This window comes from Camarhynchus parvulus, chromosome 2, assembly GCF_901933205.1.
Source record: "Camarhynchus parvulus chromosome 2, STF_HiC, whole genome shotgun sequence".
NCBI classification, from domain to species: Eukaryota; Metazoa; Chordata; class Aves; order Passeriformes; family Thraupidae; genus Camarhynchus; species Camarhynchus parvulus.
The window spans coordinates 62,339,264-62,483,442 of NC_044572.1; the positions used below are offsets into that span (position 1 = coordinate 62,339,264).

General features: G+C 41.4%; 2 protein-coding genes across 2 annotated transcripts; one reads left to right on the forward strand and one right to left on the reverse strand.

The window, feature by feature from the left end:
* Positions 1 to 16,111: 16,111 nt before the first annotated feature.
* Positions 16,112 to 45,742, reverse strand: RNF182 (ring finger protein 182). The gene is made up of 3 exons (XM_030971608.1): positions 45,529 to 45,742; positions 24,912 to 24,992; positions 16,112 to 19,581 (listed from the first exon to the last, which is right to left on the reverse strand). Exon 3 carries the CDS (start codon positions 19,377 to 19,379, stop codon positions 18,642 to 18,644), a length of 738 nt encoding a protein of 245 aa, XP_030827468.1. The 5' UTR covers positions 19,380 to 19,581; positions 24,912 to 24,992; positions 45,529 to 45,742; the 3' UTR covers positions 16,112 to 18,641.
* A 23,905-nt stretch (positions 45,743 to 69,647) lies between these two features.
* On the forward strand, positions 69,648 to 82,512 carry CD83 (CD83 molecule). Its single transcript, XM_030943645.1, has 5 exons — positions 69,648 to 69,690; positions 69,814 to 69,944; positions 80,157 to 80,373; positions 80,489 to 80,592; positions 82,354 to 82,512. The coding sequence occupies exons 1-5, from the start codon at positions 69,648 to 69,650 to the stop codon at positions 82,510 to 82,512; spliced, it is 654 nt and encodes a 217-aa protein (XP_030799505.1).
* The last annotated feature ends 61,667 nt before the right edge of the window (positions 82,513 to 144,179 follow it).

Sequence of the window (144,179 nt, forward strand, 5' to 3'; positions counted from 1 at the left end):
AAATACCGTGTTGCACAAAGTGGCTGAAAGCCCTGCGTGAATTCAAACCCCAGGCTCAGTTCTTTTGATACATCTAACAGATAAATCAGGCTGTTGTTTGATCATCTACATTTGAATCTTATACTTCAAATTCAGATGAATCTTAGCAAGCTTAGGAGTCGTTACTCCCTAATTTGAATTCAATTGAGTAACATCTGTGCTGAGAAGCTAATTGCACAGATTTTTCAGTGGTCTTTATGTGAAGTATTTCCTCTTATCCATTTAAGAAATGAAGCTTTTGTTAGCTCTGCTGATAACCATGGTTCAAATTCATGCCTATCATTAGCATCTTCTTTCTGTTTGTTGTTGTTTTTCCATCAGGTGTTTATGTGAGTTTGATTCCATCTTCTTGCACAGTAATGCAAGATAACAACCCCAGTTTCTGTTCCAGCTCTTTCATCACATACTACCTCTCCCTGCAGTGTAGATGCTCCTGCAAGTCCTAGCTCTGTTTTTGCAGAAGTTTCTGTTGACTTTGGATTCTCTGTGATACAATTTTTTACAGTAAGATTTTTTAAAAAACAGTAATTAAAAATTACTGTTAAAAATTAAAAATTTTAAAAAACAGTAAGATTTTTAAAAAAACTTCAGGTAGAGCTGGGAATCTGAACTTCAAGATGAAGTTGCCTCCAAATTAATCCATCTTGAAAGAGTGTCTGGGTGTGGTTCAAACCACTTCAATGTACTGACTTCTTAAGGGGTGAATTGATACAAAATTTTTCATCAGGCAGTTCACACTGAATAACTGACAGGTCTGAGGGCCTGTGTGTGTTTTGCTAGCAGGAAGGATCAGTCCAGCTTCTGAGAAAGTGGTCAGAGAGTCAGGATTGTTGGTGACCCAAAGAAATGGGTCCTGATATATATGAAATAACATGTAGGTAGTGACAGCAGTGGCTTTCTGCCTAGTGCTGAAAATGAACTGTAAGCTCACCTCAGTTACACCACTGGAACTCCAAAGATGTCACAGAGCACAGAAACTTGCCAGTGACTGGAATCTTGCAGTCAGTAATTTCAAATGATATGTGAAATGAAGTTCAGAGAAGCTGTGATTTATTTCAGTAGATCCCATACCTTAGAATCCTGTATTTTATCACTGAGCCCATACACAAGACTGGTCTTTGTAGACATTTGTGGTAACTGCTATAAATGTTGTGTTCAAATGGGACCAGACCGTGCTGTTTGGTAACATGAATCTCCTCCTCTTCACTCCTGAGGGAACTGCAAACACAGAATACCACCCAGCTCAAACTTACTCACTTTTAGCTTGGTGTGGTTTTCCTGTTTATAATTCTCTCACTTTTGTTAGAAAAATACATTCTTCTCCTTTCTCTAAGAATTGTATTCATTATATGTTTTAGAAATAAAGAGCCACTGTTGTATGCTGCATTGTTTTTAACTGGGAGTTTGCTGGTGAATGAAGGAGACCAAATTCTTAAAATAAACTGAATTCAGAAGTATAGAGCTAAAGTCAGGAGCATTTCAAGGAACAATTAGAACCCATTTTGAAAATGCAAAGACATAAAAATAAACAAAGCAGCCAGCCTAAATTGGCTTTGATCCCCTATCCTCCAGCATTGCTTTTTGATCTGTGGCTTTTCAGTGAGATAGAAGAAAGTTTCTATCAAAAATATTCCTATCATTTAGGCACTGTAATAACCTGCAATCTACAAGCTTTCAGGACTCAGAAAGGTTAGGTAACCACCTTTTGTTCAGCTCCTCATTCTCTATCATTTTCATTCTAAACACCTAAGACAGAATGTCACAGAAATCTATGGGTTGGTTTCTATTTGAGCTGATGTAATCAATGCAAAGTGCTTCAAATGTGTTTACTATTATATTTAAAGATCTCCATAATGAGCAGGAGTATATCAGTGATTTACATATCTTCTATTACCATCATCCACACTGATAAAGAACTCCAAAATCATCTCCATCTCTTGTCAAAAGCATTTTGTTTTCACATGTTCCATATAAAATTTGTCGATGATTTGTAAAATGCAAATGAACTGTGGCCAGGTAGATGGATTTATCTTACCATAATATTATGACAGCTTACTTAATAATTTTATTGTGTGAACTGTGAAGATTGCTGCTGCTGTGGAAACACAGCAGAAGGCTGAAGAATGCATGAAGGCAGTTAGCACTTGTGGAAGGTAAAGATGTGATGCTTTGTATTGCTGCTATAGTCTTAAGGGGGGAAAAAAAGGATGATCTAAAAAATCCCCCAAAGACTCATTAAGAAGGATTCTATTTGCACATTTGTGTATTGTGCTAAATTTACTTACTAATTTTGATGTCAACAGCGACCGGTACTAATGAAAAGCTTATGCAACACCAGTGAATTTAGTAAAACAAAAATAAACAAAAATACAAATAAAAAAACCAACATTTTAAGGCGTTAGATTACACCAAACTGTAATTACTAATTCAAGATTACACAAGACTGTAATTAACAGTTCAGTGTTACAAACACTATCAAAAGGCAACTGATGACACATTTACAGTATACACAAACACCATTGCTAGCAAAGTTTTGATACCATATGTTTTTTTTCTTTTTGCTAGTGGTTCAAATGACGTAGGTAAACTGAATGCCAGTAGGAAATCCAGCCAGGTTAATGCTGTCTACTGTGTCCCAGTTCAAGACAGGTTTTAACATGCTGTTTAAATTCACCTCTGCCTAAAAATAAATTTACTTGACAATAGATTGTGCTAAGACCCCATGTCTTAAAGCAGCACACACTTGAATATTTTCCTGACTCAGATCTACAAGGATACCATCTTCATTTTAAACCTTTCTGAGTGAGGCAAATTCAGAGTCACCTCACTAACAGGACTCTTATAAGGTAAACCACACTTCTCTCCAAAACAAATCCAATAAAAGGAGATCAGTTTTATTCACATGTAGTCAGACCCTATGGAGAGACTAATGTGAAGACTCAGGGCTGATCTGGTTCTATAAAATTGTGAATTCCCTGCCTTTTATGGACCTTCTAATTGTATTTTAGAAAGATGGCAAGGGATACCAATCTTAACTGGAAGTTATTGATTACAACAAATTAGAAGCATAAGAGGAGCTCATCAAAGTAAAGATAGCTGGAGGGCAATGGCAGGATTACCTAATGTAGTAGACTGTGCAAACCCCAAATTCAAATAAGTACTCCACAAGGAAGTGCTAACCCTGACACCTTTCTAGATTCTGCTGTGAGCCTTCAATACTGCTGACCAATTCAGGGCACCATTTGCCTGAGGGAAGTGGCAGGGCATGTGGACCTTTAGCAAAGTAACTTAGAAAGATAAAAAACTTCAGTGCTTCACAGGGACTATCCTCGATGCAGGAGAACTCACCTCTGAAGACTCACAGGACTCAAATCTGTCTCCATGAAGACCCAAATCTGTCTCCACCTCTTTTCCATTTCTCTTTGCAGTTTCAGGGTGAGCTGGTTGGACAGCACAGGCTCAAGGATACCCATTATCACTAAGATCCAGCTCTTATCTGTGGGATTGGATGAAGAAAGAGGAATACCTGTGTCAGATGGATCCCATGAGACTGCAGTGGGAAGCTTTCAGAGAAGATCATGCTGTTACAGTGCTGCCTTCACTGATTTACTGCCTCAGCTTGTACAGTACAAGTCTCTGATCCTAAATTGCATCACTTTGCAATGCAGCATTTGTATGTGTGTGTTGCTGCATCATGCTGCAGCTTTTGAGCTTTGGTGTTTTCCACCACTTCTGGCTCAGGGATAGCCCCATTCTGGTGAACAATGACGTAGCTTCAGCCAATCATCCTGGTGTTCATGGAGTTGTAGCTGCCTGGTACAGGTGGGGAGGCAGACATCAGAGATTTCCAGGCTGGGAAACCTCCTTACATCATCGTGCTACAACAGCAGGTCTCCTCAGCAAATCTAAATTACATCTCTGCTGCCTGCTCTAAGGTACTTTCCTGTGTTGGATTTTTCGTTTTACTATTCATGCACCCCATGGTTTATGATAACTGAAAGTTTACCCAAGACCAGTTTGTTGCGGTTCCTTTTCCAGCACCATGAAACTTTCAGATAGGAGCAGGACTCCTCTGTGTGGCAGGCAGAGCTTCCCTTGCACCTGCTGCTGGGATCTAACAAGCTGCTCTGGGAACACACTTTGCCATTCTCCATCTTCATTCTTCACCCCTTGCTGCTGGAGCTGCAAGATGCATTTCTTTGACTGTGTCACCTTTAACATGATGACAATCATATATGTTTATGTTTTAAAGCATGCCGGTGGGTTTTATTGTCATTCACTAGATGTAGGAGGCATCCTATACATTAATTCCCCTACCCACAGAAAAGAAGGGAGAAAACCCCCTCAGTGAGTTCAGTAACATCAGGCCCTTCACATACAGGCACATCTTGGTGCGGTGCTGTGCCTGAGGATAGATGGAGTGTACAGCTTTTCACACCTGAGGAAGCTGTATGTCCTTCCCTTTGTTTGGAGAGCACTCTTGATACATCATTTAAAATTTTTGTTCTCTCTCTGTTAGCCTGCAGCATTCCCAGAAAGACTTCACACTGTAACAGAGCTCAGATAGATCACTGGTCCTACCTCTGTCTGTACTCTTTGAACATGAGCTATCATCTCTGGTTTGCAATTAAGATGCTATGGTGGGACTAACAGCAGGAGCTTCTGGTACACTGAGCTACAGAAGGTTTTGTCAGCTTGAAGAATTTAAAGGTGAAGTCATACAGCAAAGCCACCGGAAAAAAAACCCATGAAAATCTCTTTCAACAGTCACGTGTTAAAAAAAACATGTAAAGCTGAAAGAAGAAATTACATACCTGAAGTATTTTTGACTTGCTATTTGCTATATGCAGCATATAAATTGTTAACTGGAAAGGATTTTAAATATATTAATGACACTACTTTGATCTGCTGTATTCCCGATTCTCTAACCCTTCTGGTATTTGATGGTGGAAATACAAGAGTTATTTGTGACTTGCCTGGAGCTAAATTACCTATCCAAATTTTTTGCACAAACACATTGGTGTTTGGGATATCTGGGTGCAGGGAGAAACAGTCATTGCCGCTGTAAAGTCTGAGCACTATTGTCTGTGCTAAAAGAATAGATTCATGGATCAATAAGTTTCACTCACATCAAGAATATAAAAGAGGCAAATATATTGCCATTCTTTGAATATATCAATACACCTACCCTCACTGTGTCCTCTAATGTTTGAGACTCTGCATGGTGGCTTTAGATTACTTTTGAAATGCAATTTTCACATTCTTGTTTGTTTTGACTGATATCTTAATACAATATAAAGTGCTTGCCAGAAACAATCCTTCTCTGTCAGACAAAGGCGCCAAAGTAAACATTCCTTGATTTGTGCTTGGCAGCTGTTGAAGTAAACCCATGTCAATAGAAAATTTCTTTTACTACAGTTTTACTGAAGCAAGCGGTTATTAAATGAATCCTAGGTGATTCAGAGGCCTGCAACTCCTACAGCGTATTTTTTATAGTAGATTTTTCCCTTTATGCTTTTACCTTCACCTTGGATTTTTCCTTTACCATAACAAATATGAAATTTTTCAATCATTCAGAGACACAATCATAGCAGGAGCAATGGGTAGTCCTGCATCTGCCTTCAAGTATAAGAGTGGCTTGATCAGGAGAAGCACAGAGAGCTGCAGAGAGCTGACCAGTCACTAATTCCCTGCTCCTACCCAATCCTCTTTGAAAAATATAAACATACCTGTCTTTTCCCTTCTTCCTGATATTTCTTTTATCCTTCCTGAATTTTTGAAGAGGACCACTGATAGGTTCGAGACAGCTTTAGCAGGATCTTTAGCCTAGGAAAAACTCATCTGACATGCCTGACTGGAGAGCCTCCAAGCTAACCAGTGACAGTCTCACTTTTTCTTGCCCAATTTTACCTGTCACTGGTATTAATTTTACGAGCCATTTGCTCACAGACAAATTTCCCTTAAGGAAGACTGATGCATAAAGAGTCTTTACAGAAGGTTTTTCAGTTCAGGATATAATTATATTATATTATATTATATTATATTATATTATATTATATTATATTATATTATATTATATTATATTATATTATATTATATTATATTAATTACATTATATTATATTACATTATATTATATTATATTATACTATACTAAAGAAAGAGAAAGGATACCTCAGAAGGCTAGAAAAGAATGGTAATGAAAGCGTGTGACTGACCCCTCAGAGTCTGACACAGCTGATCATGATTGGTCATTAATTAAAAATGATTCACATGGAACCAATCAAAGATGCACCTGTTGGTAAACAACCTCCAGACCACATCCCAGAGCAATCAGATAATTATTGTTTACGTTTATTTTCTGAGGCTTCTCAGGAGAAAAATCCTGGTGAACAGATTTTTCAGAAAATATGAAAATATCATGGTGACAACTGTCCCCGCTGGGGGCTCCCACTCCTGTTCCCCCACTTCCTTTTGCTTCCCCACAGATGCTACCCTACGCTTTCCAAGTATCAAAGTACTGGAGCAGGGTATCCACCTTACCCTGTTTATTCTGTCTGGGTTTGGAAACCACCACTGACCAACATGCAAGGAGGTCTGAGGGAGTTTTTCTTGTAGTCTGAGGGTGTGTTCACAAGGAAAAGCAGCACATGTGGCACAGGCTGCTGGGACAGTCACCTGCAGAGATTGCATGGGACGTACACCTTACTCTTCTCACTTTATGATGTCCAAAAACCTGAAGCCTCCATATGTGTCAAAATTGCGAAGATGTTTTTTCTCTCCAAGAATAATAATTCTCATTTCAGATAAATTCACTCCAATCTTATACAATCTTAAAGACACCCAGCAGCGAGGCAGGCAGGGGCAGCAGAGAGCTAGGAGAGGGACAGGCAAGGAGAGTTATGGTGCTGGCCTCTGGGAAAGGAGGGGCTGCGTGTGCTCGGTGCCAGATGTGTGTGCTCGGTGCCAGATGTGTGCAAACCATGGGGACAGGATGGGAGGAGGTGCTGGCTTTGCCAATGCCCAGGTGCAACTGTCCGACAGCTTTAATGGCTGTGCAGCATGGGAGAGGATAAAGCTGTGCAGGCAATGCAAGGCTGTGCTGCTCCACCAGCACAGGGCACTGCAGTGGGGCATGTGAGAGACAACTGCTCACTTTGAAAATTAAAAGAGGTTTATTAAACCTTAACAAAAATACAACGAAGGATTACATGAGGAAAAACCTGCAGCACCGGGAACTGCCCCTTGTGCATACCACACAGCCAGTTCATCTTTAAGATGGATGCTCAGTCTTTTATACCCCTGGGGGTTGCATCAGCCAGCCCTGGCCCCTCCCAAATTCTGTCAGTCAACTCTTTGCCATTTACTGGTGGAGACTGCTTTATTGTAACTTGATTGGAGATCAGGTGTTGCCATGCTGCATCCCTAAGCACCAAGCTTTTCCATTCCCAAGTGCCCCAGGTAAGGGGCACATGTGCAGCCTTCTTTCTACCTGGCCTAGACAACCCCGGCTGTCTGATGGTCACAATACAGAGGGGAAAAGGGAGCCATGGGGAGAACAGAGAACAGAGGACATCTAAACTACAATAACATGACTATACATCACTAAAGCTTTTCTTAATATTCACACAATAGTTATCTTTTAATTGCGAGAGCCAATCACTTCATTATCCACCTATAACGGGCAGAATGCTGCGTAAAACCCAAGCCGCGTGTACCAGGCAATGCTGGGAATGGAATGCTATCCATAGGGACTGCTACAGAATGCTCCATCTCTCTTTTTATTAACAGGAACACAGGGCTGCTTCTCTTGCTGCCCTGTAAAGATACCCACAAGGCTCTTCCTCCCAATTCTCCCTTTGAAGCCCTCTTAGTTTGCTCTGTAGGGTTTCCCAGACATGTCTGGCACCACGTGGTTCAGCTGTATCTCCTTGGTCAAGGAGACAGCCATGATTCACCTTTCAGACAAGCAGGCACAGCTGGCAGGTAACATCATTCAAGAAGCATCTCTAAATGTCCTCATTGTTCGAGGTCTGGGAGTCACAGTCCTCCCAGCCCTCCCCACTCCTTGTTGCCATGGGGACAGACAACGAGGTGATGTTGAGGTGCACTACCCAGCTCCTGGGACTGAGTCCCAGGTCAAAACACCAGTGCCTCCAGCCAAGCTGACCATCAGATAACTCTCCTTTCAAACAATGTGTCAATGGCAAGAGGGGCAGGTTTGCATCCCTTTGCCATGCATAGGCAGCTACTGATATTTTCTGTGTTTGGGGAGGGAGAGAGCTGACTTTCAGCCTTAACATATAAAGAATATTGGTCTAAACTTCATTTATTTTCCTCTTTGGAGGTTCCAGCAATGCTGGCTAAGTGCTAAAAGTTCAGTCTGGATATCTACCAGTGCTGCTTATTTTCCCAATTTATTTTTTATGCTACTTTTATGAGTACTGTTCAGTAAAGAAACAAAGGACTTGAAAGGGAAGATCACATTCTCTCTCATTTGTTTATGCACTGCACTTGATTTTCTAAACCCATAAAGTTTCGTCAGGACCAACCAGGAGAAATAGATGAAATTCTAAGGTGGTAAAAATGAAGTTGAAAAGAAACTTCATTTTTGAATTTACCTCAGAACAAAACAAATGCCTACATTTAAATCTGAGATTTTATTTCTACACTAGAAAGAGGGATAGAGAGTACACATCTATCACCAAAGGGGTATCGGGGACAGACAAAGGTGATACAGAGAGTCTATCATCAGAAAGCATGAAAAAGGCGCTTTATTATTAGAAATCTACAGTTCTTATAGAAACAATGGTGGACCTAAGACCTGATTGGCCTTTAGGAATCTTCTCTCACCTGCTGGTCAAGAAGGGACAACTCCCTCTTGCAAACATCTTTGACAAAGAGAGATTGCCTGCCAGGTATGGAGATTGAGATAATAATAATTTTAATTCTTTCTCTGAGCTTTCTCACAGCTTCTCGCAGCTTCCCAGGAAAATCCTGGGAGAGCTGTGTCTCTCTCTGTTCAGAGGATCTGTGATTACCACACACATCCATCTTTTTCCAAGGATGGGTTGCTTTCAGCTCAGAGTGAATTTGGCCTACAATCCAGTGTTCAAAGATCTGCAAGCTTAGAGGCTCATGAGATCTGGATATCAGAAAGCTGATCAGTTCTGGGCCATCCCAGCCTAACAGAGAAGAAGGAAGCAAGGCACGGCAGGGAAGGTTTTGTAATTTAAAAAATAAAGAAGCACTGCATGAGTTTTATATCTAGCCATCACTAAACCAAAGTCTCATCCATTCAAAATGCAAATTACACCAGTGGCCACATACTGGCAAATGTGAATAAATCTTCCTATTCTACCCACTTCTACAAGATCACATACCTCACCCCTGTGAGTTACACTCTTTTGTGGTCTAGCTGCACCTGAAGCCAGCAGAATTACACAACACCCTTACTCCTTGCAGTCCTGCTAAAAGAAGGAATAATTCATGCCAGGGGAGCGTGTGTTGGCTGAGCAGCTCCATTTCCCTGTGCACTGTGTACAAATCCCATCTGTGTCCCTGAGACCGGGCTTCACCGACACCTCCCTGAGAATGCCAGGGACAACCCAACCTGCAGCTGGCTGCCTCCAAAAGCAGCAAACACTTGTAGACTCAGGCTTTAGAGGTGCCTGCAATAAGGGTTTCCATGCAAGAGCATCCTTCTCTAAACCAGGAATCAGCCCTGTGTTTTTAATAACCAGTTGGTAAGGCCAGAAAATGTAGGACTCTAATGCAAAATACATGCTGCAAACTACTTGCTGGCTGCTACCTGGAATGCTCCCTCATACATGCTGTCATTTTATTTTAAAAATACATGGTTGAGTGATCATCCAGAAATTTGTCTAGCTTTAATTCAGTTTTCTTGCAGTCTTCCTTTGCACAAAACACTTTGCATACTTGTGCAGTAAACAAAAATATTTTGTCTATTTGGTTAAAACACTGTGAAATACTATCGCATACTCCCCTTCAGTCTATTTTTTAAACTGTTCCAATGAATAACAGGAATAAAATCTGAAAGACCTTCAAACCCAGACATTAAGAAATATGCTTATCATGACAAATCTTTACTGAAAAATTAAAGTTTTATTAGAGTGAAACAATTGGTTTTACATTAGTACTTCATTATTTCAGATAGGAATGGTTATAGTTTTGCCATTTGCTTCCATGTAATAGTTTCCTTGTCTGCAAGATTATGGTAGATTTCATCGTTCCACTCATGAAATAAACACAAACAAAAAAAAGTTCCCACATTATGACTTTTCCTCATAAATCTAAAAAAGACAGTTATAGAAGGCAAAATTACAGCAACCAAACTCCTCTCATAAAACTCAAGTTACATTTGGTAAGCCTCAACTTGATCTGGAATTTAAAACCTGTGGATTTTTGTGACAAAGTAAAAAGTAAAGCAATATATGATTAAAACTTCCTTTTTTCAAGTCTGTTGGATTGAGAATTTCACTCTACAATGTGTCCATAATTCACTGGAGCATATACACACACATTCTTCACATTCTACCTGTTTTGGCCATCATTTCTGCAATTTCTTGTAAAAGATCTACAGCTGTTTGCCCTCTCCACCCAAGCCCTATCGTGTGAGCAAGCTTTTCCTCAATTTTCCTTTTTTTTCAATCCCTCCACCCCCCCCAATATTTTCAGCACATACTTGTGAAACTTCATTAACTATCTGCATGATTCATGCAGCCTCACTGACCTGGCTTTATTATTGTGCTTAATTACTAAAACAAACAAAAGTGTCGTTAGAGATGTGCAGCGGATCCTGGAAGTGCCCCAAAAAGTTTCAGCCTCATAATTTCATTCTTTGCGGAAAGAAAATAAGCTCTATCTAGTTTTATTGCAATAAATTCCTTAGAGTCACTCAGTTTTTCTAACTAAAAGATGGGACACTGATGTAAAGAGCATCAGCATGAAGACCCCCAGGGGCTGCAAGGAGCCTTCTGTGAGGCCCAGGACAGCAAAATGCTGAGGTCCCTGCTTATATCTGGTAGGACTTCTGAAGGAAAAGGCCCCAAAGCTTTGCCCTACTAGGCAATATGAAGAACCCAATGTAATGAGCTTACTGTCTAAACAGCATCATTATTAATAATTTTATCTGAGAGCACCTCCTCTTCTTGGAATGAAGAAAGAAGGACATGAAAAAGGCCACAGGGTTTAAGGAAATAAAAGATTCAGTAAAAGGTGTTTAAAAGAAAAACTTATTCTTGCAATAAAAAATGCTCTAGGCTGTATTTTGGGATGGCTGCAGCAAGTGGGTGAGGTAGATGCCACCACTATGGCAGGGAGAGATGATGAGTGGCTGCTCAGTCCAGCAGTGTCAGGCCATGTGCTTAATAGAGATAAAATCCATACAGTCTATGCCAAGACTAAATTAAATATTCTCTGGAATCTACTGTCTCCTGCACCCAGACCAACCAGACAATTTAAACAGGGATATTAGAATGCACAGGATAAACTCACATGTTAGTGGGTTTATCAATGCACATCCATATAACATATCAACTAACAATAATCAAGTGTAACACCTCAGATGTGCTGTCAGGACCAATAAAAATTACAAAGTCATTTCCATGGCTCTAGGAGTACAGGTACCTTATGTGGTCACATGGCTTATCAATAAATGGCACTAAGCAGAATCTATTTCTAAATGCTTCATCCCACCTCAAAGTAAAAAAGAGGAAGCAGTAGAAGAGGTTCAGGCAAGTGCAGTGGCTGGTGGTGAGCATGGAAAGCCTGCTGGTTAAGAAGAGATTAAACAGAATGGACCGAAGGCAGCTGAGGGATAAAACCCTGACTTTACCATCTCCAAGGATAGAGGAAGTTCTGAGGAGTGTAGAGGAAACAATGCCATCATACCTCAGAACTGCTTTCCTTATTGGAATAAGTAGGGCAGAAGTATCTCAGGGGTTTTTAAGACAAGCAGACCTTTTCCACCAAGTATAGAATGAAATTGTGGGACCCTATGCTGTGGGAATTTATAGGTGCCAAGTGGGTTAAACACAGCATTTAAAGGAATCCAAAGAAGTCCATAGGCAAGGATGAAACCCACAGGCACAACCTCCATCTCAAGAGATCTGCAACTGCAGATTGCCATATATTAGGAGGTATATGAGGAGCTCTACATCATGTGGGCTGTTCATATACCTTTTTTATGTGCATCCACTACAGCTCTGAGGTTAAAGAGACCCAGCAGATCTCCCACCTGGCCCAGGGTCAGCATAAAGCATAGCACTGCTTGTTTGAAGTAAGTAGCTTTTGAATGCAAAACCACATAAAATCTAGCTGTCCACCTAGAATTTCCTTAGTCACACTGTTCCTTCTTGTCCTTTGAATGAGGCAAAAGATTATCTAATATGTTGTAATTAAATCAGAAATGCAGTTACTGTTGTCAAAACATGAGTCATTTTTTCATGCACAGATCTGATTCCAGTGACACAGTTGCAAAGGCATCTTTTCAAACTCTGGATTCATTTTTTCTTCTGAGCTAAGCTGTCAGCAAAAACTGCTTAGCAGTGAGTGGCAATCAATCCAGCCTTGTCTCTCAACAAGTTAAAGAGTTTTGACATAGTGTGATTCTCATCTTAGAGGTTTTCTTATGAAAAGAAAATTCAAATGCTTTTTGAAAGTGTACTTTTAATAAAATCATCCACTTTTAGAAAGAAAAGCTCTATGCAAAGAAGTAGGCTCTTTGCCTCAGCACCTCTTGAAATTTCAGTAATATTGCCATGCATGCACTTGGAAGATGCATTTCTTCAGTTTCACTTGACATTCTTGACATTTTTCACTCCCTAATACAGAAAGCAGTGTCAGCCAGGACTTGCCAGGAAATATACCCACTGGTACATGGTACACCATCTCAGTGAAGTATTAGCTGCTCAGCTACTGCTTGCTTATCTCTTTTGTTACTTGAATAACAAGAATTATGAATTATTCAGCTATAGTATGAAATAGATAAATACATTTCCCAGATTTCATAAAAGTTAAAATAGTGGGCACAGAAGAAGGGACTACATTATGCAGAAGGAAAAAAAAATGGGATCAGTATGAGGCAAGTATTTCCTAACAAAGAAGCCTATTAAATGGCTGAGAAGTCCCTTGTGGGAAGAGGTGGAGGCCTCATCACTTTAGATATTTAAAACCAGACTAGACAAAGCATTCATCTCTACAGGGGTGAAGGAAATGGATAAAATTACTTATTAAGCTTCTTCCTATCCATTTCTGATTTCTACAATTTAATACATTTCTTAAAATACAAACCACATTTGTATAGCAAAAGGCAGAAAAACAAAAAAAGTTTTCTAGTTGTAGTGCTGCCCAGCACAATGAAACTTGATTTAAAATGAAATTTATGCTAGCAATTCAGACTGCAAGATGACTTCTCTTTGTTTAAGGTCTAACACTGAAAGCTTTGCTACTGTCACACATGTCTTTAAAAAGATGATTTACTGTCCCCAGACTGGGGATTTATTCTTTGTGCCAGAACTCTTTGTGAACTGTGGTGTTTCAACTTTGACAGAGGTGGCTGATGCAAAAGAAGAATGGTGCTTTACAGAAAAGTAGTGGAGTATGGGGTCTGTGCTTAAGGTCTGGCAGACTTATCAACTCCCTCAGGAATCTCCAGCACTAAATATTTACTGATGTCACTCAAAGGATAACATCTAGTCTGCTAGTATGAAAGTAAAAAGACTCTCAGCCTCTTTCTACTTTGAATGTCTTAAAACTATTCCAAAATTCTCAGTTCTTCTTCCCCACATTTTTTCTTTTTCTCTGTTGTTTTTTTTTAATCCTTGAAGACACTACTCCATTTAAAATAAAGTGCAGTGTCTTGCTTTGTAGAAATAAATATGAAGAAATGAAAAAAACTCCAACCCTGAGAAACCTTAGGATAGTCAAAATGTTTAAAAGTATAACACTGAGGATCTTTCACTTTGCCTGCTATCCATGCAGGAAGATGAAATCATGATGTAGAACTCCTGTGCAAGAAATCAAGATGCACAGCTGAAGTGAACTGTCTCAGAGGTAATGCAGGGGTGGGTGCTGAGCCATGCTTGGGACAGCTCAGTGCTCAGGCCTGGGACAGCCTCTCAGTAATTTTGAACCAGCCAAGACAAGGCAGGATACAGCCCCATGTTTTCCTTGCTTTGACATCAAAACTGTTTCAACAGCATGCTGCTGTTTACCCTCTGCACGCTGCTCACTCTCGCATCCTGGCTGCAATTTACCATATTTTCAGTATTAGCCTTGCCCTGCTGGACTGGGCTGCAAACTCAGTGTTGTAGAAAATATTGCTTCATTTCAAAATACTGTTTATCCACAGTTCATGTAGATTTGTTTCATGAGAGGGGGCAGAAAAGTAAGAGTAGTGAGTTGAATCTACCCCTAGAACTGGTTAAAATTAAGAAAAACAATGGCCCTGTACCAAATAACAAGGAACTCCCTTGAAAACATCATCTACCTTCTTGTGAACCTCCTCAGTTCCTCTTCCTGAGGTTGAAGTGTATCCACTTAAGTGGAAAGCTGTGTTTTCCTGTTCTGTGCTTGTCTATCTGGCTGTGTGCTGCTGGAGTCAACAGAATCAGAGAATTCTCTGAGTTGGAAGGGACCCACAGGGATCACGGAGTCCAAATTTCAACTGAATGGTCCATACAGGGATGGAAGCCATGACCTTGCTGTTATCAGCATCATGCTCTGACCAACTTATCTGTATCTTCAGGTAATCAAGTCTGTTTGAAAGGGTCTATTTTTGGGTGCACTGTTAAATACTGGCAACCCTGAAGTTTGCCAATAATGTTATCAGGACAAGAGTTTGCCTATTTTAAGTGTTTTATATTAGCATATACAGTTTAGTGGGTCTATAATCAATATAGTAGGACCTACCAAAGCTCACAATCAAAAGCAGCTAAATCAAAAGACATCAGCCCTTACTTTGGCCAGTCCTGTAGCTTTACATAGTTAACATAACAGTGGGAGTATGCCCAAATCTAAAGATCCATTTACATTAGAATGAAGTTCAATGCTTTGCCATTTGAAAAGTAAATGTACTTAACTGTAATAACTGCAGGGAATTAATTTAATTACCAAATGAATTTTAAACCCCAGAGGGGTCAGTATGGAAAACATTAAACTGTTTGCAGCAGCTCTACCCCAAAATATTTATCCAAAACAGCCCCTTTGTCCCAGGCATAGACAAACCTCCCCTCTCTGCTTTGCTCAGCTTCTCAGCCAGCCCAGCCCAGCCCAGCCCCACTTCCTATGTAAGATCCCACAGACTCTGTTAACCCATACTCTGTTAATTGCCCTTTGGGCTCTGGGCTCAAGCCACACCTGCAGATCTTCATCCCTCACCTTCATCGCACTCACAGGATGGCCCAGCTCAGCACATCCTTCCTAAGCTGTGCCCAGCAGCTGCTCCTACATCATCCTGCCCCAGCCCTCAGGGGATACCACAATATCATACTGTACATGGGCAGCTGGAGAGGATAGAGTCTGCATCCATAGGATAAGCAGGAATTAAAAACAAAACAAAACAAAAAAATCTCATTTGGTCTAAATTAATCCTGTAGCAATGAATTTCTAGCACTTTGTACTTGGTTGAGTCATATCTAGGCATAGCAGGAATAAATCCCACTGAAAGGAAATTGCCTTGGTGTGCAGGCAGTATTTTACAACCCCTGGAGCCATTACTTTCCAAGGAGAGAAAAAGTCAGAGAAAAGGAAGGAAAACCAGGCAGAGGAGTAAGCTAATCTTAATTTTAGCCCCATTTACATTGATTTCAGCACAGTTATTCCACTGCAGAGGACACAAGAGCTTTCAGTTCAAAGTCTAAAGAATGATAGAGAATAAAAATAAGGAAAGAGTAATATCTGAAAGTTCTTCTAGTCTCAGTCACACAGCAAAAATTCTTCCCCACAAATAATTTATCTCCCAGCAATTCTCAATGGCCATATTGTAAGTCATATAGGTATTTTATGACCTCAAAGTTGCAATAGCATGCTCTGGCTGAGTGGCAGCAGAGCTGTACAATCAATATGCTTTTGCACACTTGCATCTTTGAGTGGGTGAGAAATGCAGCACAGCCTGCAATAACAGCATAAATTTAATGGGCTGGCAGTCTGAAAAGTAGAGAAGTATAACAACAGGTGTATTAATTTGTGCTGTGATGTGTAACTGATACCACTGTAATTTTGCTACAATTAGGCTCTGTTTTAAAACAGACTACAAAATATCTGCTGCTGGAGCTAAGATAATCAGCTGAAAATCAAAAGGAAAAAACAACAGGTAGCACTGTAGAGCATGTTGTACAGAAGTAATTCATATATATCACACATTTGCAAAACCTATATCCTCTGTTAGCCCTTTATTAGAGACACTATATTCAGACAAATTGAACAAATCCTAAAACATATAAACCCCTAACACTACAAATACATCTTTCCAAAAGTCATGAAGTTCTATAAAACCACATAGGTTTCTATTTTTCTTTCTTTTTGACATGATTGTTGTTTGATACTTAAAATTTATGAGTTCATAGATGAGTCAAACCTTGACTGGAGACGATTCCTCTTCTAACTACATGTGCTTTACCACAAACATTAAAAACAACTACTTAGGAACAGCATTTTCTAGGAATTCTGAAAATATTTTAGGTATAATTATTGTCATTACAGAAAAGTCTGAAACATTTCCTTTAATCATTCAATACATAGCTCCATAACTCCATACACTGGAAAACTATGATTTGGCTGTAAGTTTTCTTCTCACATATGTGTCTATATGTACATACACACACATATATATGCACTATTAGAAAATGAGGGTCAAGAAAAGCAGGACCTTTACATTTCCACATTTTCTCTGTCTGCAATAGGAATAAAACTGCAGATACCACCTGTGCCATCTACAAAAATTGAACCAGTTTAACTTCAAATCCTCTTGACAGGCTCTGCTTTTCCCACTGTCATTTTTTCATTCTTACCAAAGTCTGTTTGCTCTAAGAGTATATTGTTAGGCCATACATTCAATTTTCATGCAACAAACCCCTCTCCCTTTTACACTGCCCTGAAATGACTAAGTCTTGTGCCAAACCCAAAAACCAGGCTTGCACTGCTCAACTCCACTCTGCTGTGCACAAGAAAACCAGTTTGCAGCTGCGGTGTTGCTAGACCTAGTTATATACATAAACATTAAATATTACTTATTTTTGTGTTCTTCCAGTAGTTCAAAAAATAGCCTAAACCATGCAAAATACAAGCAAGCCTTACAGGGCCTGGTTCTATTTGTGGAATGGTAAAGTATCATTAATTCCTCTGAGCTCCACTAATGGAGACATGCTAATTACCACATATAGATTGCCATCAACTCACAGTGGTGACAGGGGGAGTTCAGAGTATTAAAACATTTTGAAGGACTATGCCTTAAACAAAAATCTTCCCAAAGGCACATTATCTCCTTACAGTGCTCATTCTGTGAACTCAGAACAAAAACAAACAAACAAACCGACAAACCCAAAAAAAAAAAACCAACAAATAAAACCCCAGTTAACCATTTCAGATTTTTTCCCTTAAATTTGTATTAGTGATTGAAGATCTGTTTCCTAATGGTTGGGAATAAAAGTCTATCTTGAGAGCTAAAGTCACATAAGCCAAATTCTCCAGCACAGCTACCACAGAGTACGTGTGCATGAGGTTGGTCGTCCATTAGGAAGGACTGGTGGCTTGGAAATGTGGTGGTGGAAATGCTGGGAGGTGGGGTAAGCATAACAGAACACAGCTAGAGAAATTTGCAGAGCTCTGAACCCTCAAAGGGAAGCCTAAGGTGTGTACACTAAAATAAGCGCACCTGGAGAACATCAAGCACATGGCTGGGTCCCCAGAAGTACTCGTTAGCAGGAATATTTCACAGTGAGCTGAAACTGTATGACAAGGAAAAATGGGCTTCTCTTTGGGGAAAGTGTTCTGGAGACAAGTTTTTAACATTAAAAAAAAAAAATTGGCCTCCCACAAGTATTTTTGCTGTAGCAAGAACTAAAAAATTGGTAGTTTGTTTTATTCTTCTTCAGACTATTAACTAATAGAGTGATTTAATTTGCTATAAATGATGATGGATTATAAATAACAGGTATTTCAGAGCATGAGATGCTTTGGGTTAAGAGATGCAGTACTTGCATCTGGAAGGTGTCTGCTACAGTAATTTCTTCCTGGATGAATCCTATAGCATGAACTGACTTGATCAGTCCAATACAAAGCAAAGTCCTACTCATTTAAACAGTGGCAGCAGCAGCAGGCACCAAGTTTGGTGATTTGGCTTTATCCCTTTCTAAAATTCAGCCCTTCAAAATCAACATGCAATTTTTATTTCCAGTTCTTAGCTCAAAAAATGCTTGGGGTGAGGGGTGTCAAATTCAGTTGGAAAAAAAGGGACCATGTAACTGCTTCCATTTAGTGGGATGGACAATAAGAATAAATAAGAATACAAAGAATACAAAACCAGGAGAAATCAACTATGCTACACATCTGGTAATACACCTTTTTTTACTGTATTTGTTATCAAGATGACATGCAGTCTAGAACTTCATGGCAAACACACTGGCAAAAGCCATAAATCATGAGAATAACAAGGCTCGAAGGAACAAGGCTTACAAAGACAACCCCAAGGGTGACTTTCTTGGATACCAGTAAATAAATCCCTAAAGGCAAGGAGCTAAAGTACAGCAGCCCTAGCAACCACACTAGCACCCGAATCGAGGTCTGGAAGAGCAAAGATGTGCAGTTCCACACTGTCCAGTTGTGGGACACAGTTGCAACAGAGTCAAAACTTGTAGGCCTGTAAAATTCCACCACGGGGGTTGAGTTCAGAGTCTGGGGACTTTCTCTTTGTACTTCCATGATTGTTATAACCAGGCAATTAGAAGAGGTGTGAGAAGGGCTAACCAGAGATGCCAGCCTTTTGGGAGTCAACAGCAGTTCTGTTGGGTTGTCTGGTAGGCACTTCTTTCCCTTTCCCCCACAAGCTAAATTCAGAAGGATGTTGTTGTCATCAGGAAGACTACTGACCTCATCGTCCGGCAGGCACGTTTCAAACCTGCAGAATGGGCACACTATGACTCCTTGTGGGGAATCCCCAAAGTCTATGATCTTGCAAAGGCATTTGGCACACACTCTGTGACAGCACTCCAGCACTTTTGGCTTTCTCTGCCGAAGGTTATAGCGGTTGTAGCAGATCTTGCACTCGAGCTCATCTGAGCTCTGGGTCTCCATAGACTCCTCTGGTAGCTGGGTGGTCATTTCTTCAGATGGTTTTCAGGCTTGTGGAAAGAGAAGTCAAGGGATGAAGAGGTCACTCAGTCTTAGAACATTTTCCTATCACCCATCTCAAACAGAAAAAGAGGAGATGACATCATTGAAAAGCATCAGTAGACATCATCCATTTTCAGCTTCTGCTAGGGACTGTGCACTGCATGTCCTTTACTCTGAGCCAGGTGTCCATCTGAAAAAGCCAAAGTGGAATTTTTGTTGAAAGCAAGGCAAAAACAGGAAAGGAAAGAGAAAGGCGAAAAGCAAAGGGAAGGGGAGAGAGGAAAATGGAGAGGGAAATCTTTAGCAAATGAAATATGCAAGTTCTACTTTTTACAAACTCAGCTTCCTTTGCTAAAACTACCTGTAAGGTAGCTTTTTTCTGCGGCATATGAAGCCTATATAACAGTCATGATGATAAAACTTAGAATCATACTGCATGGATTTATTTTAGAGTTAAAGCTCTGAGTGGTTCAGCCCATGAAGTTCTCGGCAGAAGCTGCAATATAACCACTGACCTGTGACCATTTATTTAAACTCTGGTTTCCCAAGGAAATGAGACTTGACACCTGGAGCTTTTGGTCTTTCCTGGTAACTTGTGAACCTGCTGTCCAATTTCAAACAAATCAGCAGAAGAGGGCCAGAGTACCGAAGATAATTAAGTTGCTAAAAAGAAATGAGCACTGGCAATTGGGTAGAGGAGACATATTTACAATAAGTACCATTTATCCTGGAGGGCAATGGGTGGTCAGCACACCCCAACCTCTGCTCTGAATGGGCAGCATGCTGCCTGTAGCTCAGCCAGAGAGGAGGGCAACCAGGGGGAAGCTGGTGATACTCTGGAGAAATAAAAAGTTTGGGGGAGTGGAATGGGTATGAAAGAGGTCCAGGGTTATTGCAAAGAGTTATGTGGGGACCTGGGTCAAATCTGGATTAGGCTTTGTTAATTTTTCTGTTTGTGGAGCAGCCCATTTATTTTCTCCGCCCAACTACTGGACATATGATTACAAAAATAAGTGTTCTTTAGCTTGCAACAAATGTCACCTTTAATATGTGGTTGCTGGGATGAAGGCTAATGTGTCTTCCAAGGGCATTCACCAGATGCTCCGTTTTTCAAGGGTGTCATGGCTGTGACAGCTGTTTCACACCTCAGCTAAGGAGAGGTCCGTGGCATGCTTGCCCTGCTGCACTGCCACTCTGTGCAGCAGTTTTGCCACCAGACACATCTGCCTCACTTAAACAAATGTCATATTTTTTAACATGACTTCAGGAAACAGTGCATGTACTATAAACAAGGCATTAACCAGGAGTGTGTGCTCTGGGGATCAATAATCACCAGCATTTACAAAACCAGCTTTTATCTGCCAGAAGATAAAAATTTCATCCAGATTCTGGCACATGCTTGCTCAAGGAAATGAGGGCAGAACTGCATTTTGCAGGTTTTCAAACTCATCCCTTCATTGCTAGACTAGCAAGGAATTGGCCACAGTCAATTGATGGGCAAAGTCAGCACTTGTGTCCAGCTGCCTCTTGCATTATCAATATCAGGCACACTGAATATGAAAAAGTGGCCTATTTCAAGAAACTTATTTCTTGACAATTTGTTTTAGTAAATATGTGATTTCTTTCCCTTTCCATTGGGAAGCTATTACTCACTCCTAGAATTCTTTTTTTTTTTTTGAGGCAGGAAGCTACTCTTTTAAGCAACGTGCTCCTTCTGTCAATACATTTTACCTGCCAGCCATCAGTGAAGTCTCTTTCATGAGCCTCTTGTTCTTACTGTGCTTTAAGTATTTTCCATTTCTGTATATCCAGCAGAAGATGGAGAGATATGAGAGAGGTGGCTATAAGCAACATAATTTGTAAAACTCACCTCTGAGATTTTAAAACAAAGATGTAAACACCAGACAATGCAGTAACAAAAAAAAAAAAAACATGACAACATAGTGAAAAAAACATACATATTTCTCTAAAAATGGTTACAGACATGGCCCCCTTCCCATTCAATTGCTTCAATAACTCCCTTCCTGCCTCTTCCAATTTTTATCTTTAGGGCTCTAAAGGTTTCCATCTCTGCCTTACTGTTGTTTTTATTATTTGTACTGTAGATATATTTGTGGCATGTTGCATCAGGCAAAGCAAACATTAGACCATCCACAATTTTCAAAGTGTACAAGCTAGACATCTTCTACGACACAAAAAGGACATCTTTTACAGAACTTACAATTTATCCTTTATCCTTTGTTACTCTGTGTGATTCTTTATTAATTTCTACTACTCCTTTTATTTAATTCCAAATATCATCTTCTAGACGACTTTTAGATAGATATAAATGTCACGAGATGCTAACTTTCCAAAGTATGAAGAAACCACAAAATGGACCAAAAAAAGTGAAATGCCAGCCTACAGGAAGGCAAAGAACTGCTGGAAAATTAAGAAGCCAAACAAAAAAGCAATGGTTTTGGACTTTCTCATCTTGGGTATCATTTACATCCTGCACCTGTGGGGAATCAGGATTGCTAACAAGGTACTGTTAATGATCTGCTGGCAAACGCTGTCCTACAACATAAAACTAGATTCCTGATTAACCAAAAATCTTCTAAAATATATGTCTGCTTCTCATGGAAAATTATGACCTTTCTTGCAAAACTTCTAACTCAAAAGACCTTGATATTTTAGTGTTTATCATTCTAATTAATATTTCCTATTGGCTTTTCACAAAACCCAATCCCCTTTCCAACCAATTCTATTTGGACATGGATCACCTCCCCCTGAAACAGGTTTCAAATGGAATGTGTTTTGCTGATTTTACCACCTTTAGGTGCTAATTTTTGACATTAATACAAGGAATAACACGTCTCTGGGACTAGCAATGTCCCAGTTGCTAAACTGGGATCATTAGCTCAATTTCCAGAGCACAGTGATCCTCCTATTGTAGTTTGTGTCATGAGCTCTTCTACAATTTTTTTCAAACTCTTTTTTTAATATAATGTACTGTACAAGAAAGAGTGACTTTCATCGTCTTTCTCACTTCACAGAGTCTCTAAAAAAATGTCCGTCTGTAATAAAACATTATTGATTGTTTTTTCTTCAGCTAACTTTAGATGTTGGATTTCTCCTTATGTGTTTTAGTATGAATACTGCTTATTACTATTCGTTATTTTCCTTTGAAAATTAAAATTTAATCATTAGCTCCTATTAATGCTTTTCATGCATTTTTTACCCTCTCAGCTCTATGGGGGTTTTAATGCTTCCTCTCTCGGTTTTGCTTTCCTGATTTCTTATGGAAATGTTTCCTTCTCAATATCCACTTTCCTGATCTTTGTTTTTCTCTCCTGGGAGCTGCCACCTTTTTGGGTTTAATTAATGCTGCCCTACTATTATATGCATCACATACACTGAAAAGTTCTCTAATCAGAGACTTATTAAAAATATATGGAAACTGAGGCTTTTAAAGAAATTTGGCTTCAAATAATTCCTATTTCTTGAGAAATATGGCCAGCTACTCTACTCCTTCAAGCAAATTCTGCTGTATGTCAAAGATTTTCTATCTGGTCTTTTGCATGCTTCCCAGGTGAGTATTTACTGGAAGCAGGCAGGATAAGGAATTAAAGAAAGGAAGGGGTTAACTACCGCCCCTCTGAATCCTGCTCCCTCACCAAAAATGTTACAATTCACATACTTCTACTTGTTAAGTGTTAAAAGCAATATGATGCATGGGAAAAGAGATAGTGTCTGTATGATCATGTTTTATTCTCCTCTTTGAGACACTTTTTTTTATGATGCCAAAAGAAGGCATGTCCCTATTATGTTCTGCATTAATATTTGGGCTATTTTGAATATTGAGCTGCAACCTGCATGTTCTTTCTGACCTTGAAATCCAGGGGCAGTCATGATAAATCTAACCTCTTTCACATCAAGTACAAAATTTGTAGTCACTGGAGATCAAAGTGAAGGCCCATGTCTAATTTTAAAGCACTGTGTGTATTTTTATTAACTCTGGTATTTGTCATGATTTTAAACTGCTTCTTATGTCCAGCTTTTCACCTGAACCTAGACCTGTCTCACCTGCTTGTTTGATACCAAGAGACACAAGTTATAACTAGGGAAATTTCAATTACAGATTAGAAAAAAAAATAGTATACAAGGTATTCAAACACTGAACATGTGTCAAGACAGTTGTAAATAAAATCTGCAACCTTACAGATACACTTGACTGGATACAACTCTGGTCAGGCCACTCTGCCTTGGAACTGAGCACTGCTTTGAGCAAAGGGAACTGGATTTTCCTGGACATTCTTTCTAAAACAAATTATCCTATGATTCAATGTTTTGCTATCCTGAACTCACTCTGTGTGATGTGTTTGAAAAGCTTTATCTCTTAGTGAATAAAGAATCAGACTGGTAATTGTTTACGTAGATAAACAGCTGTCCTAGATAATAATTCTTTCATTTAACATATGAATTAATTTTTACAAAACCTAGAGTCCTTCTGCTAGCCTTCCACAGAATCTCTCTGATGGGGTCAACACAATGCAATTGCAGAACATTTTATTCCCATGAGTATTACGTAGCACACAGCAGCTTTCTGAACAAAATATAAACTACTAGACACCACTATAAACTACTAGACACGTCCAATGATGACAGTATCCTCTGCAGTTTATTCAAGAACAAGCATATCTGTCATCCTATGACAAGTACCTGCCTTTTGTAAGAGTCCTGACTAAGCACTGCAGGAGTGAATCCATCATTCCTGTTGCTGCTCGAGCTCTGACTCCCTCTCTTTGCATCCCTGTGCCACCTGTCCTGTACGTTATGAACTCCTCTACTTGAAACTTTTACTAAAAAGGGAGAAAAGCTGAAGACAGAGAGGCATCTTCTGCATGGTAGAAGACACAAGCAGGCTGTACAGTGCTCCATGTGACTGCTGGAGGGCAGACCCAGAATGAGGGGGAATAACCTCCCTTGTGGGCGAGAGGACGTGACCCACAGAACCAGACTGAATCAGTAACAGCAAGCTCTATGTATGACCCAACACATGGCCAGACTTTCTTCCCAGACATGGAAAGAAAGGTGAATGGACTGTGCAACATGATATGGTCCTTCTTTGCACTCATCTATCAAACACTGTGTAGACAAAGTGTTCTTATGAGAGGCCAGAAGCAATTACTTGTAGATGAAACTCTCAATATTGGAGCTCAGTCATGCTGACAGGGCAAAGTAGATGGGATACTCATGCCTCTCTTCCCTAATGGAAGATCATCTTTGCCCAGTTCATCAAACCAATGTTTTATCATTCATCTCTCACACTTTTTTTTTCTGTGAAGGGAATTTGCCAGTATTTCACACGTAATCTAAAATGAATATATGAGCTCAGCAACTTCCATAAGACATCATCCATGGACCTACTCAACATGTGATATTTTCAAAGGTTTTAAAAGTTGCTTTTAAACACCAGCTGAGCATATTTAGGAAAGAAGAGAAAGGAAAAAATATGCAAATAAATACAGAGAAACTTACTTTCCATGAAAAAGAACTCCTTGGAAAGGTTCACTTGCGCAGAACACAAGAAATGCCTTTTCTTCTCCACATGGGCAAAAACTGGTAGAAAGGAGGGAAACAAAATTAGTAGAGCAGGAATACAGCTGGGAGACTTTTCAGTCTATTTTCTCTGAAAGAGAGGAAGGAGTCCAACTTCTCTAGTTTGGATAGAAACAGCCATATGTTGAGATTTCTGTTTAGAGAAATATATTGGGTAAATCTCATTTACTAAAATTATTTCTGTAACATAATCCAGTTATCTTTACAGATCTGTTGTTGATTTTAAGCCTTTCAATATTATGTGCTAAACACTCTGAAGTGCTATCTCTTCTAGCAACCACATATTCACAAATGTTAGCAATTCACTAAAAAAAACCCCAACCTAAAGGCAGAGCATCCGAAGAGATAAACCGTGCTCTGAAAGCAGAGTTGTAAAAACGTATTGCAATACTTTCCTTCACAAATGTCACAGAAGCTCTTTGATAGTTTCTACTTTTCCAAACACAGTGCAGTTTCTTCTCCAGCACAGATCAGAAAGTAACCATCTCCTGTGGGCCACTGCATTCATGCTGCGTGGAGGAGCTTTGCTGCATTCTGACTCAGCAGGAAATGACCATCGCACTAGATTTTTCCAGCTTGTGCTAAGCACAATGCAAAAATCCCCACCCCAAACTGCTTTACTAATCTTACATTTGAATAGACAACGTTCAAAGTGCCAGCAGCTATCACATGTTCAACCTGTTTCATGCCACATTTCTGCTAACAGTGGATGGGTTTTAACAATGGGCATTTCCCTGTCAACTCCAATCAATGAGAGAATTTGCACAGGAGTTACAGAATGTGATGCACTGATCCATGCTTGGCTTATGGTCAGCTCTGTAAACTGCTATGAAAAATGCCTCCATTCTTTTCACAAAAGCTTAGTTTACAACAGCATAGGTAATGAGGTTACTCCTCCAATAACTATGCATGAAAGAGAAACCCCACAACAAATAGAGCAAAAAAGTTATGTGTTATTGGCTGCTGACACTAATATAAAAGAGAAACATTATAATCAGAAGTTATTGTTACAATGTTTAGAGTCTTTCCTTGATCTCTCTCAATCCTCCACAATAATGTCACAAAAATGCAAACCACAGAAAATTATAGTTTTTCATTTTGAGTTGGAATTCATGGGTCTCAAATTATTTAGTATGGGAAGTCATGTAATATTAATGTACCATCTCATACTAAAAGAAAAAAATAAACAGTCTTTTTCAAAAATTATTTTTCCTTCTCCCCATCCTGTTAAGTAATCAGGGAGATTTTAATGAAACAGGGTTCACTTAATTCAGTGTTTGACACAGGCTCTTAGGGTACTTTATACCTCCTTTGCCCGTACGTATTCAATATCATTGACTCAATTTCCTATTAACAATATAATTTGCAATACTTTTTTGCTATTCCAATAACTCACAGTATGTGTCAGGTAGTAGTAGAAAATGGTATGAATACACAGTAAATCCCTTATTGAAACCCTACTATTCTCAATTACTTACTTTCTAGCTACAGGCTACTACAGTATTTAAATTGATCCTGCAACTGTGGTGTAGAAAAAAATGTTTTATTATTTAGGTTTGTAGGCAAAACCAAAACCTCTTCCAATATTTCTTAAGAAGAAATTTTCCCTCATATAGAATTCATGAGCTATTTATGTAGTAATATGCCAAGTGACTACTCAATGTGACATATGGTTGTGGGTTGCTTTGTAGCTGTTTAAGAACAAAACTAATAAAGGACAAAGGATCTGAGTTTCTATTAGCTCTCTTGATTTAAACTGGCTTAATTGTATTAAATCAATAAGTAAAAAGAGATGGCTTGAAATTTGTATCTAAAATGGTAACATTTAATTTTGGAAGTATGCTAGTTAAACAGAATTAATTCCTTTAAAGTTGTTTTTAATTCTTTCACAACCTGCTTAATGGGCTGATTAGGCATTTTCTCTTGCACAGTTTTCTCACTGCCAGTGGCTTCTCCTTTAGGACTCGGAAACCAGTAAGTGATCTACTCCAGTTAATATATACTTCACAGCAGAACTCATGACCTTACTACTATTTCAGGGAAAGGTTAGACATTCTCCTCTTTGATAGTAGGGGTGGGTTTTAGTAGTTTTATCAAATAAAATAGAGTTCTGCATCTCTGCTTTAGTGCTTGTGCCCTTTAGGAGCTCTTCTGAGAGTTGAACAGACTGCAGGACATTGGTTCTAGAATATGACTTGAAAAGATACAAAATTATAAATAAATAAAAAGCTTCCAAGTATTGCTTAATATAGGCATAAATATTTAATCATTTGGCCTACAGATATGTCTAGCATTTATCTTTATATTAGACACTATTAAAAGCCAATATGTTTTGTATTAGGTTTCAGAACACATGATGAGAGCACCATAGAATTTTACATCCTTGCTCTGCTTGCTACTGTGTGCTTGAATGTAAGTAATTCAAATAGGTCCAGAAATGTAAGAAAATAACTTCTGCTTTTCAAATAAAAATTACTTCTAATAGAAGATATTAAGTGACATACTCAAAATGTAACATCCCCAAAATATAACAGAATTCTCTCTCTTTGGACTTCCTTTCTGTTATATAATTTGGGAGAGACCAGGTGAGACAAAATGACAGAAAATTTATCTTGATTACATCATTCAGTGAGAAATTCCTCTCCACACAGGGGAACAATTTTAATGCATTACAGTAAGTTCCAATTAACCTTCAAAATAAGATTTAATAGAAAGTAAGTATGGCATTAGCTCTGTCCTAATGGAGCTGAAAACAATTGCAGAATAGGCCAGAAAAGAAGTTGTACTTCTTGCTTTTTGTATTGTCCTTAAAAAAAATCCACCTGATACAAGTATGTTTAACTTTGTATATTCTGTTTCAGGCATTTTTGAGGATATGACTATATACAAAGATTTTACTATATTGTCTATTTTATGTTGATAGTGCAAACAGGAAATAAAAAGGGTGGACATTATACAGGGCAGTACTGATACTGGATTTTATGTATTCTTTACATAAATTTGGTAACAAGGTTTTCTGCTTTAACTACTGCTCAGAATTTGCATCTGATCCTTTGCAGAAAGGAAATGGTAAAAAACAATTGCAGTTTCTTCAGTCACAAGAATATTTGAAAACTCTACATCAAAATAATCCAAATCCAATACAGATTTCCACTAACAAACAACATTTTCAGACCTGGTCTTCTATCATTGTGTCCTATTTGAAACACTGGCAACTAAAGTCTGATCCAGCTGATGCTGCAAATAGCCCCAATAGTTTGAAAAGTGAGGGGTCTGAGGAAACAACATTCTAACCTGGATTCAGTAAAGTGTAATTTTAATATTTCATTTAGTTCTCCTAAAGCATGCACCTAAAAATACTTATTTCTGGGATAAAGATTATTCTTATTTTAGCAATACAGCAAAGTTGGCATATAACCCCTCCTCAATCAACATTCTTATATCTATTATTGTTATTATTATAACATCATTATCATCACTAGAATTTCAATGTAACTAAGAATTTTTTAAAAAAAAATCTTATGATGTACTTAAAAAAGAGCAAACACAAACCCCTAAGATGCTATAAAAAGTACAATATTAGTAGATCTGGTTGACGTGCAGTAAAGTTTTATGTCTTCAACTGTGTTCCTGGGAAATGAACAATCCTAACAGACAAGTGTCAGTGAGGAGACATTAACTTTGACAGCAACATGTACTGCCCTTTTACAACAGGCTTGTAGAAAAATTCCATTTGGCCTGATTTGTACACAATATGCAAAAAACAGTTACTACATGCACACCCACCATTCTAGACACAGGTATGTGCAAAAAAATTGCAGGCACTGAGAAAGTGGATGGGAGGAGGGAAATTAATTTCAAACGTGTCAAATGATATTCAGAGCTTTTATTCTATTCCTTTAAGGAATACAGGAATCATGTGAAAGAGCAGCTTTAAGTACTAGTCTGGTAGTATCTTTGTAGCTACTGGGGATGATAGGGGACTGTCAGAACTCCATAAATTGCTACACCACCATGTCAGAATCGCTGGAGTGTTCTGCTGGTGAGACTTGCTTAGCTCAGATTAATGCTTATAAAGTAATTAAACTTCTAGGGGACTGATATGAATTGCTCAGCTTTAACATGTTATTTAGCAGTGAAATGTGCTATTTTTTTACCCATTCTGAACTGTCAGTGACAGAGTTGAAGTGCTACTAGAAGGAATATTTCAAGCAAAGGGCAGAATCTTTATGGGCTGAGACTCTATATACAGTGCCCTTTGGGCTGGATAAGAGGAGCAGAAAGACGCTGCAATTTATTCATAGGATGTATCAGAATCCAGTTAAGAATGCAGTGTATCTCCCTCCCATGTGTTTGTGATAGAAATATACTGCCACAGCAGCAGATAATCCAATCAGGTCTAAATCGGATCAATAAGAACCTGCAAAAAATCAGAAAATCTGCACTTAGGAAATGTGCTTCAGAAAGAGCTGCCTAATTCTATTCTGGGACAAGGGCAGCCTGGACTTTACTAATTTTCCATCATTCAAAAGAGTTACACTGGTTAAATCTCACAAATTCAATGAAGGGTATGAAACTGTCTTTTCTTTTGAGCAGAGCTACAGCATTTTGATGTCATTTGCAACTACAGTGGTTGAAAGGTTAAACGAAATGAACATTTGAAGTCTGCCAGTCGAGCATACTCAAAATACAAAATGCATGAGAGGAAAGCATCACTTCAGAAATTTTGGAAGTAAGCAAGGCATATTCAGATTGTATATTAAGCTAATTAAAAAAACCAAACCCCAACCAACACACAAAACAGAGAGAAAGTACCTAAAATGGAATTCTAAAGGTTTGAAAAGCAACACAGTCCACAGAGAGCCATTACACTTTCCTATTAACCTATAAATTTAATTTAGTGTAAATTAAAAACTGAGACCAGGTATTGGTATTTTTTAAACTGGTAATAATCAATGGGGATTTTAGTTTTAAGTGTTTTGCAACATGTACTTCAAGACTAGAAAAAAGAACACTAACAGGTTATTAATGTCACTTAGTGTAATAAAAATCCCAACATCATCACAGCAGCTCTTCAGCAAGTATTCCCAAGGATATCAGGTTTTCTATACAATATCACAAATGAGCAGCTTGGCTAAGGCTTATGGAGTAAAGTAGGAAATTAAAAACATTTCTTGCCTTCCACTAAGTAAGAAAATATTTTTTTGATAGAAACATAACCAGGAACATTTTAAAACACCAGATGTTTTAAATGACAGCTTTCTTTAAACTATTTTAAATAATGAATCTTCTCTGCTCTGCTTTCACTTAAGCAAGTGAATATAAGGCTTCTGAATGTTCCACTGTGTTTTTTTTCCAAAAGTGATACTAGAAAGACGTGCTAGGAAGTGAACTAATTAACTAGACATTAAGGGATAACACATATTTCACTGTTTTTCATTTCCGGTGTGCTGAATGCATATAATCTGCAGACTGAAGATCAAGGAAAAAAATCTTATATAGATGTATTATCTAGTCAAAAGCTAAGAAGCATTATCCTTTATTTATGCTATTACTTTTTCATGAAAAGCTCCGTGTTTGAAGCACCAGGATAGCACACTGCTGTTTGTTAGCTTACTAAACCAAAGTTTATGAAAGTTAACAACTATTGCACTAGTAATCACTGCAAAAGGCAGCATCCACTGTGAATCTAACTTTTCCACATCTCTGCAAACACCAACCACATAATTTGCAGCAAGTTAAAACAGACCTTTTTCCTTGGGCTTGGTTTCTTGACAGAAAGAACTCTCCGTGAAATTGATTAAAATCCAATTCTGCTCCAGAGTCAAATGATTGCAATATTACTTGAGAGCTTCTGAGCTCATATTTGTCCTTCTCTGCTTCTGGAGGACTCTTTCAGAAACCGCACCCAAAGAAAGTGCACCCTGAGGAGCATTTCTCAGTAATTGTGGTGGATATATTTTGCAACAGTGAGTACATCTACACTTTAAACTGCAGCGCAGAGTTGATATAACTGAGCGGGATTCTAGTGGAACCAAGCTAGCCATCATAAAATGTACTTCTGGATGAGCTAAATTAATCTGGCTTGTAGGAGAATCAGCCAGTCTCATGTACCATTTCCCACACTATCATCCTGTGCTAATATGCTAAGCTTTGTCTACAACGTGTGCCAATATATCTTGCCTATCTGTAAGCCATCACCGCAGAGCGTTAAGCTACAGAAGACTGCACTTTGAAATGTGATAGGAGATACCCTAAAGGAAAGCAGAAGTTCTACCTTTCATTCTCAGATATGTCTGTTTGAACTGGATATCTGAGGATCAGTAACCATGGAAAATGGAGACTTTCATCTCCACTTACTAAAAAGTTTATGCAAATGTTGCTATTCACACAATGTCTGTCAGTGCTCCTCCACATAGATACCTTCCAAAGTTTTTTTCCTGCACATAAACACCTTGTGTATATGAAGTGACAAGATTTGCAGCAGAAGGTTTGAGAAACTTAATTTTCATGATTTTTCGCCCTGAAAAACAGGGAGAAAAATAATGAAAATTATTTTTCTGAGTTTCTCCCAGACACTCCTGCTTCTGAGAGGGCTTCACAGAACACTGCTATGTGGATAGATCATAAGACAGAGGTGGACTGGGGGAGAAGCAGCTGCTTCAATAGTGAATTTTATGTTAAACAGATTCACTAGACAGCCCCAGTGCCCATTTTGTTTTATTAATGAAGCATTCCTTGTCCACAGCAAAAGGTGATAGTATATCATACTGTCTATACCCAAATCTCTAGCTTTCAAGGATCCCACTGAATTCTGTAAAATCAAAAGCTCAGCACAGCATTTTCAGAGATGCATTTACACTATCCTACAGCAATAAAAGCATTCTCTCCTTTTTTGTCAGCGTGGTCACAAGTCTTTTGATAAGAAAAATGGCAGCACAGCATATGGATAATGCATTAGACAAAAAATCTCTTGTGTATATCAAGAGTGATTCAACCAAACACATTGCAATGCTTACAAATATGTCAACAAATCACACTGGCTTCTCTTAAAAATCCCTTGTTTGAGATAAAAAGTAGTTTTCCTCTTGCTTTCCTTATGGTAGCCTGTAGCTCTAAAGACTTGCTAAGAAAAACTTTACTTGAGGGATTTGTTTGTCAAAACTTGTCACTGAGTTTACCTTGTAAAATGACAGCAGGAATTAAATCTTGGATGCAAACATTTTCTTAGGATGCACATGCAGGCCTTTCTCAGGCAAAGTGCTTATTTATTGGGTAACAGGGAGAAAGCTGGTAGAATTAAACTACTACTGTATGCTTTTCTTAATTGCTATTTCATAGGATACCTTTTGGATGTTTCTAATATTTGTTACTGCCTCATTTATTCAGTTCCTAAATCTGTAATCCCTGCTAAGGCAAAAGTCATACTGAATTGACTAGAAAACTGACACAAACAACCATCAATTTCTCCTTGGCTCTACTACCAAAAAAGAAAATAAATTTAATTGTCACATTATTAAATCTTGGAAACAACTGTGCTTCATAATATATAACTCCAACCAGGGAACATCATCAGTGAACAACTATGATGGCATCTAGTCATTCATAAAAACCACAGGATACTGTTCCCTTCCCCAAAAAGATAAAGTTCTTTTAATACATTGGGTTATGCAGAAAGGAGCAGACAAGATCTCAAGGACACTGTTTATGAATACACGAATTGTGGCAGCCCCATTGGCAGGATATCAAGTCTGAAGGACTTACTGATTGAACATTATGTGAATGAAGTATTTGATACACTCACACAGACTCAGCATCACGTCCAAAGGAGACACTGCAGCCTCAGATGTGTCTCATATTCTGTGAATATACCAGGTGGAGCCACTGACTTATTACATCAGTGGTTATGAAAGAACTGGATATCCCACTCACCATCCATAGCAATCCCTAACCCATTTCACACGATAAGATTTTAACTCAGCTACTCAAGAGAAACAAACCAAAGCACTACACATTTAGCATTTAAAGCCTATAAGGCATCTTACAGCAACACCTTAATAACCACAGCATTAAGCACAAGATCTAAATGGGGCAAAAAAAGGACCTTCAAAGTAAATGCTCACTATCTTTTCTCTCTTATACTTGTGCAAAGCCACCGGGCTCAATCCCATTGTGTTACTTTTGTAGCCTGAGTGCAACTGATCACAGAACACAATTTATAAGATTGTTACCTGAAAGTCTTGGGATCCTTACAGAGGAGAGTTGTGAATCAGAGAAAAGAGATTAGCAGTATGATGACTTGGAGAGACTTTGCTGTAGGGAGTGGACAGAGAGGGCTAAGTGCAAGCGAAGAAAACTTAGGAAAAAGCTTTCTAAATTAGCATGCTAAGGAAACACATCCAGAAGCATGTACAGGGGGAGAAGGACTGAGTGGAATAAAACCAAGTTTGACACACAAGGTGAATTTGGGGGGGGATTTCAAAGAAACAGAATTATACACTTTAGCAAAATGGCCAAAAAAATGCACAAGGGGGTTAGGGGGGAAGGGAAGCAATGGAAGTGTCAAGTTAGCTAGGAAAGTGTAGGTTACAAGGTGTATATTACAAGCGACAGGAATCAAATTTTAAAAGTTTTAAGGCACAGAGAGTGGTGGGAGGTGAGGAAAATGTGTGTTACACAAAAATAGATGATACAAAAATTTGGTAGTAATCTGAATATGAAAAGAAATGGAGTAATGAAATATACCTTCTGCTGTCCACCATACTGATGAGAATGAATGGGGATAAACAGTAATAGACTGATAGAACACAAAAGTATTTGGGATCAAATTGTAGCACTCATTTTGATACTGAAAATACCAGTAAAATAGCTACAGTGAAATAGCAATGTTCAGGAGAAACCTGTTTTATTTAGTTGTATATTTACTCCTTGAATTGCCAGACCACCACCATGAGAAATGGCTCGAATCATTTGCAGAGAATTCTACTAAGGGTAAAGGATGGTGGGGTTCACAGCAGATCCTTCAGTGTTTTTAAAGAAACTGTATTTTGTCAGACAAGTAGCAAACCAAAAGCACAACTCCTGGCCTGTGCTAGAGCTGACAGACGTGCCTGATTTTGAGTAGCAAGCCTTCATTCTGCATGTCCGACAACATTGCAGCAGAGCTGAATGAGAGAGAGATTACTTGCAGCTCCAGCCTCATACAGTCAGCTTAGCACCATAAAGAATGCGACAAGATGAGGTCTGCAAATTGCACAGTTCAGTCTGGGCACTGTATTTTTTTTTAAGTGGATACATGATCCTCATTGTTTGTGATTGATCCCGTCTCAGCCAACAACTGAGATGGCACTTCAATCCCAAGTCCCTGAAGTTCAGAGGTTTACAGTCTTCTGATCAGAAAGATACACGGAATGAATTTTTTTCTAGTGCAAGATTATTTAAAACTAATTTTATGCTCAGAAATGCCTTTTTTTTTGTACCTAGGTCACTTAAAACCATTTTTAAAAAAACAAAGCATGGGTAGTTCAAACAAATGAAGATAGAAGTGTAAGATTTAAGAAATTACCATAAACCTATATTATGCTAATCTTATGACCTGTGCATGAAGTTCATGGAACATACTACTGCTTTCAAGTGACAGAATTACAGAACAATTTACATTGGAAAGAACCTCTGGAAATCATCTGGTTTCAACCTCACATCCTGAAAAGTCCAGAAGACAATATTGCAGTACTGTGTACTAAGAACTTAGAAGAGCTCAGTGTGAAATCCTACAGAATGGGAGGGTGCTGATCACACACCAAACCACGCACTCACAAAGCACCAGACACAGGTAACCAAAAGTCTGTTCCGCATTGATAATGGAGATAAAATGGTACCAATGATACCATTGGTAATGGAGTGACGTGGTGAACAGGACATGCCTCATCCTCATTTTTATGTTGGCAAACATGTGCTGCTGCTGGATGTGCATTTCTGTTGTCTTCAGACAACAGCAAACAATTTATTCTTCCCACCCACTTCTGTGAGTCATCAGGCTTTACTCACTGTCTCCTGAAGTGGGTGTCCTTGGAAGGTCACTTAGATGTGCACAGTTATCTCCATGACCTCATCTGGGTGCCATTCTCACCATCCTTCTCCCATGGTCACTTTGGGGCTTCTACACCCCTTCAATCCCATTCTCACCAAGGTGCCCACTGCACTTCTCAGCAAAAGCAGAGACAGGTCTGAAGGGCCTTGTCCATTTGAGCATTATGAACCCTCCCTATGTTGGAGGGTTCACAAAGCCCCTGGGCAGAGACTCTCAGAGAGGAATGCAGTTTTATTTCAACCACCCACGAACTGGTGGTTTATCAAATAAAGATAAAATTTATATGTATACATTTTAACAGGAACATTCACATTTCCAGGTATTTTTCTTTATAATATATTTCATCTTTGATTATTCTGATTTTCAAAAGCAGGTCTAACACACAGCGCATTTTCCAGCAAGTGTTACAAAGGAGGGAGTGTGTTGTTTTACTCACTATGCTTCCACACTTATTAATCCATTACTATCTATTCAAGAAAATGCATAGATAAATGCTGAAATTGTAATTTTCACATTGAAAATGAGCACTAGTATCTCTTCATTAAAAGAAACCACATCAGACAGAATATTGTTGCTAGTGAATGTCATTCAACTGGAACAAAACACTGCATTTCTGAAAATGAAAAAAAAAAAAAAAAAAAAAAAAAAAAAAAAAAAAAAGAAAGTGGAAATCTGAGGCCAGGTTGGATGGGGCTTTGAACAATCCGGTCTAGTGGACAATGTCCCTGACCGCGGCAGGAGGGTTGAAACTAGATGACCTCTGAATTCCTCTCCAAACCAAAACATTCTATGATTCCATGAAAAATAGCTCAATATATTTCTTTAAACATTATGTTAATAGATTAATGCTTTAATCTACAAATGTACAATATATTATACATATACAATATGTATGTGTACAATAATGTTTAGCTGGATAATTTTATCTGATATTCGAAGAAAGTCATTCAGTCATAGCTGTCCTCTACTTGAAAGGGAGTTCCCCGCCTTTAAGCCCACTTAAATACAAGATGTCTCTATTGAAAAGTTGATTCAAGACTGAAGAAAAGAAAGATTTAACAGAATTATCAGGGAGTTACTTAAATAAAAGAGAAGCTTTGTTTAAACAATTTAAAGCTGGGGCACAATGGCATTATCACAATGCTGAGTATTAATTATTATGTTTGCTCTTTCCGGCCTGTCACAATGATGAACAATAATGATAGCACAATGTGAGATATTCACCATTTAGCTAATTCACACAGTCTAGGCAGGGGATCAAATAAGTTTCCATACTGTCTATTCCTTAACAATGGCCCTTTTTGGTTCCAGTGTAACTGAAAGAAACCCAAAAATTGATGTGACCTGTGCATATCTTCTTTGTCATATCCCAGTGCCTAATAGCCAGCTGCAGGAACACAACAACTTAACTTCAGTCCTTCCAGTGCAGCTGGCACTCTGAGAGGTAGAGCAGAGATCTAGGACTCAGTTCCCTTTCTCTCAGTCTTGCAGCAGACAGAAAAATCAGAGAAAAAAATAAACCAAGTTGCATGGACATCTGGAGCTGTATGCAAGATGTGAGCTTTGTCAAATGTCCTCCCTGGAACCAGTGGGTTGAGCTGAACAGACCCCCAATATTTACCCACTTCCTATCAACATAATTCCCTGTGGTTTCCCCATTATCACTTTGCTCATCAGTGAATCTATGATGCTTGCTGTTTGCTGCCTAGCACACTGCATTTCTTTTTGCAAATGGATGAATAACCATTCATATCTCTGACTAGAGTCTTTCTTTTGCTAGAGATGTGCAACTGGATTTGTGTCAGGCAGCTGCTCAGTATTTGTGTGTCGGTCTGAGTGGTCCAGTATGTCATGGTGGACAGATGACGTCAGTTCTGGAGCTGGCAGCACAGGAACTGGGCCACTGCTTAGTGCTATGAATGCTGATGAAATTGCTTTCCCAAGATTTGTTTCTTCTCTCAGAACAATATGATCTTGCAATATATGGGTTGAGTTTTGTTTTTTTTTTCCTACAAATCTTTCAGGCTTTGCCCATTGTCTGAGCGCTCTGCATGCCTTCAGTGTATTCTCTAGAAAATTTGATACAAGCATTGCAGTGTGTCTGGTAGTGCAAAATTAGGTATTTTAACAGGCATACTGCCAGAGCAGAAATTTCTTCTCATACACATGGCAGTGCAGAAATTCCACTTGTAATTAATATTTCTTCCTGGAAGACCCCTATCATCCATCTTCCCCACCATAAAAAAGCACAAGCCAAAACAAACAAAAACCCCCGCAAAACACATCAAACCACTCCAATCCATTGAGACTCAAAACTGATGCCAAATACTATTATCTCCTTCTTTGGAATTTTCTGACATACCCTACTTGTTGCACTGTCATCTGTTTAGGCACTATATTTTGCACAGTAAAATCCATGTTACTGTGTCTTGTTCACAGAAGTTATTGCTAATATTTTAACAGCAAATAATGAACCGAATCCATCAGCTATGTGCATTGCTATAACACACACATACGCATTTGAATTTTAAATTTTATGAATATACAAACATAAAAGCAAGTGTTCATTGAAGTCGACCTGTATCAACCCTCTGAACATTCCCAGACAAAAGCAACTCTTCAAACATGATCAAAGGAGCTCTGGACCAGCAGTAATGGAGTGATATGAGCTCCACTTTTCAATACAGACAGCCACGTGATGATCATTGTATATTTTTTATTTCCCAGTATTTACTATTTCTCATAGCTTTATTTCATGCCTCTTTTTACTCTTTATCTGCGCTTCGGTTGACATAGCTAATGCATGAGCAGCAAAATAAAACACACAGCATAACTCTTTGAAACAAAAAAACCTCCTTAAAAAGAGATCTTAACTCTTTAAAAAAACCAGATCTTTAACTCTTAAAAAAAATCTGTTTCAATGAGGCTGGCTTTTTTGAACACAGACAAGACTGTAAGCAAAATAAAAGAGGGAAAAAGCTAAGCATAAAGATATAACACTGCTAATGAAAGAAATGCAGAGTAAAACAGTAAAAAGGAGGAGGCATCAAGTACGCAGCAGGATTGTTTATTACAAGTTCCTATTTTACAGTGAGTGGATAGATAATTCTGGTTTGGACACCTGCATAGAATTATGTCCACAGTTGCACTTTACTGATCATACTGAGTGAAACTGTTTCTCTTCTTTGAGCAAGAGACAAACAAAAGGTTACAGAGATGAACGTGTTTGTAAAGTAATCTGCACCGCTGAATGCAGAAAATTTCCATACCTGTATCTATGATGTCAATTTATACCCTTGGTCTGCCTGGCAAATATAAATATACATGTCCATATATACGCATAATTTAAAATACTCTAGCTGTCTTGAGAAGGTACCATGTATAAATGTGTGTGCATGCATGTATGTGTGTGTGTTCTAGAACTAGAGAAAAGCTGTTACCCTCTCAAGATACCTACAGAATTTCAAATACACGCACATGCACTAAATGAGCTATCTGTAAAATGACAAACAGTGAGTGAAGCATCTTGTTAATGTTATTAAAACTGAAAATTAATTATAAGACTGGTACAACTGACATTTCTCTTCATGAATAATTTTACTTGACTGAAACAGAAAATAGGCAGGCCACTTAATTTTTAAAAGGGTATAAAGTTCAGAAGGCTGTTCAATCTATTCATAGCCATACCTGAATACCAAAACTGCACTCTAAATGAGCCACCCCAGAAAGTTTCTTTCTATGCACTTTTTTTTGCCATTCCTCCCTCCTGTCAGTCCCAAAGTCAATGAGAATTCATATTTTAATAAATCTGTGTCAATATGCATTACCAAAGCCTCACATTTATCCTGATGAACACACAGAGAACTGTCCTCAGAGTCTAAAAACCACACTTCAACATGAAGCAGATATGTTGGCCATGTTACAATAAATTCATTAAAAGAATTTTCTTAAATGCTGCCATTAGCACAGCACACTACTTTGGAACAAGCTGTCTTGGGAGGTATACCAGGGAAGGAAGGGAGATACCACTGCACTCAGTGCTTCTCCATTCCAGGCTAACAAAACGCTTTTAACTTGTCTGTAAGGTGGCATAGTTGGGCAAAATAGTCATGTAATAAAGCTTCATTAATCCTTAAAAAACAAATGACATAAAATTTACTGGAAACTCAGTTCACTTGGGATTTTTGTGGGATTTATCAATATGCAGTTTTATTACTTCATCTTTACATCATCCGCACACCATTTGTTTTCAGTTCTGACTTGCTCTTTTCTAGTCTTGTAAGAGCTGTTTCTCTATTTCCCCATCCAAAAAAAAAAAGAGATAAAATAAAAACATCCTTCTTCAGATCCCTACCAGAGCACATGTACAATCTCTGTATGCTTAAGTTCCACTGATAGTAGATGTATGGTTATGTGTGATCCTATTGTCTTAAGAGGATACTTTATATTCTAGGATATGATTTTGCTAAATACAACAATTAAAACAGAAGTGTGGTGCTTCAGAAAGCATTTTGGTGAGCTTCCAGGGACTTACCTGCCAGCTGCCAAGCTGGCTTAGAGCGCTAGGCTCAATCTATTCATCCATCCATCACCAAAGGGTCTGAATGACTGATAACATAAAACAGATGATTCATTGTTGGTATACTTTCTGTTCTCTCTTTGCCCTATGGAAGACATGGCATTTTAAGATTAAGTTTGATATTTCAGGCTAAGAAAAACTTACAATATAAAGAGGGCAGTTTTTATATTACTGGATAGATACTTGTTCCTAATTTTTAGAACACAGAGAGGGCCAGAAATTAAATTTTTCATTGTTAACTGATCTTTAAATGAGCAGGTACCCATGCCTATCATCTTGGCTGTAAATACTGCCAGAAGATGCTCTCCCTTTTTGGTCTTTTAGATAGATCTGACTAGCAAGCTAATATTTCATTTCCATTTACTTAACAAGTGTTATTCAAGGTGTTGACCTTGAATTTAATAGCACAAACATCGGGGACTTATTTCAGAGGCCCATTAGAAAGAAAAGACAACTTTAGGTCTGCCGTGGTGATGGCAAAGAAAGGAGAAATACATTAGAATCTTGAAAAGGACAGAGAGCACTTCCACTTAACAACTTTGCTCAAGTGATACAAATAAAATGAGAAATGAACACAAAAAAAAGCTCTTCTCTTTAACATTTAAGTACTTGCTAGCTGCATTATTAGTGTATGAGATTACTGTAGAAAAAGCTTCGGCTATTCAGGTAAGCTGCATACCTAATTCACACTGTGACTACAGAATCACAGATTGGAACAGTTTTGGTAGGAATGTACCTTTAAAGGTCATCTAGTCCAACCCCCCTGTAACGAGCAGAGATAGAGAAGTCACAGAGACAAATGATCTGAGTGTGAGATCTTTGCAACATGAATTTAGCAACATGGGAGGGAAACACAGCTGAGATACCATTACCTTTTTGGCTGTGGTGGGAGTCAAACTAAGGTATTTTGCACAGTCACCATGTTCACAATCTTTATAGGGTTATGAACAGTTTGGACAGTTTCTCACAGGAACAGTGAGACAGTCACAAAAAAAATATTCAGGAGCTGAATAAATCTCCTTCAAGGGAAAGCTTAAAAGAGCTCAATCTGTTTAGTCTGTCAGAGAATGAGAGGCAACTTGATTACAGGAATAGGCATCAGCTACAAAAGTGCTCTTTGATTCAGTGGACACAGTAAAATATCTGTAATATACTGAAAGCAAACCCAAGTACTAGAGCATTACAAAACATCAGCATTCCACTGAATATATACTTTACAATACAGTTTTAGTCATAAAATAACTCATCATTTTCTTCCACAGGAAGCTTCACTGAGTTTGCGGTATAGTCGGCAGTTATTTAGTGATTTTTTTGGTTTATTCTCATTGTATAATTTGTTGCCCTGCAATTCATTTATTGTACCATTTGAACCTCGCACCAAACACAGTACTGTTTATTTTTTTAACTTTCATTTAGCTGTCACTTTAACAGCATAGAAGTGTAATTCAGTGAACTGAAAGATACAGGAAGATAAAAGCCCTCATTACACACACGTTATACAACACTCCACCTGGTGATTCACTACTCAAAATCTCTGCTTAAGATATTTATAAAATTCTAGCCGAATAAACTAAATATTTTCAATATGGGTAGAAACACTGGTAAGCCTTTTAAAGCTTTTTTTGATAATTACTTGTAGGAATTGTTTAAAGAGTGGAAAGCCAGTATCAGCTTGAGTTTTGAGCATGTTGGTTTTTAACAGAGAATACTTCTGTGGAAATACTCCAGGTCTCCCCATCATATATTGGAAGGCGAATGACATCTGCAAGTTCTTGGTAAACATCTGCAGTGTAGCTCCTCAGTGGTCAAGCCATACTTTCACATAAAGCTATTCCACAGCAGAAGATTCAAGGTCAGATGCTTTTTCAAGGCGAGTCAGATCAGTTCACTGCTTGTGAGTCACCAAGGGGGGAATATTTTCTCTCTGTTCACAGGAGAACATCTCCTGCCTGGGTACAGACTGGCTATCCATCTGAAATGGGAGTTTTCTTTCTTTGCCATGCGCTGCCTGCCAAGATCAGTTCCCCTGCCTGGAACAACACCTGCCCTGAAACTATTATGGAAAGGTTTGGGTTTCCTGACCAACACCTTCTGCCGTGGATATGGCCAACACAGCCCTGAAGGCTTACAAAGTGGGGCCTAAAAGAAGCCTTCAGCCCTGAGCTGGGCCATCTGCTGGGAGGAACTGATGCACACAGTCTAACACCAGATTTTCCTGTCCCACTCCGAGTCATGTATCAGCCTGACTCCTCATACCAGTCCCAGGTAACTCTCCCACCATGCCCATTGACTCCAGGGCCAAGTCTGCATCATGGGCTGCACATCAGCCCCCACCTTCTCCCTCACTACTGCCCCACACACCATCAGGTTTCCTTACAGTTATTCTCAAAACCAGATTGTCACACTGCTCTCTTCTCTACAAGGCCGCCTTTCTGCAAATAATTAGGGCAATTCCAAACTGAAGTAGAAAAGCTAAGAGATAAGACAGTCTGTCCCTATTCCTTTCTCCAATTTCTGAGCTACCACTAGTGGTGGTAATCTTTATAGATGTTACTTTCAAAATGCAATATATACAAAACACTTGTGAACCTGAGTCTTTCAGAGAACTACAGCTTTGTAACACTTTGGCTAAATTTCTTGGAAATGGCAAGAGAGATCAGACAGAACCTAAATGGATTTGAAGTCTCTGCTCAATGCTTGAGAGATGCTGGAACATCTCATCTTTTCATGCTATCTGGACTAAACTTAAAGTGCTGCTAAGTTATTTCAACTTCTACTGAAGTGTCCACTCATTGGAAAAAATAAAATGGGAAAAGGAAAGGTGTGTTGAATTATGGCATTTGTTGTGCCTAAAATGCTGTGCTGCATCATCTCTGCAGGAAAAACATTCTGAATGAAACACACAGGATTTGGTTTTAAAAAGTGTAGAGCTGTAGTAGGTTAAAAGCTGCACATCTTGTATTTCTTGATTTTTCTTTGCAAATGAATTTTAAACCTAAGGTACAGTTTGAAGAGGCCTGAGCTCTTTGCAGCTTATCACAGGACTTTCACACTTGCAGATGTTTTGTTTTTACTAGTAAGTCACAATTATCTTATGTTACAGTGTGATACATAAGGTACACATCTGGTCATACTATATTACTGTCAGAACAGTAGTTTATATTGGACAGGCACTGCTTCAGCACACAATGTGTGCAAAGGCCACAGGAGAATTTCCTGAGCTTTGCTCTCCAAGGATCCCTAGTACTCCTTAGCAACCTTGCTGGGAGGGCTGAAATCACAGCCTCCAGGCAGCAGGTGATAAGTGTCCCTGTACACTTGAAAGAGCTGCTGGCTACAGCAAGCACATGTACATCTCTCCAGAAAAAATATTTAACAGCAAGTCATCAAACTAGGATATAGATAAAAATATTAAGACTGAACACAGCAAGAGGAATAGCGGCAAGCAGACTCCTCCAGCGGTCTTATACCAAGGCACAGAGTGCAAAACATTTTGATGATGCTTTTCAAGAAAATTTGACAACAGGCTTCCTATAAACCTAGTCTGGACTGAGGAGCACCAGAGAGGTGTGAAATGACAGTCTGAGGGACTGTGATCTAATTACTAGAACTGTTGACCACTAGAAGCCCTTAAGCATGTCAGGCTATTTTATGGGGTGTATTATCTGTACTGAACTACTGCATTCTTTCCTGGTACTGCCTCAACTACTACGTTTTTTCCACTGATAAACATTGTCTAGTGGAGTTCACAATTGTCCCACAAGGAACAATTTTGGGACTGAAATGTCACAAGGCAGCAAAACCATAAATATTTTGCTTATCCCTTTCATTTTTAAGGCAAGATATTGAGTTCTGATGCTTCTCATTCTCTGCCATGCAGTTATGGGAGTAGAAGTGTCCAGGTGCTTATTATGCACAGCTGACCTTTTATTTCCTGCAAGTGCATACATTTCAGGTAGTCCACAGTGTGGTCTTGAAATGCTATTTTCCATCATGCTAAACTAATCTGAGGTCTACATTTTTACACATTTTATGAACTCAAGAGTTTGCTTTCCAGTGCTGCATGAAAAACAGAGGTCATTCAGAAGCTTATAACTCAGCAAAACAACCGTTGTGACACTGTTGAAAGAAGAGAAGGACAACCACTTATAAACACTGGGCAAACCACTGCAATCAACATATCTAAGAAATTCCACTCTTTTCTTTTCTTTTTTTTTGTCACTAATGTTTCTAAAAAAACCCCTAGAATTCCAGTCCACATATTATTATGATAATACTGATTTAAATGTTATATTGAGGAAAGTTTAAACTTGATCAACACTCATTTAAAACTTCATTTTATTTATACATCTCTTGCAAGAGAAGTCTGTCTCCATTTTCTTTTCTACTTGTATTCATGACTGCTGATGAACTGTATCTTTTCTTTCCACCATTTTCACATCATTTACCTAATGGTACAGGTAGCTCCACTTTTCACTCAGCATTTCATTTATACACTTCTCAAACTTCTTCCAGTCAATTCTTAGCCTTTGAGGTTTGATGCCCTGATATTACATTATGTATAGTGTTTTCAATCTCAAATAATCTGATATTTAGATTACGTATTACTTAAAATGTCAGTTCTTGTCCATCTACTCAATAACTATGTCCTCAGCCACCGTATCCTCATCTCATGTACTATTTCCCTTTTTCCCCTTGTTCACAGCCAGAAAGATTCCCATCTTGAACGTGCTGCTGGCTGCATACATGTCACAGCACACTTTTGCTTTGGCCCAGGATCTCGTTTATTTCCTAAATCACTCAGCAATGAACAACGACTGCTCCCTAGGACCTCATCATGTGGGGTCAGCCTTCTCTCATCATCAGGAAGTTCCTTTGAATTTTAAACTTCTGCAGAAACCCGTGTCTATTCACACAGCCACTACCATTCGGATGTTATTGATTACAGTCACCACAAGCATTGCTCAGGCTAATGACCTGCTAATGACCTTCCCATCCAGTCTGACATTGGTATCTCAGGAGGTGAAGACGCTTATTCGTGCCTAACCTTGGCCGCCCGAGATAAGCAAACGTTTATCACCTCTACCATCTTAGCCTTCTGACTCGGAAAGCTACAGACTCATTTTACCTAAAACCTTTCCGTACAATTACTCCTAAAAACAAGCAGAAATTGTCTTGTTTACTCTTCAACACCAATCCTTTACATGTTTTTTTTTTTTGTTTGTTTGTTTGGTTTTTTTGGGTTTTTTTTCTAACATAGTAGCGCATTTTGAGGCTATTACCTATTCATCATTACTTTATAAACCTGAAGAAACGAAACTCCGTAACCCGCAAATTTCCAGGGGGGTCGTATTTTTTACAACAACAACAACAACAACAACAGCGAAATTATCAGTATTACCAGTATTACTATGAAGGGGTAACCGTAAGGACGAGGAGCAGCGCTGTCCCTGGCGGAGAGGGGCGAGCCGAGCCGAGCCCACCGGTTGCCACCCGGGGCGCGGAGCCCGCCCGAGCCGGCGCCTCCCCGGCAGCCGGGGGGTACCCAGGGGCAGCCGGGGGGTACCTGGGGGCAGCCGTGGGGTACCCGGGGGCAGCCGCCCCGTCCCGGTGCCCGCGGCCGGGAAGGAGCACCCGGGGCGCACCTGCGGCAGCCCTCCCGCAGCCCTCCCCGCTGTCCCTCGGCTGACACGGGCGCGAACGCACGGAAGGACGGACGGACGGACAGACGGACGGACGGACGGACGTCGCCCCCTTTCCCCGCGGCCGCCGCTGGACCCGCGGGGAGCCGCTGTCCCTCGCGCAGCCGCCCCCCGGCGGCAGCAGCGCCCGGCCGGGGCGGGCGGCGGGCGCCCCTCGCTCCGTACCTGTCGGGCGTCCTCGGCAGCGGCAGCCGCTTCCCCCCGCAGCCCCGGCGCGGCAGCGGGCGGCCGGCTTTGTTACTACTCGGAAGAGCCGCGGCTCAGCGCCGTCGCTATAGAAACTGGCTGCGCCTCGAAGAGACACCGGCGAGTGGCGGGAGGGAGGCGGGAGCCGGGCGGAGGTGTGGGGTGAGGAGCGAGCCGTTCATTCAGGAATATCCTGGCCTTTTCCTCCTCCTCCTCCGCCTGCAGCCGGCCCCCGGCACCGCCCAGCCCGGCCGGAGGTTGGGAGGGCGCCTCGCCGCCCTCACCTCGGCTGCATCCTCGGACTGGGATGTGGTCTCTCGGCTCAGAGCATCCCCGTCCCGGCTCTCCGCCTCCTCAGGGAGACTTGTCCTCAAAACACACGCGGAGGTACACTCGCACTCCGAGAAGAGATCCCACGGCAGCAGGGACCCAGAGAGCACCCATGACACGAAATAAATAACCATGAGAGCCGACCGGCGCTCTCGCTGCTGCCCTCCTGCCCTTGCAGCTTGTTTTGCCCCAGAACACCACCACAAAAACCCCACAAAGCCAGGACCAAATTTTTAACAACAGTTTTTCATTTCGTGAAAGTGGTTTAGCTCCACATCCTCAGGTGATGAACCGCTTTTGGGGAATTTGCTTCTGGGACTCCTCTGGATGGTGGTTTATGATCCAAGGATGCAATGGGGTTTTTCTGCAGAGCATTTAGTATTATGCAGCAGGCCCTAAGGGTTGAGGAGCTGAAGCACTTGTCCTGTGTGCTGCAAACAGGAAGGGAAGCATGGGTGATTGGAAGGAAGAGGAGGGAAAGGCTGAAAATGGATTGGGGTAAAGTAGCCCAGTATGTGGGGGACATCATTGTGTCCTGACATGTTTGAGATTTAGGGTTATCCTGAGCCTGGGGAGTGGCATGTTTTCCTACAGCAACAGCCTATGGTGCGTCAGGGACGCCCATCTCCACATCCTTCTCCCTGCTTGACATAACTGACAAAAGCTGAGGCAGTTCCTCCACTCTTCTTCCTTTCATCCTCCTGCACTGAAGGCTCAGTGGTACTGGCTTGTTGGATCTATCCTCTCCTAATTTCTCTGCCTGAAACACTCTTATTCTCTCAATAGTAGTAAAGTTGACAAAACATCCTTTGAAGTCCAAGATGGATCCCCCCTTTTCTCTTTCCCTGGTTTATACTGATTAAATTGGACTTTCTGAGTTTGCCACGCAGAAGCCTAACATGCAAGGAGCAACTTGGAGGCTGCATTATCCATCTCAGCTACTGCCAAGCTACAGGGGATGACTATTAAGTATCCACACTGCAAGTCACTGTGAGCTGATGAATCTGTGCCAGGAGCTGCTGGCACACTGCAGAAAATACTCCTTATGAAGATTTTGCCAAAGACAAGAAAGACCCCCACAGGAGCTCTTGACAAAACAGCCCAGCTTACAGCAGAGCTGCTGGCAGGCCATCACACAGCCAAATGACAATGGTGGCACAAATGAGGGAGAGAGAAGGTTGGGTATGAAAACAGGGGCTCACCACACATTTATCTACCTAATTTGCATGCTAAAAACCAACTCAAGAGTTAAAAAATAGGAAAAAAAGTAATATAAATCCAGCCAGGGCAGAGCAGAGCTTATGTTTTTTGTTTGTTCTACCTTACAGTGAATTTGCTTGCTTTGAGGAGAAAAGAGTAACATTAGAGAAGTGAAAGATCTGCAGTATCCTGGATCTCATAGCATAGGAGAAATTCTGCCTATTTTATCTGATATAAAAGGATGCTCACATCCTTTTAATCAAATGGAATGTCAATATTCATAATAGATATAATTTAAAAAAACCTCAAAACCCAAAAACCCTCTAAAAACTGGAAAGCATTTCATAATCTAAACTCTTTTGGAAGAGTGCAGAATGCTTTTTAACTTAAGATACATTTAGAAAAGAAAACTGAGCAATGAAAACATTGCTGAAAGAAATGGTCATTATTTTGACAGCGAGAAAGCAAGGCTGTTGTTATAATGCCTATTCATTTTTCTTACAAAATAAATTCATAGCACTTTCTCCAAGGTGGAAACACAGGAAGGGACAGAAAAATGGTAGGAAAGGCATGCTTACTATCTCATCTTCACAAATACAAAGCACTTGAGTACTGATATCCTTTTATGTGATCCAGTTTTACACACAGGCTTTTAAATATTTCCCTCTCCAGGCTGAAGGTAAAGAATAGCATTTCCAGAAGGGGCAGTTGAGACAATTGGGTGATACTTTAAAGGATTTACAGGAAAACTTAATTGGACATGTCTTAGCATTTTTCAGATATCCATGCTGTCTAGATTACGTTTCCTATCGAGGTTGCAATGATATTTTACTCACAGAGATGAGCCATTTTTGTAGATGGATATCACCTGTATCTTTAGGACAAAACTTTAGCCAGGTCACTGTTCTAGTGCTTGTAAAGTGTTTTACTGTGTGGGGTTTTGTTTTTTTTAACTCTGCTTGAATTTTTAACTGGCTTAATGTCATTTGGAACCTAACTTTTGCAATAGCATTTACAGAGTAGGGCACTGACTGCAATCCTGCCAAGTTGTTGCTTGGCAGTCACAATAATTCTACACTTACAGAGAGGGGAATGAAACATACAAATATTAAACCCTTGCATTGCAGAAATAAATCAGTACTAAATCAGCAATTGCAGTTTGTAACATTTTAATGCTAAGCGATCCTGCCTTTGCATTTTGACATTTTGTCCCTATATCTCCCAGTTTGGCTTAAGGACAATATATTTAAAATCTACATCTGGAATTCCTTCTGGCATCAATTTTTAAGGAGCATCAACTTCTTTGGGGTAGGGTGACAAACCTCCCAAAACCAAACACTGAAAAGAATGTGTGCTGGTGTGACCATGGCCATCTTCTGCCTCAGCAGTGACGTGTGCGTCTTTCTCAGTGCAGTGGGTTTTTTCCAGTAACTCGGTGTGCTGAAGGAATTCATCCTCGGACATTTGAACAAGTGTTAACATTCATGTGGAGCAGAACAGCCTTTGATAGTGTCCCCTCTCTTTCACCATTTGTCCTTATTCTGAACACCATTCATCCCACCAAACACTTATTCTATTGGCCTATTTGTTCCCTGGAAGCAGAGCAAAGTATCCTTAACCAGCACCAAAACCTTGCATAAAGAATTTTTCAGCTGAAGGAATGACACACATTATTATCACATCATATGTAAACAAAAGATAGGAGTAAGCTGTGATAAAACTGAAGTAACATCATTTAATACTAACAGTAATTATCATTACTATTATTATTAGGATTGCGTTGCAGCCTAGGCTGCACCAACACCAGGCACTGTTTCCCCACAGAACAAAAATGTGGGTAATTTCTGCCCTGAGGAGTTTACCTTAAAATTAAATGTTTTTCCTGAGGGCCTGAAATGCCATTAGTTACACATTTGGGTTGTGGCAAGTGCAGTGGGACCTAATTTAATTGCAGCCTTTTAGATATGTGTAATACAAATTTTAAATAATCTAATAATTGTAATAATTGTTCTGACAGGAGACAGGGCAAAACCATTTTTCTGTGTCTATAGGCTAGCAGTCCTTTTGGAAATTAGGGACTTTGGAACATGGAAAATGAGCTGTAGTGATAATTGAAGGAAGCAATAAAACATGAATATGCTAAAATAGGGGATGAACTTGCAGACTGTGTCTTTTGTAAAAGGAAAATATGCTTTCTCCAGAGCATTTTTTTTCTCCACCTTGGGAAGAAATGCATATTTTAAACCATTGCTTGAGATTTCTGGCTGTCCTGAGGAGACAAGGCTGCAGCAGTACAGAAGGACTGGAGTGCCAAAAGGACACAGGCCTTTCCCAGCTCTGCTGGCTGCTTCTCAGAGGCAGCTCCAGATGGGCAGAGCCACTGCGGCAGCAGCACTGGCTCAAAGTGGCTTTCAGGAATGAGGGACACCAAAAGTTTTTTGAGGTGAAGAGGGCTTGAGAGGGAGCACTGTAGTTACAAGGTCTGTGGTATCTGGGGCATGCTCAGATTCACAAGCTTCCTATTTCTATATATATATTTATTTTTTTTTTAACTACATTGTACAGCTGCTGGTGTAAGGAAAATCAGGTAAGTATACATATAGTCAGACTTGCAGCTGCCCATTTAACAAAATAACTATCAGAGGTTTAAAGGCTTCTACCCAAATTTGTGGTGGGAGTGAAAGTACTGTTGAGCATTCAAAACTGTCAGAAAGCAAATATGGCTACGGTGGGGTGGACTTCCAACATGGCTGGGCTCATGCCCATCCTTCACCATGCACTGCTGTGCTGAGATACCACAGCCACTGAAAACAAAGCAGGGAAGGAGCCCGCTGAGAAACAGACAATCCCTGGGTTGGGCCATTACAGACATGCCCCCATGTGTTTGTATTCATTGTGTGGGGCAGTGTAGATGCATCCCAAATCTGAACTCCCAGTGGCCTCCTCTGACTACATGCCATCTCGAGGGAACTCCTAAATTAAAAGGGCTAGTTAATACTTTTGATCCAGAAAGGGGTAGAATGATGTGGCAACATACAGAATTCACACTGTTATAAAATTCTGCTTACTGTTGAAAAGCCTCAGAGATAGTAAAGGGAAGCCTAACTTAAGGAGCTGAATAAACACCCTAGCAGACAAAGGGATTAATACTGGGTTAGCATGACACTGGATGGCATATTTTGGGTCACTCATATAACCTACTGGGGCCATAATTGAGAGCAACTGCTCAGAAAAAAAATCCTGGCATTACTGTGGAAAGCTCAGTGGGCATCACTGTTGAACAAAATGCTAGTCGGAAGTTAAAAATCAGTCTGGAAATATTGTAATTCCCAAAGGTTGGTTATTTGGTACGGCATGAGTACTTTGTTCAGTTCTGGGAACTCAGCTGCAAAATAGATACAGAAGATACAGAGATCATCTGGAGACAGGCAATGCAAATGATTAGAGACCGAGAGAGAAAATTTTGTATCTGGGTGGCATGAAGAAAGGACATGATAGAGCTTTATAGAAAATAATGAATGGCACAAAGAAGATAAATCCTACATTTCTAGGCACCTTTTTTTCCACAATTTAAGAACAAGAGTTCATCCAGTGGAATTAAAAGGATATAAATTTGAAAGGGATGAAAGGAAATACTAGCTATTAAAGTGAAGACATTCACTGTTACATGAGATTAAATTTGGAGAAAGGACTAGATTGTGTAAAACGTGTAAAGGGATAAAAACATTAATATTTAATTGCATAAGCCTGTCATAAAGCCAGAGGGACAGGGAAAGAATCATTAACAGAAACTCATCTGTAGGCAAATTATTGAATTTCTTGAAGCTGCTTCTGAAGCATTTACTGCTGATGGTTAAAGGGAGAAGCTATGACAACAAATGATACTAGTTCTCATTTGAGATGCAGATTCATTTTTTTATCCAGGAAGGACTAATGTCCCACAACCACAGTCACCCATTTGTGCCCAAGTGAACATCCTCTCCAACTGCACACTTGGATGTTTCTTTTTCCACAGTTTGCCAAGGACAACACTGCTGGGAAACCCCAAAATGTTCTTTTTAAACCCATTTGCATTAAACTCATTCCCTTCAGGGACTCAGGTATCGAAAGACACATCCATGTGACAAGTACAGATCTGTATTTGTATGATCCATGATCTAAGAAATCCTGCTAAGCACCCTCCCATTCCAGTTTGAAAATTTCTTGGTTACTGGTGCGAGTAACTTGCTATGTGTTCATACTCAACCCAGCTCGGGGGTACATTGAATAGGTGACCAATTAGTGTTTCTTCAAACAGATGCAAACTTACTAGGTGAAAGCCAACAGAAGCTAGATTCTTCAGAGACAGAATGTTTCCATTTAAAAAAAAAAAGTTACAATCCCCAGACAACAAATTTTCACTTCAAGCCTTGCAGCCATAAGTAACACGAAACTCCCAACTGGAGAAATTAAGAGAGTTTTTTTCCCCCCATAATAATATGGATTCACCCATTTTAGATATGTATTTTTCATATTCAGTACAACAACATGCTAAATGTGCCTGGCAAAAAGAGTAGGGACTTCATATACCTTGGGAAAGATGACAATGTGACAAGAACACTCATATCCCAAGATGTTCAGCCAACTGAAAACTACTTCTACCTCACAGAGATTTACTTATATAGAAACCTGAATTATACTTAAATTTGATAGTGAATTATGATGCAGCACAGAGCTCTACTACACCTGTGACATTCTGAACTAGTTTCAGCCAGGACAGAGTTAATTTTTTTTGGTAGCCTGGAGGGGGGCACGGCCAGACCCTAATATTATTTGGTACCACCTCACATCATTTCCAGGGACTAGAGAAAGGGAATCTCTTGTGATTCCAAGGAGAAAGGCATCCTTTTCTGGTTGGGTGAGAAATATGGTTGGGAAGAGCTGGTCAGTATTTATTGTGGTTTTCCATGTAAATGGTTTCTTTGTCTTACGACTTTTGTTATTAATATTGTTGCTCTTGGTGTTTGTTTTCTTATTTCATTGCTGTTTCCTGTATATTGTCCTTACCTCAACCCATGATCTTTCCCTTCCTTGCTTTCATTCAGAGCCAGGGGAAAGGGGAGTGAGCAGCAGTGTGGTTTTAGTGGGAATACTAAATTGGAGAACACATTCCTAAACCATAACACCTTCTCACTCTTTTATAAGCTATGTCACCCAAACAAATCCTCAGGCTCAAGCTCTCTCTTTAGTACATGGGAGTCACAGTTTTTTCAATGCTTATTTGTGTGTTAGGCAAGTCTGAATTGTTCAAGTAGATTCGCCAAACTGTACTACACTTCAACAGATTCAAAATGTGCTCATCTTTTCTTGCCTTACATGAAAATACCCAATTGGTGGTTCACAGATGGAGTCTGTGCAGCAATTTGGTACCAGCAATGGCTGTTCCCCTTCACGGTTCCCATCCACATCACAAAATGTGATGGCACAGCCAAAGCAACCACAGAAAATGGTAACAATTGCATTTCAGTAGTGTTTTGCTACCAACACTATCTATATAATGTATTGTTCTTTTTTGTTGTTGTTGTTTTTACAGTCAGGATGAATTTTCATAAAAATGTTGATGAACAACTACATACCCCACCCCTGCCCCAAGCAACAATAAGGAGGAAAACAGCAATCTAGTAGTAGCTCAGCTTTCTCTGGGATGTGATTCTGTGTCTATCAGTGGCATGACAGGAATAGCATTCACATTACGGTAGGTCACAGGTTGGACTCGATGATATCAAAGCTCTTTTCCAACATTATTGATTCTTTGATTCTGTAAAGTTTGAAAAAATCAAAGCAAGAAAATGAAAGACTGCAGCTTCTAGGTTTAAAGCCCTAAAAAAAACAAGAAGCCAAAGACACTATAGCTTTTCCTTTCAACTTCCTTTTTACTTTGAATATATTATTTTCTATATTCCTTTCACACAAATGAATTAATGATGCATATAGTAAGAAGGCCACTGCAGGCAGAATAGGCTGAATTAATGTTTCTGCATCACTAAGATCTGTAAGCCTTAATAGTAACTTCAATATCTGAATCAATGATTTACCATTAATGATTACTATCCTAAAACCAATTTTGTGTATAATCAATATAGATCTTACATGAAATGTTGCTTGCCTTGTAGAAAAAACCCAAACCCCAAACATTAAATTATCTTATGGTAAAAGTCAATTGGAGAGCCAAAGTGAAAAATGAAAACAGAATAAATTTTTTTGACGAGAAAGTGACTCCAGGATTTGAAGGGAACTTGAGTAAAAGGGAAGCAATTCAGAAAGACAGGCTTTTATTGGGGAAAAAAGTTTTCAAATATTATTTATCATTGAAAGAAGTCAACTGGTACGATCTAAATTTAATTTGGAGTTTTGCTTCACTCCAATTTACCTGGTAAGCACAAAACATAAAATCTGTTTTTATTTCTCTAATCAAAAAAAGTCTAAGACTGGTTTAGGTTATCATTCTTCTACAGCTTGTGGTGAGAGCTTAATATAGATCAGTCATAGAGAGGTTTTACTTTCCAACTCCAGTAATGAGGGTTGTTGTAATTTAGGATTGTGCACCACAGTGGAGACTTGTAATGTGGAAGGAAGAAGAGAATAACTTTTTGAAATAGAACCACATGCAAACAGCCAAATATCTCCTAGGACTTGTGCCATTGCCATGGACAGCTATTCTATTCCATGCTGGTGGTGCTCTACCAAATAAAATTTGGGTAAACCTGGTAGAAGGCAAACTCCTAAAAAGGTGATAACTCTTTTGCCAAACAAAACTTATTTTGAAATGGATACAGCTATTGAGAATAAACAGGGAATGGAGTGACTTCCTTTAGGTGGATCAAAAACAAGGAATCTACACTTATGGAACATGAGGGCATTTGGTTTTGTTTTGAATCTTGTATTTTTCCCCTGTGGCTTCTCTGGAACTGCTGGTAGAGAATGACATTCCATATTGCACCCAAACTGTTGCATTGTAAACATGAAAATATTTAATTTAGAAAATAGAATGCTTTATCTATACAAAGTAATGTCTGACCCTATTTGAGAAAAAAGCCAACAAACTACAACAAAAAACAGAAAGATCTGAAAATTACCTATTATAGGATGCCTCATCTTAAAACGTAATATGGCATCTGACCTGTCACTTATGGTTTTGATGTTTCACTGTCTGGTTGGAGAGACAAGGCTATTTTTTATGACTTTTAGCTTAGGTGGATGATAAGCTTTGATTACTGCACTGGTTTGCAAGTTTCAGGGAACATTTTAATAATCAGTGGGAAAGTTCCACTGCTGTGGATGACACGCAAGGTGGAGGGATGCCCACAGGGTAAAGGAATGGTGAAACACATCCCTGCACAATTTTATACTGAAGAGTTAGAGAACACATGATTTAATACCTATCAGTTCCTACGCTTGAATTCTCACTGCCTGTAGTCACATTGATTTTGTCTGTATCAATACTGGCTAAGACTGTGGCATATGTCCTACCCTGCTGCGGCTGGAAACCCACTGGGCTCTCAGCAAGCAACACATTCCCCCATTTTTGCTGCAGGGATAGATGGCATTGACAATTCACTTCCTAAGCTTCCAAAGAGCCTAGCTGGTGGCAGAAAAATGTGTTAGTCCCAATACACCACTCTTTTTATTTTGGTCTTATATAAAGTATAAAAGTCAGATGTGTTCAAAATGCTGACATCTTGAAGGAGAAAGAAGAAACAAGAGGAGGGACGATGTGTCATAGACATAACCAATTTTTCTAATTGCATTTCCACCACTTTTGCCATCATGTCCTGACTTTTTGAAAAATGTATAATAAAATTACTGCTTAATTGAAAGAAAGAAATACTAATAAAAACAGGCATTACACAAAGTACCTTGACATAAAGTACCTAAAAGGGATAGTGAATTCTGGTTTTCCTTTTTAGGGCACTCTTATCCTAGATAGGATAGGATATATATATATTTATATATTCCTAATGTTGGAATCCTGTTCCTAATGTTCCTAATCCTGACTAATTTATAAATATTTATTAAAAAATCAGCTACAGGGTTATAGAGTATTATAAGATATTTGTTTAAAATACTGTGAATCTGGAAATCTGATTCAGTATCATTTAAAGGGAAATTCCACACTTTGGTAATAAAGGAAGGAATTGCTTTCATGAGATGCATTTTAGCATTTTAAAGGACAGCTCCAATTTTTGAAAGCAGCTTAGAGGATTCAAATACTGGAGGAAGCTCCAGAGGAGATTACTTGACAACATGCAGGTGAATGGGTCAATTACGCAAACAATCTGATTTAATCAGAGGGGCTTAGAGCTTTGTCACTTTGACAGAGAAATAAGGAAGTTTATCATATCCTGTAGGCGCCATCAGACACTTTGGCCTGCTACAAGCATGTTGTAATTGCACTTGAAAGATTTTCTACGGTCATTATTAGTATATAGGGTGGTTACATTGAGAGGTTTTTTTCTGCAAGGGATAATCATAGCTATATCTTTTTCTCTGCTTACTCCCTTTGCCTGTGAACACATCAATAACACATTTAAATATTTCAAGGTCGGTGGAGTTAAGCTGACTTTGAAGAAAAATGTGATAATGCTGCAGGCTATCATACTTGTAAGAATTTTTATGTAGTTCAAGTGTTTGCTTAGCTACTCTAAAGCCCAGGAGGTTGGATATGTAGTGAAGATGGAATGACACAGGGCATTACAAATCTCTTGGCAGATAACAGAGTGTTTTACGCAGAATATGTGTCAAGCATTTCATAGGTATCTGTGTGGCTGTTTTCTTGATGAGGTGGTGAAGTGGCATTTCAGGAACATCCTCAGTGAATGCTACAGAACTGCAGTTGTACATATCCATCTGTGCACTTTTTACAGGCATCATTACAAATCAGGATGATACATATGCTTCCTGAGATTGCCCATCCAAGCAAGATAACCAAAAGAGAATAATTTGCTAATTTTCCTCTGCACACCTGCAGTATTATGGCTACAAAATGAAACATGCAACTTCTTATTAAAAATACGTCTTGAAAACCAAGTCCTCTATTACAATGAAAACTGTCAGAATCTGGAAATGTTTCTAGCAATGAGCAGCTGGTGTGATCAGCTGTAAAATTTTCTAGAAGCAGTACTGAAAATGCTATAATTTTTTTCCTCTGTAAGCAGCATTAGTCTTTGCCTGACTAGCCTCTAGTAAGGCTACACAGGGTGTTGTTGCCACCTAGAGTCAGCTCATCAAAACAGAAGTTCTGCATGTCTTCTTTTTCTCTCTGCTTAAAGCAGAAGGAATCTTCCAACATGCCCAGATACCTCCCATCACCCTGTCACTTAGCCCTGCTTTCTTTCCAGTACAAAAAGACTCACCACCCAGAAAAACCCCAAATTCAAAATCTAACAACCATAGAGGTATGTTTCCAACAAGTTGCCTACCTTTATGTGGACTTGTGGAGAATGCAGGGCAGCCTGTAGCCTTACTTTCATCTGGATCTGCAGAGAGACCAGTTGCACCTGTCAGTGATGTTGTCCTTTGAAGATCGAAGCACAGCTCTGGCCTCTTCAATTAACCAGGACTAAAACTAAACCAACTAACTCAGGAGTAACTCACAAGTGCATGGGATGCTGTGCCAAGGCTAAATGTGGAGCTGCTGGGCTGCTTTGCTGGTGGATATTCAGGAGCTAGGACCCCCATCCCATCCCATCCCATCCCATCCCATCCCATCCCATCCCATCCCATCCCATCCCATCCCATCCCATCCCATCCCATCCCATCCCATCCCATCCCATCCCATCCCATCCCATCCCTCTCCCCTTCTTTCTGTTCAAATCAAACAGCTCACATATCATTGGTTTTGGTCATACAGAGATACACAGGGTCAGGAAGGAAATGGAATGTGGAGATGAAAACTGATGGAAAATAGAGTCTCAGTGAAGGTTCAACAACAGGTGCACATTCACAACTCTTATGTACATAGAGTATCTACTTCCACACTGGACAATTAAACATTTACTTCTGAAACAAAATCAGTTTATTAGCTTCTTTATTTTATTCAGTTTTATTCCCAGACTAGTCGGAAAACAGAAATTGAACAGAATTTTGACAAAGATCCCAGTATTATTCTCACTGCTCTCTCTTATGTCCATTTTTAGTAATCTTTACTAGAAAAAGCTCCAAACATGAGCTTTTATAATCCTTAAGTGCTTGACCAGACATTTCACAAAGATAACTCCTTGACTCAACTTTAGAAAGGTAAAATATCAGGACAGATAAGTAATGAGGGTGAAGTGGTGGTGGAAAAAGTTAGGGAGTCATCTCAGTAGAAATTCACATTTTCCAAATGCATGGGAAAAATATTACAGATCTGTATTGAGAAACTGTATATAAAAGTAGAAAACCAAGGGCTTATGAAAAATATTGGTTCCATCAAATTCTTCAGGCTGAATATGCTTTTCAGAGCAGATTTAGAATTCTGCCAGCTGAGATAATTTTTTATTGACATTTATCACTCAGAACCAGCAAGAATGATTTATAATATAAATATTCTGCTTCCACCACCAGTAAGAAACGTCTCAGTCATGGCATACGTAGCTATGTATTGAAATAGTTTTGGCATTTCTAAATTCATGTAATTCTGCTTTTGTGTGGAGGGAAGTTGACATTTTCACCGACCACTGTAGACAAATATTCTGATTTCTCCTGGAAATATGGCCAGGCTTCCTATGACTTGTAATTCCCCATTTAAGAAAACCACTCACTGACTAGCTAACTGTTGCTCAATCTTTAGATGAATATCAATAAAACTCTTCCTGAAAAAAAAGGATTTAGTGTCGTTTCTCCCTTCATCCCCCCTCAAACTGCCCATTCCCTTTCTGAAAATAAGCAAAGTGGAATTTTTAGTTTAGGATACAGTTTTTGGAATAATCTGTAAGGCGAGATCATAACAAACAAATAACACATCCACTGCTTGTTAGGGTGGCTTTGTCATTTTGAACGTTTGTGACTCATTGGTTTCTCTTCTGCTTTTGAAATACACAGAGTAAACTGCAATACCCAGACCAATTCAGAGGGTGAGGAGGGAACACAAGGAGCTTTTCAGTAATTCCTCCTGGCCATACACAGTGACAGAGCACAGCTTTTATTTCATGGATCTGTTTTTACTACTCTGCTCAGGGCCAGCATGGACCATTACGAAGGGAGGGTTTTTTACTGACATAATTACACAACTCCCTGAGGCAACCAAGCCTCCCAAGGAAGAAAGAGAGTTCTTGTCCTTGTCATGAGCACCATAAGTTTAAAGCCAATGGCAATGAGATTAGTTAGATGAGGTGTTTTACAATAAGAGTATGGTGATCCACAAATATGACAATGCCATTTCAGACTTTATATCTTGTGAGAAATAATAAGAATCTTAAGTCTTGTGAGAAATGTACTTAGAAGGGCAGAACTGTAGGCATGGCTGGTAGTGAAAACCACTCAACTTGTAACTCTGCATTAAAAGCTGCCAGACCAATTTATTGGAAGACTTGGAATTTTCCAAATTATACCATAGTGTATGTAGAAAACCAGCTGCTATCCTCCAGAGGACACCAAAGCAATTTTTTTTCAAAACTTGTATTTCAGTAGTTTGTAAAATTTAGATTAAAATAAGTATAACTACTTTACAGTTCATTTTATAAGCCTTCATTACCAAAATTGAGAAGTCATGGAGCAGTTTGTTTGGCTGGTTTACTGAGGGAGATTGACCTTTGGCTCAGGTGTGCTCTCTAGAGTGTATTTAATCTGCCTCATAGGAAACATTCAAGCAGCATCTGTTCTTTCTCAAAAATGCATGAACAAGTAAACCAAAACTCAAATCAATATAAAATGTAGATCTCATTACATTTTAAATAGTCCTAAGGAGAAATTACTCACAAATGTTTATATCTAAACCTTGAACTTGCCTGAGAAACAAATACTTTCATCAAACAATAAGGCTTTTTTGCTATTGAGAAACTCAACATGAATAAGAGTGGCAATCTCTGCACATTCAAGTCTCAAAATAAAAGAAGGGAAAAAGGGACAGAGCGAGAGGGGATTTAATTTATAAAATGTTGGAGAAGAGAAACATGAGAATTGCTTGGAAAGATCTAGAATTTGACTTGCAAAGCAAACCCCTTAGTCTCTAAAGAATATTTATGTAAGCCCTCCTGCCAAAACCTGATCCTTCCATCACTCCTTCCCAGGGAAGAGCATCAAGGCATGAAGTCTAAGCAATGGCCACTTCCTTCTGAGCTCCTTTACCTTCTCAGGCTGTTAGTAAGGCAGACTTGTGCAGAAATGAAACATAAGCCTCATAAAGGTACCATCTCCCTGATTTTAATGTGGTTTAAAAATCTGTGTTTTTACAAACTCAAGTGCTTTCCTAATAGGATAATGCTTTGTGTCTGTCTCTGACAACATTTGTACAACCAACTTGCTATTCCTAATAACTTCTGAATCCATTGGGCAATTTCAGCTAACATCAATAGAGGAAGAGTGGTTTCAAAAATATCAAGTTCCTACCAGTTTTGTGGAAATAAGTGGCTAAGGAGGGGAAAAGAATGCATTAATGCTCCCCATGGAAGTGAGAGGTAGAAGCTCACCCTTTATTAAATGGGTGATTATCTCAGTGAGCAGCAGCCATTAGTTGTGATTCTCATGGGACTATTTGCCATTTATTAGCTGCTCCTCTTAGCACATGAAGGGATAGCTATAGTCAGAGGAAAAGCAAATTTCCAGAAGCAGTCCAAAGCTGGCACCAGGTGTAAGGCTGGCATCTTTTTATGCTCTGCAGTTGTCATTTGCTCCGTGGATATTCAGAGAACATGACCATGGTAACAACGAGGAATTTGATTACAGGGAATTAAACTTAGTTTTGTGCCTCATTTGCTGGAGTAGTTTTTTCTCCAGTTCCCTAATATGCAGAGCAGAGATGATCAAAAGTCTCAGACTTGGCCAATGACATTGTCAGGATCCCAAGGGCACCACCAGCCCTCCTTGTGCTCCAACTGCCCTGGGCTCTCCCAACTCTGACCAGGGGCCAGGACCCCATTTCAACTCCTCCAGAGCTCTACCCCACCATGACCAGAGATCAGGACCCTGAACTGTGAATCTCTGCCCCAGAAATGTCACAGCAGGACCAGTCTCCAGCTCCCCACAGCTCTGCCCTGCCTGACAATAGGCCCATTTCCATGGAGATGCTGGATGCCTGGGGCCGGGGCTGGGGCTGCCTGGGGCTGGGGCTGCCTCTCCTCAGGCTACCGTGCTGCTGCCCCCCTGGGATTTCTCCCATCCCACCCCTTGTTGCACCCTGATGGCTACTCTATAAAACTACCAGTGCTCTTCTCTGAACCATGCCGTGGGATCACTTCCCACCTGTACCACTCTGGCTTCAGCTCCCTAGAGGAAAGGAGACACCAGAAGGACAAGCTTACAGGGCTTCTGAAAACCTTCTCCAATGCCTTCTGCAAGCTAGGGGAAAACAAAGGAGTTAGCAAAAAGCAGAGAAGGATGTGTAAAGACAAGAAAATTGGACAAATTGGTGTCAAAGCTCTCCTGGTGATCTCTTGGCCACTTTCGGTGCTTGTCTGGTTAGGCTCTGGTGTCTTGGGAGGTTTCTGACCTCAGCTGGTCACCTCTTCAACTAAACCTGATAGGGATCAAGAAGAAGATGCCTTGGCCACCACAGTCCACCTCCTAGTAAACTGAATTAGCCACAGACACCTCAGTTATGTCAATATGTGAGTCTGGTGCCTATGGTGTGGGCACATCACTACTTGTGACAAGTCAGTGACAGGGCAACAACATGTGGTAAAGGGTGAGCAACTTGGATGGCGAGCTTCTTAAATCACCTCAGCATGAACCCCCAGAGCCTGAGACTCAGGGCTCCCAGGACATAGGTCACTTTGGTATCTTCATATATTTGTCACTCCTTCCTCTTCTAAAAGGCCGTCAAGCTGTCTCTGCCCACTCTGCCGTCTAGTTCTATTAGAGGAGTTGCATTTTGTCACAGCTCTAGTGAAAACTTTCCATTTTTCATTTCTCCATTTCTCACTGCTCATCCTCCCACAACACGTCGTCACCTGTTTCCTCAGCCTCCCCCTCAAGAAACAGTGGTTCCCCTTTCCATTCCTTCTGTGCATCAGCAGGGTTGCAGAAGTTTTGCTGATGACAGCTTGTGAGCAGAGCCCTAGGCTCAAGGAATGAGGGAGTCTGTAGGACCTGAGTGTCTGGGAGAGTGTCCTACTATTTTGAAACAAGTGGTTACCAGAGACTTTATGGGAACTCTCATGAGTGTACTCCCTTGTCGAGATGTCCTTGTCCCTCCCCTCCAGGCAAGCTAGGCTCCATTCTAGTCTACCTCCTACGAAGCTGCTGTTCCAGTGGCAACTACACACATGGTGCTTCACAGTCTTTGTTGGGTGTTGCTGCTCTCCATTTTGCTGGGTCTTGTTTTCTTCCATAAGTGAGGAGCTCTCAGGCAGTAGATCTTTTCTTTGAAAGCTAAAACAGAATGAAGGAGCAACTGTCAGTATACAGAAGAAATATAACCAAAAGGAATGAATGTCTTCATGGAATTCAACCACAGCAGTGTTTATAGTATAAGATCCCTTGTTTCCAAGTCACCATTTCTGACTCCTTTGGAATGCCTCTGCCCAGGGCAGTTGAATGAAAGTATTTGTAAGAATGTCCTAAAAAAATTAAGATCCAAAATGTATAAGAGGGCAAAGCAATGTAGCAGTATACTCCAGCACCCTTTGCACTTCTCCCTCTCTGGATATCAGTGGCAAGGAATAAGAGAGAAACCAAAGACTCACCATGGGAGCAAGTCCAGACCAGTGGTGTTGGATGACATAAAAGGAGATCTGCCAGAGGAGGAGTTTTGCCTGTCCCCTTTGTTTGGGCGTTTGAACGGCTCCTCCCTCAGGGATCTGTGCCTAGAGCTGGGTATGGAGCCCATCTGACCCCTTCTAATGTGAATCAGCAGTGGCTGTTTACAGAATGAGTGGGCAAGGAGGTCTCAGTTTGCTCCACTGACCACTGTGAATCATTTCTGTGCACAGGTAAGGCAATGTGCATCCACTGCAATTGGCCCAACTTCCCGGTCCTTTGGGTCATGACACCTGAACTGCAAGATTTCAAGGTAACACACAGATGCACTGACGATCTCTTTGGGATTGTCACTCAACAGACCTATCTCCAAGCTGATCCCAAGCTGCTGAGGTGGGGAAAGGCTCTGTGAGTGGCAGTCTTATCTGGGGGAGGGACAGAAATTATCTCATATCTTGATGCCACATTCACTTTTCCAGTGAGTTTTGAGGAAGATAGAGTAGTAGATGACCCCTGATGCTCTGTCAGGCATACATCTATGTGGTTTTGTGATACCAAAAAGAACTGCATGGTGATTAGACTGCTGGATGTAATTAATACGTGCTTGCTGGATGATGTGGAAAATCTGGGCAGGCTTTTGGAGGAAGCTTGAGAAAATCCCCAGACACAGTGTATGGAGCAAAGGCCTCAAGAAGGAAGGAGATAGTTTTGGGGGCAAAATGGGTGCAGTCAGATGGTAATTTGGAGGCCAGGGGTTCCATACTAGCTTCATCTGAAATGCCTCCAATACCATGAGCAGAGCTGAACTGGGAGAAACAGAGACAAACTGTCAATGCCTGGCTATGAATCAGCTGAAGACAAAGGATTTGAACTTGTTAGAAAAAGGAAAAAATTTCATTATGCATGAGTCAGATTCAGGTAAACCAAAATAAAACCAGCAGTGGCACCTAAAAAGATATTAGGAAATTTTTTTTAGAGTGAAGGAAGGGAGAAGGTGGCAAATGCTAAAACATGATTCAGGATGGCACATATTCAGAGCAAGTAGTCAGGAAAACCTTATCCTCTGCTGAATAACAATAATTTGGTGAAACTTTAGAAGGGAGAACAAAGAATAACCAAACAAGAAGAATTTCATAGTATAGCAAAAGAAAAAGAAAATATGCATTTTTTAATGAAACTTAGAGGTTTAACAAACAAGATGACTTTAAACAGAAACTTGATGAGAAGAAGACAATTGATCAGTTGCTTTAGAATTGGGGTACAAAGCATAAAAATAGAGACAAAGGAGGCAGAAGCAGTTGAGAAGTGGTAACATATATTAGAGAAACCTTTGTGCCAAATCAAAGTAACATGCTAATTTTGTTTACAAGCAGCTCAAAACGTATATAGCCTGACATTTCTGGCCTATGTCAGAAAAATGCCATATCATATTAGCATTAAATCAAATGTCTGTATCTATTACATGCTAAGGGAGATTGGAGTTGCTGACAAAGCAAGAAATGCAACAATAGCAGCAGGTATCAATTTCCTACTTGCATATTGGATAAATGTCACACAGGGGATTGATGCTGCATAAAATGAAAATATTGTTTCTGCATGAAAGGGCATACAAAATAAGGAACTTTTATATTAGCCCAGAGCAACATGCAGAACCTGGTTCAAAATGCCCCTGCTCAACATACTTAGGGAACAAAACAAAGAAAAAAAAAAAGCCCAGACTACAATAGAATTATATAAGAACTAGGAACTTTGTTAAAAATAAGCTAAAATGGATGCCTAAAGGCTAAAAAGCTTGCCTGGTGGCTATTTAAACATAGTGTGTTGGAATACATTTTTTCTCTCCTCTGTGTATGGACAAAGACATTGGAAAAGTAAAGCTGACACAGTTAACAGCAGGATAAAGGAATTTATTAGAAGCAGAAGACTTTCTTCACAAAATAGAAGTTGTGTCCAAGAACAGAAAATAGAAAGGATCATAAACTCTGGCAAATTAAATGAAAACCACAACAAGGTCATCCATATAGAAACCCAGCAACAATTTCTGGAGATATAAAGGTCCATCAGTAAGGAGTCTGAAAGAAATTAAGGTACCATGGGGCAACAGAAGAAGCCTTCATGTGAATAAACTATTAAAAAAGGAGGGTAAATGGCCATCATCCACATTTGAGGGAGGTCTCTAGTGATGCTTGAGGGAGTTTTGTTCTTGGGCTCCTGCCGTTTAACCTATATATAAATGAACAGGAAAAGAGGGCATACGGTGAGAAGACAATTTGGTGAAGGCACAAAGTTATTACACATAGTAGGGGAGGTTGCCTTAACTCATTTCAGGCTAGATGAGAATTCTGATGAGGTGCCAGCCCATGTCTGCACTCATCTCATGCTCTTCAAAAGGCCTGGAGAAAGCCGAATGATCATGAGAGACAGCAAAGGAGGGAAGAAAGGCAGATCAATATCAGAGATCAGGAATGTACAGATAGGGAACCAGAGGAGGATGCACCCCACCCTGAAGGCATCCGAGGAGCCAGCAAACAGTTGTCACTGATGCTGTGCTGCCAGACTTCAGAGGAAAGGGGAATGGATATAGGCACCATGGTCACCAGCACTCTTCATGAGGCTTCCTCTTTCTGCTGCTGGGGATGGTGGGGGAAGTTGATCAGGAAATCCCATGACTCGGTGGGACCACAGATGGGGAAGGTATTAAAAAAACCAAACAAGAAGTCTGGAAGATGCCAGGAGAGGGGCCACAGCTTGGCACAGTTGGTGTGTGTACATGGCTGGGTCCCTGGATGGCACACAATGGTCAGGGCATCCTGTAAGGCTTGCTGTCAGCACAGGCTGCTCCCAGGAGTAGCTCCTGACTTGCATTCCCTGTGGGCCATGGAATCAGCTAGGAGTACAAGGTGGCCTACTGGGATCCCTAAATTCTTCCTGTGTAAGAGGTCCCATAGAATGTGTCTAGGGAAGTTGTACAGGCAAGAGAAAAGAGAGAGGAGCTCCAGGAGAAGTAAACATTTCCACAGCATGATTTGGGGGCAGACATGCTGAACTTTAGGCCTCTAGTAAAACAATGCCCAGCTGGGTGTAGCAATGAGATGCAGGATCCAAGAAGGACCTCTACAATGCAGGGACTATATAGAGACAACTGAGTAGAAATGTCAGGAGCAATAATCTGCTCTTTACCTTCTGGAGAAGACAGCAGGGATGACCCCACATGTAGGGCATGCAATGTAGAGTACACTGAAATCTGCAAAGATTTCTCTGCAAGACGTCCCCAGGCCTGGTGAGACAAGCACCACCTACCAAAGTGATGCAAAAAAAGGATCCAGGGCCCTGTTAAAAATGAGATTTCAAGGTGTATCTCCAGTGGATACTGAAGTTTGAATACAGCACCTTGGGCTGTTTGGCTACCTGACAGCTCACTGCCTGCTGCTGCAAACAGCAAAGATGCTGGACTAGGTGCAGATTCAGTACAGCCTTATCCTCATTCTTACAGTCTTGTGTATAGATTTGTGATAATCTCTTGCTCCCTTCTTGCCTAAAGGCAACTCCTAAACTCCCAGGTCAACACTATATAAAGAGGTTTCTGGTTTTGGATGCCTCCATTTTGGATCTGTTCTTTCGGTCACACTTCCATTTCCACTTGAGTATGCTTAATTCCTCCTTTGACAAACAGGGCTGGCACATCTCAAATGGCTCACTCCAAAGTCCAGGAATTTCAGAGGACTGCCTGTTTGTGTATAATTAATTGGGTGTTATTTATTGAGCTGGCAGCAGCAGACAGCCTGTAGTACAAAGATCTGTGCTCCCCACCAGGTCACAGTTCCAGTGTTTTGGTTTCTCAGTATTGCTGGATCATTACTGTTTAAATAGCAAAGGCAGTCCCTGCCCCAACATCTGCCATAAAGGGGCAGAGAACAGAACTTGTCCTTAAACTTTCCTGACTCCAGTTTGTGAGTAATCTACATACCTCTCATTAGCTGCAGCCTGGGAAGCCTCAGCTGCTTTTACTTGCTGGTGTGGGCAGCGTCAAGATCAAGGCATGACAGGAAAATAAATGCTGTGGCTGCAGCTCTGCTGGGCCCCTAAAAATACATGACTGCTCTGCTTTTGTGGCTGTGGATTCTTCTGTCACTGTTCCTTAGCTGACATTGCAATGTTACACACAGTATATTATTTAAAAAACAGTTGTCTGCTAAAACATATAGCAAAAGGCTTCCAGTTTTGCTAGGTGAACTGAAGCAGACAATTTTTATTGCTGCACAGGAGATTAATAATAATAAAAAATAAAGAACCCCCTTCACCAGAGACTTTACAACATGAAGCACGTGGATGGACCTTATTCACAGCAGGAGCTTAAATGAGGTGGAACAAATGATATTTGATAATCATATCCTAAATACAGAAAAATCCATGCCTTGAAAAAAATGCTAAATGCTGTTTTGACATCTTTCTCTGAACCTTTAAACCTTCATTGTGGAGAGCTCTGTATTCCTTGCAGAGACCTAAGGTTCTGGGTTTTCTTAAATGCTGTGCTTCCTGATGAAGCACCTGGGAGAAAACACATGAAATAAGCATTCTTGTATATTTTGAAGCCTGGAGTGAGAATATTTTGCACACACTGGAGTGAGAAGTCAGGAAAACTCTGCTACACTAGGGAGGAGAGATGTAGTACCTACCTGGTTCGAGAAAACAGGATACGATTCCATGAACAGCATTTCCAAGGCTCTATCAACACTGAAAAAATATACAGTCTTGACTTTTTAACCTTATCCTATGAATCCATCCCACATCCTTGTGCTTCTAGCCTCATTTCCCACAGAGAATGAAATTTCTGTGATCATGCCATCTGGCTGTCTATCAGCCAGTATGTTCTGAACCTGCTTTCTATCAAACTGACAGAGGGATCGAGGCTCAAAGAGAATTAAGTGCCTATGAAATTCATGAAAATCAGCAGCTGGGTCAAAGATGAGGATCCAAATGAGCGCCCTTGCTAAGGGAAAGGTGGGCAGAAGGCAGCAGTTTTACACACTGCTTGCTAATGTCAGTCATCACGTGTGCGGCTCTGCACCCAGCAGAGCAGATGCTGCTCCTTCCTCAGTGAGATCAAGGGCCCAGGGCTGCTGTGGTGAGTGCTGCAGGCCAGGGGAGGAGAGCAAAAGGCAACAGGACACCCTGCACAAAGGCAGGTCTCACTAGGTCCACAGAACAGAGCATTTCATGATAAACTTCCACTTATTCACGTAACTGCACAGCTCCTGCAGTTGCTGAGGGCCCTCAAAGATGTGGATGTGTTTCTCATGGAGAAGGCTGACAGGCAATCACTACCTCTTCACTCGCACACCCGGACCCGTGTCGCAGAACTCCCATTGCTTCCACTGCTCAGTGAAACTCAAAGCAGGTTCCAGGGCTCTGGAGACAGTAGACTCGCTCTTTGAAACCATAGAAAGGATATTAAAAGTTAGGACGGAAAGTACAGCCCAGTTCAAAGTTTCCCTAAAGAAAAAAATCCCTACCAGGGAAAATTTAGAAACCAAATTATTTCTCCTTTCCTAGCAAAGAGAGTTTCAGCTTTTGTTTTTTATATCCTGCTCTCCTGCTTCACACAGTGTGCCCTGGAACAGCAGCTGAGCTTGCAAATACTTCTGGAGGAAAAGGGCTGTTTTGCTTGAAGTTCTGCCTGTCCTGGAGGGAAAACCCATGTGTTTTTAAGAGTCCAGTATTTTAACTAACTGAGGAAGGATGTTGTTCAACATCACCTTGGCAAGTGTGTGTGTGGCATGCACATTTCCCAGTGCTGCAGCCTGGCCCTTTACGCTTACTTTCATTGCACTTCTGTGTGGGCAAACTTGTGACCCCAGCCTCAGGCTTGCCACAGCCACCCTGGCTGCTGCTGGCCAGGCCACCAGGGGAAGGGCTGACCCACAGCAGGGGCAGGAGCTTGCTGTGGTTTGCTCATGGGGGTTTCCTCATGATGAAAAGGGACACAGAGAAAGGTTGTGGTTCTTGATGGGTTTATGAAGGGTAAACACGTAACCCTGCAGGACTCACAGAAAGAGGCCCTTGGGTGAAAGCTGAGTGCCTTTCTTGGAGATGGGCTTGATGTGTGACTGACTCGTGGGGGCAGAAAAGTCATCATTTTAGTGAAGAACAGATGTGAAATATATTAACTGGAGCCCTCTTCTCTCCAAGATTTCCTTCAGCAGACCCCGCCCCCCCTTCTATCTTCTCAAGGACTCTATTATTTCACACAGGAAAAAGTGATTTTCTTTCACTCTCAAGAGATCCACTGGGTTTTATATTTCACTTGTACTTTCTCACTAATTGATTGAGGTCCTGGTCCTTGAAACCAGAAAACTTAAAGAGAAAAAGAAAGCTTAGAGCCTGTTATATTTACCATTATGGTCAATGAAGATAGAAGCAAAAAGCTTTAAAAATAAGTGGGCTATTTCAACAGTGAGGCCCCCAGTGAAATTGCTGTTTGACTTTCTTCACAGAACCAGACTGGAGTTTCCAAAAGTGTTACCCACCCACAGCATTTACTCATCTGAGTAGGACTTTAGCATGGTGAGGACTTGTCAAACTGACTTCTCCTCACAAAGTTTTCTAGAGGTGATTTGGATTTAGGATGCCCAGACTGAAGTGGCTTCCAGAACCCTGGTTTTCAAAAGGGGCTGACCATCCATTCTCCACCCATCAAATCTTAACTCCCCCCTCCTAAATAGCTTCTTTCCATCATTATCTCAGTAGCCTAAAGACGGCAGCCACAAGCGTTTTCCAAAAATAACATCAGCAACTTTCAGTTTCAGGATTTGTAAATGCTTCTGTAATTAACCTTGGACTTCCTCAAGAATTCTCAAGGGTAAACAGCTCTCACAGATCACAGGGAAAGGATTTCCCCTCCCCCTCCAGATAGCTAGAAGGGATGTCCAAATGGTTCCTCTTCTGGGAGCTGCCTTGACTTTTTCCATGATGAAATTTTCCAGCATATAATTTGTAAAGTTATGTCACTCCAGATGCCTTTTTTTTTTTGCTTGAAAATATGCTAAGAAGAGATAATGTTCTACCTCATGTATACCTACCTGCAGAGTTAAATGCGTAGCTCTACTGAAATACAGTATGTTTGGCTCAGCCACGCTGTTAATTCCTGTTTTGCCCTTAGCCCCAAGTCAGTGTTTCCGTGGTGCTGTGACCTGAGGTCTTAAATGTGGTTTCAGAAATGTCACATCATAAGGCCAACTTTTGCACAGGCACTGTGCTGTTAGAACTGCAGAGGGAAGGCTGAGAGGGGATTTTGAACGGGCAAGCCCTTTGCCCTGACATTTTGTCACTCAAGAGAGATTCACTGAGTGCTGGTTTTGATGGCCTTCACACCAACCCACAGCGCCCCTCGGTCAAACCTAACTCTGTTCAGATCAGTACAGAGGGGGAGAAAATGTGAAAAAAGGGAGATGAGTTACTACTACTGCAAGTGCTAGCAGAAATGGGAGTGACCTCACAGATTTAAGGGGAGGAGCCTTGGTTCATACATGTAGGGATTTTCCCTATGACGAAATCCTCAGGATAAGTCTGGGGGATTCCCCAGTCTGCCTTCAGAAATATCACTCTAGAAGCAGCCCCAGCTTCACTTTGCTCTCACAGCCCATCCTGCAGAGAGGCAGGCTGTTGCTGCTCTGTCATCTGAAGCAGTAAAAGCCATGTCTTTGGGAGTCTGTGCTCTGCTCATCATCCTGTGCAATGGTAAGTGGGCAGCAATTTTCCTTCTGGTCTTTCATGTTTGTTTTGTGGGGATATTTTTTGGGATGGCAGGAAGGATTGTGTAAGCAATCTCTTTTAAAGATGATGTGTACCTGTGCTTTGCAGTTTGGTGCTTGATCCATGGGACTTCTGTGATGATCCCAGATGTTGCTGTGAGATGTGCTGAGGACGTGGTGCTGCCCTGTAAAGCTCTTCAGGACTCCTCAATCTCCTACCAGACAGTGTCTTGGTATAAAGTAAGAAAAAAGCCTTAAGTTACTTGAGCAGTCTGCTTTGCTTTCCTACCTGATACTGGCTTGTCTTGTACAAAGTGAGTTGTTTCCTGCAGAGGAATCCTCCCATTAGTGCAGCAGAGAGAAGGCAGCACTGCAAATCTTTGAGCTGACCATGGGGAACAGGCCTTTTCTGTATCATTTGAGATAGGCTATTTGAGCATGATTCCCTGAATTGCTCTTGGCCTGCTTTTCTATCTAATTATTGCTGGCTTCTGTGGATCAAAATTCAGGTGATGCCCCAGGTACAACCTGCCAAATACTACTCCAAAGAGGAGTCTTCCAGGATTTTTTTCAAAGCAAAAAATGGAATTTAAGCCTCGCAACATCAGTGATTTTGCTCTTGTTTAATCCCCTGAAAACAGGAGATGATTTTTCCTTTGAAATAGAAGAACAGAAAAAGTACTCGCTATTCTTTAGGAAGATTTGACTAGTGGGGTGGGCATAAGGGCAGAGTGTGAGCAGAAGGCAGATGGAGAGCTAGAAATTCTGAGTTATCTCTTTGCAGTCATGAAGTAAAAATCGCATCTTGACTGCTCTGATCCAGTTTCTCTCTCCAGAGCTGGAGAGCCCTGCTGACCACCTGTGTACAGAAGGGTTTACAGGAATCAATTAGCTAATGAGTAGAAAAGTCCCACTCAACATTACCAAGATGAGATTTCTAAGAGAGGTAGAATTGCCCAGTGGTGGAAGAGGCAGCACCATAAATTTGCACCTCAGTGCAGAGCTTCAGCTTGTGGTGTGAGCCAAATTAATGGGGGAATAAAGGAAGGTTTTGTTTTCCTCCATTCCCCACTCCCAGTCATACACTCCTGTTCCTTATCATGGGCCACTCCTGGCGGTCCTCTTGTTATCTGTTAAGTCAACTCTCTCTTGGTTGTTATAATAGTGGAAAATCGAACTGTGAATAAACACATTTTGTGGGTTACAGAGTTGAATTACTTTCCCATGTGATGGCAGAGCAATGTAAGGGAAGAGGAAAAACCCTTTTTTATGGGTGTTGAAAACCGTTAATTTATCTCTGCCGGAACCTAAAGCCACAGCCTTGGCTTCTCTAGCAGTTCGGTCAGATACAGTTTTAAACTAATTTCCTACAGTAAACCAACAAACAGTGTTTGCCATTAGACACGGCTTCTGAGGTTGAAACTTGAAATGCACCTGAGTTTCATTGCTGGTACAACAGTGAGCATCTGCCTACAGACCAGATGGCAACTGCACCTCACGAGAGCTGTTGTGAACATCTGACTGCCAACCCACCAAGTGCAACATCTTCTTCCAAATTGTTGAACAAAGCACAGGTGGTAAACAGAGAGGAGAGAATAATGCTTTTGGTTGAATTTTACTATGGGATTTGGAATATGAGTCAACTTATTCTTTTTTGTTTTCTGCCTCAAAAACTGGATAAGGATCTATATTTTCCATCCAGATATGTGCTAATTATTGAAGGCTTCCTTTCTCCCAGTATCTGGGAAGGGCAGAGAGTTCATGGAAGGCAAACGATGCCGTCTGGTGGACCTGGAAGAGTTGAGAAGTGGTAGGGGGTCGGGAGGAATAAACAGAGAGGCTGACTGGACCCCAGAATAGTCTCCCTCATAGCAGTGTTGGAAGTCAACAAAAACAAAAACAGGCTGAAGTGTGGGGATACTCCAGAAGTATGTGCTTCTCCAAGTTCAGTGGGAGCTGGGAGGGCCAAGCAGCAGACAGCAGCCAAAAGCCATTCCCTGATGGAGAAGTATAAGGAAAGCCTATAAACCCAATTCTGTGTTGCCTTGTGGCTCTTTGCAGTTCCACCTGGGCACAAAATCACTGCAGAGGCACAGGAGGGTGGTATTTGATGATGCCTTTTGTGGGAGCCCTCTCTAGCGCTGCTTCCCCTTGCAGCAGCAGTCATGCTGTCACAGTCTAGACTGCCACTGCATGTCCCCTGCCCTGTCCCTATAACCCTCACTCCCTCCATGGTCTCCTTGCTCTTCCTGCTTCAGCTGCTTGGCTCAGGAAAAGACTGGGTTTCCAGTGTCCAGCATGACAGAACCTTGCACTTATTTTCTCTGCTGACACAAAAAGTAACAAAAGTCTGGCTATTGTCAGCTCTTGCCACAGTCCTCAGGGGCTGATGGCACCAACCATCTGTGGATGGCAGTCTTCTCTTTGCTTGTCCCACGAGAGAGGTGGGAAGTGGGGACAGGCAGGCGGTGACGCCAGCCCAAGACACAGCTGCAGCCATATTAGGAAAAGCAGAGCACCAAATCTAAAAAGCTTGACTCTCCATGGGGAAAAGCAATCTAGGCTCAGTGTGTTGTGCTGAACAAGCAATACCTCTACTTATGGGGCTAGCTAAATAGGCAGCAGCTTGGAGATCTTTCTCTTCCCTCTCTACACTTTGGCTCTGTGCTGCTGTCCCCACTCAACACTACAAAGTAGGGTGAGGGAATGGTGGAGCGTGGCTGGGCTACTCAACACAGGTAATTACTCTGTTATTTAAAAACAACTACTGAAGGATTAATCAATAAACACCACATATAACCCCAAAGGACTAATTAAAAGGTAATTCCAACAAATTGTATGAAATTTCAGGCTGTAAAGTTCAAGCAGCTGTTAGGTGAAATCTTTTGTATGAGGTCACTTTGAACTGTGAAGTAAATGCAAGCAATTAACCTTTGCTTCTGCTGCTTAAAAAAAATGATGGTGGCAATGTTATGGTGCTGCTTGTGCAGCTGTTTGCACAGGGTGAATGTTCTGTGAGCAAACCACTCCTTCCCACAGGCATTTCTGTGTGCTCAGACCAAATAAGGGCCAGTTTGTTACAATTGGCTAAATAAAAAAAAGGTTGTAACTTAAAAATATTTGCTGTATGGAGAAGTACTTTTATAATGTAGTTAATGTTCTGGTGTCAAAATCCAACTGGGTGTAAAAAAAGGTTTGCATTCAATTCCTTTGCTTTTGCTAATGTCTCATACTCCAAAAAAAAGGCATGGATGTGTTTGACCTGCTGTGCATCAAGGATTATTGGAGCTAATTATCCTCATGCAGGAAGTCACCTGTGTAAGTAGATCTGTGCAGAATCAGGACCACAGTCAGTCAGCTCAGACAAAATGATTTTTACTTAAAAATATATGTAGTAGGCCGGCTGAACATGCTGGGAAGAAGGTAAAGCACCAAGTCCTCTTCCAGCCTGGTGCAGCTCTCCTTCCATTCAATATGAGGCCACGGAAAAGAATTCATAATTATGATAGTCTTAAAGTGTGGTATGTTTTTAGGAGTGCTGGGCAGCCTGCAAGCCATAAACCCATATATGAGCAGTGTGGAAGTTTGCCAGCTGAGAACTGGAAACTAGGTCTTTTTTGCCTAAGCACCTAGGCACTGGGAATTGTCTATGGAAATGCTGGTTTGAATCACTACAGCCCACCTACTAGACAGGAATCTGAGTAATGAAACTTTACTTACCTTTCTGCCTCGTAGGGCTATTGAAAACTGAGCAGTTTCTCTTTGTGAAGTACGCTAAAAATGAGAACCACTTTGTAGACCCTCATAGTTATCACTTTATATCCAGTTTGAAAATCAAGTTTAAACACACACAAATGAAGTCCCAGTAGATATTACGCTATTTTCCTCATGTGATAGCCAGAAGAGTCCTAATCTAAAATAAATCTCGAGGATGAGGAAAGAAAGCTGTGCTTCAGTGGAGAGAAATCTGTTAACTTTATTGCACTTCCTTGAAAAATATAAAATTGTGGCAGAATAAGAGGAGGAAGTCATATTACAAAATAAGAATAAACAGTTTAGACATATAATATTGACTGCACCTTCCTTCAAAGGAAACTACTTTTGCTAAAAGTGCATAGCTGTGATTTATTAGCATAGGTAAATATTTGCTAAATTACTTCAGCGAATTTCTAACCTACGCAAAGAAATGCAGTCCAATGCTTCTCAGACATCTATTCATCCCCAAGTAGCTTCATCACATAATAATTTAGACAGGAAGGGATCAGTGGAAATGATTTCATGACCAAAACAATTCTTTTGTCTGACATGAGCTAAGGCTGGATGCCCTTAGCTAAAAAAAATAAAATGAAACCAAGCCAAATCAACTAAACAATAGTTTAGCTGTTTAGTCTGTGTGAGTGAGTCAAAGGGCTTTTCCAGCTGGCTCATGTATCACACATAGTTCCTTCACTGTTGTTTTGGTGTTGGATTTTAGATTTTCTTTCCTCATCTCCCCCCTGCTCTCCCCGTTTTTTACAGCACGCTCAGAGTTCACTCACATGTGCCCACAATTTATGTCTGTTATTTTCAAATTTAACTTTGGTATCTCTACATGACACCATATAGGAACCATATGGATACACCATTAGCACTAATCAAATATGGAAGCATTTTTTTGTGCCGAAAAATACACCTATTAAGCAGTTTCAGCTCAGTTGTGTTTCATTATATGTTGGCTATTGGACATTGCCAGAATTCTATATATTTTGCGTCAGAAAATAAATTCCTTCTGGCCTTACGTAGATTTCTAGCTCTCTGTAACAGTCAGAAATTTCAACTTGGCCATTATGCCTGGTATGATTTTAAACAAAACCATTTTTTCAATTATCTCACCCTCACCAGAAAATAATCTGATGTTAATATGTTCCACCTTTAAACTGACATCAGTTTTGGAACTCAAAAATTTTTGCTGAAATAAAATATTTCTTTTATGGGAAAAGTGGTTTATATTGGCACTTTGATTTACCTGAAGACAGAGTACTACTTTAGTGTGGGAAAAGTTTGATGAGAAAAGTTATTTAATGAGAGCAGAGAACACGAGTTAATGTGAGAACTGCTCACTTGTGCATGTTTATGATAAAATTAAATATTAATTGATTAGTTGGGTGCAAGCACTACAGCAGGGGTGAATTGCCATTTGTAGGGTATTGCCATGTAATGCTGAAGCAGTTTTCAAAACAATAGCTAAAACCTAGCCAGCTAGAACTGAGCAAAATGTTCCTCCTCATTCCACTACCTTGTTTTTAGTTCTCTGAAAAAGAAACATTTGCTGAAGGGCACGTAAATTTTGGGGGCCTAATTATTCTACCTACTTCTCATAATTCATACAGTCAGAGAACAGAAATATATCAGTTCAGTTGTATTTTCAATCAAACATATCCCATTTTAATATCCACTGTTCTTACCAAAAAGCTCCAGGCTAGGAGAAACTTAATAGGAGTCAGTCAATTGACTAGAGAATATCTATGGGCAAATCACAACCTCTTTAGACCACGTGTTTCCAAGATTTTGAGAACTAGAATAATTTTCAATTCAACTCACTAAAACCTGACAATTAGAGCTCCTCAAGGCTTTGTCCAGTTTAGTCTTGAATATCTCAAAGGGTGGAAATTCCACACCCTGTCTGGGCAGCCCATTCCAGTGTTCAACCACCCCTACAGTAAAAAGGGGTTTTCTTCTGCTTAAGTGGAATTTCCTGAATTTCAGCTCATGCCCATTACCTCTTTTCTTGCCTCTGAAGGCCACTGAGAAGAGTCTGCCCTCAGTTTCTCTATCCCCCTGTTAATCAGGTTAAATCAATACTGATAATATGATCCTGAGCCGGGTGTCTTCCAAGCTGAACTATCTCTTCCACCCTCTGCTCATGTCAGGTTCTCCAAGACATTATCCATCTTTGTGCCCCTTCATTGGACTCCCTCAGATCTGTCTCCCTTGGATCTGTCTTGCCCTGGGAGCCCAGCACTGAACCCAGCACTCCAGGGTGTGTCTCAGCAGGGACTGAACAGAGGGGAATGATCACCTCACTTCAGGCTCTGCTGAAGATATTCTGCCAGGTGATTTCTGAAAGTCTCCCATAGACATTGCTGAAGGACAGTGTATATGTGACATTGAATGTAAACTCATATTTCTTCATTTTTAAAATTCTCTTAATGGTTAGTTTTATGCAGATAGGTAGAATTTTATTGCCACAAAGTCCATGTTCCCCAGCAAAATTCTGGGGGAATTAACCCCCAGCAGATTGCAGGCCAACAAGGCCCTTTTTATGAAAATAGATTCAGTAGAATTTTCTACCTGTCCTCACACAAGTCATCATTTGCCTTTTGAATTTTGGTAAAGCCATTAGCAGAAAACATGGGAACAGAAATATTCTCCTTTTCTCCTCCATTTGGAGGTGGGGAGCAGGGGAAGCTGGCATGCTGCATTTTGTTCAGCAGAGAGTTGTAAGGGACATGAAACACAAATGAAATGTGAGAAGAAAAGATTTTTTTCACTGATTAAAGAAGGGTATGGTCCATACACAAGTGGATTGCTGTCTCTGGCAGTGCTTGCTTTGATCCTGCTAAGCTTGTGTGGAATTAATTGGGTAAAACCCCCAGCATTTACCTTGGGCTGTGGTATCACCTGGAGGACACTTGGCATGAATTAGAGCTGGTTTATCATAGAAGCTTTAGCTGCAAAATGATCTGTCTAGTGAGAGAATCTGCCAAGTAATTCACAGGAGGTGGCAAGCAAAGTGGCATTTTTGTAATTTTAATTAGGTTTGGGCTGGGAAAGACGTTATCTTGAATAGAGCAAGAGGCAGAACGATGACCTTACTGAACATCTCACGGACTTCCTTTTATACAGCTGGGATTTGAGGATGCACTCTGCAAATTTGCTCTGATGTTTTCTCCCTAAGTAGAGAATATAAAAAGGGAGCGGGTGTTTTGTTTTGTTTTGTTTTGTTTTTTTCTATAAAGATAACAGGAGATAAGATTGCTGTGGAAAAAGGCTTGGTTCAGGCATCAGAGAAAAGGTTGCTGTGACCTCTGAGTAGGGGTGGATGCACTGCCTGCAGAGGCTGGAAAAATGCCACCAGATGTCTCTGCAGCCTAAAAAATGTTTGGATGCTGCTGGGCACACAGCACGCCTGCACACTGCCTTGCCTGCCCTGGCCCTTCAGTAAAGAGGAGATTTAATGGAGGAAGAAAGGCGTGCAAACCCTGAATTAAACCCACACATGACCCCTTCCTCCTGCTTCTCCCCAGACTCGAGGTTCACAACGCCCATGTGGGTCACCAGTGGTTTCACAGCAAGTGATGGAGTCAGATTAGGCCACAAAGTAACTTTTTCTTCTTGTTTTGGGGAAAAGCATGCTGTTAGTGCAGTTTCATGACACCGCTTTGCCTTACACAGAGCATGTCTAAGGCAAAATTCTGACAGTCTCGTCTGCAGGGTCACCATCATTGTGCTTGCAGCAGCAGCCAAGTACCTTAAAAATTTTGGAGGCAATAATCAATCCTATCCCTCACTGTTCCCATGAAATAGGGAAGTTCAATCATTTACCCAAAATCTCACTTGGAATAAGTGCATGGTCAGGCATGGGATGCATGGACTTAATTGAGTTCTCCCTTTTAGGAGCAGTGCTGATTGCAATTGCATACAGAAAGATCAAAGTGTTTTCTCATTCCCAGATCTCAGCCACAAGAATCACACCACCATTTACCACCCAGGACACCAATTATTTATGCTGCCAGTAAATTAAAGGAAGAAACAAAACCAAAAATCCCTAAACAAATCTAATTTTTTGTGTGTAGCTCAGACTTCCTATCTGCAATTTAGGGCAATGCAAAGGATAGCCAGGCTGGTTCCTTTTATTGCCCTGTGGGCAGTTTTAAATTTCACTGAGGAAGGGGGTGGTAAGGGAAGGGAGAGTGGCAAAAATTAGATCTGAGGGAGGTCAACTATATCCACTTAGCTGCTATTGACCTAGTTGTAACCAGAGCTGAGCCCAGCCTGGGCATTGGAATTCCTCTGGCCACATCTCTGACAATGTGCAAGGCCTGAAAATACCTAAATCCCTGTAGCACAGTGAAGTCCCTGGGGCCTGAAAACCACCATACACACTGCTTGTCTTGTAGCTGCTTAGGGCAGAGTGTAGTAAGAAAGAGAAGCTGGGGTAAATTTACTAGGGGATTAAGAGAAAGATTCTTCCCTCTTTCTGGGTAAAGTGTGGAAAGCCCCAGGAAATTACTGCTCTGTGTTTCAGTTGATGCACTGAAAACCCCAAAACCTTTCTGAGAAAGAATCTTTACAATTAAGGAAATTTTGTGCTTTAGTCTCATTCCTCAGTTCCTGAAAAGTTCCCCAATTTGCAGCTTGTTTTACACCATTTTAGGCTACAAAAATAGCAATGTTGAAGGGAGTATCAGACCCTTACTTCTCTCCAGACTCTTGAGTGTGCTTTCCTCTTGCAAACACATGAAAGGGAAACCAGATACTCCTTGCCTCAGTATGAGAAAGTTGTGTTAATTTTAATAACTTACAGTGTAACTGTTATACCCCGATGCAGTAGCTATGCTGATAGAAAGTAAGCATATGACCCAAAAATATGTCTATTAAAATAAAATAATAATAATAAAAAGCCTTGGCTTACATTAGTTATACATTTGGCTGAAATGCTGAGCCTTGTACTTATGAGCTGGCTCTGGCTCTGCTGGTCCACAGAAAGATTGAATTCATTACTTGGGAAGCCTTTATGGAGGCCATGCTGCCTTGAATCCCAGGGAGCAACTTGGATGAATAAGAATGGACACAGGCTAATTCAAACCCTTCTTCCACCTTTCAAATCAACTTAGTGATTTCTCTCTTCTTTGTGGTTCCCAGCCAATTGTCATTTTCAGTGCATCCTATCGCCCCGCAGTACGAACTGTTCTGGGAATACACTTCATTCCTCCAGCAGCCTCTCAGCAACGCCAAGGAATGTAGCTCTTCTGGTTACAATTAAGAAATTCAACATACAAATGCTCCCCAAGTGCACCAGAACCTGCTTGTGACCTTCACACAACTGAATCTGAAGGAGTCAAAGCAATTTTTCGTTCCTTGGTTCCAGTCATGAGAGGAAGGGAGGGAAGCGGGGTGGGGGGAAACCTCCATTCCTCCAGAGAGTCAGCATGGTTTCAGGGATCAGCTACATAGAAACTGGCACAGGGAAGTGCAGTTTCCAGGACTGCATTCCCACAGGGAACTCTGGGCTGCGGAGCCGCTGGGAGGATGCCAGCCTGTGCTTGGCAGAGCCCTCGTGCAGTGGCACACTTGCTGGGTCAGCAGGTTTAATTGTCACCACTGCATGGCAGAAGGTGTGCTGGCAGGGCAGGCACAGGCAGCAGTGGAGCCTCCCTGCCTGCTGCCATGCTCTCCTGGGCACCTCTGGTCCCCAGGGTCACTGCTAAGCACCTGGTAGGGCTGCCTCTTGCTGCCTCTGCTCCATCCCCATGGGCTGAACTCTTGGTCTGAACTCTTCTGGGGCCTCTGCATGGGCCCACTGAGAGCAGACTCTACCCCTGCCTTCTGTCATGTTGCTGCCCAGGTGTGTGGGGGTACCAGTTGCTGGTTTTTCTGGGTCTGGATTGAAGGCACTTGAGACAGTAATTCGTATTTGGACTCAAGTGTTTATTATTTCTTATCAGTAAAACAGTCTCATTACTGTGAGTTTGGCAGCTTTTCATTAGCAAGGCACAAAATGGCTAACAGTGTCTTGTTACAAGGTCTTTGAAGACTAAACTATCCAATTAAGGACTGACACCTAGATTATTTTCCCTTTTAACCCAATAACTGATCCCTGGAAGCGCGCAATGCAGACTTTTCTGCCCAATTACAAAATGCCACCCAAACCCATGAAGAGGAAGGAAGAAGCATGAAGAAGAAACCCAGGACAACACCCTGTGCCCTCCATCTTGCTTCCATTCTCAACATATTAAAAATCCCAAAACCTAAATTTCTCACCAAGTGTTACACCTGCATTACTCTCTATAATCTCTTTCACACTTTTGTGGATTCTATTTTATCTTGATGTCTAGGAAAGTTTCTCCATGAATGAGGGTCAAAGTCAGTGCTCCCCTGGGGCTCAGGGCCCCCCAGAACAGACAGAGAAATATTCCCAGTGCCCTGGGTTTCCACACAGGTGAGGCAGCTTAAGAAGTTATTACAGAATAGTTCCATAATTCCTATTTATAGATAGAGTCCATTTAAGCAAAACCCCATATACTTTTGGATTGCAAGGATGAACATATTAAATGGATTTGTGTTTGTGCTCCCTCCTGCCTCTCTTCAGGCTCTGCATTTTCAGCCATAAGCTGGCTTTAAAATTTTCTTTACCCTAAAACTGAGGATGACACTGTTGCTCAAGAAGAGAAATATATTTGTGTTTTCCAGATGGCTGGAGACAGCGAAGGAATAGCATGGGAAGTCCTTGATATGGAATCTCATTTTCCACAAGAAGCTGGGTGGTCCTTGGAGTTCTCCAATGACACCTCCTTTTCACTGAGGATCAGGAATGCGACCGGCCGAAGCAGTGGGACGTACAAGTGCACTCTGGGGGAGCAGAACGGAGAACGCAATCTCAGCAGCACAGTCACATTAAAAGTAACAGGTACAGTGCAGAGCTTTGACTGTCCCATGCTCCACGTGGCATGTCAGGAAGGTAGCAGTTTTAAAATATTTCACAAACACCAGAGCAATATAACCCATATTGCTTTACATTTTAGGTTGTCCTGGAATAGAAGAGGACAAACTAAAAAAATACAAAGGCGAGCTCTTCATGCTGACTTGCCTTGGGATTTTTTACTTGCTGCTCATCTTCTTTACTTGCGTAAGTAATTTTCTTTCTCATAAGCAAAGCAACAATACCAACCAAAATACCCCCACTCATTTTCTCTGCTAGCACTGCTTTAACACAGCTGGTCTGAAGTTGGTGTCCATACTTGGTTTATGATTAAACTCAGGTACACAAGGATGGAGTTCCAAAGAGAGCGAACTGCACTCTGATCTAACTCAGTTTAAACTCAAACTATCAGTTATTTTCCTGCACTCTCACTGCTCATTTCTGCTTCCAGTTACTCTGTGTAAACTACTTATCAGTTTAAGGGCATGGCAATAGGTCTTCTGGTTTAGTACCTGGGAACAGTATTTGTCCAAGATGGAGGCACAGACCCCTAGGAGCCCTTCCCCACCTGTGGAATTACTTCATGTGGTGGCATGATGGACATGTCCAAATCCACCTGCTTTTTGCCTCAGTTTCCACACTGGTAAATTGGTGTCAACCCCATTTCAGATGAGCATTTTTGTGAAGTCATGTCTTTCTTGTTGAACAGACATTTTTAAAATACATGGAGAAAAATCTCACTGGGGAGTTTATCCGTGCCTTTACTGCTGGGTGGTAGTTCTGGGAAAGAAAGGGAGAGGAAGTACATGGGAAGCTCACTCCACAGAAGAAAAACTATGCTTTGGGTGCAGTGGCAGTGAAGTCACCTGGCTCAGAGGTAGCAGGAATCTTGGGTACCAGTACAGTGCATCACTCGCTGCATTTGTAATAAAAACAAAACCAGAACCACCCCCAGCATTTTGGGAGGTCAGATTTAACTTTTGCTGCCTGTTTCATACTTGCCTCCTTGTTTCGCTCCTCAGCAGATGAATCATAACTGTTGATCAGAGTGTATCTAATTAGCTGTGCTAAATGTAGCTTTCCATGTATCTTCAGGGAGCAATTAAATTTATGCCTGTCTCTTTTTTAGATTGACAATTCTGTCAGTAATTTGTGCCATTCAGACGAAAGTTTGATGAGATAAATCTTGTAGGAATTTGTTAGGATGGAAGCATGAAAGCAAGGATATCACTCAGAAGAGACAGATGCCTCACGTTCTTCTCAGTGTCCTGAAAGAATTTCAGATCTCTACAGAAATCTCTCCTCCCCTTACCAAAAAAAAACCAAAAACCCAGTCCCAATTTTAGTGGTGCAGTTATAAAAAGCAGAGCTGTGTAGTGAAGACAGTCACCGTGGTGGAATTACGTGTATCTTACTTTTGGGTGAGGCCCCGTCTCAGATATCAACCTAGCTTTCATCAAAATTTAATATCGACCTGATCTCACAAGTGAGGTTCATTATTTAAAATGCCTGTTAAGTTCCTACAGGTTGCCTTGTTCTCTCTTCTTTAGTGAAGATTGTGCCTTATCTCCACTAAACTCAACAGCAGCATTCACTTTAGAACTCGTGAATTGGCAGGACTGGGGCTTTACTTTGACAATTTGATGAAAATATTTCAGGCACTGGCTTGCATTGAAGGCAGGTGGAAGCACACTTGCAATAGCTTGATGCAAGGCCTGTTGAGATGAAAATGTGAATCAAATATAAAGTTTCTTTTTCGACTGAGGCTTTTGTCCTACAAAGTTAATTGATTTAGCAAGAAACAGCAGCTTTTATTGGTACTGGGTGCTTCCAGTGACAAAAAAATGGGAAAGGTGTAATGAGCTAGGGTTAGCAAAGAGAGAAAGGAAAACCTTCAAAAGTTTTTTTTTTAATTGTCTTTCATAGGAATTCTCAGTTTTAAGCTGTCCTTTGTGTTTTCTCTTTTAGACATGTCTAAGAAAAGAGAGTATGTCTCCCAATTACCAAAAAACCAGACCACATATGAAGCATATGCTTACCCTCATCAATGTACGTGAAATAACAACTTTCCAGCATTTAAACAGTGACAGCACTTGCAGAAATGAGCCTACTTCAAGTTCTGTCTAAGCTGAAGTTGATGGCACTGTGGACTCATCAGTAAACACAAGCTGGATGGCTGAGTGGTATGGAGAGGAAATAAATGATAATATTTATGGTCTCTTCAGAACAGCCTGAAAGTATAGGTACCTTGTCTGTGATCTGCTTGTGCTGGACAAGCATTTGACAAGCACTGTTATGCACTACAGTAACTTTTGAGAGTTAGTCAGCTAAAAAATACCTTTACAGCTACACAACATGTTACAATGCTGTTATGAGGTTGGTATCAACTTTATTTCACTCTGCTGTGAAGCCCAAGAATATGCTTTTAACATGAAGACTGAGTTGTAGGGAGGCCTTGGCTGTGCAAAGCCAGCAGATGAAGCTCTTTGCTGGACTGATATCTCCCACCTTTCTGAAGCAAACACAGCAGGTGCTGTGGTATGAAAAGAAATGTGTGCAGGGCTGTCTCTGATCTGAGCATGATCCTGGATGAAGTTCTTTTGCTGCAAATGAGATGTAATCCATCATGTGATGTTCAAGTAGGCTGAAGAGGTAACTTCATGCTCTTGCACTGGAAGGATCAAAGCAACATTCACTATTAAATCTTAGAGTGACAGGCTGAGAAGGAAGATTTTCTCAAAGTCTCTCTGGACTGAATGGACTTTTTATTTCAGCAGGAAAAATAGGGACATATTTTTCAGATTAATCTATAGGAAGCTTCAATGAGACTGTTAATCTCAAATAAGAATGAAGAAGACTGTGATATTAAGGACATGTAAAAATGACTTATTGTGTGGTTTACAGAACATGGAGCCAAACATAGGCAACGCTTATGTCAGTCAAATTACATGAGTGAGAACCAAAGCCATGACTTGGAAGAAATAACCAACCATGTGTTTGGGATGTACTGAGTTAGCTTAGTATGGGATACAGGAGTGGAAGATGGGACATATGAGCTTTTGGTGTTGGCAGTGTATGTATGTGAAAAAAGGACATGAGAAAAGCTGAATTCAGGCACACCATGAAGGGGAGAGAAGATTTGTTCTTGTGGACCAAACTGCAAGTGATCCTAGGCTCTGAATCCAAGGAACCTTCCTCTATTGGATTGCTAGTGCGGAAGGTGAAGGAAGAGGACTCTAAAGTGACCGTGGTTCAGGCTATAATGTCAGAATTTGAGCCCAAACATCAGAACTTGCACACCCTGAAGAGCATAGTCTTAGAAAAATACTTCAAGAACTGACCAGCAACATTAGAATTTTTAATGCAGTTTGGAATTCCAGACTGTCCAGGTAGACAAAAAGATCTTTCTGTAATCCTTTGACTAATTTTGAAGTGTTGATGGGAAGAAAGCTGTACATCATTCAGCACTGGCTCTGGGAGCAGGGTAGATGTCTGCATTGCTGGAGTCCAAGAGGCTCCTGACCAGAATGACTTATAGTTACAAGGGATATGCAAATTGCCTAGAACATAGTAAAGTAATTCCACATTGCTTTTTTTTCTGTAATTTTTACATTTAAATGTGTGTAGGATACTTGAAATAAAAATTCAGAGATAACCTACCATTTGGTTTTGTGTGCTACATTTGGCAAATAAACCCAGGAAAACTCCGTATCAATTGCATTTTATTTTACAACTAGCATAATTACATCAAATAAAGCAGAGATGTGATTCAGCCTCTTCTGCAGGAAAAAAGCATGTATGTGTGTATAACTGATAAAGCAATGGATAATTTTATGCACTCCTAAGGATGTAGCACCATTTAATTTTCATCAAAATTTTAGTTTCTGTCCAAAGTACATTGTAAAACACCTGCTCCCTACCAAAGGCAAGTCATTAGGGAAAACACAAAGGTGTTTCAGTCTGCTCACAGTTGCTTTTAAACATGGCCCACCATCCTGGGTGACCTGTATATTTAGGAGGCAAAAAAGATGAAATGAAGGTGTATGTGTTTCTCCATTTGGTCAGAAAGGCTTAACCCCCAATAGTCATAGTTTGTTGGGGTTTATTGTCATAGAATGCTAAGCGGTTGGAATGGGTCTTAAAGATCATCTAGTCCCAGCCCCCCTGCCATGGGCACAGGCACCTCCCACTACACCAGGTTACCCAAGGCCTTATGGTGCCTGGCTTTGAACACTGCCAGGGATGGGGCATCCACAACGTCCCTGGGCAACCTGTTCCAGGGTCTCACCACCCTCAAAATATTTCTTCCTAATCTCTAGCCTAAATTTCCCCTCTTTCAATTTGTACCCATTAGTGCTGTCCTACAGTTCCTGATAAAGAGTCCCTCTGGCTTCCCTGAAGGTCCCCCTCAGATACTGGAGGGTTGCTATGAGGTGTCCACAAAACCTTCTCTTCTCCAGGCTGAACACTCCTAATTTTCTTAGCCTGTCTTTGTAGGAGAGGAGCTCCAGACATGTCAACTTTGTGGCTCTCCTCTGGACTTAGTCCAGTGGTTCAATGTCCTTCTTGGGACCCCATAGCTGGATCCAGCATTCCAGGTGGATCCAGGTGGGGTTTCAGCAGAGTGAAGGGGCAGAATCCCCTCCCTCACCCTGCTGGCCCCTCTCCTTTGGATGCAGCCCACGATTCCATTGGGTTTCTGGGCTGTGAGCACACACTGTGCTCTTGAGAGTTCTTTGTTAAGTATCACCCTCAAGTCTTTCTCTGCAGTGCTGCTTTCAATCACTTCTCTGCCCATCCTGGGGGTGTGTCTGAGATTGCCACAATCTGTGTACAGGGCCTTGCATTTTGCTTTGCTGAACTTCATGAAGTTTGCACAGGCCCACTTCTCAAGTCTGTCCACATTCCTCTGGATGGCATCCCTTCCCTCCAGCATGTCTAACACACCACACTGCTTGGTGTTGTCAGCAAACTTTCTGAAGTTTCATGCTCTATTCCACTGGCCATGTCATCAACAAAGATGTTGAACATCATCCGCCCAGTACTGACCCCTGAGGGACACCACTTGTCACTGGACAATGAACAGCTGGCCACAACTCTTTGTGTGTGGCCATCCAGACAGTTTTTTATCCACTGAGTGTCCATCCATCAAATCCACGCCTCTCCAATTTGGAGATGAAGATATTGTGTGGGACAGTGTCAAATGCTTTGCCTAAGCTGAGGTAGACAATGTCAGTTGCTCTGCCCCTGTCCACCAACATGTAGCCTCATCACAGAATGTCACTAAATTTGTCAGGCACAATTTCCCCTTTGTAAAGCCATGTTGGCTGTTATCAATCACCTCTTTGTTTTCCATGTGCCTTAGCATATTTTCCAGGAGAATCTAATCCATGATCTTGCCTGGCACAGAGGTAAGACTGACTGGTCTGTAGTTCCCTGGGACTTCTGCTTTCCCTTTTGTATGGGTTTTGCACAGCCTGGTTTTTGGTAGCAGGGGGGCCACAAAGATGGTTCCTGTGGAAAGCTGCTGGAAGCTTCCACCATGTCCAGCAGAGCCAATCCTTGATGGCTGGCCAAGGCTGGGCCAATTAGAAATGATGGTAATGCCTCTGTGATGGCATATTTAAGAAAGAAATCAAAACAAAGTCATGAGTTTTGCTTCTACTTAGAGAAGAGGAGGAGGTGAGAATATGTGAGGGAAACAACATGGTGACACCAAGGTCAGTGCACAAGGAGGGCAGGAGGTGCTCCAGGCACCAGAGCTGAGATTCCTCTGCAGGCTGTGGTGAGACCACGGTGAAGCAGCCGTGCCCCTGCAGCCCATGGGGATCCATGGGGGATTCAGAGATCCACCTGCAGTCCATGGGGGAGGTGCCCATGCTGGAGTGGGTGGATGCCTGGAGGAGGCTGTGATCCAGTGGGAGAGCCAGTGGAGAGAGGGGGTCCCTGCTTCCAGGCTGGAGCAGCCTGTCCTGGGAGGACTGCAGCCCGTGGAATGACAGACCCGTGTTGCAGCAGTTTTGGGAGGGCTGTCTGCCTGTGGGAGGGACTCACGTTTGCAGCAGGTGTGGTTGGGCTGCTGCTCGTGAGAGTGGGCCCACGCTGGGGAAGTTCACAGAGAGCTGTCGCCCGTGGGAGGGACCCCACAGTCTCACAGGGGAAGGACTCTTCTGGAGAAGTGGAAGAAAATCTCGGTGATGAACTGATCAAAGCCCCCATGCCCTGTTTCCCTGCACTGTCAGTGGGAAGGAGGGAGGGGCTGGGGGTGAAAGGGTATTTTACAGGCTTATTTTACTTCTCGTTTTCCTCCTCTGATTTTATTAGAAATCAAATTCACTTCACAATCTGAGTTGAGCTGGTTTTGCCCTTGAAGTGTTTCTCCCAGTCCTTATCTCACTCATGAAGCATTTGTTAACTTTTCCCCTCTCTGCTGCCTAGCTGTAACAGGGGAGGGTGAGTGAGTAACTCTTGTAGGTACCTGGTGTTGGGCCAGTGTCAAACTCTGACACATTTTTTTGAAATGGGGGTTATATCTCTTTTTCCACCTTGAGGACTTTACTTGACTGACACAATTTCTCAAAACTGGTGGCTTAGAAACTTTGCCAGCTCCCTCAGGACCTGCAGATGATTCTTGTTGAGTCCCATGGACTTGTGCATATTCAAGTTCCTTAGATGGCCTCAAACCTGAGAGGGCTCAGGGTCTTCATTTTCCCAGTCCTTATGTCTGTCTTTCTTGACTTGGGTGGTGTTGCTGGAACACTTGCTGTTGAAGAATGAGGCACAGAAGTCACTGAGAACCTCAGCTTTCTCTTTGTCCAGGGTAGCCAGGTCTCCTGTTTCCTTCTGGAGAGAGCTCACATTATCCCTGGTTTTCTTTCGCTTGCAACACATCTATAGAAGCCCTTTCTGTTATCCTTGATATCCCTGGACAAATCCAATTCTAACTGGGCCTTGTCCCTAGCTTGCAATACAATTTCCCTGTATTCCTCCTGGATCGTCCATTCTTCTTTCCCCTTCCTGAAAGCTTTGTTTTTCTCTTTGAGCTTGCTCAGCAGTTCCTTGTCCGTCCATGAAGGCTTCTTGACATTTTTTCCTGATTTCTCTCTTGCTGTAGTACATTGATCCTGAGCTTGGAGGAAGTGATCCTTGAAATTCAGCCAGCATTCTTGGGCCCCTCTGCTTTCCAGGACTCTATGGAGCAGGTCCTTGAAGAGGCCAAAGATCTGCTCTCCTGATGTCTGGGGCAGTGATTTTGCTGCATACCCTTCTCACTGCCCTGTGGATCTTTATCTCCACCATCCTGGTGTCACTTACAGTGCCTTGGAGCACTGCACTCCCCACCAGCTCCTCTTTGTTGGAGAGCACAAGGTCCAGCATGGCACCTCTCCTTGTTGGCTCCCCAATCACTTAGGTAAGGAAGTTGCTTTGACATATTTGAGGAACCTCTGGGATTTCTTTTGCCCTACCGTGTTCTCCCTCCAACAAACATAGAGAAGGGTGAAATCCCCCACAAGGACCAGGGATTAAGAGTGTTCAAGCACCCATCTGCCTACAGAGAGCTTCATCCACACCGTTCTCCTGACTGGGTGGCTGGTAGCAGACTCCCACTATAACATCCCCTGTCCCTGCAGTCCCCCTTAATCTTCACCCACCAGCTCTCAGCAGGCTCCTCATCCTTTCCCAGGCAGAGTTCCAGACTCTCCAGCTGGTCACTGACATCAGGGCTACATTCTCTTCTTGTCTCTGTAGCCTGTCCTTCCTAAAAAGCTGGAAACCTTCCATTCCAAAGCTCTAGGCACAGGAGCCATCCCACCATATCCCTGTGATGCTGATGTTGTCATCCCCAAGCAGATGTGTACACATCTCCAGTTCTTTAATTTGTTCCCCATACTCCATGTGTTTGTGTAGAGGCATTTGAGCTAGGCCCTGGATAAGGACTCCAGCTTGCTGGCTGGAATATCTGGGATGGCTCTGCATTATCTTTTTTATATTTTTAAAATACTTTTAAATCATGTTTTTAGGAGCACAGAGAAGAGGAAGGATGGGAAAATTCACTTGAAAGAAGTTGATAATTAGTTAGCAGCAAAGGCTAAAACGCTTTTAAAATTATTTCTTCAGAAGGATAAATAGGATCAGATCAGATAGAACAGAATGAAAAAAAAATGAGATTTTGTGCAAAAAAAGATGCCCATTATTTTTTTCCTGAGCCAAACTGTCTGCAATACAGAAGATTGGGCCTGAGGCATCAATACTGTGAGTCAAATTTCAGGCTTAGAAGTTTCAGGCTGGTTGATTCTGGGGATTTGCTGTAGGCCCAGCTGTGCAGTAGAAGTGATCATGTTCAAGGCTACTTAAATGTATTAAATTGTTTAGAAGAAGTAAAGCAGAGAGAAAGTCTTATGCCAAGATGCTTCACTGAATCACAGAACTGGAGAGAAACAGGCAACTTCCTAAAGCAATGAAGGTGCCTGCACATCTGGGGCATAAAGGACATGAAGAAACTTTTGTGGCATTACAGGACAAAAACTAACATTAACTGGAATTATTATGAACCAGAAAGAAGAATATAAGTATATATACTACAATGACTCCAGGACTAGCAGGAATAAAATTTTTAAAAAATCATATATTGTCTGACAATCTTGAAGAATGAGATACATGTTTTTTACCATAGTATCTCCAAAGAGAGTGCTTTCCTTGCAATATGGATCTGTGGATCTAAGCAACCTGGTTCGAAAATACTTCCACAGTTAGCCCAGCATAGAGGAGATGAGCACATACACGCATTCTTTAGACTTTAACACTCCATTATTAAAGGGAACATGTTTCTGTATTGCACAATCTAAGGCCTGTTTTGATTACACAGGATAATTGCTCTGTTGGACAAAAATTTGTTTTATTTTCTACCACTCTTCTTATTATCTATGTCCCCAGTTTTGTAAAATACTGTAATAGCATAAGTGTGTGCCTGAACTGCTCTTGATGATACTTTCTTACAATACTTTTTAGACTAAGCAATTCAGTTCATGTTGATAAATCCATGAGGTGGGAAAACACATAATTTTCTTTTATGAATAAAAGCTGGACATCTGGAAAACAGAAATCTCCTGCAAAAGTTTAGATCAGAATGAGGGAGATGAGTTTTCCTGACTCTCCCGTGGGCGCCTTAATTACAGGAACTTTCATGTTATTATTTCTTGTGGGTTTTGTACCTTTTCCATTGATTTTTCCCCCCTGTGGGCTGCATTTTTCTACTGTTTTATCTTACAGTGAACTGTCTGTGTTCAACAATAATAATAAGCATGGTATATAAAATTACTCATACAGAGTGGGTTTGTACACTTGTGATTAAGAAATATACAGTGAAACGCTGCATCACATGGGGAAATTACCCCAAAGAGAAATCCCAGGAGCCACACACTGGAGCTAAATGAATATCCAAAATGGCAATGAGGGAAAGCTAAAGGACATAATCCACAAAATGCTGAGTGTATGAATTATAGCCCTTAGCTAAGCCTGATTTGTGAGGCTACTACTTACACAGCAGATAACCCAGGCTGACAGTGACCTTGACAGCACTGCAACAGTAATATTTCTGTAAAGGCTGCACAGATTTCAGCCCATTTCTCCTGAGTGGGAGCTACAAGCGTGCTTGTGTGCAGCATCGTGGACCAAAGTAATCCTCAGTATGTGCCTGTCAATGATACAAACAGAATACAGCTCTTTGGGCATGATAAATGCCTCCCTCCCTTCTTTCTTCTGCCCTTGATAAGACCCATTTGAGGAGCATAAAGAGCTTTTCCCTAGTGCATGAGTCCCCTTTCTTCTCTCTTTCCATGTGAAGCTGAGCAGCGATGTAGTACAGAGGGGATCTGGTTCCAAGTCTACAGAGCAACTGCAAGTATTTTGTGACGTTCTCAACCAATACATCTGCCTTTTGGGAATTGCAATTGATTTTTCTTAATTTCTCCATGTGAAGACAATACCTCTACACTACATTACAGCTGCACAGATAGGTAAATTTTAAGTGCTTTCCCCACAGCTCTTCTTTAAGTAAAAGTTAGTGAAACTCTGCTTTGTAGTCTTCTGTGGAACAAATTGCTTGGGGAGATTAAAAAGTTACAAGTAAAAGCAACATGAAAGTTTTTGGTTGATAGTCTGTTCTCTCTTCACTCTGCTGCCAAGACCTGTGTTTGCAGTTCTCTGCTTTTCACTGGCTACAGCTGATATTACTTCTGCATCAAGCTGTGAGAAGTGCTGTTAACTCTCTGGAGCAGTGACGCAAATCCTGAAAAATCCACCAAGGGAATGGGCGGTGGCAAGACCAACAGATTGCTGCAAGGAGTGGTGTGTCCTTTGAAGGCTTCATCTTATGTCCCACCCTTTAATGAGTCTTCAAACCCTTTGATGGAAAAGCATGCTATTGTCCTTGTAGCTGAGTTTCAAGCGCATCTGTTACACTGCCAGTGGACAGCCTGGGCTGACTCTAAATGTTTGCTCTGTTACAAGACAAAAAACCCCTTAACAAAGCCACAAACCAACCCCATGGACAGATTGAAGGCAAGGGGCAACAACTGAGAGAAGGGACATCCTAGGGGGGGAAAGTAGCTTGCACAAGTCCAGCACAAACACGGGTTTTGCTCCCTGCAGAGTCTTTCAGTTGCTTCTGTGAAGGGAATAAGAACAACCTTAGTGGCTGGGGTTTGCTATGTGTTTGCTTTAAAAAATATTTGCACTGTGAGCCTTAGTTTCCATATCTATAAATGGGAGCAATTTGATTCAAGTGTTGCCCTGTGTGAGAGGCAGGAGAACTGCAATGTTTGCAACTTCTCTGCTTGGAGCTGAAAAGAACTTTTTGCCCAAGTTGTCCTGCAGGGTAGAGAACAGCAGGTTTGAGCTGCTGGACATTACTGTTAAGGGGAAAAGGCTCGGCTGACAAGAGAAACCGGAGTAATAAGAATTAGTAAGAAGAAAACTTCAGGAGTCTCTGTAAATGCTGGGGTCTAGACCAAGCACCTGTAACACAAATGTGTGACTGTTCCCACCCACTCCCTTTTGCTATTTTTGTCCCATGTGAATTCCATCTCTGCCAATTCATTCTCACATCTGTTCTCAGACTTGGTATCAACACCGACTTAATCAAATTCCTTCCATCTACTGAGCTGGAAGTGTAGGGCTATGTAGAAGCCAGGACAAATTAACCCCTTCTCTTCATTTAGCACCAGCTAGCACACCTCTATTGACATATAGCTGGTGGTGTTTGGGTGGGCAGCAGGGTGGGTGGGGTTGTGGATAGTGTGCTGAGCACATCACTGCCAAAATAGCCGGGCTGGTACACACTGGTTACGAGAGATCTGGAGGTGCAGCAGCTTCTGGGGCTCTGTGAACAAGAGCACAGCCAGCACATCAAGCAGCTCCACCTCCTCAGCTCAGCCTCTCAGACCACACCTAGCTCTATCATCCAGTTCCAGACCCCCCAAACTGCCCCCAAGGCAGTCAGGGCTACAGTGCTAGTCCTGTGAGGAGAGGCTGAGCAACTGGGGCTTGCTCAGCCTGGAGAAGAGATGGGTTTGGGGAGGCCTTTAAAGCAGTGCCCCAGTAAATATGAGGCAGGTATCAAGAAGAAAGAGCCGGGCCTTTTACAGTGGTGCATGGTGGGAAGATGAAAGGGAATGAGCATAAATTGAACAAGAGTAGTTCAGGGAGGAACATTGTTTTCCCTTGGAGGACAGACAAGCAGTGAAAGATGTTTTCACAGAGGCTGTTGAGTCTGCATCCTAAAAAGTTTTCAAGACCTAACTGAACAAAGCAACTTGGTCTGATCCCAAAGGTTACTTTGCTTTGAGCAGGAGGCTGGTGCAGAGGCTTCCTGAGGTCCCTTCACAGCTCAATTATCCTATAAATCTACACTTTTCATGTACACTTTTTCAATGTCAGAGAACATTCATTTATTACTACTCTTCAAGTTCATTGCACTATGAATGGACCACTCCAAGACACCAGTAATAACCAAAAGTATCTCAGACAAAATTTTTAGAACACAGTATGAAAAGTAGCTGTGGGATAAAAGAAAAAATAAACAATGGACAAATATGCCTCAAAAAAATTAGAATGCAAATGAAAAGGCAACAAACTTGATTATTTAAACTTTACTTCTTCATCCAAGGGCAAACACACAAGGATACATGGGATGCTATCAGAGAAATTTCTCTGTGTTCCGGCCTTTCTCAATATGAAATAGATCTGATGGTGGCCCTTGCAGGAATTCACAGTCTCCCGTACATCTTGTATTTGAATTTTCAAAGTGTTCATAAAATGTGACATTTAATAGAGACAGTTTTTGTCATCCCGGAGTCTCAGGGATGTGTTTCTGTGACAGCACATGCACATACCAGGGCTCAAGGAACAAAGCACATGGTTTCATAGTTTTTTTGTTTCGTGCAGCATTTAACCATACTGGGTTTTACATGTGGGTGAAAACAACCAAAATAAATTCCTAACTTGTGTCACACTGTAGAAAAAGAGCCAGCCTCATGTTTACACAGCCTTTATCATTACAGACATCAGGTCTTGGGAACTGCTGCCTTGTGGAGCAGTTCAGCAGGGGGTTCACTACTGAGGGAGATGCAAGTCCACTCTCCTGGCTGGGGGAAGCATCCTCCCCTTCTCCCTTCTGTCTCACTCAGATCCCATTCTTGGGCTTGTAACTGTGCCCTAAATTTGCCAAAAGCTGAGATCCCAGATCACATGCTGGGACCTTTGTGCTAGGATGAAAAACACTGGTCCTGAGACTACATCTTTTAGCTAAGCTCTTTTAAACATGCACTTCTCAGCACCTAAGTTACCCAGAAACTCCTTATTGCTGTCTTGTTTCCTAGGGATAGTAGCAAGCCTATTTTAAGGACTATGAAGTGCCTTTATATTACATTAAGTGCCCAGAATAAACAGATAATCTGTGTGGGACTTTTGGAGGACACCTGGTGCCCAAGAAGAAATGAGAGATTTGTATACAGTAGGAGCTCTTTTGTAAAGTGCATTGTGCAGTATCTACAGGCAAATCAGGTTGCCAGGCCCTCTGTCCTACTTACTACATAAATACACTCAAGTGAACCAAGATCCAGGCCATTGTCACTGGTTCACTGCTTTCTACTTAAAAGGACTTCCCTTGGGAAAGAAAAAGAAACTACTCTCCCATGCTACTCCCCCCAAAATGCACCCAACATCAGTAAAACAAGACAAGTCACACTCCTACAGCTCCTAAACAACCAAATTTGGTGATGTTAGCAATGACCCTAGAATAAGAGATTCTCCCCTCAGTTCATGCTTCTTGTCACCTAAGCAGGCATCAAATCTCCTGGGTTTGTCTTCAAACAGCTTCTTTCCATTTCACTCCATCTTAACAGCTGTAAGTGTCTTTGGTAAATTGTGCTAGTACATTTCTATTAACATTTAGCAAAAGGGAAAAAAAGCCAGCTCGGCTGACAACAACTATCAATGTATAAAGATTAATCTTTATATAGCATGCAGAACATGGATCTGTTCTACATCTTCCAGAACAGCCTGTACTTTCTTTCTATTCCTTCTCAACAACAGCCTTCATGCAAAAAAGAATTAAAATTAAAATCACTGTATTTTAGCATTGCTATGTTCACACTGCTATTCTTTCAGGCTTCACAATTCATGCTGTAGTTGGCAAACTATTTCTCTTTCTGCTAGCAGCACAAGGGGCAAGTGCAGCTACTCACTACAAATTCCTAGGAAAAATAAAAAATAGCTTTGTTCTACTTTGAAGAAACAGTCACAGGTTACCTTATTAACATCTTGTAGTATAGAAAGAGTTAAAGCTTTTACCACATTAAATAGCAACAAAACCAAACACATGGGAGGCCTACCCTGACATAAACACAATGGCATGGCAAGCGTTAAAACTTTGTGTATGGTAAATTAGAGCTTTGAAAAACATCTCAGTTGGGAGCAATTTTGGAAATTTTTGAAACATGAATTACTGACTTTTTCTCTCCTCCCCCCTTTAAATGATCTGTGAGGATTGGTTGTCTTGGAGAAAAAAAAATAAAGTGTCGACACTTGACATACTCAATCCATCCACAAACGTAAACACGCTTGAACTGCAGTTGAGTTTTTCTTTTACTAAAGAGCATGTGGAAGCAATTACCTGAATGTAGATGTGATAAAGAATGGATGAAATGCAAACCAAATGATGCCTTATTACTTAATATAAAGAGACTGTTCTGCGAGATCAAAGTTGTGCAGCACAAAATGTAATGGGCTTCACTGGAGAGATAGGCTTTGGAGATTTGTTTAAAACACAGATGCATTTTGATGAAATGCTAAGTAGACAAAATTAGGGTAAGTTTAAAGAGTTTCCCAGTACCTGATCTATGATCTTCAATAACATCTTTACTCTCCTCCCAACCTTTTGCTGCTCTGTGCCATATCCAGATGCCGTGAGGCTGGCAGTGAGAAACTTCCCTGGCTTCATTTTGGCTGGGGATGAGAACTACTCTATTCTGAGATGCGGAAGAAATGTCACCATCAGCACCCCCTGTGGACACGGGAAAGGCCTTCCCTGTACATTTGCACTGACCCCTTGCACTGCAGCCTCCCCGTGCCTCAGCCATCATTCTGTGCCCTGTTGCTATCTGAGCACATATTTCTCCTTTGAGTCAATATGATGAGGAAGGGCAGAGAGACAACCTTTCCCAGAGACAAAAATACTGAAGTGGAACAGAAGTCTCAGGACTAATTTCCAAATGTTTTCCTACCGCAGGCCATATAATGAAATACAATTCCCATCAAGATCCTGCTTTATACTTCACCACCTTCTGGTGTTAGATTTATTTCTCTATTTCTTTTTAGTGATTTGTATTTTTAAGAAGCTGCATGCAACAGACAAGGAAAAGGCATGTTGGGAAAGTGGGGTAGTGGTTTCTGTACAATTCCACAATTACATCTGAACTTGTTCTCTTGCCTTGCCTTGTCTTCCCTCCCACATGCCCCCAACCCTCCCCCTGCCCAGGAGCTGCTGATTATTGCTTTTGCCCAAATGTTGTTTCTGATCATGTAGATTTGATCATCATCTTTGTCTGAAGTCTGTAGAGCAGCTCAATGATTGACAGTGCTGGGTCCCCATAACATAAATCAATGAGCAATAAAGTTAAGTATCTAAGTCAAGCGTAGAGAAAGCAAACTGACATTGAACTGTAAGCATTAATTAAAAAGGAGGAAAAAACCAAGAGCACATTTAACCAGGAATGCTGGGTCTTGAGTTATTGAAAGGAATAAAAAAAACCTGCAAGTATCAAAGAGCATGTACAGAGTTAATGCTGCCTACCTCCCACAGCATTAGGTCTTTAAAAGAAATCATATATGTTAAACTCCCAAAGAGACTATTTTCTTTTGTTTTTCAATTACACGTGATAATGGGGAACATTTTGTGAATGGCTCTGATGCTTATGCCTCCAATAAAAGCCAGGATACTGTACCTCATTCATGCTTATTTAACGATCTCGTAAAGAAAGAACCCACCAGCACCCTAACACAATTAGGATTGAATCGGACATTTTCCCTTCTCACCAGTTGAAGAATTGTTAAGTATTGCTATTGAAAACTCATTGTTATGCACTATTTTTGCAGTGGCCACAGTGTTCAAAGCAGCTTAGGAAGCAAATATAAAACACACTTGCCACCACAGAGAACACAGAGTTTACAGTGGCTTTGATCATACAAGCACTAATCCTTTCATTTTAGAGGGGTTATTCACAGGCATAAATATTAAAATGATACCAAGTATTGGCAGTGTCAGATCATAATTAGATGTGAACATGGCACATTGCAAGACAAAAGAAAGGTGAAAAAATGCAATGATTGAGTACAGCTCACCTGGGTGCTGTAACAGCTTTTCTGGTTTCCCTTTTTTGTCCTTTCCAGCTTGCTTGGAGTCAAAAACCAGAGGCCCAGAGAGAGCCAGGAGCAGTGGGGTGAGGACTGGTATCAGTGTTAAACTGGCAGCAGTATGGAGTAATGGCAGTGTGGCTAAAACCACCATCAGCTGGGAGATTCACTTTCTTACAGTGGAAATTCAGCTTTCAATGATGACCTAAATCATCTTACTTAAGCTGTTTAATCATTGCTTTGCACCACTGTTTTTACCCCCCACAAAACTAAACTCCCAACCAGACAAATGAAGGATTTGAAGCTGCTCTTTTGCTAACAGATCAGCAACTTGTCATTGCTGCAGTGGGAATGAGTTCAGGCCAACATCTCCCACTCGAGACCAAGGCTGGGCTGGCAGCACCTCGTTAGCTCATTATCTTCATTACCAGTGGCTCATGGTCAAGTAGGAATAATTTGCTGTTATATGCATCGTATGTTTTGGAGCTAATTTTGCGCCCTGCAGAGCACTGCCAGTCCATCGTTTCATTCACTGCTCAGTTTTAAAAACAAAGCCTGGTGGGGATGGGAGGATGCACCACCACCTCCATTACTGCTGGCACACAGGTTTATTCTGAGAGATCTGCCTCATTCAAAACACACTGCGTGGTCTTTTGCGAGTGTGGCCTGGTCTCTTCCTTCCTACAGGGCTCTATGAAAGTGAATTGTTGTCCTTAAGGATTTTTTCTTTTTTAGTTTCGTTTGATATTTTCTTTAAACTTTAGATTTTTTTCTGAGTTAATATTTGGGCTGTGAGGTTTTTGTTACTCTTCCAGGGTTGAGATGTCAGTGATTTTAGTGAAAGGGAAAGATTTTTCTTGTGGAGATGGACTTCTGTTTAGGATGCTGATTACAAGGTTAGTGGGTTTGTAACAACAGATACTGCAGGGCAGGACATCTCTGTCACTTTAAAAGCCCAAATACACAGAGTCAATTTTGTTATGCCATTGCCCTTAAATTCCTGATGAAGCAAATCTGTCTTCCTATGGGAAGCTGTGGGATTAATTCACAGCTCCAAATCCACTGAGCCTGCTCCACACATGCAGCACCTGGTAACTGCCTTGATTTGACACAGATGTAACCACAAGCAGAACCAGCCCTCATCCTCTGAATTTCTTGTGAAATTAAGGGGTTTAATTACCTAGATGAGAAACTGAAAAACTTCTAGTGGCAGCAGCTGAAAGACTTTTCATTTGCAAAATGTACCAGATGACCCTGAGCATGTCCATTTTAGGTGGCTGAATTCATTGACCTGAGACAGATTTCAGGTGTTTTCCCCTGACAACACCCGGTACTTCCTGGCAGGGGAGACACGCGTGTTCTGACAGACAGTTTCCATGTTAGCAGGTAATGGCTGTGCTGACAGACTGGCAGGCAAAAGGAGGTCTGTCTGTCCTGGAGAGGAGCACTCTGGCTATCAGTAGACCCACTCCTCCAGTCCATAGCTTGCATTAATTAGAAATTAACTGTGTCCAGCTCTGGGGCCCCCAACATAAGAAGGATGTGGACTTGCAGGAGTGAGTGCAGAGGAGGCTGTGAAGATGATCAGGGAATGAAGCACCTCTCCTATGAAGACAGACTGAGGCAGTTGGGGTTGTGCAGCCTGGAGAAAAGAAAGCTCCAGGGAGGGCTGGCTGCTTAGAGCAGCCTTACAGGGCCAAAAGAGATGAAGAAGGATTTCAATAAGGACATGTAGGGATAGAACAAGAGCAATTTGCTTTAAAGTGAACATGGCTGGCTTTAGATTACATACTAGGATGAAACTATTTACTGTGAGGGTGGTGAGGCACTGAACAGGTTGCCCAGAGAAGCTGTGGCTGTCCCCTCTCTGGAAGTGGGATGCCCCTGGATGGGGCTTTGAGTAACCTGTGGAAGGTGTCCCTGCCTAGGGCAAGGGGCTGGAACAGATATTCTTTGACAGATGTCCCTTCCAGCCCAAATCATTTTATGATTCTGTGTTTCTATGAAATCTGTGTGCTTGCCATGTCCCCTGTTGACTGATGGTGCTTCAAGCACCCCAAGAGTGGTCCAGATGGCCTTGCTGATGCCTGTGCTTAATTACTGAGTCTGGATCTGAGAGAATGCTGGGTGGGGATGGGAGGCCACCAGGGCTGGGCATCATTCTGGAGATTGGATTTGGAGCCTCTGTTCCCAGCTAAATAAAAAGCATCAGGCTGTGAAGGCAGCTAAAGGAGGTGCTCCATACTCAGTGACATGGTGTGCTTTTTCTGTGCTCTCAAGAAAACTCTGATGCCTCGCAACTGCAGTCAAGCCAAATATTAGACCCACTTCTGCAAGCAACTGCTTGTCAATTCCTCCTGCCCCAAGTGGAGCTGCAGTATCTGTTCTCCACAGCTGTGGAAATGCAATTGTACTGTGGAGAGGTAATCTTTTGTCACTCAGAAATTCACCATTTCATTTCCTTTTAAAGCATTTTCAAGTTCCCCCCCCGGGTATTGAGAGCTTTCTTTAAAGTAAAATAAAATAAAACAGGTTCATCTCCAAGGAGATGTGAGAAGCAGTTTTGGGGAAAACTAACGCTGAACAGAAGTCTCAGCTAAAAACATGAACGTGTGACAGAAGGCTGCGATGGCACACGTGCCATCTCAACTGTGTGTGGGGTGCCTGGGACTCCAGAACTACTCTGTGTATCCTTTCAGGCCACTTCATTGTTCTCATCTGCTTTTTATGGCCACATCACAGCTTCAGAGAGCAGACCTCACCCTCTTTTAAACTTGACCTGCACAGCCTAATTGTGTGAGGACACAGCACAGTCTGCAACATCACAGCCACTTCCACAGTGAATTGGATTTGTCAGTCTCTGGGCTGTGGTCTTATAATGCGCTATATTATTAAGTTTCTTTGCCTTAAGTTGCCAGCTAATGGAATAGCTTTTGTCTTTATTAGAAAGAGTCTACAGCTTTATTAAGTTACAAAATTCACAACCAATAGCGTAATCAATAAAACATTAACAAATATGTAACCTTAGACAAACCTCACATATTGATTTCTTTAAACATTCTCACAAAGCCTGTCTTTGGCTGAAAAAATATATTCAGTCCCAGTGGAAAACCCCCAAAACACTTAATGCCCACTTAAGGTGTGGGCACTGGAGGACAAATTGAATTGGCTTCCTTGAAAACAAAGCTGGCTCTCCCCGGGTCTTTGTCAATCCACCTCAGAATTGTTATTTTTTGCAGTTTGGAAGGAAGCTCCAATTTTCTCTTTTATGCCTCATCTCTGCAAGGAAAATACCGTGTGCTGCAAAATACAGTGGTTACCACATAGTTAGAAATGGGTACTGCAAAACCTGTATTATCTGATGGTGATTAACCCTGGGGATTCTCAGGTGGACTGTAACTAGCTGTTGTAGTATCAAGTTTGACCTAGCCCTGTGTCTGGATTAGGTAGGAAGTTATGTTTAACATCAGGGAAGAGACAAATTTTTCTAACACAAAACTTCATGTAAATATATTTTCCAACTGAAAAAAAAAGTATCTAATACCTCTTGAGCGCAGTTTAGTGGATGATGCTGATATACCTTCAGTTATGCTTTTGATACAATCAGGAGAGCTAGTATTGTATTATCCCTACCTCTCTATTCTAAAGACTATGTGAAAAAATGCCCAGATCATCAGACACTGTCTTGCAGGGAATCTCTGTGCATTATCACACAACAGAATTGCTCCAATGATAACTTCACAGGTAATTTAGAGCTAGGCTGGAGGAAGTAGAAGAAAAGGCATCTCAGGGATGCACCAGAAAGGAAATAGAACAGATGTGCATCTGCTCCATCTTTAACTTCAGTGATTCAGTGAAGACACACTTATAATTTCTGGAACAATTAAGTGCTTAATCTTTTTGTAACCTATGTCCTTGGGCAGTATATTTGTGAAAGGAAAATTTTTTGACTTTGTTTTCCTTTAAAAACAGAATCATCTACTCATTTTACAAGACTTTGAAAGGTTTCCTTGTCAAAAGGGATGTAGGTGAGATGGAGGAATAAAGCTTCCCAGCAAATGTTGGGGACTAGTGTGCAGAGTTCCCACGTCCCCTTTGGAGACTTTATCATTTAACAGCCACAACTCTCCTTTATTAGATCACTATAAAACAAGTGCCTGGAGGGAGTCAGAAATGAATTGAATTTTGTAGATTTAAATGATTGTGTGGGACCTTTTTGGCTTAATATATACCCTGGAGAGGTTTGCTACTAGAACTTGGGAACTTTGTAATAAGAATAATTCCTTCGCTGGAGATCTTTATCTTGTTACATTAATGATTCACTGGGGGGTTATGCAGGAAAATTAAGGGAAATTTTTAAAAAGGCTATTAGATCAAATGTTCTTCTAGAGACATGCACAGAGATGGTCAACAAAGATTTATAGGCTGGTGAGATAAGGAATTTATTGCATTTGTGCTACATGTACAGGGCAGCTGGCCATTTCAGGAGGTCCCTCCCGCCTGTGCTTCTGCTCAGGATTGTCTTCAGCTCACAATCAGCACTCAATAAGGTAAGGTTTAGCAGGCCACGTCCTGCTTGTGCACTGCAAAATACACACACAGCAAGGGAATTCACACAACAAGTGGTGGGTATAGCTACCTTACCTTCAAAGGTATGGGCCAGACTCTGCATACAGACCTATTTTTTTACATCCCTGCCTTTATCCCAGAGGTTTTGCAGCACTGTTCCTCAGCTTCAGCAAGGACTATTTATAGTGCCCACAGCTCCTGCTGGATTTACTGGATGCTCAAGGTCTCTAAATAGCAACTGTGTGGTCTCCAAGGATGTGCCATTCGGAGAATGCAGACTCTGCTTGTACATTGCCCGTGCAGAACATTTACTGCATTTCTGCCATTTATAGCTGCCACTGTAATGGGCTTTGAAGGTCTGCTTTATATATCACATGGTTTTACCTGTGATCACAACTCACCAGTTTTAATGGTAATATCAGGGAATTGAAGAAATAACTACAATGGCCATGGCTGAAGCTAAGCATCCAAAAATAACAAGCTATTAGGAACATGCAAAGTGGCATTTTAGGTCTGAGGACAGTGATTTTTTTTTCATCCAGCTAGGGTGAATTCCCATTTACAGTCAATAGAAAGGAAAATAGAACAACACTGTAGCCTTTGCAAATCCAGGTAGAAATGGAAAGAAATGCAGATCACAGGGACATGCATTTACATTCTACTATCAAGTTGCCATCATGATTTGAGAAGAAATTGCTGATAATTGTGAAATATGTGATCATAGCCATGGCCTGTGATGCCTTAAAGTTTTAGCTTGCATATCCTTCAGATTCCATGCTGCCTAGGGCTGTAGCTCTGAGCTTCATATTAACTGTTAGTAGGTTCTCTTCACAAGGTAGGTGGACAAAACAAGCCTTTTCCAGCTTGAGACCAAGGACAACTGTTACTAGTTTCAGGCCAAAAGGTATGAACAAGGGGGAACTGAAGAAGAGCAAACAAAGAGGATGGGACTTCATAACCTAAAGCTGTAACTGGACAATTAAGTCCAATATGCAAATGGACCAAAACTTATAAAAATGTGAGACCTTGCGACCTGTCGTCCATTTTGCGGCCATTTTGGGTCCATCTTATCTTGGGTGTAGCCCTGGCCTCTTACTGCCCAAGGTGTATCCTTTAAGATCTCAATAGATACCTACTTTATTCCTTTAGCTCTATCTAGTCTCTGTTCCAGGTTCAGCCTCTCCAGGCATCACCTGGAGCTTGAATGTGACAGTGGGGAAAGAGGAAGCATGCTGGCTTTTGCTTGACAGGAGCTGCAGAGAGAGCAGCAGCCCCAGAGGTGTCTGAGAAGCCCTGTTTGGCCCATTCACTAACAGCATCAGTTCCTACATCTGTAAAAGCCTACATCTGGTTATACTGTCCCAAGTGCCACACACCAAGCACTCCTTTGGTCCTCTCTTTGCTGTTATTGCCTCATCCCCATATCCATCATGGGTGAAAGGTAATTCCCTTGTCCAGTTTCTCTCTCCTGGGCACAAATTTTCCAAGACAGCTGTAAATTTGGATGTAAGAACCCCAGGGAGACCTGTGGAGGAGAAGACCCCAAGGCTAAACTCCATTGAAAGAGATATGAGGAAAAGAAAATCTGTATGTCTGCTCTGTAACTCACTAGGAGTTGAGAAAATCCCATACCTCTTGGGAACAAGTCTCCTGAGAGTAGTTTTGGGATAATCCTGGACAAAGAGCCTCCATGCTTAACATTTTTATGAAGGCAGAATAAGAACATTGTGAAGAGCGTAACATGCACTTAGTATAGATCTAAAAAAAAAAAAGTCAAAGGAAATTAATTTAAATTCCTCTAAATGCAATTAGAGGTGACAAGATTTCTCATGGTGAGAGACTGCGTTAAAGCAAAAGCTAAAAGTTCCCATCCAGTTCATAAAGCCTTAGGTAGCTATTGGTAATATGAATTAAATTAATCAAAATGGGTAAAAGCTAATGATCCTCTTGGGAACAAAATTAGCTCCTTAATGAAAGAAATGGAGTTCAGAAATTATAATAGAATATCAGCAGATGTGCCCTTTGGAAATTATAAATTTGCAAAATCCCCTTATGTAGATATTAGTTTGAGTCAAATTATCACTAAATCTGACCCTGGAGATATGATGAGAATACTCACACTAGGATCTGTTCAGGAGGGCCTGGAATCCTCTGTCAGCAGTTCTGCTGGGCTGGGTTGGGTGCCACAAAGCACTTTCTCAAATCAGCAACAAGGGACAGTCAAACCCCCAAACTTCTACTTGTAACCTGCCAAGCTCTTGCTAAGGAGCCCTACTGCCTCTTGTGCTCTCTAGGCTGCTGAGAGTATCACAGAATGCACAGAGTCACTATGTTGGAAGAGACCTTCAAGACCATTGGGTCCAACCCATGCCCTAACACCTAAACTAAACCATGGCACCGAGTGCCACATCCAGTTTTTTTTAAACACATCCAGGGATGGTGACTCCACCAAGTCCCTGGGCAGACCATTCCAGTCTTTATCACTCTTTCTGTAAAAACTTTCTCCTAATATCCAACCTATATTTGTCTTGGCACAGCTTGAGACTGTGTCCTCTGGTTCTGTCAGTTGCTATCTGGAGAAAGAGACCAACCCCCATCTGACTACAGCCACTTTTGAGGAAGTTGTAGAGAGTGACAAGGTCACCTCTGAGTCTCCTTTTCTCCAGGCTAAACACCCTCAGCTCCCTCAGTCGTTCCTCACAGGCCTTGTGTTCCAAGCCCCTCACCAGCCTCGTTGCCCTCCTCTGGATGTGCTCCAGTGTCTCAAGGTCCTTCCCAAACTGAGGGGCCCAGAACTGGACACAGCACTCAAGGTGTGGCCTCACCAGTGCCAAGTACAGGGGAGGGATGACCTCCTTGCTCCTGCTGGCCACACTATTCCTGATACAGGCCAGGATGCCCTTGGCCTTCTTGGCCACCAGGGCACACTGCTGGCTCATGTTCAGTTGGCCGTCACCAGCACCCCCAGGTCCCTTTCTGCCTGGGCACTGTCCAGCCACACTGTCCCCAGCCTGTAACGCTGCAGGGGGTTATGGTGGCCAAAATGCAGGACTCGGCACTTGGACTTATTAAACTTCATCTTATTGGACTCTGCCCACCCATCCAACCATTCCAGGTCTCTCTGCACAGCCCTCCTATCTTCCAACAGATGGACACACACTGCCACCTTAGTGTCATCTGCAAATTTACTAATAAAAGACACAATTCTCTCATCCGTGTCATCAATAAAAATATTGAACAGAACTGGCCCCAGCACAGTCCCCCAGCTGACTGGCTGCCAGCCAGATGCAGCACCCTTCACCACCTCTCTGTGGGCCTGGCCATCCAGCCAGTTCTTAACCCAGCAAAGAGTGCTCCTGTCCAAGCTGTGGGCTGTCAGCTTTTCCAGGAGTGTGCTGTGGGAGACAGAGTCAAAGGCCTTGCAGAAGTCCAAATAGACAACATCCACAGCCTTTCCTGCATCCACCAGGTGGGTAACCTGGTCATAAAAGGAGATCAGGTTGGTCAAACATGACCTACCCCTCCTAAACCCATGCTGGGTGATAGACCATGGCAGGGTCTGATAGATACCCTGGTCATCCTGTGAGTTCTGTGTGATGACACTCAATAGAAACTGTTCCATGACCTTACCAGGTACTGAGATCAGGCTAACTGGCCTATAATTACCAGGATCCTCCTTCCCATCCTTTTTGTGTGGGTATCACACTGGCCAGTCATCTGGAACCTCACCAGTGAGCCAGAACGGTTGATAGATGATGGGGAGTGGCTTCACAAGCTCATTTGGCAGCTCCCTCATCACCCAAGGATGGATCCCATCTGGTCCCACTGATTTATGAACATCCAAGCAGCTCAGCAGTTCTCTGACTGTCTCCTCCTGGATAACAGGGGGGGCTATCCTGCTCCCTGACACCATCTACCAGCCCAGGAGGACAGCTGTCCTGAGGATAAGCCGTCTTCCCACTAAGGACTGAGGCAAAGAAGCTGTTAAGCACCTCTGCCTTCTCCTCATCTGCAGTTACTAAGTTCCCTCCGACATCCAGTAGAGAACAAAGGTTGGTCTTACCCTTCCTTTTGCCATTAATATATTTGTAAAAACATGTTTTATTATCCATTACAAAAGTTGCCAAATTAAGTTCGAACTGAGCTTTGGCCTCCCTTATTTTTTTCCTACATGCCCTAGCAAGCCCCTTAAATACTTCTTGAGAGACCTGACCGTCCTTCCAAAGATGATACATCCTCTTTTTATTCCTAACTTCCTTCAAAATCTCACTGCCCATTCAGGCTGGACCTTTGTCTTGCTGACTCATCTTTGGGCACACAGGACAGTCTGTTCCTGTGCCTTCAAGATCTCTGTTTTGAAGCACACCCACCTTTCCTGAACTCCTTTGTTTTTAAGGGTTGCTTCCCAAGGACCTCTCTTAATAAGCCTCCTAAACAGGCCAAAATCTGTCCTCTGGAAGTCCAGTGTAAAAGTCTTATTGATGTTCCTCCTGATTTCACCAAATATTGTGAACTCTGTAATTTCATGATCACTGTGCCCCAAGTGGCCTCCAACCACCACATCTCCCACCAGCCCATCTCTGCTTGCAAAGAGCAGGTCTAACATAGTCCCTCTCCTGGTGGGCTCACTCACCAGCTGCCACTAAAAGTTATCCTCCACACACTCTAGAAACTTCCTGGACTGCCTCTTTTCTGCTGTATTAAGTTCTCAGCAGATGTCTGGTAGGTTGAATTCACCTACAAGAACAATGGCTGGTGATCCCAAAACATTCTCCAACTGCTCATAGAATAAGTTGTCCACCTCTTCTTCCATTTTGGGTGGATGATAAGACTCCCAGTAGGATGTCAGTCTTGATGGCCTCCCCCTTAATTCTTACCCATAGGCATTCAGCTTTTTCATCATTAGTTTCAATACCCATGGCATCCAAAGCCTCCCTAATATAAAGGGCCACCCTTCCACCTCTTCTCCCTTTCCTGTATCTTCTAAAGAGCTTGTAGCCATCCAGAGCAGCGCTCCAGCTATGTGAGTTTTCCCAACACATTTCCATGATGGTGACTACATCATAGCTCTGCTGCTGCACCATGGCTTCCAGTACTTCTTGTTTGTTACCCATGCTATGTGCAATAGTGTACGTACATGTCAGCTGGGCCACTGACTTCACCCCTAACTCAGGCTTACCACCCTTGGGCCTGCTTCCAGACAGCCCAGCTGCATCCCCTTCCCCCTTCAAACTTAGTTTAAAGCCTCTCAATGAGCTCCACCAGTTCACAAGCTAAAATCTGCCTGCCCTTAACAGAGAGATAACTAGCCAACAGGAGAGATTTTTAGGAAGACTCACATTTCAGCAGGAGAGAGGTGGTCCTTGTCCTTGTGGCCATCCCAGGCAGTGGATGTTCTGTTCTGGATGTAGGTCACCACCTTGTAACCAAACCGTGAAGAACAGTTTATCACTGTGGATTAGCATATAGTGAGGAACAAGAGACTCGTCAGAGATCCAAGACATGTCAAAGTCACAGAAAGCAAACAAAATCCCAGAAAACAAACAAACAAAAATATGATGAATTGCTCATGTTGAGACTACAAAGAATTTATTGCATGTTTTTATGACTCTTTCCAGCCAAGAACTTTTCTCATCCATTTATGGAAAGCATAAAAGCCACTGGGAATTAAATAGGATAAAAACTAGATTTAAATCATCCTTATACATGCTGCTCACATCAGCATACAGCTGTTTTTCAGCATTTGGAGTCCTTGAAACTTTCAAGCCATTTAGAACAGCATGTGATTGGTATGAAAAATAGCACAGGCTTTCATTTTATAAAAAGAAATCACGCTCCAGGGTGCTGGATGCAGGGACTCCAGAAGCCAAGAAAGATGTTTGAAGTGCTTATTGGCATTCCAGGATCCAGAAAACTCTTCCTGCCTCACGCAATCTTGTAGCAATCCTGATGCATGTGTCCTGGGAACAGAACAAGGAAGACATTCCCTCTGGTGCAGATGGCCAAAGTACAGCAGAAAGCATGCTTGAGTCGCCAGTCTGAGGATGTCATGTGCATAGTTTAGAGGATGAGCTCTTCCTTTTATTTTTGTATTTATAGCACAAGTGGCAGCACTGTGAACTTCCTCATACTGTCCTGCCAAAGTTGATTCAGCTCTGCTTGGGCTGTCAGGAGTTTGCATGCACCACTCAATAAGCCACTAATCATGGAAAGATCTTGGACAAGGGCAAATGCAACAGCTTTCTGGAAAGTAACTCCTCCCCCCATCCCAGAAGGGAACAAACCCAGTTTGTACAAATAAGAAGGCAAACCAAAAGCACTAGATGGGGACAGGAAGAAAAGGAGAGGGGAAAAAGAAGTACCATTGAAATTTGTGAACATATGACTGAGGGAGAGAGAGACTCAGCTGAAGGTGGTGGAACTGGGATGGTGCTTGGGAAGCATACAATTTTAGTTTCAGACACAGAAATGTGGAATTCTTGGATGCTCAGTCTGAAAGGGCTTTGCAAAAATGGATCTGCAACATTCTTGCCACCTTTCAGATAAGCAAACTGAAAGAGAAAGAAAATAGAGTGATTTTGGCCAAGTTTTAAAGAACAAGAGTTCTGATTTTCACAGATCTTTCAGGTTTCAAAAGCTAACTTTATTCTGAATTGCAATGAAACCTCCAGAGTCTAAAATTCTCTGCAAAGGGGAATTTGAAAAAAAACCAAACTTCAATGCATTTCAAGCTGATTGACAGGTTTTGTTGTAATGGAAACCGAAACATTCTGTTTTGACTTTTTAAAGTTAATATTATGGTATAGCAAAAAAAGCTAATACAAAGTCACAAAATGAAAAATCAAGGCAGAGAATTGTTTAAAAGTAAAAAATAGGTTGGGATGTTTCAACTTTACACTGTTAGCACTTTTTTTCAGTGATTTTCTTCCAGGAATCTACTGAAAGCAATCCTCTTTTGCAAACTGTTTTGATTTCTGATGGCAATACAGACTTTCTGCAATTTTTCTGACCAACTTTGCCAAGAACCAAACACTGACAGCTACTTCACCATCTAAGGACACATTTTACATGTAAGAATTCTTTAATGCAAGTACCATTTTGTACCATCAGCAGCATGATTTTTTTCCACAGGGTATTGAAACTGCCATACTAGGTCTGACCTGAAATGTATTCAGCGATAGCTCTGAGTTGCCTGATCTGGTTTTGAACCTGCTTTTACTTGGCACCTGCAATGTTCAGTGGTAATGAGCACTGCAGTTTAAGAGTCTATGTGTATTGTGACAAAACCCATTTTAGTTTATTTCAGTCTTGCTACTTCATAGTTTTCATTGGGTACCTCATAAGTCTGGAACTGACCAAAATAATGAATTTTGGTTTCGCATTTGCTTGCTACACATCACCCCCCAATCTGTAGACTTTTCTGATGGTTTCCCCCAGAACTTGTCTCCTATTTTGTTATTCTGAGTAATTTGATCTTTTCTGCAAAATTTTTCACTTCAAGACTCACCAGCTTTGCTGGAAAATGACACAAATACACAGAGCAAGAGCAAGAACTTTGCTGCCAGTTAAGTCCCCTCCCTGCTATGTCCCTGGCTCTGTGGGCCCCATGAGAGCCTCCTTTCCTTAAAGTGTTGTGGTGAGAGGTCTTTAAAAAGCATTGTCAAACATAAGTTCAATACTTATCAGCTGGATCACATTTTTTTCAGGTAATTGCCAGCTCCTCCAAGCCTCCAAGTAAGACTACAAAATCTGCACAGCTCTTTCTGAACAGTGTGTATGTATTTTTGTGTCTAAGAATTCTGTTCGTGATTGTTTCTACAAGTTTGACTGTGGTTTTATTGATCTGTAGTTCCCCATGAAGCCTGCAGCCATTACTAAAGTTCTGGTGACACATTTGTCACTGTACATTATTCTGCAGAAAAAATGGTAGGTTATACATGACAATTAGTTGTTGAAAAATTTCACATCTGACTTCTTTTATAACTCTTCAGTGACCTTGTTCTTGCAATTTGTCCAGCAATCTGTTCCATTCACACTCCTATTTTAGATAGGTTTTTTAGGCTACTCAACACCAAATAGAGTTCTGGTGTGAGAATCTGTCTCACAGGTAGTGAGACCAATAATTAATTTCCTCTTGCCATAGTGACCTGGTCTCGTTTCAATCCTTCTTTTGCTTCTTGTTCATCTGCTGGTTTTATTGACTCATTTTCTGTTTCAAAGGTGGTTGCTTTTGTTATTGCTGATTCTGCTGCCATTTTTATCACTGCTACCTTCTACATTTTTGTAAAAGATCTCCTGGAAATCTATTATTTCTGCTTAATTTAATTTTACAGTTAGCATTTAACATCCAAAAATTTATCTTTTTAGTTTTCTCATTTTAATGCTTTTTTTTCTTGGTCTCTAATAGTTCTCTTTTACTGGTAACTAGAGTGGCTTTCTGAAGGGCTGTTTTTGTATTTAGGCATCTCTAGTCTTCTTGCTGTCTGCAAGCATTACTTTCTCCTTTTACTTTTCTGTGCATGTGTAGCTTCAGTATTAAAGGCCCTCTGATGACAAATACGGAAACTTACTGTTGATATTTAGCACAGATATTAGTCAAGAGTTATTTTGTGACTAGTGCCACCTGAGGAGTATAATACGCGAATAGATATTGGATCAGTTTAATTTCTTAGTCAATTGTTGACATTTTAATTTCACCACTGTAAGCTGAAAAAGAGTAAATGCAATAAATCCCTGATGAAATGCATTCCACTCTTCTATTCAGGGGACTTAATCTCTAATCCATAGCACTTTTTAACCCCCTAACTTGCTTTTCCTAGTCCAGAACTTGTAAAATCTAGAATTATTTTTTTTTCTAGCTTTCTTACAGATTTCCCATCTGTCCATCATCAAACAAACCCATGCATTCAGTAACAATAACAGTGTTTTCTCACTTCAGAGACATAATTAGTGTGAGGAGATGTACAGCAAAGCAAGCTGTGGAGACGCCAGCTCAGTGCATGCTGTATGTGAGAAAGTTTTTCCTCACCCCATCATGTGATTCTTTCTTTGGAGATTTCCAAACCTCAACCCCTTTATCTGCATATTCTGTGAAAATGGAGTCTACTTGCTGAGATGTAAGACCTGATACCTGTGAAAATGGATTCATGTCTGCTATTAAGGATTACTTACAATTTGATGTATTTGGGAAGAGACATAATTTTTGTTGAAATGAACCAACTTGCCCTGGAGCCCAGTAAAACACTGCAGACAAGTTCCTACATAATAGGAGGGGCTGAACCTCCTGAAGTTCCAGATTTGCTGCCCCCTTGGAAGTTATCTAGCTCTGGTACAGGGCTAAAAGGAGCAGCTAGAGTCATTTACATTGGGAAATTCTTGATGTCTCTTCTTATTAGAAAGACCACTGTATTATTTTATTTATAAATATATACTTATATATATATATATATGCAAAAATGTTTTTAAAAGGGTCAGCAAATCACAGATACAAAGAGAATAATTTTCTAAAATATGTGCTGCTTTGTTCATCTAGAGACCCTCTAGGAATAAAAAAAAAAAATCAAGGATAACAAGCATGCTAAATACTAATAGTCACAATCACAAAAAATTACATGCATAATTAAAATATCCATTTCAAGGCACTCTTACATTTGCTAATAAAAGTGTCCTTATGAATACCAAAATACAATTTTCCACATAAAAAGGACAAGAAAAAAAACCCAAATGACATCTTAGCTTTATTTTCAGTGACCTTGCAAGATTTTGAAACATTTGACCTCCCTATCCTTTAAATGAATGTACATAAATGATTTAGATAAGGATGTCAGATGTGAGATACCAATGGCTGTTGATAGGTAACACAACTGGAGTGAGAAAAGGTGAATAATGACCAATGTAACTGGGCTCAGGATGAAGCAGATCTTTCAGGCAACTGTGCCAGTAAATAGAAAACAATTTAAACTAGAAAAATGTTACATAATAAATCTAGAGGCAGTGAGAGTACATTTTAAGCAGAGGAGTAATTCAGAGTGATCTGGCCAGGAAAGGAATTTTCTCCAGGGAATACTTTAGCAAGTCCCTCCGAGCCATCCATCTGAAGTTCAACTCCAGCACAATAGGCAATGGGAAACTGGATGAATCAGAGAAAAGACTATAAAACAGGAGAAGGGATAACATTTCTGCATGAGGTAGGGCACTTCCTCATTTGAAACACTCTGCTTGGTCAGCTTTTCAACACAAAAAAAAGGACATTACTGCCCTGGAACAGGTACAGCCTCAGCCAGCCAGACTGATGGCAGATTTTTGGAAGATGACTTCTAAAGGAGGGGATCTGCCCAGGAGAAGCAAGCCCTTTCCAGCAACTAAATGAAATCACCCAAATGATCAAAGAGCAGAGCTGTCTTAGCTGCACAATGGCAAGCACAACCTGTGACCAGAGCTCCAGGCACTGTGCATCATGCTGCAAAGCAGCTTTTGTGTCTCACCAGGACCTGGAAATCTGAGGCTACAAATCCCCCAGAGAGCACTGTTTGTGCTGTTTGTGTCTGAAATCCATGACAAACTATGCCCCTGGAGTACCTCAGCCTGGGGTTCATCAGGTGATCCAGAAGCTGAGAAAAAGAGGAGACCAGATACCCAGATCACGCTCAGTCTGCTTTTCTGTAGAGTCTTTAGCATGACAACCCCAATTTGACAATCAGACACCACCATCCTCCTCCAGATGCACGATCAGACATTTTGATGTGTGTGTGACTGTAGCACAGCCTGATGCTGGAATGTACAGGAGATACAAGCTCCAAGCTGCTACCAGCTAATTGCTCATCCCCTTTAGCTCAGCAGCAGAGGCCTCCACTAGGCAGCCAGGGTGCAGCTGAGCATTTTACTTTCAGCATATGGACTATTTAAATTCCTAGCAAAAAGAGCAGTTTAAACCACTTGGTGCTCGGGTAGGATTTCTGCCATCTGGTACCCTGTATCTTCTGCTGGCAGAAGCTGAGGTTGGATGCAGCTCTAGGATAGCAATTTTAGTGTCATTTCCATACAAATGGCTTGTAACTGGTGAGTTCAGGGGCAGGCCCACCAGAAAGCATTTGTCTTGCAAGCATTTCTCCTGCCTGTCGCTGCATATTGAGCATCCAAAGGAAACACGTGACCCTCAAGAACATTGCTGATGCATCCACAATGCGGACCTGGAAGGGATAAGCCAAAGATGTTGATAACTATTTTGTTCGTTCTTGCTGAAGACTGAACTAGGGATGATGAAAATATCCCTCCTCTCTTCTCACAACCAGTGAGAGCTGACAGGATGTTACTGATCTGGTCACTGGTGGTGTTCAGGGCTCAAAAGCAAACTCAGACTTCAGTTCATTTTGTAATGACTGCCAAGAAACAGGCCTTTAATACCATGAAATGTGACCATGAAATCACACATGGAACATCATAGCTGATACTTCTCTAACAAGCAGCAGAAACCCCTATTTCATAACAGAAGCTCCAGCCTTCTCTAAAGCCCCTGAATATGGTCCAAATCTACCCTCTGACAGAGAGGTCTGCTTGACATGAACTTGAGCCCAGCACATGTGGTCAGCAGACACACATTCATGTTTTTTGGGGTCCTTTTTGATCAAAGCACTTTAATTATTTAGGGCTACAGGAAAATTATCATCTTGCCCTCCCAGTGCCAGTGGGTCTACCTGTATAACCCGATTCTCAAGTAATTTGCACAGGTAAAATTGAACTTATAATTTTTTCTTTATTTAGGCTGAAAAATACATGCATCATTCCCTCTTCCCCAGAGCAGAAAGGATCTCTATGTAACACTGATCTTACTTGCTGCATAAAAGCAGCATTTCCCAGGAATTATGTTGAGGATGCCAGGTGACCATGTGTTGTCTCACACAAAAGAGGGCAGTGTTATGCTCTGCTCTGCTTTACAAGTACCGTGTATCCTCCCTCAGACGCATCTAGGGTCTCAATGAAACACATTCTCAGGTGATGTTTGTCTAAAAGCTGCTCTGTGGGTGGCTACATATACTTCTGAGGGCAATTCTGATTTTATATCCCTCATCAGCTGAAGGAGGTGCATGCACCACCTTATGGAATATTCACACTTATGCCACACTTAAATTCATCCTGCTCAAAATGCAGATTATTCCAATGTCTAACATTAACTCAGTAAGTGCTGAACCCAATTATGATGATTCAACCAAAGCTCATTTTACATCAGTACCTCTCTCTGGGTGTCCAATGTTATCCATTAAATGACATGAGAGACTCTGTTTTTCTGTCAGGGAGATGGCAAAAAACTAATTTCTGGAGTCTGTTTTGACCACAGGACTTGCTAGAAGGCCATTGTGGCAAAGCACTCATTGTTTAACAACTGATTATTGCTTTAGCTATTCAGAAAACAGAGATGGCATTTATTCTACTGTTGAAAACTATATTTACCCTGCAGTGTAGTTTTAAGTCAGAGTTAGCTGGTTAGGCTGGGAAAATGCCCAGTGTGGGGGCAGCCTATGGGGAGTGGGACACAGCGCTCTAAGGTGAGTATTTGACACAAGAAGGACTTGCGTCTACATCAGGATGAGCAGCTTCTCTCCAGGAACCAGATGGTCACAGTTTTGGTCTTGATGCCTGACTCATGGGTTGAGTTTGATGGAATTTGATGGGTGCAGTAAATGCCACTCCCAACTGCTAACATCTTCCTACAGAACTCTCCCCTCTGCCTTTGGTTTCAGAGGTAGAAGCCACTGTCAGTGCACATCTGGGCACTACAACCCAAGGAACTCCAGCCTGTTGAAGACTTTTTCAGTGTAGGTGGACACAGAGGACTGCTGGGTGAGATGCCTGTAACATTCTCACAGCAAAAGATGCACCAACAAGCATCCCTCCTACGTCTGTTAACATCTTTCATTTATCCTAATATCTATACAGTTATTAAAAGCTCCAGGGGCTTGTATTTTTTATTAACAGATACGAGAGGAAGGAGCCTTTGCTCAAGAGCTAAAACATCCAGTTAAGTCCTGAACAACCTTTGATGTCGATGCCTGCAAGAAGTTTTCCACCAGAGGTAGCTGGACAACAAAATTGACACAGATAATATTGCCAAAAGTAGAGAGGTGGAAAGAAAATAGAGCCCTGAAAACAACATCTTTCATGATTCTTTACATGTCAACCCTAAGCAAGTGGCAAAAAGCACAGAAATTATTTTTTTTCCCTGCAACTTTTACATCCCATATAATGCATGGTGTTAAGCTGGCACCAAAACAACTGCATCGCTTACCTGCAGCAAGATATTGTGGATCTGCAGTAAGAAAGCAGTAAGATCTGAACCTTCTATTAATCCATCCACTAGGCTTTTCTGTTTACTTTTTCAACTTCTGCTGCCTTTCCACTGAGATACAGCAGTGTCACTCCTATAATTCTCTGAGGAGATGTGATATAAATGCACAGCTTGTTTAAGCAGCCTTACCATCCATCTGGGGACAATGAAAGTTTTCTACCAGCTGGAAGGTGTTTGCTGCAACCCCCTGTCCACTCTCTCTCTTTCTGCCCTTCAGAAGCTGCCAGCACTGGCGAGGGAGATGCTGAGAGGGTTTTTGCATGGCATCTGGCACAGTCCTTGTGTGACAGGTTGGATCATGGAAAGACCTGTACTTTGGGTGGCAGTTGGAATAAGAGCAGCTGTGGGTGCATATGCACCTAATGTGTACTTTAAATCAACTGTTTGTCTACTTGTTTCCAACATATTTCTTGATTCGTGGCTTATGCAGATTTTTAAAGTCACAGTAAGGGTCCCTAGATACTTTTCTTCTTTTACGTGATGAGTCTAAGTAAAATAAATGAAATTATGCTCAGGCCTCTCACTTCACATCCTTTCATTTGAATGACCTTAGGTATCTTCCTTCATCTTCAAATATCCTGGACTAATGTGCTATTCTGACATGAGTCATCTTGTATTTGGAGTTTTCCCTTAGAACTCAAACTGCTGGAGAATTTCGGGCTCCATCGAAAATATTTTTGAAGTGGGTAAGTGCTTTTGGAGAACAGCTTGAAAGCACAACTTGAGTGCAAGCTATGAGATCAGCAGCCAGCTCTCAAAGTGAAGTCACACGCAGCTTTTAGCTATTAAGATGCACTTTCCAGCAGTCTCTTCAGTTCTGAACACTCACTTTTGAATCAGCTGTAACTCTCCCCAGTGCTTCAAAAGGCTTCTCTGCCCCCTTGCTCCCACCGCAGCATTCAGTGGGTGCAGGCAGACCTTCCTCTGGGCTTTGCCAAGGGACCTGCCAGCTTCAAACTCAAGCCACAAGGCTCAGGAGACATCTGAGAACAAAGAACATTTTTGCTCTGCACTGGCAGTGTCCAGCTAATTCACTGGAGCCTGTGAGAGCTGTGGTGTAACCTGGGAACGGCATTTGTGTTGCTAATAATAAAAGATTTTTTGTGGACTGGGTAATGACATGGGTCTGTCAACTCCCACGTGCAAAGTGTTGGGGTGGAGAGCAGCCACTGGGCTTTCCTGAATAACTTGGAAAGGCAGCTTCTTATCTGTGGTAGATAACAGCCTTCTATAGAAGATTTTAAGAAGTGTGTAAGGGAGGAGGTGACAGAAATCCTGGCTTAAGGAAATCAGGGAATTTGACCCAAGACCAGGGGCAGTTTTGGTCCATAGGCTATCATGGTATCTCTTGTATAAGAAATACCTGTGGGTATAAACAAAGGTGTTACCAAAGTGTTTCTGACAATGGATTTTTCTCTTCTAGAAATCAGTAAATTTCTTCCACCTGGATTTAATGGGGAAAAAAGATCCCAGCCTGAGTTGTGGTTTGCTCTTAGCTAGACTCTATGAGTTCAGGCTCCCTATTAAATTAAATGTTCATAGCCATTTCTATGGAGCTTTGCTGACTTTACTCTCCAAGGCTTTCCATCCAACCTCGATTTATTCTGCAGAAGCACACAACTGGCTTGCTACTTTTTCCACTGCGGCACATTTCTGAAAAATACAGCAGCTCTACCTGGCCTTGACAGCAAGCTTATTACTGGGTGGTGGCGTTAGGTTTGGTGGATTTGTGGGTTTGTTTTGCTTTTTTCCAACCCCTCATCTCTTCTATATTTTCTCCCTCTTTCTCCCTCTGTCAGAGTGACAGTCACCATCTCAGGGATCTGGCACGAAAGGCTGGAGCAGCATGATGTGGCTGATATAGGCAAGAAGCCAGAACATTTTGTATAGGTTAACTGTCCTCCTAGGCAGAGAGCATCCCTCAGCTCAGACATATGCCAGCAGCCAGCCATTCTTCTCCTCCTCCCCTCCCCAGATATTCCTCCCACCCCCCACTCAGACTTTTATGCTCAGCCCAAGTTGATTAAAATGTTGCTGTCATTAAAAAAACAAAACAAAACAAACCAAAAAAAAAAAAAGAGAGAGAGAGAGAGAGAAACAGGGGAGATGGTAGTGATGGGGAAATTTCCTTCCAGCTGCTGCTTGTCAGTTGGCAAGTTGCTTTTAACCTCTCCATGACAGAAAGCAGCAGTGTGCTCTGACTTTCCTTTCCTCACTGCTGAAGGGTTCCTGCATGCTCTTGCTTCCATGCCAGAGACATCCAGAGGAGCCTGCTCACACTGGAGAGCGTGACAGCTGCCAGCATCCTCCCCTGCTGCCTCCCACCAGTTGCCCTGGTTGGGCATGTGGGACACAATGTCCTGGCCCCCCAGGACAGCCTGGCCTGGGGACACTGGGGCAAATCATGGTGGGATGAGCCAAGAAATCATGGCCCTACTACTATGGGCCCATCATGGCCCACACTGCTGACTGGCTGATGCCTTCAGTGGCATCATGGCAGGGGAAGATGGGGAGGTGATGTCCTTCCTGTTTGTGCAATCACCATGGCAAACTGTGTGTGAAAGGCTGTCACCCCCTCCCATGCCATTTCTAATGCACTGAGGGGGGCACATGCAATGCCTGCAGTCGGGAACACCCCTGAGCTCCCAGCAGAGCTTTCGGGGGAATGTGCACTTGAAGTCAGATGTGGAGAACACAACTGACGCACATCCTTGGAGCAGGCCAAGCCCAAAGCACAGATGTGTATCACATCTCACCATTCCTGGGGCCTGCAGAACTCAGCTTGAGTTTCACAGCCTGAGACATCTGCTCTTGTGTTGTTAAAATGAGCACAAGAAAGAGTCTGCTCAGTAGTGTGCGTGAGCAGCTAGTGACCTCCAAGGGATGCAAACAAGGGAAGGGGTTTGCTGGGAGAGTTCCATTGCTTTCTTTCACAGCAAAATATTATGCTTTACAAATAACTACAACAACAGAAGAAAAATCCCCTCCAAAAAAACAATTAAAAGGAAAAAAAAACATTTAAAAATAAAGAAAACCACAAGCATGTTCAACCACCTTCCCAAATCTCCAAACACTTTCACCCTCCTTGTTCCCCTTTTCTGTTTCTCAGAGTCCTTCTTTTGTGCTGTCTCCATGGCCCTGGTTCTCTTCACACTGAAGGCTTGAAAAGATTTGGTTTCATAAGGCAGGGAAGCACTGGTATACTCATAAATAAATTTATTGAATGTTCTTTCAGCCCTCCACAATTTAAAAGGCTCAAAAAATATGACAAAAAGCACACATTGAGTTGAAAAGTCATATGCTAACCCTAAAATCCTCAGTTTTGTTTCTACTTCTACAAAATAACCACACTTAAGTCATGACAGGATTTAAACTTGGTACATTATATATTGTGACCCACATTTTCAAAAATCAGTGGAAGAATTATGGTTCTTTACTTCAGCTGTCTCAAATAGAGACTCATTATATTAGACCAGGCATCTAAAAAGAGTAAAAAATAATTTATTGAAATGTAATTGGCCAGTTAATAAGCCAAACTGATTAGTTTTTCCATAATTAGTTACTACAGTGTTTAAGATCAGAAATATTATAGGATGCAGCAGATAAGAAAAGAAACAGGACACTTAGTTGTTGGAACAAGACTAACAAAACTTTTGCTGTTTCTTCATTAATCTGATAATAAAACATGGGTTCCAATATAGCTGTTGAATGACTTGTCATCTTAAAGATGAACTTCTGAAATTTTCAATCCATGGTAATTCCTTTTATTTCATTATTGATTCCTGTCCTCAATCAAAATGACAATCTATTTAAAGTTTCAAGAGTAAAATCAGATGAGAAATTTCTCCTGGCAAAACCAAGTTTAATTTTACTTTCAACTTCAAAAACAAAATCAAAGATGTACTAAAACCCAAGAAAATGAAATGTGCTTTATTATAAAATACTTTGAAATACAATGTTCCTACATCTTGCAAGCAATTTTTCTTCAATTATTTTTCAAAAAAAGTATTGTCAACCTGTGCTGGCAAAGTTGTTTGGGTTTTGGGTTTTTTTTGATACAGCAGGTCTTTCCAGGCAAGAAAGGTTACTTTGGGCAAGACTGAGTTGGCCAAAATTGCATGTGTGCAGGCCAAACTCTGCCCCTGTAGGATCTAAAGGCACAGATACGAATGACCACAGGAAAAGTAGTTAATGCAATTACCAGCAGACCCATTCCAGCAGCGAGCATGTTGATGCTGGAAATATCCAAATGACTGCCTGATGAAAGGATGCATTTGTTCAAAGCACATTTGCCTAGCTCACTAATCTCTGCAGATATCCTGTTGGGAAATCCTTTGAATCCAATACCTGATAAATGAATTTGGCTAGTGAATAAACATCCCACAAGCCTATTACTGAAATATTATGCACCTGTTACAAGAATGCTCCCATGCATTAATTTCCATGCAGTACCGTCCTTCTTTAAAATGGTTTTTGATGGAGTGTGAAAAGCTGTTACTGAAACTGATGTTACCTTGAGCTCAGAGTTACAACCCCATGCTTGGATGCATCTCCAGAAAAGCCTGCCTGCCATGGGTGGGGCTCTCTGCACGTCCCACTTCCCAGGGCAGCAGAAGTCTGCTGGAGACAACAGCCCTGCCCCAAACCAGGACAGACAGATCTGCAAATTCAGTTGCCCACACCTAAGGTCTGTGTCAATTTAGTTTATCTTATGTGTGTTAGTCAGGCAAAGGGAAATGCTGCAAGGTTATGGAGCAGGGATGTTTGCTTGGTGGTGAAGGGTCATTACAGGTGCTATTTAGGATTGTCTCCTGCTTGTGAAGCATTCTGTAATTTTATTGTGGAAAATGGTAAGTAACATGAATGCTTTTCAATGAATAAATACCCACCTTGCTGACAAGGACTTCAGGAAAGGGGCATCAGATCATTGGCAATGAATTTTATGTCTTTGACTTTAACAACTGTGCTTCATGGCTGCTTTGATCAGACAATTGATATTCTGGAGAGGTTGCCTCCACGTGGAGAGAAGCTTAAGCAAAGGACTCTGCACAGGACTGGTGAAGGAGAAAGAGTGAAAATTCCCTGAGCATGCCAGAGGGGAAGGCTCACAAAGACACACCATGTCGGACACTGGAGGGTAAGTGCTGGACAGACTTTCCAGATCACTGTTCTGTTAAATGGGTTCACTGGCAGAAATGTTTCTATGCCATGGTTAATAACATTCATTATAAAGGTCACCTCTACATTTGTAAAAATGAACATCAGTTTTTCAAGGCACATACTAAAAGTCAGTTGTTTAATCAAGGAGGAACACTAATTCCAGTACCCCTGTCCACCAAAAAACTGAAAGCCAGACCTTGCATTTCAAGCCACATTGGGGTCAACTACATGCAGAGAAATAATTTGCTGTCTAGCAGCTGAATGCAATAAAACTGCAAACTTTTCACAGATAATTTGCAAAAGAAAGAGAGGCTAAATTAATTGAATAAATGATTTCCTATGAATCATTCACTCTGCTCTAATTAACAGGAGCTTGTGTACTCAGCTCCTTCTGCAGTATCTCCATGGTTGCCCCTAAGGGTCAGAGTCCCTGAGAAATCCTTAATTTTACTTTCAAATGTGTTTTCATTAAGTTATAGTTGGAAACAACAACAAAAAAGATACTCTCAGGAAGAAAGGGGGAGAAATCATCAAGGGGCCTTAGTAGCGGTTGAACTTCAATTAGGGATGGCATCCCAGTTCTTCACAGAAATATTTGGGTGCTTATCTGGACTGCTCACACCACCTGGATGAAGGGCTTCCTAAAAGCTCCCCCTATCCAGATGCCACACTTCCCCTAATTAATCCTCCTTTGGACCCAAAAGCTCACAGTTAGCCTGCACACTGGCGTCTCCCAGGATTGCTGCAAACATTATTAGCCTGTGCATTAGAACAGTGCCAGGAAATGAGACGGGCAGGCACAGATTAGCTGGCGCTGGAGGGATGGGGAAATGAGGGAACATTAGTTCCCTCATGGGTACCAGCAGATGAGTGCCTGCTGCTGCAGCACGTAACACACTCATTGCAATGCAGCACCTTCCCTGTCCCCTCTTCCAGTGAGGTGAGAGAAGCCTCTGAAGCCATCATTGTAAAGGTTTTAGCTACAGGAGGTTTTGTTTGCTGTTTTGGAGGTTTTTCACTCTGTTTTTAGTTTTTTTGTTTTGGTTTTGGGTTTCTTTTTTAATGGTTGAATTCAGTATGGGAATGGTTGACATCATCAATAAGTTTGCTTTACTGTAAAATAAAGTGTCTGCTCCATTGTAATCCTCTGGGGTGGTGGACTCCAGAGGGTGGCAGTGGAGAAGTGGGACAACCCAGTTCCTTTACTGGAGATGACACTCTCCCCTGCCAGCCAAACCCCTGTACCATCCAGATGATTTTTGTCAGTGAATAACCAGAGAAGGAAGGAAAAGAGGGAAGCAGAGAGAATGGCCAAACCCAACCATCCTCAGTCAGGAAAGAGAAGCAACATCAAAGTACTAAGCCAAGATCTTTCAAAGATTTCAAAGAACACTTTGGTCTGAGCTCAGATTAGTAAACATTTGGGAATTTTCAGGGTTTTGTGCATTCTCCATCTTTACCACATACTTAAAAATTTCTCTCTTGACCTATTAATGACTTCTACTGCTCTCAGTGCCCCAGGGCCCTGACCCACATCAGAGCACCGGTGCACTGGGCACATGGCAGCAGAGACTGCCCTGAAGAGCCCACGCTGTAATTAGGCAGGGCAGAAGGAAGGTGGAAAAGGGAATAGCAGTGCCAGGAGACCCTGGGATCACAGCAAGGTGGTTGTCCCTCTGACCTTCTGCAGGAGAAGCAGAGAGTGGGTCTCCTGTCACAGTGTGAACTGTCCTCCTCTGCCAAATCTGCCAAATCTCACATTTAACGTGGGTGTTGCTCCACATAAACGCTGGCAGCAGTTAAATCCTCCCTCTGCAGAAAGAAGCACCACACAACATCCTTCCCTTGCCGGCCCTGAGGAAAAGCCAGGCAGCTGTGCTGTTCTGCACCTGACCACAGCCTGGCAGGATACTTGCAGGAGCCTGAGTTTTTTGTTTTTTTCAAGCATGCCAGAGTTTCTACTCTGTCTGTTGGTAGAAAGGCTGAGAGAAAATTTTAAGGGAAAAAAAGCTCACACAGAAAGATCATTTCCTCTTATAAAAGGACCCTGGGAACAAGACAAATGTTACAGTAAGTGAAGAGAAATAAAATTAAACCAAAATTGTTTTCTCCTGAAAAATTAAAAGGATTATGTTCCTGGAAAAAGCCTCCTTTCCCTTTACACAGTAGTCAAACAGAGGTCAAAGTAATTAATATTAAAGTATCCATGTAATAGGATGTGTAGAATCTAGTTACAAATACAGAATTTATAAAACCATTTTCTGAAAAGAGACAAAATTATTCAGAACCACTCTCCCAGAGAGCATAAATACACAATTATGTCTAATCTTGGCATGCTGTTGAAGGAGTATATTGGTAACAGAACAATTATAAATAGACCAGTTTGTTTCCTTGCTTCCTCTGGTATTGTTCTGTTTACTATGGAGACTTCTCATGCCTATATAGGCATAAGAGAAGAATTGGGCTGTATGTTTTGCAGCAAATACATAAACATACAGGCAAAGCAGGTGTAAGTTTGATCACTGACTCTCTTATGGCTGTACTTTGTGTTATTCTTGTCGCATTCTGAATTGTGAACCCTCTGTGCTCAGTGCTACACAAACACACAGGGCAACCTGCTTCTTTGTTTACCTCAAGGTTTGGGGGTTTGATTTGTTTTGGTTTCTTAACCATAAAAGGCATATAGTGACTCATCATGGACACCAAAATTTCCCCTTTTCAAGGAGATTTAAAAGATTGATATGTGTATGCAGACACATTTCCAAAACTGAAGAAAAATTTAGAGGCACTCAAGAAAGCTTGGACCTACTGCCCCAAATGTCAGTTTTATAGCATGGGCTGTCTGAGCTCTTTGCTTTGTAAACAACATTTAATCCATATACTTGCTTTTGCTTAGATATCTTCCTATATTCCCAGGTCTCTGCTTTCCTCCAGGCTGGTTGGTGTTGATATTGACATTCCTATTCTTGAGAATAACACCATAACAGGTACTGTTCTACTTGATTCAAGAGATGTAGAAGAGTCATGCCCTGAATCTGTCAGAGGGCATCTTTATACATTAATGTTTTCCCTTGAAAACTGAAGTAGAAGCTGCAAAGACTGAAATCCAGTTGTATGTAGGAATGCCTTGACTCTCATTACAAATAACACTTAGAGGGTTGTTACTCAGGATGGAGAACTGCTCAAGAAGGAGGGAGGGGGATCTGAGTTCTGAAGCACCAGGCTTTAGCGGTCCTTTATTATTGTAAAGGATACTGCTGCACTCCAAGGATCCCTTCAAGATGCACAAAGGTGCATTGAAGGTTGGGGAGAAGCCTGATTTAAGACACTTTTCAGATAGCAAATCAATAATCAGCTAAAGCTTCCCAAGACAAAGGTTTAAAACTCACACTTTTTACCATTTCTTATTGGTTTTCTGTTTCTTGTTGTAGTAAGTACTGTCTTGTTCTATTTATTACCCATAAGCTCTTTATCTGGGCTCAAAAGCTAAAATTGTTCTATGGGGAACTATTTTTCTTCTCTTTACAACTGTTCTTTTTTTTTCTCTATCATGTAATTAAATGCAAGAATCATGGAAATATTTCTATTTCATATTTGGTTTTGAGAATTCAAGTTGTGTGTATATGAAAGTAGCTTTTCATACAATTTACTGATAGATACTGAATTCAATTCAGTAAATTCTCTTGGGACCAGAGATGTTTTTAGTACCTGTATAAAGTTATATCATATGCATAAGTGCTTTCTTTATTGCAAGTGACCTAAACTTATCTAAGTACTTTCTCCAGTACTAATCACAAAGCACAACACAAAACCAACAACATCCATTATTTTAATGCTCTTCCTAACATAATAAAAAAGTTTTTGTGTATGGTTCTTCTCACCTATGAAACAACCTCTTTCAACTGAAGTGCTGTTTATTACTTTCTTTCTAGAGCAGAAACCATTTTTCTGGGCTTCATAATTAAACCTGTGTTAAAAGACTATTGTGGTTCTCCACAAAATAGAATGTTTAGTCTTCACAGACAGAGTTATGAAAGTCAGACTTGCTGCGTGCAGATGATTGAGGGGATATCCAACTCAAAACTCCCGTGACTGTATTAACAAGCTCCTCCTTGGACTATTTAATCTCATTTGCTTGGTGAAAGGGTGGCTTTCATTATCTCCTACCTTTGATTTGTGTGATTTTGTGCTCAGACATATTTCCAATGCTGGCCGCAATAAAAAAAAAAGGCGGGGAACAAAAAAAAAACCCATCAAACAAAAGCCATTACTAAGAAAGTCTGAAAAATATTTTTTAGATTTATATAATAAAATGTTTCACTTAGACTTCACAGACTCAGGCCAGGGCCAAACCTGGCCCTCCCCTTTGGAAATGATGCAGAAGAGCAACCAGGATTAGGACTGTTCAGTATTTCCTTGCCTTCTTTACTATCTTGATTCATGATACACATAGAGGTGTATTCATCCTGTGATATCTTTGGCATCAAGAACCAGGTCAGACAACACCCAAAAAAATACTTGCATAGTTAAGGAAAACATATTTTCTAGGCAGGAAAATCTACCCACACAACAAAAATTAATGCCAAACTGTGCAATATTTGAATTCTGGCAGCTGTGGCAGCATTTCCATGTTGGGTGGCTACCAGCTCCAGGCTGCATGGGATGCACACCATAGTGTGTCTGGGTCCTTGCTGGTCTCAGAGCAACACCAGCTATGCAACTTGCACTGCAGTCATTTAGCAGAACTCCCAACTGTAGCCCTTCCCCTCCTTTTCTGAGTCAATTTCCTTTATCATTTTATATTTTTCCTATCTTTTCAGGTGTTTTTCTCTGCCTTCCTGTTTCTGAAAGTTCAGCTTCTACCAGGCCTCTGCTAACAGCACTCTCCCCATCTTTCTTGTGCCTGCCCATCTCAAACTCACCCCCCAATATTCCTACCTACCCCCCTCCTCTTCCCAAACCAGAAACTACTGCAGATAGGGTAGAAAGATGGCAGAAGAGCAGTTTGGAAGTCACCTTAAGATGATATCATTAGGTACAACCCACGAGCAGTGGAATGCCAGGGAAATGGCAAAGGACTGACATTCAGACTCACCATGGGGCAGAGTCAGGCCAAAAGTCAAAGCCCTTGCATCCCCAGGTAGACAGAGTCATCAGAGTACAAGAGCTGTCTAATTTCCTACACCACTGAAGACACCAGGATAAAATACGCTGCAAGTAAATTATCCAGTTGGATGTTTATGCAAGAGTTGGTGGAGCAGAAAAGTTGCCAAAAAGACGTCAGACAATACTTAGGAGTTGTATCAAGTGTCCCATGGAAATTACAGACACCCCCCACATGTTAATATTTAACCAAGAGCTCAAAAAATTTTGTACTATCAGCAACTTCCAGCAATACAAATTGCACAGCACAAGCAAAAAATAATATTAATTCAGTCACATGCTTTTATTTCTTTTATAAGAAATAAAATCATCCACTTTCTTTTATTTCTTTTATAAGAGGTGTCTTTTATTCACTTCTCCTCAACTAAGCAAGTAGAACAGCCAGCAGTGTTGAATATACTGGCATTCATCTACCTGGACAAAGTATTTGGAATAAAGCATCAAAGTGTAGAACTGCCTCTTAAAGCATCAAGAGACAACAGCAAGATCCTGCAAAGCTAATTCCTAGGATAAGGAATATAAGTAGGTAGGTTGCTGGAGAACCAGTAGCTCCAGATGCAAGTCTTATTTCATGAGAAACAACCATCTGGAGTCTTACCAAAAATGGAAGGTATTTGTAAGTGTCAAAAACCAGAGCTGCCCTTAACATGTTGTGAATTCCAGTTCATAACAAAAGCATGTATAAATTCAGATACATTCTATGATACGAAATCAGGGTGTACTGCTGTTTATTTAAAATCCAAAGTTTACATATAAGCTAATGAGTTGTGGACAGATTGATTTAAGAGGAATCAAGAGCTGACATTCCTCACCTTAAATAAAACTGATCCCTTCACCCTTCAGGCACAAAAAAACAAACAAGAGGGTCTTTTAGTTGAACCTTGCAACCAGCCCCATGGGCTTCTGCCACTGACAGCCTCAGGAGCACCTTGCATCTGGCAGGGCCGTGTTGTGCAAAGCCAGATGTGGAAAGAACCCTCACTTAGGGACCACAGTAGTCCAGAAAGCCCTACCAAAGGTCTGCCCTACAAAAATGGAGGTCATTCTTTCCTAATGAGTAAAGCCTTTTGTACTGACAAGGTTTGTTCTTCCCGGCTGCTCTGCATTCTTGTAGCATAACCCTGAGGGCTTCCCCCCCACCCTTTACCTGCAAAATAAAATTTCTGGGTCATTTCTGCAGAATATTTGCATCCCAGCTTTAACAGGGCTAAAGTCACTCATCCTTACCTTGGTTTACTTATTTCTCAGCCTTAGTGTGGAAACAAGTCCAGCAATCATCTTCTGCCCTAGTCGCCTTTTCCTTGCAATGAAAGAACCAAACCATTTCCTCTCTCTTCCCCCACTCCCTCTGAGCACCTTTTCCCCACTTCTATTTAATGTCTGCCCTGTTAATGTGATTATGTGAAACCCTGAAAGATAATCTTTATGGAAACATTTGACAAGTGGCCAAAAAATACCGCTGATACCCAGACATGGAAAGGAAGGAACCCCATGAATGTGCTTGCTAGACTGCACAGAACCCATCTCTGTGATGAGCACACATGTCATGCTAAGGAGATTAAAACAAGAGATGAAAATAAATTACAGGGAGCAGAGAAAAAGTAGATGGGGCCTGGGTGTCTCAGGGGGTGTTTAATGAGATAGATTTTCACCTCGGGGTCAGCTGCCTGAATCCGATGCAGGCTCTCAGCAGCAGAGCTCTCACAGCCCCTCAGATGCCAGATTGGCACTAACTGATATGAAATAAGTTGTTAGCCTGGGTTTATCCCTGAAGGAATAATGGTCAGACCTCTTCATCAAGAAATATGGCCGCCTGCTGCATTTCCTTCCTTACTTCCGGTCAAGCCTGGCCATGCCAGCTACCCAGAGGAGTCCAGCCCACATCCCTGTCACTCTGTTTGGTGGGTGGGTCATTGCAAAGGGCGAGCGCCAGCCAGGCAGGTTCTGAGGGATGAATCCAGAGCCAGTAACCATGTAGAATAGGGAGGGCATCCTTCCCATGCCAAAGCAAGGATGAAGCTTTTGAATACCACATAGAGCCACACACTGCCAGAGCTGTCTGAAAAACAGAAATTATGCTTTCTTGGGAGAAGAAAGTGAAAAAAGTATGATTGGGTACTTTGTCACCTCCAAATTAGGAGAACAGAAATGCTGATAATTTCTTGTGGTGCAGAAAGTCTGAATTATTTCACTTTGCATACTCAACTGAAGTTGAGTATTACATATTGAAAAGCTGAGGTAACACATATTTGTTCTGACCTTTTCAACTCGATTGTCCTTACATTCACACAGGAAAGCAAGAGTGAGCTCAGGTGTTTCTTGCAACAACGTCTCATAGATTTCAGAAAAACATATTCAAACAAAAAATAACAATCTCATAGCAAAATATAACAAAACAACCACTTTATCCTTAGTTGTTCTTGAAGAAATATGTTGGCAAATCACCACCTAAATTAAGATGAGACCAAACAGCTTTTTATTTCTGCATAGTGTGTATGTTTTTTTAAAAAGAACAATGTTTTAAACAGGTTATTTTCCCCAAACCAGTCTTCAATCCCATAATATGCAACAGCCTTTCTGCATGATACATAACACAAGTCATTTTAAGTGAAATCCCAGCCCTGCCAAGGTCAGGCCTGGGAATTCGTCTGTGGATTTCAGCATGGCCTGGATTCCTCTCTAAATCTGTGCATTGTAAATCCCTGGCTGTGAAGAAAGGATAATGCTACCTTCTGTAATGGACAGGGAGCTGCTGCACAGCAATTAAGAAAAACAAACAGATGAACACTAAACTATGCTTTTAGAGTATATTGCCTGTGTGGGCTGGCATTACCCATAATGTTATAGGGAAAAAAGGCACATCCTTGCCAGCATAGCTCTTTCCAGTCTAGGTTCATTTCAGTGACAGAATAATATCTATCTCCATACTGGTGAAGTGCCCCCACTTACTGCCAAGAGGGACAGAGAAGGCATTTATTTCACTGCAAATTTAGGGGGTGGACATGCAGGAGGAGCAGTCCCACCAGTGAACCAGCACCTGGTAGGCAGCAGATGTTGCCAGATTTTGGCCTAGAGGCAGCTGGGTGTGGCTGAATATTGCCTGGCATCCTGGGTGGTTCTAACAAGGTGAACCCTTAAAGTACTGAGACAATGATTAGATCAGCCAGACAGGAAAGACAAATAATAAAGCAGGGGCCTAGCAGGATTTCAGAATGAGCATGTCTTTCTGGAGACCTCAGCTGGGGGCTGCTTGCTGAGATGGTGGGGATTGAAGCTGAAGTAACCAGGGTATCCCTGGAGTGCTTGTCAGTGCCCCACTAAGCCAATGCACGAGCAAGCCACCTTTTGGCCTGGAAACTTTCCAAAGTGGAGTATTAGTTATTGTGGCAAAGGGTAAAGCAGGTGGCTCGATCCCCTGTGAGTTTCACTCATGCGCAGTTGTGGGAGCTGACTTAGATCAGTGTTTTTACAACCACCACTGTAAGTTACGGTGGGTGTCCAGCTTTGTAGGTGTTTGGGTCTTGCTTTACTGGCACACCTAAGAACCCAAGAGGGAAAGAAAAGAAGATATGGGTTTTTTTTTTTTTTTTTGTAATTTGCAAGTTCTGTTATCCTACAATGGTTTTAGAAATGATCCATGTATATGTGACACAAACCAGAGAAAAAGTTGTACTGATGTTAAGGAACTGTGGTGGGGTGTGCTCACACATGTATATGCAGACGTGTGTGCATGCACTTGACTCCATGTGTTTGTATGTGCACACGAGACTGAGCTGTGATGCTGCTTCTCTCTCGACTCAGAGAACCATTGAGGTCCTATTTAGGTGGAAAAACCTTTAGGTCCTCATTTAGGTGGAAAAAACCTTTCAGATTGTTGACTCCAACTTTTAATCCAGCACTGCCATGTCCCTAAATGCTACATGCACATCTCTTAAATACCTCCAGGGATGCTGACTTAACCACTTCCCTGCGTAGCCTGTTCCAGTGCTTGACCATCCTTTCTCTGAAGAAATTTTTCATAATATCCAATCTCAACCTCCCCTGGTGCAACTTGAGGCTGTTTCCTCATCCTGTCTCCTGATGCTTGGGAGAGATGAACCCTTACCTCACTACACCCTCCTTTTAGGTTGTTGTAGAGAGGGATAAGATCCCCCCTAAGCCTCCTTTTCTCTAGGCTAAACACCCCAGCTTCCTCAGCTTCATCAGACCTCTGCTCCTGATCCTTCCCCAGCTCCATTTCCATTCTCTGGACATGCTCCAGTCTTTGTTGCAGTGAGGAGCCCAAAACTGAACACAGCACTTGAGGTGTGGCCTCACCAGTGCCAAGTACAGAGGGACAATCACTGCCCTGCTCCTGCTGGCCATGCTAATCACTGACAAAGGCCAGGATGCCAATGTCCTTTTGACCACCTGGGCACTGCTGCCTCATGTTAAGCCACTGCTGACCTACACCTCACCAGGTCCTTTGCCACTGGGCAGCTTTCCAGCATCTCTTCCCTAGTCCTGTAGTGTTACATGGTGTTGTTGTGATGTTAGGGCAGGACCTGGCACTAAGTCTCGTTGAGCCTCATACAAGTGGCCTCTGCCCACTGATCCACTCTTAATTCTAATTTGTTCAGATATTGTAAATCAGTCCAACATAAACTAAGTTTTCCAATATTTTAGGAAGTAAGAGTACTGACCTCATAATGCCTGACCCACCAGAAGCTGCACATGGGACCTGGCTTCCCTGTAGCCATGTAGAGGCAACTGCTACTTCTTGGACAGAGGGCAGGACCCCTGCAACAGAAAGCTTACATTAAACGCTATGATGTGCAAATCTTACCTAAACCAGGTGATCTGGAAGATGTAGTCAATTCCCACTGTTGTTATGTCACTAGTGTTACCCATCACAGAAAATGATGCAAAATAGGGCTCACTAAGGCTTTAAGTGGGTTTTGAAAAAGCTGTTTTATATGTCACAGCTGGGATATTTGTAAAATGCTGTGGGTTTCCATGGAAAATTTCTTTGCCCTTTTTAGTTCTTTATTCAAAGACACACTAAAAAGGGCTCAAGTAATTTGTATAAAATAAATCAAATTTTCAACAGGTAACATAATTTGATCATACAATGAAAAATTAAGCTGAAACCAGGCCCAATTTGTATCCATGTAAGCCTCCATGTGTCAAGCACAATTTTAGCAAGACGGTTAAAGCAACTACTTGTTTTACTTACGGATTTTTGAGGATCTTGCTGTAAGAGATTTTAATCAAGATTCAATATTTCTGAGTAGAACCTAACCCTATATAAGCAAGGACAAAGATGGGATCAGTAGCTCTGTGCCTCCGTCTAAGTTCACAGATCATAATCTAAAGCTGACTGGAGATTGACAACTCCCTTTCCCCTTAGCTTTCAAGGCCTTAAAGTTGGTTTTCCCCCTTCCTGGGAACAAAATTTAAATGGCTAAATTTTTTTTTAATGGAAACATAGCAGCATCAGAACAGCTGTTTGAGAGTCCAAATTTTCTTCTTCTCATTCAGGAAAGGAGAAGGTCATGACAAAGAGAAAAGGTTATGAGAAACTGGATTCTTGCGCCCCTATGTCCAGAGCAACACTTTCCCCGTATGATGCAGTGGGGGAACCTGGTGCTCCACAGCCATTACTCAAAGCTCCAGGTTAGCAAGAAAGTTGCTCACTGTCTTTGGTCTATTTCTTTTCCTCCAGCCATTAAATGAGAAATTTAATCAAATCCGATTAATTGCAGGAACATTTCACTCAGCTGCGTGTGTTTGGAGCTGCTTTGCTGTCAGCCCGCCCGGGATGATGAGATTATCCATGCTTATTAATATGATTCCACTTAACTCTGCCGCTGCTTGATATTCTGAGGCACAAAAAATTGTGCAGCAAAGGCTGTCTCTGGATGAAAAAAGGCCTCTCTTCCGTAATGTTGTTTGCATACTCCTTCTATGTGCATCTTAAGTGCAGGCCTAAACCCTTGCAGGAGTGGAGCCAAAACAGGCTGAATTCCTGTGCCGTCCATTGGTGTTGCTGATGCACAACATGTGCCAGGCTCATGTGAGCCCATGCAATCTCAGATGCTGTTCTCCACATCCCCACTTGCCCCCTTGTTAAGACCCTGTAGACCCAGAATCTCAATTCCTCTTGGCCTTTGCCAGTTAGGAACTGAATCTCCAGGTCATCACCATGTGGGTAATTTTTTCCCCTTATTTGTATGGTAACTTCAGTCTGGTTGATTTCTGTTCACTGTTCAGAAATAGATAAAAAAGGAAATAATGTTTGCCTAGGAAATTAAATACTCTTGAAAACGTAGTCACATAGATTAGGAAAAAAGGACAGGCTTCAAAACAGTAAGTCTGGGGGCCAAATTTTCCAATGTCGAGATCAGTTAGTGCTCCACACCCATGTCATCATCACACGTGTCATCACAAGACGCCACATTTGCTGCGTGCCTCTATCCTGCGTGGTGGTGCAAATGCTGGCTTTTTCTTCAGAGGCATCCATCCTCAAATGGCACTAATGCATCTCAGCTCCTATTTGAGATGTGGTAGGAAAACATGGCATCTGGCACAGGATTATTCTGCACTATTTACATGCCAACAAGTGACACTCAAGCCGTTTCCTGAGGATCTGGGACCAGCTGATGTCTCTTGCAGACTCTTAATTCCCCAGGGAAGAACTGTGTGAGTGCTTTTTCCCTTCTTTTTCTGTCATATGCTGCTCTTTACTGAGCTGGGAACAGGGTATGGTTTGGCTGCCTCTAGCCCCTCAGAATTAATGCCCATTAATGTCAGTAACCGCATTCCTACAAACTCAATTTCATGTCTAATTTTAATAGAATCCTCTTCAGATACAGTAAAACCTTCAATTAGCCCAGTTACTTTTGGGAAGGCAGAGGACAGTAAGGATGCTTGTAAAAGATGAAGAACAGCCCTAGTGGGAATAGAAGTAGTAGGATTCTGGATTTAATAAAGGATTGCCTGGATCACTTCTAGTCTATAGCTAAAAAAAGGAAGTACGGAAACAAATCAACGCAATGGAAAGGACAGAGGATTTAAGGAGCCTGAGAGTCAAAAAATTCCCATACCCCCAGCTTTCTGACCAGGAGAAAGTCACCTTTAATATCTCAGTCTTCCTATCTAGATAATAGAGGATGTGACACAGGCTCATGTTTGCTAAACCCTGAGATTAGAAAGGAAAGGTAGTAAATATGTGCAATCTATGTTGACTTAAATTGAGCTTTTAAAAACGCCTTTTAAGTAACTATCTAATGCAGATTATATGTCTCTCTCTCTATGTATTTCATAATAGCTTTTAGAAATACATGTCATGGTCTTTACTTATGATTTAATTGTGCTGGTGTCACCATGACGTGATTTCATTTGAACTATGACTCCAGTGGGAAATCAGCATGTCACCTCAAAGTCAGGGGAAGTCTTCAGGGGACAGTATAAGAGAGAGGCAATCTGGGAAGGAGATTTCATAGCTGTGGTAAAATTAATGTGATTTGATATAGTGACTGGAACTAAGTGACACATTTTACTACCTGCACTGGTCGATAATGATCTGTAGAAGCCCAAATTTGAAATTTTCTTGTTTTTTTCTTGTCTTCTCATATGATGTGGCCTGACCTCCAGCTGTGTCATCCTTTATCTATGGGAATCTCTTACTAGTTTTCAGTCCCAGTACTTTTATTGTACAATTCACTAACCTCTTAGCTGATAAACTAAGGTTGCACAAAGTAAGTTAAATAAGTACTTTTGTGCATCTCTGATAAAGAGTAAAAAACAAGCAGAAGGAGGCAGAGTTGTCTACTGTTACTCAGTCAGCTAACAGCCAGTCAGAGATAGACAAGGAAAATAAAATGTCTTTTATACTCCATCAAGATATTCAGTAAATGCAGAAATTTGGGGTTTTTTTTCTGTACATTGACAGGCATCCAAGAATGACTTAAGAAATAAATAAATTAGAGAGACCTTAAAGATATTAAATGGGGAAAAAATTGGTAACACTTTATTGTCAGAAGTAGCTGCTGTTATTCTCCTGTTTACTGCTATTCCTTGCCTATAAATTCTGTAAGAATCAAAACTTTCAGAAAGAGGGTTGGTTTAATATGTAGTCAAAATGCCAAATGGCTGGAAGTGAGCCCAGGAAAAGGAATCTTTTCTTCATTTCTCCTAGAATTTCTTCTCAAGGCAAAGGTTGGCAAAGTATGTAGCTCTGACACGCAAATGTTTTGGGTTTTTTTTGTTCACAATTCCATTATTTGTTCTAGCGTTTGTAAAATGTATTCTTTACAGCATCTCTGGGGACATATAAAAAATGTAAATCAACAAGTATTATAAACCTCGTTAGACTACTTCCTTGGAAGAAAAACTCTTTACATTCCTCACAATAGCTGCTCTGTAGGGCAAAAATGGAGGAAGTAGAAAGGCTTCGTACCATGGGCTTTGCTTTTTTCAGACCAATGGAAAAAGGAAATTCCAGCAATTGGGTCCACCACACTACAGTAATGCCTGTTTTACAAACACAGATTTTAAGTCTAAGCTGTAATGCCTGTTTTACAAACACAGATTTTAAGTCTAAGCTGTATTATCAATCATTTGATAATAATGATTTGGTCTAAACACTTCCAGCTCTTGACATCACACACTGCCAAAGCAACATGGGTCACAGAGACATCACCCACAGCCTGGACTGCTCCACAGAAATAAGAACCCCACTGCAGACACTGATGCATTCATTTTACAGACTTTAATTAACAGCACAAAGTAAACACAAGAATGTGCTTCAAGGCCTGTGCTACCCAAAGTGAGCTGTAGACATCACAAATCATTACTCACAAAAAAAGGATGAAGCAGGAGAAAACAACCCTCAGACTGGACCTTAATTCTACCTAGGGCACCAGAGGCAGGCATAGAACTGCTAAAAGCACTCTCCCAGAACTGTAGTGCTTGAATGCCATGGCTAGGGACTATCCCTGCACAAACCCTGGGTGATTCCTCTGGCTTAGCAGCACTCTTGAGAAAAACTAGACATAGCCAAACAAAACCGTTGCTATCATCTTTCTGGATGTACATCTGTTAGCAGAGATAATTGTTCCAATTATCATTGCTTCTAACAACTTGATAAATCATTGCAAATACATTTCATACATACATACATATTTAGCATTAGTTTTATATTTGCAAATGTCTTAGGAGGATGTTGTAATTGAAGATATCAACTGCTATAAAATGATACAGTATCTCAAAACTTGACAGAAGACTATGTTGACATCTTCGAATGACAATGTGTCTCAATAATATATAACATGCTGCTAATGTCCTGACATCTGTTAGTCATCTATTAAACATTTTATACATCACCACCCCTGTTCAAAAATCTGGGCTACATAAGACCATGGGAATGATAAGGAATAGAGAAAAAGGGATGAGGAAATTCACTGATTTAATTAAGATGTATTCTTAAGGTCTCCAGCAATTTTTCACAGTAGTAAAGACATTAAAAGAAATGCCAAGACTTAGAATTTGCTGGCTGTGCCACACATCACAAACAGAAAAATTGGGGAAAATAAGTTTTGATTTATTGTTTTTGTTACAAAAAAACCCCCAATAACCCAGTGGCATAATACAGGAAAGTTTGAAGAAAATAGCACTGCTTAATCAGTCAGACAAGGTGCTGGTGTACGAAGCACAATGTGCTCTTCCTGCAGAAAACAGGAGACAAGTTTCCACATCCAACTCAATTCTCTCCCACTGTAGCATGAGAACATGATTAATAGGTTGGGTCAAAATATTTACATTTAGAAATATTAATTTGCTCCTTCCCAAGAGGTTCTCTAAGCCTTAATGCATTGCTATTTTTATTTCTTTGATTCATATCCTGGTAACTCTAAACAAACAGGCACTTGCAGATTTACAGCCAATCTAAACATCCATTAAAATCACGTATTGTGAAAGCCTCTGTTTCCTTTTCCTATCCACCTTATCATTTGGATCCATGACCTGGGGACACCTCTGACCCACTTGATGGTGAAGCATCTATTTCCAAATCTGGAGCATTCAAGCATGAGGAATAACCCAGTACTTCTCTTCTCTAGTATTTGTGCAAACAACTCCTCCCTGAGAAGGATGGCACGTGGTTACACTTGGAGACAAACACCACTGTTTTCAAGGAGCTAATGGAGAGAGAAGCAGTATGGAGAAAGGCAGGAAACATGTTCCCTTGGTGTGATTATCCTCCAGCCATGCTGGGTTTCTGGTGATCCCAAAATAAGATATCTGTGCTTGTTTCCCCATGAAGAGACTACTGAGTTTGTAGACTTCTCAAGCAGGATGTCTGGATAAAGCTGCAAGTAAGCTCCTGAGGGTGCCTGCTACAGAGAGATGCAGCTGCAGATTGAGCTGGGGTGATTTCAATGCACTCATTCATTCTCCATCAGTGTCTGCCCTCTTTTCAGTCCCTTAAAACCTGGCACCTCTGTGTGCCAACTCAGTGTCATGCAATGGACAAGAGCTGTCCTAACAGTGACCTATTTAGCTCCTGATAACACTCTAAATTATGTCCTTGGGAAATGGACCAAACCCAGAGGGCAGTAGTGTAAAATTTACTTAGAGATTTTTAATCCTCTCATTCAAATTAAAAGTGGATTAAGTACTATCCTGGGCAGTTACTAATCTGATGGATATTAATTCTAAGAGTGTTCAGAGAATAATATAAAAGATAGCAGTTCCAAATCAAATGCCACGTTATATATCAAATCACATCAAAACTGAGCTCTAAACATTTCTAGAGCAGAGAATCCTGCCAGAGACAACCACCAGCTCACCTTTGTATCAGTTTCTGAGCTCTTTAGTGAGACTCTTCACTGAAAATTGCAACCAAGAGGCCCCAGAAAACCAGGTGCCTAAGCCCATGTCTGTGGGATCAAACCCGTCCCACCAATGCCGGAATGACAGAGATATACAACAAGCTCAAAACACAACAAAATTATTTCCATGTCAGGTTTGAAAGCTGGTTTTTATCTACTGCGCACTTAAGCCTTGCACAGGGTGATTTTATTTTTTGTTCAAACCATAATCTAGCTGTTACTGATGGAAAAAAATTATTTTAATGCATCAGGTCAGCTCTTCTGTTGTATCCTCAAACAGTCATCTGAGATTTACATGAACCTTATCACATGCTAATTTTATCTTCCATTTTTGGTAATTGCTCCTAATAGGATCACTTTGGAAAACAGTAGCCTCTTCCAATGGGCTCCATTTTCCAGGACAATGAAAGAAACCGTCTCTGCAGTTTCCAAGTTTTCCACAGCAGTGGTGTGGCCAGACAGGCTGACAGGGTTTGGGAGCAGCTGTGTGTTCCACACCTTGACAAAAGATGCACAACCAGGCCTCCTGGCTCAAGGCTTGCAGGCACTTCTTTTTTCCTCCCTCCTCAAACAGAGTGGCAGAATGATGGAAAGGTGTGACAGCCCTGCTCTGCACCACGTCACTCACTGAGTTGGGGGACAGCACAGTGAAATCTCTGAAAAATGCCTTTCTCCTCCAATGGCTTCCTTCCCTCCCACTTGTGAGCCTACCCTGAGTCCTCTTGGAGGTCAATAACACCAAACACAAGGGAATGCCATGCTTGGACCCACCTCCCTTGCCACCAGAGATGACCTAAAAAGGAATAATAAATTGCATATATGTGATCCTTGTGCAGCTTTATAAGGCATAAAGATGCATGAAAGGATTTGTCCCTGGTCCACTCAGTTGTAAAGATTCAATAAATATATTTAGAACCAGTGCTTTTTGAGCTGTGTGAGGGCACTTTGGTTTGGGGCTTTTTTTGTTAGACAATTAGTGGGCTTAATGATACTGCAAATGCAGTTAACTCTGTACTGTCAGAGGACACGATGGCTTGCAAGGGGCCCTGTGAAAGCATCTGCTCCATTTCTCACCTAAGAGCTGCACCACTGATGATGTTATTGGAGGTTTCACATTACCTGGGATATCACTCCACCTTGGGAGACCAAGAAACCTACTGAAATGACGATGCATTTCAGTACCCTGAACCTGGCTTAGCTGCCCAGGGTAAGAATGGTGCAGCAAATTGTTGATCTCACTGATGTGAGGTGATGTGTAAGGTCTTCAAGCAGAAAAGCCTCCGGGACCATAGGGTGTTAATACCCTACTTAGAAATAGCAGTAGAGATTGGGTTAACTATGAAAACACTTAAAGCTGTCTCCGCCTAGCAAAAATGGAGTCCTTATTTTTATGACAAAAGACTTTCTTAGCTGCAAGTGTCAGCAATGTGTTCCTCACTCCAGGTATTTATCTAATATAATTAAGTGTGAAGTAGAGTATAACGTTGCTGAAATGCAATATAAATAAATTCTGCATTCATAATGTATAGACACAAGAGAGTGTATTCATTACTCCTCCATTTTTAAAGCACATTTTGGCATTTTCTGCAACAATTTCTTACTTCTCTGGTTCTTTGCCTGAAAAGTAGCATCCAACTAGCCATTTATAAATGTTTTCTATCTATAATGTTGTTATAACCCTTCTCCATCTCCATGATGCATATAGTATATATTTTCCGCTTGGCAGGAAAACAGATGAGCAACACTTTTGCTTCTGCAGCTGTTGATTATGCAGAGGAGAGGCTGCTACGATTTTCCCTGAGGGAGCTTAGCAAGGTTTCTTTTAATTTCTTTTTGTTTGAGGCATGCCTTTATAGCCAGCAATTCACTCAGCACCTTGACCATGAATCTCTTGTAAACTGGCATTTGCTCAGCCTGTTTTTAGGCACAGTACTTAATACTGTTCTTAGGACATATCTAATTACTGAATGAGGGGCACCATGTGACAGGATTTTAGTTTATTATACTGGGGTGGGCCAAGTTGTAACAACATTTTGGGTCAGGCCAGGGTCTCAAGAGATCATTAAAATCTGAAGTAGGCCGCTTGACAGTAAATACCAGCACAGAACTGGATTTGATTCCTTTAATTCTGAAAGAAACTAAAGCCAACTCCTTAGCTAGCGGCCCAGGCTGATTTTATACAGCATTATTACTTTCTTCTTTTATCTGGCACAACGATGTGTTTGGATATTTACTGGTTGTTAGAAAAGACCAAGGCAAAGAAACCTTCACTTGCTGGTGGAAATCAGTCTCTGGCTAGTGATAAAGCTTTTTTTTTTCCATTTCATGTTTTAAACAAGAATTGCTGAAAAAGAAAACGAAGAAGAAGAAAAAGGGAGGGGGGCGGGGAGAAAAAGATCTGCTGCATGAAAGGATTGATGAACTAGTTTCCATAAAAGCAGAATCTTTGATCCTTTGCCCAAATTTGTACCAAATTTGCTGAGATCAGCAGTTTTTGCTTTCCCTTTCCACACAGCTCCTCTGAATTACAGGAGACAGTAGTAGGCATGGATTTGCAGCAGCTCCAAAGACATTTAGTAAACACACCTTGGGGCCCATCACTATTGCTTTTCCTCTTCTCTAATGTCACTGGGTTAAAACTCAAGGCAACTAAAAACTGCATCTCCGCTCAGTACAAAGAGACTGGTCTAGACATATGTGGAGAAATACAGCTTATATTCATTAATGTATTCATATATGATAACCTATTTCTGTAAGTTTCTAAACCAAAGGGGTACTGGCATACAAGTATGTACAAATATGTATTTGAAGACTATTCTACCAGAAGGCAGCTGAAATGGGCCTAGGTTAACAAAACAACTTTGTTTTATCCCTTACCCACATCTGAAAGCTCTAAACTGGAAACTAAATGAGTGAAGAGAAAGGCAGAAAGGACTGGACTAAGCCATGATGTTTGCATCTAGATATGAATTCTCTCCAAGTTGCTGAAAGCAAATCGAGAATGGATTTTTTAAAATTCAATTTCGAGAAATAAGGCTAGGAAGTCATGCCAGAGTCATATACTGGAAAACTACTTGCTCAAAATAAAAGTGCCCCTTTGAATACAACTTGGTTGGTGTTAATGTAAATAATTCACCCTTCCCTCCTGAGTCTTCCCTTTCCTTACAGGCATTTCCCCATTTTCTTTTGATCTGTGCCTTCCCCTCCTGGCTACCATAGTCATGTTACAGCGCATTCCTCAGCAGCTGCTTGTCCCACAGATGATTTCTACTCGTCGATGAGCCTGTGGCCACCTCTCATCTCCTGAAGTCAGCTCTATGGGAAAAGGACTTTCTTCATCACTGTGGCAACACGTGACTTCACAACAGCCACTTCACTGGTGGGTAGGCTCAATGAACACAAATGATTGTCCAGTGATAAATCATTAATGTCACGGGAGATGGCTCCATGGGATGACCCAACACAACACCTAACCAGTACTACACAGGGAAGCCCGTTCCCCCTCTCCAGCCCCTCCTCTCCTTCCCTTCTCCCACTGCTTGGCTGGTGCCTCCAGCACCCATTTTGCCTGCATTTTAACTGAGAAGTGGAATGGGAACAAGTGGCTGGAGGCTGGTGGGAGGGGAGAGGAGGAGGAGAGGGAGCAAACTGACAAACTGACAGCCAGCAGTACTGACCCATGAGAAACTTGGAACAGCAGTCTTGCTCAGGAAAATAGACACTGGGAAATCTGATAGATTTTTTTTTTTTCCTCTCAGAGGCCTAAAATTAAAGGATCTGGAAACACACAAAGCTACACATAAGTGAGAAACCAAGTCAATGGAACAAAGTCAATTTAAAGTAACTAACTAGGTTTGGTCCCTAAAGCTCACGAGTTATTGGCATGAAGTCTCTCCCCCCATCCTTTTGATTTTTCTAAGGATCACTTCCACTGCCTTGTTCTGCACCACTTTTGCACTCTAAAGGTACACTCTAAAGGTGCCCTTGCAGAGTAAGACCCTGACAGACACTGAGGCTGAGGAACATTCTTTTTACTCTCGTGGTTTATACTCCGAGTGGAGCAGCAGGATCCTTCAGTGCCAAGAAGGGAATATCAAATTAATCCAGGAATACACTGAAGGTGTTGGCACATCTACTGCAAACCCCTCTTGGGCTCAGTCACATATCTGAGAACTGCCAGTTTTGCCTGTCCACAAGCACAGTTCAAGTGATTTAGGCACTGTGCATTACTCTGTTATGGCTGACAAAGCAGCCTTTCCCAAATCTGCAAAGACTTAACCTTGGCTAGCAGTAGAAGGAGGGGGAGAAAACAAAAGACAGCTCATAGGGTGGAATTAAACCCCTGTGCTATTAAAACTGGTAAGGTCAGTATCACTGCTTGCTGAGCTCATAACAAGCCCTAGATTTTCCAAGCGTTTTCCATGACCTTGTCTAATCCAAGCAAGGTGCTCCTGTAGTTGGTCACACTTGCATAGAAAGAGACTGGGAATGAAAAGGAGAGGGAGGGAGGAGAGGGAGCAAGAGCTTGAGCCTCACCCTGAAAAGGATTACAGCACGTGCAGTTTTATTTCATGGTCTGCCAAATGCCCCTTGCTGTGTCTCTGAATGGAAAATTGGATAGAAGAGTGAGCTGGAATTTACAGAGCCTTTGAAAAGCAACTGGTGTCAGCATGTGCTCCAAATATGCCAAGTACTTCTTTCAATAGCGAGAAGGCCTCTTTTGGGCTTTATGGGGCACATGACAGTAGGCAGAAGACAACAAATATTGCCCTGCTGTGACCCCAGCAGAGAGAGAGATCTTCCCACATCCCCCGGCCTACGAGGCCAACAGAAGGAAATATGATCCCAGCTATTTTTGTCTGGTGTGCATCTTGCTGCAGTGCTGTAGCCAACATCTGCTAAATACAGCTTCAAAAACGCACCTTTCCTGGATGAGATGGAAAGGTGGTGTGGCTTGCTGGGTTCTTACTGAGTGCTTGGCTCCTCTGCTGCAATGGGCCTGCGGTGTGTCCCCATTTCTTTCCCAGAACTGCAAGAGATAGAAATTTTTTGTTTGTTTCTCAAGGTGAAATGTCCCACACCCCTCCACCTGGGGTTTCCAGTACCAGCTCTGAGAGGTGAGGGCTGGCAGCAGGAACATCACATCCGTTGTATGGGCACCCTGTGCAGCATGGCTGTGACCTTAGCTGGGCTGCATGGGTGTAAAGTGTCTAGGTGGATTTACATGAGTTTTCATCCAAAGAAAGCCTTGTACAAGGTAGTGCAGAACAGCACTATAAATACCCAGTGGTTCCTACTGGCATACAAACCACAGTCTAATGCAGTGCTGTGACCTGCAAGAGGAGGTGAGATCTGGGGGGGCTGCTAGGCAGTAGAGGAATTCTGTTGGAGTGATACTCATATGTTTACAGGGAGGTTATATGTTATTATTCTTTTTTCTTGTGAGCTTTGTTTATTGTTTTTGGAATGGGATAAAGAGAAGAAAATTTGGACTTAAAAATAACTTGTGCAGTCTGATGTACAAAGATAATATACATAACAGACTAAGACACAGATTACAGAAATGCACCAATATATATTTAATTCTGGATTATTTTTAGGCACATAAGAAGTATGGAGAGCTTGCTTCTCCAAGCAGGGGTGTTTCTTCAGTAAAAATAAAGCGATGTTCATGAGGACCCTCTGCACAAGACTTGGAACACACTTTTTGCTTGAAGGAGAAACAAGCACAGGCTTACAATACTTGGCTTAGCAAAACCCAGAATGTTTTGGGTCAAAACAGAGAAGTTTCTGTAAAAATGGAAAATATTTACTGAAAGATTCAGATGACTGAACGTAATGCTCTGTAATATAAACTGCAAGGCCACTTTCATTCTAGCATGGGCAGGTCTGTGTCAGCAGTCTGTCCTTGTGGGAGATTCTGCTCTGTAACCATCTGACAGGCAAACCACCACAGGCACAGATAGGAAAATGCCACATTGTTAGGGTTTAAGTTCCTAAAATCATCATCAGAAAGAGGGGGAAGGGACAGATAACATTTCAAAATATCAGGGAGTAGCCGTATTTTTCCCACAGAAAACTGTTCATAAATAAGTCATCATTTCCTATTCACATTCAGACTTAAAATTGTTAGCTTCACTGAGAAACAACAATAAGGAGTATATTCAATAGAGTAGCCATGTTTTTATAATTGGAAACAAATACTGGTGAAAATGGATCTAAAGAGGCTTGTGTTTCATTTGGCAAAACTTTAACTTTGAGGAAACATGATATTGCAGTACTTTGCAAGAGGCCAGACTAGAGTCAGAGCGGGAGAGGGTGCACTGGGAGGGTAGAGACGCCTGACGGTGGTCTTCACACATTCCATACTAACATTTTCCTGATCTGACCCCTTTAGTACTTAAAATACAGTTTCAGCTATGAAATGTGATCATGAAAAACCACAAAACATGATCAAGAAAAACCACTCTCATGTCATTTGTTCAAAATACGGAGCACAAAGGGACAACATTTCAAGCAAAAGTTGATGATGATGATGGCAGAAAGACTTGACCAATAAATGTGCAACAGCATCCTACAAGGACTTTACTGTTTCGTTTCCCAGGCACTGTCAGCATGCTTTCAATGTTAAGTTTCTCCACATAGTGAGTAGTTGCTATGATCAGGGTTTAGGAAACTGCTCACTGTGCCCTCTGCATTGGTAACACATCTTACAGCACATCTGACATTTAACTCAGTTTCAAATGGGCATGGATGTCACACAGGTAGCATATCATATACACGGCTATGCAAAAATACATGTATATCATATGAATTTCTTATCTATTTCTCCCACTTTCTTATGTGGAGCTGGACACAGGTAAACATCAATCTGGGATTGAAGAGAAAAAACATGTTTTTCTTACAGCTACATCCTTGCTCTTCGTGTTAATGCAGCCTTGAAACTTTTGGATCTAAAGAAAAAAACCCCAAAATTGAGTGCTTTTTAGTATCTGGCTACCAGAAGCCCACATGCATTCAGGTTATGAGCTTCTCAGAGACCACTGAAAGGCAGTGGAACAGTTATTTCCAGCAAGCCTAATGAGAGCCAGATGCCAGGTTTACACTTCAGATGCGTCCAGAATGCCCCCACGATGGCACCGCCATGTAGAGCACATTCACAGTGTCCCCTTTGTGACTTTCTCTCCATGACAAACCCTGGTCTAGACAGGACTGGATTAGAAATTCCCCTCTCACCCCTCCAGACAGACGGCATTTACGATCACCTAGGATGTAATGCTAGCTTGAGACCTCCAAATAAATGAATTGGCACGGCTAAAGCTCTGCTGAGAGCTTGCTATGCTCCGGTCAGGCTCCGTCAGCTGCTGGGAAAATAAAGCTTGCTTTCCAGAAAAATCTTCGTTTGTCAGCAGATAATAAAGTCTAAGTTGTAAACCACACCATGCAGGGGTTAGGGTGGAGGATGCTCAGTGGGGTGTCAGAGAATTGCCCGCCTGCTAGTGTCCCTCCTCCCAGGCTTTTTGCTGATCCTGCTTGAATTTGGTAGGGAAGAGGAGGTGGGGGAGGAAGGGGGAAAACATTTCTCTGTGGCAGGCAGGTCACCGTGAAGTCATGCTGCCTGTATAGGAAACCCGCCTGAGTAACCAAAACAAAACCACAACCAGGATGCTTTTCTTCAGTTAAAGGGGCTCAACTTTGTCTGTAACAAAAACTAGATCTTCTTGTAAAGCCCAGGCATGGTTAGCTTTTCCTTCTGCTGGTGGATCCAGTTCTTGTGTTGGTCAGGGAACTGCTGCTCTGCCTTGTTGCACCATTCCTACAAGAAAGAAATGCATAGCCCAGGCTAGGCCTGCTGTTTCAGCCTTTTATTTCAGCATCCCGAGGGGACTATTCCAGATGAACAGCCTCAGTCAAGAGATGAAAGCTTGACTGATAGGATTTAACAAGTGGGAGCTCAAATTCTCCCTCGTTCTCCTCTCCCCTGCCTCATTTCTTTCTTTCTGGAGGCTTCCAGAAAGAAGAAGGGACTATTGGAGCAGGATTTCAGGAGGCACCTGACATGCAATAACTTTTATAACACAAGCCTGGTGCCTGGGCTCCACAAACACTGCCAAATAAAAGTGAACCACTCACCCCAATAAACAGTTTGATATTTATGAGTTTTCAGAGCCATTCCCCACAAATCCAAGGGCTCTCTGGGACTAAGGGAGAGCTTGATTGAATGGGGTGGAGAAGTCAGCTGGAGCCAGAGGATGCTCAGCACCTTGCAGGGTCAGGCCCTTCCCACGCCAGGTGCTTTGCCACTGACCCCAGTGGTGCTGCCATCTCATCCCATGACATCCATCACACATGGAGATTTGTGATCACATAGGGGCCCAGATGGCCATGGCAGTGCCAGGCTGTATCTGGAACTAAGCCAGATCCCAAGGTTCATTATCCTTTGCAAATTGTAGGGTGGTGGTGAGGGAAAAAGGAAAAAGAATGGGAACCTTGACCACTTTTAACAGTGGCAAGGCAGTGTTTAATTTTCAATCAAGTACCTAAAACAGACTTCAAAGGGCATTTAAGCTGATGGTTTTATTTTGTCATGGAGTAGGAGGAAAGATGAATAAGCAAGGAGTCAGATCTTTCTCAAAATAATTGCAGCCTTGACATATCTAAATTAGTTTGTAAAAGAAAATTCAGGGGCAGTTGATCTTATTAATTAGAGATGCACCAGGACTGTAATACCTAGTTACTCAAAGGCAGCCTCGAGCTACTAAAATAAAATAAAAGAA

Excerpts from the sequence above, each read along its gene's own strand:
- RNF182 (XM_030971608.1), bottom strand. The coding sequence starts at position 19,379 with ATGACCACCCAGCTACCAGAGGAGTCTATGGAGACCCAGAGCTCAGAT.
- CD83 (XM_030943645.1), top strand. The coding sequence starts at position 69,648 with ATGTCTTTGGGAGTCTGTGCTCTGCTCATCATCCTGTGCAATG. Across the intron at positions 69,691-69,813 it reads GCTCATCATCCTGTGCAATG|TTTGGTGCTTGATCCATGGG; the intron begins GTAAGTGGGCAG and ends TGTGCTTTGCAG. Across the intron at positions 80,593-82,353 it reads TGCTCATCTTCTTTACTTGC|ACATGTCTAAGAAAAGAGAG; the intron begins GTAAGTAATTTT and ends TTTCTCTTTTAG.